At 39.7% G+C, this 106,124-nt stretch overlaps 5 protein-coding genes and 2 long non-coding RNA genes across 19 annotated transcripts; 4 read left to right on the top strand and 3 right to left on the bottom strand.

Annotated features, from left to right (window-relative positions):
• The first annotated feature begins 390 nt into the window (after nt 1-390).
• On the top strand, nt 391-15,645 carry LOC307217709 (bile acid receptor-like). Of its 3 annotated transcripts, XM_079979461.1 has the most exons (11): nt 443-702; nt 7,993-8,170; nt 8,772-9,134; nt 10,002-10,142; nt 11,008-11,135; nt 11,220-11,324; nt 12,386-12,485; nt 13,787-13,915; nt 14,180-14,281; nt 14,721-14,834; nt 15,392-15,645. In XM_079979461.1, exons 2-11 carry the CDS (start codon nt 8,080-8,082, stop codon nt 15,628-15,630), a joined length of 1,512 nt encoding a protein of 503 aa, XP_079835587.1. In that variant the 5' UTR covers nt 443-702; nt 7,993-8,079; the 3' UTR covers nt 15,631-15,645. The 3 variants fall into 3 exon arrangements, with proteins under 3 accessions (XP_079835586.1, XP_079835585.1, XP_079835587.1); XM_079979460.1 differs by having other exon boundaries at nt 391-702; nt 8,063-8,170; nt 11,008-11,324; XM_079979459.1 differs by having other exon boundaries at nt 392-702; nt 11,008-11,324.
• A 122-nt stretch (nt 15,646-15,767) lies between these two features.
• LOC307218064 lies at nt 15,768-20,567 on the bottom strand. Its single transcript, XR_013839725.1, has 2 exons — nt 20,442-20,567; nt 15,768-19,867 (listed from the first exon to the last, which is right to left on the bottom strand). It is a non-coding gene; the product is annotated as an uncharacterized lncRNA (long non-coding RNA).
• Nucleotides 20,568-20,680: 113 nt separating this feature from the next.
• SYCP1 (synaptonemal complex protein 1) lies at nt 20,681-65,805 on the top strand. Of its 8 annotated transcripts, none has more exons than XM_079979033.1 (32): nt 20,681-20,811; nt 23,134-23,248; nt 23,971-24,049; nt 24,444-24,478; nt 26,071-26,235; nt 27,722-27,789; nt 29,872-29,945; nt 30,390-30,448; nt 31,766-31,835; nt 34,008-34,081; nt 35,913-36,021; nt 37,245-37,339; nt 37,437-37,621; nt 39,939-40,006; nt 41,513-41,574; nt 41,902-42,018; nt 42,842-42,945; nt 44,185-44,302; nt 49,734-49,804; nt 51,793-51,874; nt 52,316-52,378; nt 52,987-53,049; nt 53,454-53,516; nt 54,912-55,028; nt 55,871-55,981; nt 58,218-58,310; nt 58,848-58,922; nt 61,293-61,352; nt 61,541-61,690; nt 63,093-63,233; nt 64,823-64,909; nt 64,998-65,805. In XM_079979033.1, exons 2-32 carry the CDS (start codon nt 23,141-23,143, stop codon nt 65,139-65,141), a joined length of 2,910 nt encoding a protein of 969 aa, XP_079835159.1. In that variant the 5' UTR covers nt 20,681-20,811; nt 23,134-23,140; the 3' UTR covers nt 65,142-65,805. The 8 variants fall into 8 exon arrangements, with proteins under 8 accessions (XP_079835159.1, XP_079835164.1, XP_079835160.1 ...); XM_079979038.1 differs by having other exon boundaries at nt 20,700-20,811; nt 23,138-23,248; XM_079979034.1 differs by having other exon boundaries at nt 20,757-20,838.
• Nucleotides 65,773-71,066, bottom strand: LOC307217890 (uncharacterized protein). The gene is made up of 4 exons (XM_079979929.1): nt 70,935-71,066; nt 68,286-68,784; nt 67,025-67,189; nt 65,773-66,120 (listed from the first exon to the last, which is right to left on the bottom strand). The coding sequence occupies exons 2-4, from the start codon at nt 68,740-68,742 to the stop codon at nt 65,885-65,887; spliced, it is 858 nt and encodes a 285-aa protein (XP_079836055.1). The 5' UTR covers nt 68,743-68,784; nt 70,935-71,066; the 3' UTR covers nt 65,773-65,884.
• Nucleotides 68,791-80,038, top strand: TSHB (thyroid stimulating hormone subunit beta). Of its 3 annotated transcripts, XM_079980113.1 has the most exons (4): nt 68,791-69,657; nt 73,496-73,643; nt 78,267-78,435; nt 79,692-80,038. In XM_079980113.1, exons 2-4 carry the CDS (start codon nt 73,609-73,611, stop codon nt 79,932-79,934), a joined length of 447 nt encoding a protein of 148 aa, XP_079836239.1. In that variant the 5' UTR covers nt 68,791-69,657; nt 73,496-73,608; the 3' UTR covers nt 79,935-80,038. The 3 variants fall into 3 exon arrangements, with proteins under 3 accessions (XP_079836239.1, XP_079836240.1, XP_079836241.1); XM_079980114.1 differs by lacking the exon at nt 68,791-69,657 and having other exon boundaries at nt 73,486-73,643; XM_079980115.1 differs by lacking the exons at nt 68,791-69,657; nt 73,496-73,643 and adding an exon at nt 76,085-76,817.
• A 2,455-nt stretch (nt 80,039-82,493) lies between these two features.
• On the bottom strand, nt 82,494-94,594 carry LOC307217851 (mitochondrial glutamate carrier 1-like). 2 transcript variants are annotated; one of them, XM_079979816.1, is made up of 10 exons: nt 94,436-94,594; nt 90,378-90,548; nt 89,031-89,156; nt 88,507-88,562; nt 87,926-88,016; nt 86,982-87,100; nt 84,853-85,054; nt 84,609-84,763; nt 84,239-84,314; nt 82,494-83,583 (listed from the first exon to the last, which is right to left on the bottom strand). In XM_079979816.1, the coding sequence occupies exons 2-10, from the start codon at nt 90,395-90,397 to the stop codon at nt 83,424-83,426; spliced, it is 1,005 nt and encodes a 334-aa protein (XP_079835942.1). In that variant the 5' UTR covers nt 90,398-90,548; nt 94,436-94,594; the 3' UTR covers nt 82,494-83,423. The 2 variants fall into 2 exon arrangements, with proteins under 2 accessions (XP_079835942.1, XP_079835943.1); XM_079979817.1 differs by having other exon boundaries at nt 90,378-90,509; nt 94,436-94,589.
• Nucleotides 94,595-94,677: 83 nt separating this feature from the next.
• On the top strand, nt 94,678-105,493 carry LOC307218123. Its single transcript, XR_013839796.1, has 3 exons — nt 94,678-95,190; nt 104,633-104,687; nt 104,812-105,493. It is a non-coding gene; the product is annotated as an uncharacterized lncRNA (long non-coding RNA).
• The last annotated feature ends 631 nt before the right edge of the window (nt 105,494-106,124 follow it).

The raw sequence follows: 106,124 nt of genomic DNA, 5'->3' as shown, positions 1-106,124 counted from the left end.
TGGCAACAGCAGCATCTAAATCAGGCTTCCTCAACCTTGGCCCTCCAGATGTTTTTGGCCTACAACTCCCATGATCCCTAGCTAGCAGGACCAGTGGTCAGGGATGCTGGGAATTGTAGTCTCAAAACATCTGGAGGGCCGAGGCTGAGGAAGCCTGATCTAAATCACTGAGGAGCCAAGAGATAGTGTTTAGCTATCTGGTTTCAGCTAGTTACTATGTGCTCAATAAGTCCACCTCCCTGGTCAAGAGTTCAATACACTAACCACTTCACCATGTTTCACATTGTAAAATGACTGCTGTTTTTCTTTCAATTAAGTGGTCCTTGCACTGTGAAGATTGTCAAATGTGAAGCAATCAAAATGAGGAAATGCCAGACTCTAACCGGGACAACAAAAAAAAGTTTGCTAGAGAACTGGGTAGAGAGGTTGCTGGGAAAATGTGACGTGTGGGTCCCAATGGCCTCTGTCCCTGATTATTCAGTTATTATTTGATTTATGTGGTCTTGCTGCTGCCCTTGCTTTGACCCTCAGAACGGCTGTGTGGGAAGTTTGTGTCTCTCAGATAGAGTGAAGCGCTGCTCTGCAAAGTGTTTGGAGCCAATGTGAATGCAAAGAAACTGATAAATACAGAAAAGGCTCTCTGTGCTCCAGATGCACCCCAAAGGGGAACTATAAGAAAACAGCTCCTTGGAACTAGGCACTGTAAGTATTTTAATGTCTTTTGTAAATGCCTTAGGATTGTCTGGTCTTGACATACGACTATACTTGGGAGATGTGATGATTATGTCAAGTTTGGCATTTGATTTTCTAAATGCAGCGCTAATTATAATGAAATATGCACCTGAACAGTTAATTTTACTTTCTAACGCTTTATTTTTGATATGTTCTTTCCCCCTCCCACCACCATAAAGCTTTATTTTCTTGGTCTAAAGTGCTGTGTCATTTACTGTATATATTAGTCTACAAGCAGAACGTTTAACTGTCTGTAATGAGAGCAGAGCCTATTTTGTTTTAGCATGCACAGGTTGTTGGCACATATTAGATTTATACCTACTAGAAGATATTACCTGCACACTGCATTTGAATCATTTTAATAGTTCAATAAAATTTTCATTTTACATGAGAATTGGATTTTGCAACTTAGCTAATGTGTGATGAATTTTGAAATTATGAAGTTTTAGTATTAGTATTTTTAGAATGAGATATTTGGTAGTTATATTTGTCATCTAAAATGGACAGGTGCTTATTGGGTTTTAACGAAATGAAATTACGGTAACATTCTGAAAAAAAAGTGTTTGGTCAGGCATGCAGTCTAGCCCCATTGGCAATAGCTTGGTCTTTAATAAAGAGTATAGTCAGGGACTAAATTATTACGTATGCTAAGACTTCCCCCAAGGACTCTTCCCCCAAAGATCATCCTGTCAGCAAGGAAATGTTATTACCTGCTAATTGCTGCTGATCACTAAATTTACAGCGGCAATTTGAAAAGTTGCCCCCTAGGTTCATTTGCTCTGAAATAACCTGCCATGCACTAGTTTCTGAAGAAGTGAGTTACCACACCATAATAATTTCCTTTTTATTAAATACTGTACAGTGGAAGGAAAACTAGTGCATTTTAAGGAAAATTAACATTTTTTTAAAAAAAAATTGCACCACAATAGCTCTTTCACCCTTCATGAACCTAATAGTCCATTGGCTAGGAGTAGTCAACAGAGATGTAAGTATAGTTGCCACGTGAATTGTGGGTGCCAGGCATGCTCAGTTAGCATTATTGTCACAAGTAAAAAAGAACGGCAACCTGAAAGTACAATTAGATCATATAAAATGAATATATCAATGTATTCAGGATAGAACTAGTGGAGACACTGGGAGATATTCAGCTCTCTCATTCCATCAGCACAAGGATTTATGCTTGTGCAACTGAAAATTCTGCCACCCTCTCCTTTCCCTGCACCTCCCTCAAGTCTACTCTGGAACGTTGGTGAACCCCCAGAACAGATTTAAGGGGCCCACAAAGAAAGAAGTTCCTTTGTACAAGTAGAAATCCTTGTGCTGTTGGAATGAGGGAGTTACTGTTACACTGAATTGAAAAGGTAACTGGACAAAGTTTTACAAAACCCTTCTGTTACTGTGAATGCATCTCAGAATGCATTGTGGTTGTAGATGCCAATAATATAGAGATTTGTTAAGAGTTGGATCTCTGATCACAGGCACATTTACTTGGAAGTAAGGCCCAGTTAGGATCATTTCAAACATGGCAAAATCGTACAATATTATCCATATGCTGTGTGATGATAACACACAAATGTATTTTGATGGGTCTGTATACACACTAGTAGGCCACAATTTGCATTGTTTCCCACCACTGTACACAAAAAATGTGTATGTGATTGCCATACATGATGATCAATGCACAGGATTTATTCAGTTTCCTGGAGGTATTTACTTGCATAAATTGAGTCTTGTTTGCAGTGAAAACAAAACAAAACAAAAACCCTTAACCGTTCCACTTGATATTTCTGTTGTGGTATTTTCTGTTAAGAAAGAACCAACCTTAGCTGGAAGCTTATTAAACTACAGGCACACTTCGAGTTATGGTTCCAGGCTTTTGAAAGTATGAAAGATTTCTCTGTACGATTAAATATTTGAATTATAGCATGATCTTTCTTCTGATAGCAGCAAAAGGTAACAAAAGATAATGCATGCAAAAGCATGCATTAGTTAGTTAATATTGGCCCACCCATGATTTAGAGTTTCAGTATGTGGAGTGGAGGAAAAGGTTAGGACAGGATCCAAATGAAGGTTAAAATCTACTGCCTAAATCTAGTTGCCCTGCAACCTCATATTCTTTCCCAGGATATGAGTGCACTTCAGAAATGTGAGAAGACTTTCAGCTTGAATTCCTAAAATTCTTCCTGGTGAAGAAATTTCCCTTTTGACATAACTGTCAAAATATTTACGATAAATGTTAATATACTGTCGGTTCAAACATTCTGAAGTACTCCCTGGAGGGTGTCCTGCAAGACCTATGATCTATATGCTGTAATAGAGCAAGCACTGCATATTTTTTGCCATTAATAATACGCTAGCAGCTGAGCAGTGTCTTTGTTAGAACTGGTATTTTCTCCAAAGGGATTCCACTGTGATTTTGTGGCCATATGGTTAGATTTTACCTTTGAACACATATTAATATTAACACCTGTACAGGATTTCATTTTACTTTTTTTTTTTTTTGCACTATGGCTGTGAATTTGTTCCTTTGTTATTTCCCTGGAATCAGGGATAGGTCAGGGATATGTCCTGCTGCACTCTGTAAAGTTCCTTACACATTCCTGGTGTAGTAGTAGTAGTAGTATTTTGCACTGTGACAAACCAAATCCTACTTACATTTACTCATATATAAGTTCTACTGGCCTGGGTCCAGAATAATCGTTTCAGAAACAGAAAAATCAATCAGCATTCCATGGCAGTTGAGCATACCCAGTCCTTACTGGGCTGTTTTTGGAATTCTATGACAGGGGGTGAAGGGGCCCTAAATTTTTTTTTGTACTCTTGTACCAAATCTGATTATACTTCCCTTTTGTGAATGGACAATGTCATTTTGGCAATATATGCAATGTTACACTCCCCTGAAGACGGGAAAATACAAGGAATTATATCCATTGTACATTTGCACACATTAAATATGCAACTAACCTGTGACACAGAATGCATGGGTTGACAACTGGCACTTAGCTAATGCAGAACAAACTAACTGTGCCAGTCTAGACACAGGTTTAGCTCATTTACTCACATTTTCAATCTAAATCAAAGGTGGGAAACCTATTTTAGCCCAAAGGCTGAATTTCACAGAAGGGAATTTCCAGGGGCTGCATCAAGCAGTGAGCAGGGTCCAAGCCAAAAGTATAGTACGTGAGGCCAGAGACTCACCTCACTCTAATTCTTTCTCTAATGCACTCCCTATCAACCAATTCCATTTTTGCTCTTTCCATTTTCTCCCTTTCACATCTCCAGCTGCCTCCCCTCCTACAATTAGACTTTTTTATTATTAAAAAAAGACACAGGCTAAAGTAGAGATTTTTCAGTAGATGTTTATACCTCTAAAAGTGTTCAGTGCTCACTTTATTTCTGGGTTCAGAATATACTATTGCATTTTTTTAAATTACCAATGATTTTCATGTTACATTTAATCATACAAAAATATAGTGCTATTTAGCATTCAATATAATATGTATATCATAATATATAACCACACAGCATGATTCAGTACATGCCTGTTATGAAGAATACGCACTGTGGTTTGTGTGCAGTGAAGGCAGCAGTGGAATCCTAGGCAGGAGAATGAGGAAGGATTTGTTTTTGTGACTGAATTAGTTCCTTGCTATCTCTTTTATTTTGTTCAGGAATTGGTTAAAGGAAGGGCAACATTTCCCTCAAAGCAATATTCAAAACTATGATGTAATTTAAATCACACAATGCTCCATTTAAAGTGCATATTTGCTGATTACATGCTCAACTGATCCCATTGATAATGGTTGCATGATTCATCAAGGCACTTCTATTTTGAACAAACATTTACAAACAGAGATAGCAAGTGGCAGCATTCTTGACATACTATACAATTTCACCTTTTCCTGCTCTGTGGTGGAAGGGGGGTGGGATGTCTGGATGAGGAACATGTCAGAAAAATGTCTTTTTAGAAATCTGTAAATAAAATTGAACAGGCCATGAGACATTTTTTTCTGCCCTTCCAGCAATCCTTGCTGTACAAACCACATTAAAACAAGAGGTCTGGAGACAAAGTATTGGCTGATCAGAGAAATTCAACCCCCTCCCCCCAATTTTCTTTTTGCTTCTGCCTTTTGCTACATCCTTAGAATTGCCAGAACATAATAGCAACATAATTTTGTAGCACCGTAATGGCTAGTATAAGCTTTCATGTGCCAATGGCAGAATACATTCATCAGGATCTAACCCAGAGATGGCTAAACTCCAGTTCAGGTGCCTGATCTATGCCCCAAAATGTTTTTCCTTCTCTGCTAAGACCCCATTAATTAGCACTGGCAAAACATAAAAATAAAATAAAAAGGAAAGGCGATACAGTGCTGGGTAGAGCAAAGCCCGATGCCCTCATGGGGAGGCATATTCCTGGTCATTAGACAGATCAAGTGGAGAAGGGGCAATAACGCCACTCCCCAGTGAATCGGCTGTGGAGGAGGGGCTGTGTGCCTGAGTGGTGGGGGGCATACTCACTGCATGCAGCCCCTAGAGGGCTGGCCAAGAGGGAAAGTGGCCTTTGGGTTGGAGGGAGGAAGAGAGAGAGAGAGAGAGAGAGAGAGAGAGAGAGAGAAGCTGCCTGTTTTCTTCCTTTGTCATTTGTAGCTTATTTTAGCACTGCCAAGTTTCTCTGTCACTTCTCCCTTTTCCTCCGTTCCATCTCCTCTGATATTTTTCTTTAAGAACCCTTCAGGTTCCTTCAGGTTCCTTTCTAAGTCCATTCTGAACTGCACCTTCCCTTTAGCCTCCATGCTTCTGAGCCTTCTGTCTCTAAGCTATCTCTCAGCTTCCACACACACCAGACCTCTCCCAACTCTTCAGCCTACTGTACTTTTTTGTAAGGTTTAGTAGTTCCAAACTGACAACATTGGCTTCCCTCACAGGATCTTAACTGCAAACTCTTTAGTGTCCAGAGCAACAGAACATTCTGAGCCTAAACATCAGCTCAGTCAATCAGTGTCAGAGGCTTCACTGCCAGAAGAGCAATAGACAGAGAAAATAGATGGTCTAGAAAGGGCCAATTGCAACCTAACATTTTTTTATTCATTGAAGAATATTTATGAAGAATCCAAGTGACTCCCCACACTGGAATTCAAAATCCTTATAGATACTATCAAAAAGGATTGGAAAGATAGTCTCCTGTTCACAGTTTTTCTTGCAAAAAAACATTTCCCACATGATTTCACATCAGTAGGATCAGCCTCTCACTGAGGAAAAACAAAAGTATATTATCAGCACTAGCTCTCTAGTCTAGATGGCCCTGTGTTCTTATCTGTTTCCTTGGGGTTTTATTGAACTGTTTTCATTGGCTTTTTACTTTGGAAAGTGCTTCTCCCCAGAAATATGCTTTGTGATTTTGCTTCAGGCATGCATTGTACAAATCACTGTAAGGCATAACGTTCTTCCCTGTAAATGTATGAAAATGGCATTTAACCCATTTCCAAAAATGTATTAAATATGTACAGAAGTTATCCAGTTCAGTTCTTTAACAAGCACATTAATCCATGGAAATCTTTCATTCTGCCTCCTTAGCAAATGGGAAGATCTCATCTTGTTTAATCTCAGATACTAATTTTGTTTTGCTTAAGTTTAATGTTTATTTTTTATCTTTAATAACTAATCTAATAATATATACCAAAAACTCCAAACTTTTACTTGTGATCTTTTCAGGATACAGACACTATTTTGCATCATGTGCTATTTGAACTCTCTGACAAGTCACCCAGCTCAGAAGGAGAGGTCTCTGGTAGAGATTGTTGAGAAGTAGCATGTTATATATTTTTTTATAGATCACTGTTGGAGCCAAGGGCAGTGCTGGCAGGGAGGATGATCTTCCATTGCTCATTCCCATTCTAGACAACTGATCTCTTTATCTGTCTTCTCTTAGTTTTTTACATGTACTGCATATAAATTAGCCATTCTTACTACTTCTTTCTGGGCTTGCAGTAACTGGCATGTTCTCAGGGTACATATGAAAGGATGCAAATGTTGATGCTCCTTGGGCTTTGAAGGGATGATGGTGCTAGGGTTGAGCCTTTTTCAATTTACTAGTGGAAGCCACTAGATTCATTAGGCTAGGGATAATTTTAGACAAATATTTCCGCATAGTTCTTAAGTTTTTTAAGGGGCTTCTACACAGTATTGTTGTTATATATATTTTTGGCAATTATCCCATTACTTTTCTTCATTTCACCTGTCCACCTCCCTCCTAATGCAGTAGATCCAAACAGCAATGCTAAAAGCCCCAGGTGTGGATGTTTTTGCACAAATATCATGAGATCTGAAATTTCAGGTTCTTGTGAGACTTTTCAGTGAGATTTGCAGAACCTTATCAACCTTATCCACCCACACGGTCCACCCTCAGTCAGGCCAGAGAGAGCTTAAACTATTGCACTCACAGTGTTCTCAGTAATGGCAGACAGAAACAAAATGGTTGAGGTATAATCAGCTGAAGAACAATTAGGAGAGAGAAGTAACATTGTAGAACAAACTTTCTACCTGATCTTTCAAGCAAGGTAAACAAATACTGATCATAAACCTTTCGTGGAAATTAAATAATCCAATACTAGGAAGATGTCAAAAAAGGGAATAGATTTGCATAAAACGTGCATGTGCCATTTATAAACATAGATGCAAATTTAGACAAGATTACTATAATTTATTTTTAAAATGTATATCACAGTAATGGAGAAGATTGTGCCCAGGTGATCCAAAGGTTAACTAAGATCAGTTAACTAAGTTGATGGGCAAGATGCTCTCCCACCTTATGAAACTGAATAGAAGGTATTGTCAAACACAGAGATGTCCTTAGGTTGCCCTTCATATAGGGTGCTGTCCTCTTTTAGGTAGGACACATGGCCACCCTACTTACCTGACACTAAAAATACAGGCCTTGTAGATCTTCATTGATTGCAAAGGAAATAATAAATGTAGAAAAGTAATTTCCCAGCAACTGCATTCCTACTGAGAAATAATGACATTCTGAGGCCGTCAGGATCCAGGCTAATAGCTGAAGTGAGAACTGAGAATATTTGAGGGTAAGTATTAATAGAAATGTGGATTCTCTTTAAAACAAGTAAGATTAATGGAACAGTAGATTCAACAGAATCAGATCCTTAGTAACTTTGTATTTGTACTAACACAACATAATATTTCTATTGCACTCTGTAGAGTTTTTCTAACTATTTCTCCTTTTCCTCCAATAAATTGTTTCAGGAAATAATCTTATCTTTTGACAACATCTTGACTCTTCAATTTAAAGTAACTAGAAGCTTTTTGAAAGCAGGTAACATTCCGAACTGAATGAAGCAGTGGGAGCTAGAGCAGACTATGGCAAATACCTTTGTGACCATACCCGATGGGTACTGCCTTAGTGACCCAATCCAGTATTATGGTGAGTTAAGCAAAAGGCAATTATCCACATGTCTCTCTGTGTATGAACTGAATTTCTACAGTTGTTAAATATATGTTTGATACATGAAGGACAATTCAAAGCCATCCAGTGTGCCATTTCAACATTGAGGGGATCAAATAATTCCCTCAGGTGACATAAAGATATACAGTACAAGATCCAAAAACCTACTCCAGTGTGGATGCATTGAAGTTCACTTAAGCAGTGAATTTCATTCTCAGAAGATATATTCAAACAATTTAAGACCAGTTGTGGCCTTTATATTATATATTTAATAAAGTAAGATATATACCTGTATTATATTATTTTGTTTTTAGCGTTCTGTTGGGAGCCACCCAGAGTGGCTGGGGAAACCCAGCCAGATTGGCGGGGTAGAAATAATTTAAGTATGATTATTATTATTATTATTGACATTTTAAAAAATTAACAGTAAACCCTCCAATCAAGGATAATATTGTCAGCAGAACTGTATACATAGGGTGTCCTTCTACAAACAATTCTGTTATACTATATTCTATAATTTAGAGATGTAAAATCCTACACTAATCCACTGTTTTCTATGTGATTTTTCAAAATAATCTAGATGCCTTCCCAGAACACATCAGTTATCCACTTCAAGATCTTGACTTCCAAGCTGCTCCTTATTGTCAGTATTCAACCATTCAGTTTCCTGCAGCATTACAGACTCCATCTCCCCAAACACAGTACAGCACATACAACTTGGATTCTCAATACAGTGATGGGCAATACATCATCAGCAATTGTGAACTCAGTAAGCCCACCTGCATGGGTGCCCAGAATGATGGGGGAGAATATCTTGGACAGAAAAGACCCAGGCTTAGTCACTCTGCCTTGCGAATAAAGGGACAGGAAGAGCTCTGTGTGGTTTGTGGGGACAAGGCTTCAGGATATCATTACAACGCACTCACCTGTGAAGGCTGCAAAGGTAATGGGGAAATAATTTTGTGAATCAGAGAATGTCCGCTGGTTAAAATTGGGGAGAAAAGTCTAGTGCAAAGTTAAAGTTGGGGAGAAAGGTCTAGTGCATAAGGCAGAGATAGAGAACCTATGGCCTTCCATATGTTGTTGGACTACATTTCTGGTAGTAAGATAGACACCCAACTTTGATATGGGCAGTAGCTTAGTAGCAGAGCATCTGCTTTGCATGCAGAAGGTGCCAAGTTGAATCTCCAGCATCTTGAAGTCAGCCTAGGAATATCCTGTATTAGGCTTGCCATACATCAGGAAAATTTCTTATATGTCCTGGTTATGGGGTGTAAAAATGGTGTCAGGGGGGAATTTTGCTGAATTGGCAACATGTCAGGGAAAACCTGGATGTATGACAATGCGATGGAAAAATTAGTGGAAACAGCTCCAAAAGCTGGTGTCAATATGGCAATTCTATCCTATATGAAATACTAGAGAATAGATGCCACCCAGCACAGGATCAGAGGGACTACTAATATGACTCAGTATAAGGAAACTGTCTATGTTCCAAAGGACAAACAGCATGGGTTTCCATGGGGATACCCTGGACAGTAAAGTCCCAGGCTCTGGCTTACAAATGAAGGGCTAAGAAGAAGGATGTTTTGGTGGAATCTAGATGCTAATGGACTCCAACTCCTATCAGCCTCAGCCAGCATGGCCAATGGCCAGGGATGATGAGAGTGGTAGTCCATTTAACTGGCAGTTAAATCTTACTTCAACAATGGTGACAGGACAGTATCCTCTACTGCATGCGAGGGCAACAGGCTGTCTTATCAGCTGTATCATTTCTCATTTTTATGCTCATTGTTCTAAATGTGTATGCTAGGATTTTTTCGACGTAGCATCACGAAAAACGCCATCTACAGATGCAAGAATGGTGGCCACTGTGAAATGGATATGTATATGAGGAGGAAGTGTCAGGAGTGTCGCCTAAAGAAATGTAAAGCTGTGGGAATGCTGGCTGAATGTGAGTGCCCAAATTACAACAAAAAAATTCTGGCATGCTGCTGAGTTAAGGAATTTTCCTTTCCTGCCATGTTTAAAGGCAAGGAATTTTCCTTTCCTGCCATGTTTAAAGGTATTCCTTCCGAAGTTGTGTGTGTGCATGTGGGGTGGGGGGAGTTCACTAAGAGAATAGTTTCCTAGTCTTTAGAGTACATCTGGTATTAATTCCACCTCTGCTAGGTATCAGTACTTAGAAACATGTTTCTAAACTTGATCTCATGGTATAAAGGTATTTAATAACTGCTGAAGCTAACCAGGTCTGGGTGTATGAACAGGGCTGGTTACAGTGGGACCTTCACAAAGTGTTCTCTACCTCTGATAGCCTCCCTCCTATATGGGTGAACTTGAACTCTAGAAGACTTAGTTGGTGGCAGCATTCTGTTTGATATGAGACAGCAGGCAGCTTCTATTTATTCACATAGCTCCTGAGCCATGCTACACAGAGGGCTTTATTGAAAATTAAAATGGTGGATGCCAGAACTATTATTCTAGCACTGACTAGATTAAGAAGACTAGGGCTGTCATCAGAAGTGGGGTTCTGTATAGGATCAGGCAGAAGTGGGTTGTTGGGGGTGCTATATGAGCTGTTGCTGTTGCTTACCAGGAGAGAAAGAGGGATGAGGCAGTAGGCATGGACCAAATGCACCAGTGGAGCCAATCCAGTGCTCCTGCTGGTGTGTTTGCACTTCACCAACCTCTCTGCAGCCTTACCCCTCAGAGTAGTCATGGCTAGGAATATACTGTTAAATGTTCTGCAAGGGAACATGCTTGAAATCAATGCCTTTCTGGAACTTGTTGTTTCCCCCTCTGGTTTACATTTTTTACAGGTCTACTAACAGAAGTCCAGTGTAAATCAAAACGCCTCAGAAAGAAGAGTAGCTTCCTTTGTAGCATCAAAATGGAAGTTGAGGGAGTGGACAACAAGCATGTATCCTCTACAACAAAACCTTTAAAAGTAGGGTATTTTAAAAATAATTTTGATTGTTGTATTTTAACTGTTGTATTTTGCTTTAAAGACATGCACATCTTTCTTTCTAAGGTGCAGGAGCGAATGGAACTGACTCCTGGAGAACATCAGCTCATTGACCATATTTTGGCTGCCCATCAAAAATGCACAATTCCCTTGGAGGAAGCAAAGAAGTTTGTATGTGTTCATAAACAGCAATATAGCAAATGTGAATTTTGGCCTGGGAAAGCTTGGCTGCAGTGGTTCATGCCTTGGTTACTTCCAGACAGGATTACTGCAATGTGCTCTATGTGGGGCCTCCTTTGCACTTGATCCAGAAGCTGCAGTTAGTGCAGAAGGCTGCAGCACAATTGCTGACATGAGTGGGGCCTTGTCAGCATACACTAGCAGTGCTCAAAGATCTGCACTGGTTGCCAGTTTGCTACTGGGCCAAGTTCAATGTGTTACTATTAATATATAAAGGCCGTAACAACTTGGGACCAGTTAACCTGCGAGATCACCTTATGCCATATATGCACACTTGACTGCTTCTATCTGTAGAACCAGCACTGTTACAGGTGCCACATAATACCTGTTCTGCATTTGTAAAAAAATCAATCTTTAAGTGCGGCAGCAGCTACAATTTGGAACTCCCTGCCTATTAACATTAGGCAGGAACCTTCACTGTACACTTTTTGGTGCCTGTTGGCGGTTCGAACCCCTGCGACGGGGTGAGCTCCCGTTGCTTGGTCCCTGCTCCTGCCAACCTAGCAGTTCGAAAGCATGTCAAAGTGCAAGTAGATAAATAGGTACCACTCCGGTGTGAAGGTAAACGGCGTTTCCGTGCGCTGCTCTGGTTCGCCAGAAGCGGCTTAGTCATGCTGGCCACATGACCCGGAAGCTGTACGCCAGCTCCCTTAGCCAATAAAGCAAGATGAGCGCCGCAACCCCAGAGTCAGTCATAATTGGACCTAATGGTCAATGGTCCCTTTACCTTTACCTTTACCTTTAAGGACATTTTTGTATACCTACCCAGATATGTAGTGTGTTGTGTGTTAATCTATTTTTAGTTTATTGTATTAAAAAAATGTTTTAAACATATTTAAACTGTTTTTACTGCCAATCTCATTGTTTGATCTTTTTTGTAAAGCATGTTGAAGTTTTTCCACAATCAAGCAGCGTATAAATTTTATGAATTAAAAAAAATTCTAACTTTCTGTTGGTTTATCTTGTAAATACCGGTACATGTTTTTAATTAGTTGCAGGAAACTGCCAATGCTGAAGAGAACTTCCTACATCTTTCAGAAACAGCTATGGTTCATGTCCAGGTACTAGTGGATTTTACAAAAAGACTTCCAGGTAATGCATTCCACAGGAAATTTTCTTGGGGTGCTTCCACACTATGCATTTAGCGTGGAACTGCCATGCCACTCACATTTTATTGGGCTGGGTGTGTGAGCACATATCATCATCATCCATTTGCAACCCTTCTTCTTTTCCCAGTGCTTATTCCAATTTTTTTCTTCTCAGAAAGTCCACTGCTGTTGTTGAAATAATGGAAGGGTAGTGATATCTCCACAAATGTATATACCTTAGTGCAGGAGATGCAATTAACAGAAATCAAGTGATATACAAATTTTACGAATAAATATAATGGCACAGGTGCCCCCACCAATACCTCCTATGGTGCCCACATAAGGTCTCTATATATCCCCTCAAAATCCAGACTGCAAGACTGTTTTTCCTGTTCTGCTCCTGTTTACATTGGTTCAGCCTCTCTTGCATTGAACATGCCCTTTCAGACATGCCCACATTTCACTGGCTATCAACATTAAACACCCACCCTTATTTCTGTTCTGAACAGAGGAGAGCTGCAAAGAGCTTTTATCTGTGACTGCAGAAATGGCTGATATAAGTGCCTTTTCCCCATTTATGTGGCAAGGCTGATATCTGCAACCTTTTGTGGTCCTGTCTCTTTTTGTGCTCTTTTAGACATGGCAGCCATTTTGTGTTTAGCTATGCCTTCAAGGAAGCCATTTTGTGACTGGCACCCAAGGCATTTATGAACATTCCAAATGTTTCCACTGGCCAAAATGGGTTGGTGTCTGGAGCCTTAGGGGATTTTTTTCTGACTCTTTAAAGCTACATTGTTTTGATATACCCAGTGATGTATTGAGAACGCAAACTTTATCACAGCTTGGCACACATTTACCTTTGCAGTGGACACCATTTTATAACTCCTATTATTACTTTTTTAAAAGGTATCTTTGAATTAATGCTAAAAAGCTTATAGATTACAGTACTGCTTAACTGAAAGAGTATGATAGCACTGTGACATTAAAAGTCTAAGGACTTTTTTCCACAGTGAAGAGAAAAGCAGCATAAGATAGAGGATTTTTAGTGGGAAAATGGCCAGATCCAATAGAAGTTCCTACCTCACCTTTGCTAAAACCTGAAACATTTTGAATCAATGTATCATTATTAAAAGATATAATTGGGAGTATCTGTAGCTGGACTTTTCAAACTTTAGATCTGATTCTCAAAAAAATGTATTCTTTGCAAGATTAAAAAGCTTATATAAGTAAAGATCTGTCAAATTTCAGATATATACCTACCATCAAAAATCAATGTAATTTGATTACCTATTCATTTCTCTATAGGGTTCGAAAGTTTAGCCAGTGATGATCAGATTGCATTGTTGAAAGGCTCCACAATTGAAACAATGTTTTTACGTTCTGCCCAGATATACAATGAGCAAGGGATTGAATGCCAGTCATCATTCCATGAAAGTAAGTTATGTTAGCATTAGAGGAACTTAATAAATTCATGTGTATACGTGCTTGCCATGATCACTTCACTATATGCATTTGATGAGGTGGAATATGGCTTACCCTAAGGCCTTTCCCAAACATGACTTTTCCTTGGGATAAATGGTTCTTCTTTCTCACTTTATCAAATGATACATTGTGACACAAATTTAAAAATATGATAATCATAAGGTAACTTTAAAAGGGAAAATCTGCTCTTATAGACTTTCATTTCTCTTGCTCTAGGTCAAGTAAAATTTTCTGCCAATGCTATATGTGCTCAAGATAAAAGTACTTACTTAGGACTGTCTCATACTGAAGAAAGCCCAACATCAACTACTACAACAGGTAACTGAGCTGTCCCACAAATATAATTTTAGTAAATTTTTAAATCATTCCTTACTGGATTACTTATTTTTTAATAGCAAGATACTTTTGATTTTCAGCCAGAATACCTCTTTGACTATCTATTTTGTTGAATAGACTGCTGAGTAGACTATCAATCTTGTTGATTAGTCACTTTAGACTGCATTTCTTGAATGTTCTAGATTCATCTCTCTGCACCCTGACATCTGTGACTTCTTCCACTAATATATTTAAATGCCTGATAAAACTTAATTCTGCACCCTGGTATTTTCTCGCATATTAATATTTTATCTCCACTCCCTTTCCTCTGAGTGGCTTGACCTAAAATCTTATATGTATCTTATATATGCTATCTAATCTTAAAAATAAGTCAATTATATGTTGTCTAGCTACCATCTGATATCTTCTGGTTTTTTTCCAGGTATCACTGAGGAGTTTATCACTGCACTATTTTATTTCTACAGGAGCATGGGAGAACTCAATGTGACAGAGAGAGAGTATGCATTGCTTGTTGCAACTACTGTGTTTTTTTCAGGTATATAGAGCAACTACACACAGTGTTTAAATACTAAAACTGAATAGTGTCAAAGAAAATTATATCAAAGTATTTATACTTTCAAGGTTTAATATCTTGGTTGTAAGTCCCATTGATTGCAACTGAACTTACATGTTAGTAAATCTGCACTGATCTGCTTAAGAGGATCCTCTGGGGGTGCACAGAGGGTTGCAGGGGCAGAAGAAAGCAGAATTTTCTTTCACAGGTGGTTGGACGGAGTTGGATACCACCTACTGAAATTAATGGCATTTACCCTCTGGTAAACGGGTATAGGATTGCAGCATTACCTAGAAATAAGCACTAATAAACTCCAAAGGACAATTCTGAGTAGTTAGACAGAAAATTGTGCTATCAGATCCTGATCATTTTTAGTGCTAAAAATATTTTTTTACAGAAATATTTTACATAAGTGCAAGCTCATGGGGATCGGAAATAACATAACATTCAATAATTTTATGTCATCATGACCACATTGGGAGAATATATGTTTGAGTTCTGCATAGCATCATGTAATTTTAATTTTCCTTTTTTTTCAGATCGTCCACTCCTAAAAAACAAACAACATGTGGAGAAACTCCAGGAACCCTTTTTAGGAATTCTGTACAAGTATTCAAAGATATATCACCCTGAAGAACCACAACATTTTGCCCGTCTCATAGGGCGACTCACTGAACTCAGAACCCTCAATCACAATCACTCAGAAGTCCTAATAACCTGGAGAACAAGGGATCCTAAGCGGATACCTGTACTTTGTGAAATATGGGACTTGCATTAAACAATCTGCCAATTACTTAAGTTGTCACACACTTAAGTTGTTGTTTTTTCCTCAAAATATGCTCTTTCCCAATTGTTGTGCTTGTATTAAAAAAAATCCCATTTATGTTAAATGGCTATATTCTTTTTTTTTAAAAAAAAAATTCTGTGCTGCAAAGCCTAGATAGATCAGTTGGTGAGAGGATTGAAAATACCATTTGTGTTATAAACACACACACTTTTGTTGCAGTTGAAAAGGTATCAGAGCATGTATAACCTATATAACATTATTGCCACAATTGCAAGGGTATCTGGAAGACAAACTTAAAATGGTATGGATCAAGTTCTTTACATGTGCTGTTTGACACCTCTAGAAAGTATATCTTTCTTTGCCCAGGAAGGTTTTAAATGAGTGGGAGAACAGTTGACAGCAGAAAAATCCTTTATATAGGGCAGCACACAGAAGACTATGGGAAGTTGAGCAGGGAACTGGATCCCTGGCCTCTCAAGCCTACACATATGTATGCTCTGATGGTCCATAAGAAATCTATTATGGCTTAGATGGATACTGCAACTATTATGACCACATAACTTTCTCAGTGACTTGAAGTGGATCCTGGTGCTTCTGTTGTAAACATGTACATGTCTCCAAACCACATTATTCACATCACAACACTCACCATCTTGTTTGTCAAAGTTATAAGCAATTAAACATTAAAGTTAACTAATAACCATTAGAGAACAAAATACTGAAATGATTGGTTATGTAATTAGTATATCACACAATTTTGAAAAAGAGTAGTAAATTATAATCACCCAGGATAGCTGGTAACCCACAAACTGATTATAGTTAATTGATTATAGTTTAGACCAAAATTTTAATTTGGTAGTTATATCTTTTTATTTACTTGCCAGTCTAGTTGAGGAACAGCCAGAATAACCAGTACTAAGTCCAGATGTTGGTCCTTGATTAAATTTTTCAGTAACAACAGTTACAGGATGCACAGGAAAGATAACTCACTATATCTGCTATTATTTTATGTATTTCCCCCCTTTAGATCAAGCAATGGTAATTTAGTTTGATGGATGTTCAATTAGTGAAACCCCATGCATGTTTGAATTCTTTGTTTACAATTTGCTACAATATATGGTTCAACATTATCATCTGTTTTTGTGGACATCTCTTCACAGCTTCAGTTCTTTTGCTAAATATAAACCATAATGAACCAGTTTTGCTTTAGTCTTCTTGAAACTTAAATGTTGCAGTATTTTTTTCTGAATGCTTATAAACAAACCTTTAAAACTGTGAATTTGTTGATGTACAGTGCCTTTGCTGCTATGGATCAAAATCAAAAGAACTGTGTAGCTAAACCTTTATTGTGTAAGTAGAAATTTACTTAATTTCATACTAGAAGTGAGTTAATGCTACAAGCTGAAATGGAATGTTCACTGAATTTCCAAATGTAGTGGGAAACATTTGAAACAGATTTCAGCTATCAGTTTCAAAATATAAATTCCTGATATTAGAACAATATTTTAAAAACATGGCTTAAAATCTCAGCATTTCTATATTATGTTATTTTTGCATTTTAAAATTATTTTTCATACCTAAAATATTATGTAAATAACTTATCTGAATATATAGTTAATATTTTAATACATGAAATATTTTGTATAGGTCTATATTTTTCAGATATATATTTAAGTGTAATAAATGCACTATCAATCTGGTCTTCTGCAGCAAGATAGTTGTTTTTTGTATGTATCATTAGTCATCCAACATGATGGTCCTTTGCTTTAAAGTTGTATCACGCTTTGTTAAAAATACAAAGAAAAAGATACCAAAGAGTTATAGAAATGAAACTGAAAAGAAAATTAAAACCACAACCACGACCCAATTTTATCATATGACCTTTGCCACAGACCTTTGCCATAAATAAATGACTAATTAAGCCTGGATCTTATTCCAAGTATCCCATTTTCTCATTCATCCATCCAGATTCAAAGATGTCGTTTAAGTGGGACCTATATGTTAGTCTACATGCAACAAGCTTTAGGAATGCCAGTATTTTAGTCTGAAGGCCAAATTGGCTTCAAGCCCTCTCTTTCAATTTTCTGCAAACAGTAGCCAAGTTAAGTCTGATGCAGATTCCAACTCAATAGAACAAGGACTCAGCCACATTGGCAAATAAAAAGCACTTTATATATGTTGTTTAGGCATTCTAACACTGTGACACCAGATGGCAGTGTGGAGTTCCATTTTTCCCAATCCGATTTCTCATACAAACTTTAAAAGGCGTTTAACTGAAATGCTTCTTTGATGTGTCTAGATCCAGCCCAAAAGTAATCCCCATGCCATTTTCTGCAAATATAACGCCTATGTAAGAAACACATAAATGCACAAATCTTCATCCAGTTTGGCCCTTAACACAGATGATTGTGTTGCCCAGCATGGCTTGATTAAAATATGAGACTGTGGTCCTGTTTACTCACCAGTTTTAGAATCGAATTATATGTGATATAGGAGAGCAGTAATTAGATTGCCTGGCTTTTTAAACGTTAAAACTAGTTTTCTGAATTTCATGGGTATCCCAATTTAAAATGGGGAAATGATGTGTTCCAATGAAATTAGAAGCTCTCTGTCTCTGTTTTAAATATGGGAGGGATGGGGGAATAAACAGTCCAATCATGATCTTTTGTGCCTTTGTGCAGGCTGTGAAATCTGCCCTCTTACATTCCTCCTTGCATTAAGAAGCTGATGTGGAGAAGTTTTAATAAAAGATGCAATGTGCATGTTTTTGGATGTCACAATTGGTTGATTCCTTGCCATGTCAGCCCTCCCAAATCTTGATTCCCCCGCCCCTAAATGTTTTGGATTAAAACCCCCAGCAGCCCTAGCCACTGGTTGTGGCTGAGGAGAGTTGTGGTTCCTACCATTTGGAGGACACCAGTTTAGGGAAGGCTGACTTAAGGTATCTTTGTCATTGACATATTAGTTCAGAGAAGACAAATCAGTATCCTAACAATGTGGACATTCCACCTAGCATGGTATGTAAACATATCAATAGTTACAGTTGGTTATGATGAACACTAAAAAAATGAGAACAGTAAAGGGAAATAATTAATTTTCACTTTTGTCCACTACATTCTGGATGAGATAGTGAGCTGAATCTTAAAAGTGTTTTAAAGTGACAGCGTTGCATATTAGGAACATGCCAGATGGGTGGGGTATTAAATAATAAAAACATTATTACTATTAACATAGGATGCTGCCTTTTTGTGAGTCAAGCTATTGGTCCATGTAGTTCAGCACTGCCAACAGCCAGGGATGAGGAATCTGTGGCTCTAGAGATGTTGCTGGGCTCTCCATCTCCTATTACCACTGATCACTGGCCATGCTGAGAGTCTGAGATCACTGGTGAACTTAGAGTCCAGCAAGCTTTGGAAGGCACAGGTTCCCCATTCCTGGCCTAAACTGACTGACAGCAGCTCTCTAGGGTGGTTGCATGTGCAGTAACAAGAAAGAGTGCAAAAGGTGATGCAGATGTGCATTAAAATCTGCATCTGCCTATTTATATTTTATAAAAAGTTATTAAATTTAAATAGAAATACAACACATCTCACCAAAATATGGGTGATAGTTACCAGATGAAACCACTTTGAGGTTGTTTGTTGCTTCTTCTTTTTACAATCAAGCGGTATATAAATTGTAACAAACAAACAAACAAATAAAATAACTCAGTCTGCTGTCCAGGTGCTTAACTCTTCATGGATAATTTCAAGGCCTTTGTTTTCCTTTATGGTCCTTTTACTTTAAACTTGACTTTGTGAGGACAGCCTTTCAAACAGAGGGCTGTCCAATGTAAGGCAAGACACACGGCTACTCTGGGTTGTATTCAGCGTTGGTCCTCCTACTCAGAGAATGCAGTGCAAATAATGGGTCTGCTAGTCATGCCCATTCATTTCAATGGGTCTTAATGTCAGTAGGTCTAACACTGGATGCAAGCAACCCTCCGGGCAAGCCCATGTTCTGACACTCACTTCCCCCCTGCCATTCAATTTGCCATTGGTTTCATTGTGCGAACAGGGTCTTTGGGGAAGTCCCTCTCTGACCCGGGATCCGGCCTTGTTCACTGCGCTCCACTGAAAGCTAACGCCTCCAGATGTGATGAATGCTGCAGTCCTCTACACACTAGGGTCGGAACTTACTTCTGGGCAGAGCTGTATAGGATTGCGCTGAGAGCCTATTCAAAGCAGCGCTAAACAGAAAAAAAAATAGTGCAGTCATTTGCTTCGGTGTATAAACTAAACAAGCTATAGCTTAGGGCCCCAATCTCTTGCGCCCCCCCCAAAAAAAATTAAAGGAAAAAAAACCCTGGATGTACATTTCCGGATAAAAGATAAAAAACGATAAAAGATAAAAACAAATAAAATAAAACCTACATACTGCAACAGTGTTTTGTGTTGTGTAGGCTCCTATGATGTAAGTAATGGGCCCCCAATCATTTTAAGTTAGATCTTAATAATTATTTCACTATTAATATACTTCTTAATTGTAGTTCACTATTAAAATACTTGAAGACAGGAGTGCCTGGTGTGCTCTGGTCCATGGGGTCAGGAAGAGTTGGACACGACTAAACAACAATTAATATACGTCTTCTTAATTGTATTTCAGTTCTACAATTACTTTGATAAAATACATATTTTGTTATGTGCAAATGGCTTTAGATACCTATTAGGTTCATAAATTACCATATAGCATATATTCAACTCAAAAACAGCGACAATTTGTTGTTGACAAAGGACAGCTGGACATATAAAGGGCCCCATTACCTTCAGTAGCTGAGGGCCTCATCAAACCTAAATCCGGCTCTGGATATGGTCAAATGAAAGGGGCGGCGGGCGCGCGAAGCCAGCATCCCAGGGGAGCAACGTTCCGGCCGCGCACGTGGTTCCCCTTCCTGAGGGGCCGAAATCATCGCGGAGTTTATCCCGCTCCTTCCCCCTCCCCCCCCGCCCCCTGAAGGGGGCAGCTCACGCCGTGGAATCCTGATGGAGCCCCCCTCGAGGGAGAGGAGAGGACACGTTAAAGTAAACTGCCGACCCGCCAGCTCGCGCCTTTGCACACGGCCCACTACCGGACTCTTCCCGCCTTTTCTTTTCCTTTGTACTGTATACTCCTACAGCCGTTTGAGGCGTTAAGGTATATACACACACATATACATAGAAGGTACACACACACACACACACATATACACATATATCTGTCCTTCCACTTCGTTTTCTCAGCCTATAGCACTCTCGCTCGTACAGGCTCACTTACCCCCTCAGTCTTAGCTCCCACATTCGCGTCAGTTGGTGCGTCTGAAGGGGGAGGGTAACACCTCTTAGATCTGCGCGCCTGACTCGCAGTTTCAGGCAGCAAAACGTGATGCAGTCAGCGCTGCTGTCGTTTTTACAAAATGCAAAAAAAAAAAAGGGGGGGGGAGCGCCTGCACTACTTGTGTGCAAGCGTGAATGCTGGTAATAGGGTGGTAGGAAGAATTGTCAAATGTATCTAATATTTGCCACTGTAGTTTACACATGTGAAATGCAAGAAAGTGTCTTGTGTGGGAAAGCGCTGTTTCATATGACCCTCAACTGTGTTACTGTATTTTATTTTATTTTATTTTGCATTTCTTGCAACAGTAATTGGAATATAAAACTTTAAAGTTGAGTCTGATTTCATCAGCAAGATTCACAAGTCACATATAATTGCTGTAGAAGTATCTCATGGTTTATCACTGTCCATGTACATGTTGCTTCACAAACTAGATAACGTTAGGGAGACCAAAGAAGGGAATGATGGAGACTGGTAAACTGAAAATATGGTATGGAGTTCTTTCAGAGACATTTAGGCTACAACATTATGTGGGGACCAAGAGGTTATATGCAAAAGGTTTGATGGAAAAGATGAATGGAAATTGATGGAAAAGATGGCTTTCACAGAGGTTTGAAGCACTTCCACCTTAAAGGTCCAAAAGTTTCAGACTCACTATTTTCTGGTAGGATACAATACCTACTTGCAAATTCACACCACACAATTAGCATTGATTGGGAGGTCTTGCACAGCAAACCTACTTCCCACAAATATTTGTTTTTTGTACTAAGGAAAATCATTGGAAAATGTACTGAAAAGTGTGGGATAACCCTTGATTTGACAATGTTCTAACCTGGTGGCACAAAATTAGGATGAATGCTCAACAAATAGGTTGTTTGGAAGCAGCCATATTTTTAAATTTTCAACTGTTTGGTTCAGATAGAGGTACTATGGGCAAATATTATTATGCCCAACTGTTTTCATATTTCTGTTCATCATTATCATTCACAAGGAATGCATTTTAAATTCTCATATACAGTGTAATAGTGCTGTACAGTGAATTCAATAGATCTACAATGTTCTAATAGAGAATGATGAACACTATCAATTGATACAACTTGTCACAATAAAAAGTTTATAAGTATTACAAAAGACTTGTTTTCCAAACACAAAATATATAATTTTACAAAAAGTAAATATAGCTATGTTGGCCTACAAGAAAATTTCCAAAATCCATATTAGGGAAACACTTTGATTAGCCCAATCAAAATATCACAAAATAGTGTGCATTACAAGCTTTTGAGTTCCCCAGAACTATTAATCATTTACACATTTAAACAATCTATGTCATTTTAAACTATTGGTTTTGTTTGTTATTACAGTACGCATTTTTGTGTTTTTATATTGTAAACTACGCTGTGATAGTTTTGGATCGGGGTGCCAATTTTATTGGGGAGGGAGGAGGCAAGCCCCGCGCTGCATAATCAGTCACATGATGAAGTGCAACCACACCTTTTGAATGGCAATGCCGTTCAATTGGGGGGGGGAGCTCAATTGGGGGGGCGCAAAGTTGTATTGGTCCCTAGGAGTTGGCTCCTATGCTTCAGATGGTGGTATAGAAAATTTATAAATAATTACAATTATAAATAAACCAATAATAAATAAAGCGGAGTGGGTGGGAGAAAAAAAGTTGGCTATGGAAATGATTGAGTCTGCATCTCATCAGTCTTCAGATGGAATGTGGGAGGAGTTAGGAAACATTAAAAGGAGGCTCCTTAAGCACAATGCAGCTTTCAGGTTGCACCAAGGGCTACAGGAAAGAAGGAACAAAGAATAAAGACTGCAGGAGAATTTGAAAGCTTATATACTATTTTGTGATATTTTGGTTGGTGCTGGCCTAATAATGCACAAATGACAACGTTGGAATTATTTTTCTGTTATTTTCTGTTTAACTTGGGAAATCCAATAAATCAATAATTCTCCATTTTCAATATTGCAATACTAGTCTACTTGACAGGGCTACTGTAAGGATTAATAGCATGATAAATTATATTGTTCTGCAGAACATAGAAAGGAATTGAAAATAATGCAAGATATTAAGTACATTTTATCATGAATTTAGTATTGCTAGTGTTATTTTGAGAGTTTAATTCTTGTGTCTTTTAGACAGAAAATGGAACAGGAGAAATCCTTTAAATTGTTTGTACCACCAATACTGAATAATACCCAAGTATCTGCAGTCAAACCACAGACAAGCAAACGAGATGGACGATGTTTTCAGGTAAATAAAAACTGTTACTTTAAAATATATATAGCAAGTTTACAAAAGCTGACCAGTGTTTTAAAAAATAAAGATTACATGTATTTCCATTTATCCACACTTAAACATTGATAACTCAAAATGCAACATTCCAGAGTTTTGAAATTTGAAACTAAAAACCAAAGGAAAATGCCATTCATATGAAAATTAAAAGTAGACACTCAACTCATTCTAGACAATGTTGGGCTACATGGACAAATAACCTGACACTATTATAATACGGCTTCCTGTGTTTATTCGTGTCTATGTGTTTATGATCCTATATCCTAGTATGTACCACTTGCACTTATGGTTTGCCCCAGAGTGACTGGGGCCACTCAGTCAGATGGGTGGGGTACAAATAATAAAATTATTATTATTATTTTTAATTCCTAGTTCCCCGTATGTTCTACTTCCTCATTAAAATATCTGAGTTGATCTTTGCCCACGTCTACATAACCTACTCTTAGCCTTTTGGAGTGGAGTGCTTGAAGTTATGAAATTGCCCAGTATGAATATATTTTCTAAGACCGTAATACCCCTAAATTAGAATTAGTTTTAATGACAGCTTAACCTGATTTCATAACTTGGCAGTAAGTCCTATTGATTTTAGCATATTGCATTTCCAAGTAATCTGTTTATGATTGGAGATGAGCATGTCCATTAAAAGGTATTATTATTTCTATAATGTTTTATTTTTCCAGGATTTTAGCAAGGGAACTGAAGATGATTATAACTTGCCTTTTGGGATGAAAAGTATGTCAAAACATATAGAAGTCATAGGTAAGATTAAAACATAAAAATAAATATTAAAGAAGATGGAATGGTAGACCTTGAAAAGTGAAGTAACCATTAGAACTAGAGCCAGTTTGTGCTGGAGTCATCGCTGAGAACTTCTGCAGTATTTAAAGCTGTGTTGTTTGTATTAAAATTGTACTTTGTTATATATGTCGTTCATTTGCTTTCTATTATTTTTTGGTAAGTCAGAATCCAATATATTCTGTATTCCATTTGTAGCCTATGATGTTTGTATGGACATACACTTATTAATAAGACTAACACATAGCAATTTAGGAATTAATACTGTTATTCAGTTGTATTGTTATTATAATGTTTGTAACTTATAATTAAGCATATTTATTGTTAAATAATCAGACATTAAATGTTGTATTTCCAGAACCTGTAAAACCTGTTCCTGAGCTAGAAATGGAGGTGAGTTAAATATACTGTTGCACGCCATCCATATCTCTGAGTGGTGCAAGATTCCAGGGGTTCCAGGTGCTCACCCAGGGTCAGAGTTTCCATTTTGAAATGAGACACAGCAGAGACTGTGGTGTCTTTAGGATATATGGTTTATTTACACATATATACAACCTAAGCCTATGATGGAGGGGTTCATAGCATCAACACCCTAAGAGGCTCTTGTTTCTCCCATAGCTGCAGCCTTGGATTCAAACAGAAATCAAACATTGTGTTCTGACCCTCTCTACAACTTGTTGCCTTTACCAGCCTGCAACATTATTTCCTCTAGGTTACATCATAGCCAACTCTGAACTCTGGCCTTTTGTCTTATAGCTGACTCTGATGTCTTATAGCTGACTCTGAGTTGAGGGAGGGCCCCACCCATTTGCTTTCTGGCACAGAGCCCCCCCTGCTTAGCTTTTAAAATGACCTATTACCTTTCCTTTGTTCTCTTAATGGCCCATCTCTCAGGCGATCTCCTAACCACTGGAAGCTGGGTCCAGGGATTAAAAATCTGGCATTCAGTTTAACCCCCCAAGACTTGATTAAATTCTAACACCTTCCTTTTGGGGAGCCTGGCACACTCAAACTCATAACACTGCATTTTGTGTAATGTACAATAAAAATAATCTATTATTAGCATTATCTGAATGGTTTGGATCACATTAGTTTCAGTTCTCAACTTTCCACCTATGTTCTTTCACCATGCTGACACCTAGTTTCTCAATTTAGGAATATACAGGCACTGTTGAAAGAAACTGATTTTATAGATCCATTTCAATCGGGGTTTAGGTCCAGTTCTGGCACAGAAACTGCCTTGGTTATCCTGTATGATGACTTCTGTTGGGTGAGAGAGACAGGGGAAATGTGTCCTTGTTAATTCTCATTGAACTTTCCATGGCTTTTGATACCATTGACTATGGTATCCTTCTGGAGTGGCTGTCCAGGTTAGGAGTGGGTGGTACTGCTTTGCAGTGATTCTGGTCCTACTTAGATGTACATTTCCAAAGGATGATGCTTGGGGAGTGCTTTTCAGTCCCATGGAACCTCACAGTTAAATTTTATCCTCTATGTTGTTTAACTAACTATGTTGTTTAGCATGTTATCTAAACATGCTAAAAACATTCCTGTTCACAGAGGCCTTTGCTGGTTCTTGATACCAACTAATTCTCATAACTTTTTAGTTCATTTTGTGGTAACTTGACTTATTTTTATCACTGTTGTATTTTTGTTGTTGTTTAGTCATTTAGTCGTGTCCGACTCTTCGTGACCCCATGGACCAAAGCACGCCAGGCACTCCTGTCTTCATTGTACTTTTAAGGGACTTTATTCTAAACTGACTTAAGACGTTTTCATAAAAGGCAGTATAGAAATGTTTTAAGTAAATAAAATTTCAGTCACTGTCACATTACTAAATTGTATATTTCATACTGTCCTTGGTGCACACAAGGAACAGTTTTTTTAATGGCTAATGTGGGTATGAAAATTTAAATGAAAAGGCATTTCATTAAAAACCTTTTAATTAAACATTATATAATAAATTATTAAACCTGCCTTTATAGAACATGGAGACAATGAATGAGCTTTATTCAAGGCTTTACAAAGAAGCTGAAAAGATCAAGATATGGAAAGTCACTACAGAATATGAATTAAAGGAAAAGGAAAGAAAATTGCAAGAAAACAGAAAGATTATAGAAGCACTACGTAAAGCTATTCAAGAGTTACAGGCGAGTGTTTATAACATTTTGAAATATATAATTTTAAGATAAGAATAAAATGCTTAAAAAAAATTAGGGCACAGTCCATCCCAGCACGGGTGCAATGCCTGCGCATGGAGGGATTGTCATAGCCTGCTACACTCTCCAGCCTCAAGCTGGTGCAGGTATCAGACCCTGTTGTCCTGCCCACTAGTCTGTTGTGGCTGCTGTGAGTGGCCGGGCTGTAAATGTGATTGTGGCTGCACCATTCTGCAAAGCCCTGCGGGTGGGGGTTAGGATTGTAAGTGTTTGCTGACATTGTCCAGCCCTCCTCTCTTCTTCCCCAGTCCCTGTCATGAGTTGAGGGAGAGGTGTTGTACATGATTTTGCAGGAAGAAGAAGTGGAGTCCATTTGTACAGTATCATGTTGTATATATTATTGAGGATGACCTACTTGCTTACAGATTACCGTATTTTGCGCCCCATAGGACGCACCGGCCCATAGGACGCACCTAGTTTTTTGGGGGGGAAATAAAGAAAAAAAATTATTTTCCCCCCAGGTGCGGGGCTGGAAGAACCAGGTCGGGGAACAGCGGGAAGGCGCGCTCCGCTTCCCCTGCTGTCCCCCGAGCTTGTGGGGCTGGCGATGGGGAGAAGTGCGCTGAGCCCGGGACTGGAGGCAACTCTGCGCAGCCATCGGGAGCCGGGCAGGACTTCGCGCCCCACTCCCGATGGCCGCGCAGAGCTGCGCTGAGCCCGGGACTGGAGGCAGCTCTGCGCAGCCATCGGGAGAAGGTGGGACTTCGCGCCCCGCTCCCGATGGCCGCGCAGACCTGCGCTGAGCCCAGGACTTCAGGCAGCTCTGCGCAGCCATCGGGAGCCGGGCGGGACTTCGCACTCCACTCCCGATGGCCGCGCAGAGCTGCGCTGAGCCCGGGACCGCAGGCAGCTCTGCGCAGCCATCGGGAGCCGGGCGGGACTTCGCGCCCCGCTCCCGATGGCCGCGCAGAGCTGCGCTGAGCCCGGGACTGCAGGCAGCTCTGCGCAACCCGGTCTCCCGAGGGTTGCACAGAGCTTCCTGAAGCCTGGAGAGCGAGAGGTGTTGGTGCGCACCAACCCCTCTCGCTCTCCAGGCTTCAACGAGAGCCTGCATTCGCCCCATAGGACACACACACATTTCCCCTTCATTTTTGGAGGGGAAAAAGTGTGTCCTATAGGGCGAAAAATACGGTACTTCTTGCTTGGGTATTAAATAAAGATTGGTAAAATTAAAATATGTACTGTACAGGTTACGTATGTAAATCATGGGATCTTGCCGGAATTTTGTAACTTTCAAGCTTACTTTCATTTCAAGCTTTTAAAATGCACATATAGTTTGTGATGTAATAAATGCAATAATACCCAAGTCTAATAAATATGTATTTGGGGAAACTGACATTTCCCCCCTTTGATAGTGATAATTATTAGTTCATCCAGACAAAAGCATGTTTTTTATATCTTTGTTTTATAAATTTAGTTTGAAAATGAAAAACTAAGCTTAAAACTGGAAGATGTAATACATGAAAATAAAGATCTTCTAAAAGAGTAAGTAATGTTAGGATAATAATTTTGTAGTCATTCGTTTATGCTGTAGTATGAGGCAATTACTAACCCCTTCTAATTACACTCATTGTCATGAGAGATCTGTAAGATAAACCTTTATCTTTTATAAAAGGAGAACTATTCCTATCTAGGACTCACGAGTTTTTCAGGTTGTTCTTCTGTCCTTGGTACCACACTGGCTCATAAAGTCACAAAAAGTAATCAAAACCTGTATGTTTTTGTGATACTTTGTTTGCTCTTTTTTATTTTAACTATTCTTCTGTGTCTTCTTTAGTGTGTTTTAAAAAACACCACTTTTCACAGCTGCATTTCTGTGTCTCCTCCCTTCCTTATTTCTTCCCTTCCTCGTGGTTTTCGGGTGGAGAGGGCTTTTCTCCTTGGCAATCAGTGACTTTTGGCTTGAAACCTTGGGCAAGCTCAGTGTGCTGCAGTGCTAGAGATCATTGGAGTATTACAACTCCTCTTGTACTTTGTCCATAACAGTGGTGATGGGAGAGTGGCAGGCAACATGGCTGGTGTGACTTCAGTGGTCCTGCTGAATATGACCAATAATAGTTCCACAATGGCTTCTGCAGTTCCCCCATCCAACTTGACCATGGCAGCAGCCATTTCTCAGTACAGTTGTGAGGTGGACTGTGGCAAAACCAGCTGCTGTTGATCAGTGGAAAGCCTGATATATGGTGGAGCCTGTTCAACCACATACGGGCCAGGCTCAATGGCTGTCTCCCTGCCACCTGACTGTATGTGACAGGTGTGCAGTGGAGGTGCTTCTGGAAGAAGAGGGGCCTGCTCAAATGCAAGTACAAAGAGCTTCTGTTATGGCTTTCTGTTCTTCAAGTGAAGAATTTTATGAGTTTCAATCATCTCATGTAAATTAATTGCCTTTTGCTCTGTCAGACCCATCTATTACTGTGTTTCCTTTTGATCAGTTTGTCCCTTTGCCATAAGGGCAGCCTTTGCAACTGACAGATTCCATATTGCATCAAATTAGAGATGCCTTACTAGGAGATATTTCTTAGCACTTTATAAGTCTTAATGTGGTTTCTAGGTGGGACATGGGTGGCACTATGGTGTAAACCACTGAGCCTCTTGGGCTTGCTGATCAGAAGGCCAGCAGTTTGAATCTGTGTGACAGCGTGAGCTCCTGTTGCTCTGTCCCAGCTACTGCTAACCTAGCAGTTTGAAAGCACACCAGTGCAAGTAGATACCGTAAATAGGTCCTGCTGTGGCGGAAAGTAAATGGCAATTATGTGCGCTCTGGTTTCTGTCACAGTGTTCCGTTGCACCAGATGCGGTTCAGTCATGCTGGCCACATGACCTGGAAAGCTCTCTGGACAAATGCCAGCTCCCTTGGCCTGAAGCGAGATGAATGCCACATCAAATTCTCCTTTCTATATATTATATTTTTCCTTGCCCACCTCATGAGAAGAGAAGACTCCCTGGAAAAGACCCTGATGTTGGGAAAGATGGAGGGCACAAGGAGAAGGGGACGACAGAGGCCGAGATGGTTGGATAGTGTTCTCGAAGCTACCAGCATGAGTTTGACTAAGCTGCGGGAGGCAGTGGAAGACAGAAGTGCCTGGCGTGTTCCTGTCCATGGGGTCACGAAGAGTCGGACAAGACTAAACGACTAAACAACAACAATTTTTCCTTGCCACTTTCCCTTGTTCAAGCAAAGTGCTGGCTTTATTTATAAAGACAGTGCTGCATATGCATTGGACTCAGTGTTATATAAATTACATGGAGACAGTGTTTTGTAGCACAATTTGAACCCTTGTCCTAGTTGCTAGGGCACCACTGGTTTCTCCAGGCAAGCAACCCATCTGTAGCCTCATGACACCTTGTGCATAAGGAAATGTTGTGGTTTCTTTGTAGCTGTTTGTCTGTTGGGTGTGTCTACTGGGTGACATCTTGGGTTTTTTTTACTATTTCCCCCCTCCCCTTATTTGCCTGGGTGATACAGATTTCACAGGATTTCAAATTTTAATTACTTTTTTCTGTAAAGCATAATGGACACAAATAATACTAGGGATATAATGCTGATATAACTGTTTTTCTCCCCAGAAACAGTGCTACAAGACATTTGTGCAATTTGCTCAAAGAAAAGTGCATGCAATTGATGGAGAAGTCTAACAAATGTAAATATCTCTTTAAAAGTGTTTGCATCCCCCCCCCCCAAGATTCTCATAGACTGTATATAACCTCCTTTCCCATGTTAGCCTTACACTGGGAACTGCTTTGCTAGTCAGTTCTGCAGGAAAAGCAACAGCTTATAGTCTTACAAACAGGAGTTCAAGGTGCTGATTTTTAAACTCCAGATGTTCCTTTGCATCGTTAAAAACAAGTAGGAGAGCATTATTTTGTTGGGATGAACTGAAGAGCAATTCCATATGATGGGAGTACTAGAAAGGCACTCTGAGTTGTGACTCCTTAGTTGCAAAACATATTGTCTCTAAAGACTCACCAGAGTTCAGGAATTTTAGTAGAATAATAGGTCATTGCTATTCTTATTACTTTATCTATGATTTTTTTACCATATTGAAATAAATATTTAATCTTATATATTGTTAATTTTGTTTTAGATGAACATGAACAAGAGGAAACCAGACAGATGTATGTGGATCTTAATAATAACACGGAGGTAAAAAAGACACATATTTTATAGTAGCATTATATATATACACACAGCACCCTGGTGTCCTCTGTGATGGTGCACACCTGCTTTCAGTTCCTTTTTGCTCCAAACTCTTGCCTCTCATAGTTTCATTTTCCTTTGAAAAAATGAAATATAGAAAAAAACACCTTTTAAAAAGGAGAGGTGTGAGCTGTGGTTAACCCAGGATTCAGCTGATAGCATCCTTCAAGGATTTGGTCTTCGGTTTACAGATGTTATATTGCCTGAGATCCTACAAGTATCAGCACTGTTTTTTAATATTTATGTGCAGTTGCTGAGAGCAGTTTTCCATAGGTTTGGAATTACTTATTATCAATAAGGTAATGATGTGCAACTGTTTATTTCATTAACTCAGGGATGAATTAAATATTAGATAGTAGACAGATCTGGGAATCTTGGTCTCCACTAACCATTTAAAAGGTGGTTAGAGTGCATGATCTGTTAGAGGTGGCAAGTGGTGGTGGTGGGGAGAGCACTTAGCCCTTATTCTTCCCATCACTTGTTATTCCCTTCTCCTCCCTTACATTTTCCTCCAGCTAGGGTAGATGTGTGTTTGCTGTGTTTGGCAGAAAAGCAGATGGGGAGTGGGTTATTCCCTCCTCACTCATCTGTTGCCTCTCCCCTCAAAAACCACATTATCCACCTACCTTTTTAAAGATGAGCCAGCAATGCTTTCAATTAGTAGGTACTCTTTAATGTCTTAAGAAAAAATATTTATATCAAGGGATTGTTCTAACTGTTGAGTGAATAACTATTGGTCTCAGGGGCTCCATCGGGGTGGGGGGCTTTGACCCCCCCCCGCAATTTTCAAAGAGGGAGCTGGGCCCCCTCAAAATTCTGTGGCATCTGGATGTGTAGTGGCTACCACTGCTAACACAAGGCCCACCAGGCTGCCGGTGCAAGGCCTCCCAAGCCGCTGCTAATGCCATAAGAACTGCTGGGCTACTAACAGACTAGCTAGGGCACCAAAACCAATGCGGAAGTGCAGCCGCAGAGGTTTGCGGTGGCTCCTCCTGCTGCTGCTGCAGAGGGGAAGCAGCCCCTGGGCCATGGCAGCAGCAGCAGCAGCAGGAGGAGGAGCTGCTAGTGCTGCTGGCCATGGAAAACAAGCTGCTGTGGAATGCCTGGACATGACATTATGATGTCACATGCAATGCCAACCCCCCCTCCCCCATTTCCTACCCAATTGGTGTGAATTTTAAATATTTTAAAAATAAATTCAGCATATATTCACTGGCATTATAGGAAGTTTGTTGTTACTAATTGTTTATTTACATCTGTTAGAGAATGATACATGCCTTTGAGGAACTTCGTGTACAAGCAGAAAACTCCAGATTGGAAATGGTTTTTAAATGTGAGAATCTTTTTTAAATTTATGGCATTTGTGTAATTATTTGAGAGAAGAAGTGGTTACTGGTGGGAGAAGCCTGGATAAGGGTAGAGCTTGGATGAAATCAGTAGTAGCTAGTAAGGCAGCATGGGTGGGACACAGTTGCTGTCCTGGCTTCCGAACATGGAAGGCTGCAGGTGCTTATTGAGAGAGAGAGGAGATGCAAGGTACAGGGAGCTTGGCACACAACAACACTGTCACACACTGTACCAAACTCCCTGCACCTCATCCCTCACCCTTCCCTCAGTAAACGCCAGTGATCCACTGTTTTGGGAAGTCTGGAGAGCAGTGGTGCCCTACATGCAACTCCTCACAGGCTGCTTGAAGCTCAGTGGTACAGTAACTTCTCTGCATACAGAAGATCCCAGGTTTGATCCTTGGCATTTCCTGGTAGGGCTGGGAAATACTTCTGTCTGAATCCCTGGAGAGCTGCTGCCAGGCACTGTAGAGAAAACTGAACTAGATGAACCTAAAGTGTTGAATACCAGAGCCTTTTCATAGGTCCAAAACCAGGCCATGTCACATTACATCGAGATCCATTGTTATACAGTAGAAAAAAGCTATTTAAAGATTGTGGAATTACACCAATATGTGGTGATGGCCACTGATTTAGCTTTAAAATGGAATTTGATATATTTATCATTGGTTACTAGTCATGATTACTAGTTACTAGTTAAATGCTTCCTCTAAGAGGCAGAGTGTCTCTGTATGCCAATTACTAGGGAACAATACATTTTGCTTATGGACTTCTCATAGGCACCTGGTTGTATACTGTGGGAAACAGGATGCTAGGCTAGACAGGGTTTTGATCTGGTGTTGCAGGAATCTTATGTTCAAAAGGGTTGAGAAAATGATATAAATGAAAATTTTACCTGTTTTCTTATTTGATCCTATACAACTGCCATGTTTGTAAATCACCTTAAATAATTGAATGAGAGAGTATTTTAAATAAGTTTTAAAGAATCATTTTAAGACTTCCAATTATGATTTAAGACTTCCCATTTGGCTTTGTATTTATTATAAAAACACAAGAAGCAAACTCAGTGGAAATGCCTGCGTTTCATACCTAGGTGCTGCAGATAATAGAATTTTCTGTAACATGAAATTCATAGTGGGGAGCATTATGCATGCCAAAACCATATGCTGTACCCCCATCTCCTACCCTGCATCATCTGAAACAACAAACTGTGGTTAACATTAATTATGATTTGGCATTATAAGAGAAAGTAATGCCTAAGTATTGGAAGATCTTAGTCTGTTCAATGGCGTTTCCCTTTACGCCCTTTATTTGGAATCCTCCCCCGAAATTCTACGAAAATACCTTCTGGAAGATTCCTCAAGCTCAATATCATATGAGGTGGCCAAATTTTGCACTCTAGCAATCAGGAAGCGTAAATCTCTTTTGTTGAATGGCACACTGCGAAGTTCCCTTGTGTAATTTTTTTTTTATGTTGTTGTTGATTTCCTTTTGTTTGACCTTGTGGTATTCTGTGTCGCTGGCTTTTGCCGTAATAAAACTAACTTTGATTAATTATGGTTTGTTTATGGTTTGTTTAAAACAAACCAAGCCAAGGAGAGCGCACCAGCTAGATTCATGCTGCAACTCATTCTGGGTCATGCACATGGTGCTAAACTATAATTTAGCATACGGGTGAGAAACCTCAAGCATTGTAGCCAAATGGTAGTAGTTCACATCTCTCTATCTGGCCCTTGGTTGATCTACATCCCTCCTGAATCACACCCACTCTCCCACTGATCCTGCTTTATACCCTCCTTGAGTGTTTTGAGCCTAGCTGACCTCTGATAATGCCTCTTGATTAGAAGATAGAGAGGGGTGAGTGAATCTGTGTAGAAATAGCCTACTGTACAAAACAAAAAATAAAATTCATTTGTTGATCCATCCACTTTTGCTTCTGGCCCATCAGCCACCGGTATGTGATTCCTGAAAAGTCGCCATGAGTGAATGTAGTTTTGAGGCTGAAACAGGTTCTCCATAATTGGTTTAGCAGGATGTGTGTGAACATACACATTGACATATGAATGAGTGATATATATAAATGTGTGAATCATCTTCCTCTTTTAGTATTTTTATTATCATGTAGTTACTAAAAAGATCCATGATTTTTATTTTGGAAGTAAAAGAAGAAGCAGAAAAAATAGAACAACTTGAAAAAGTCCACAAAAGAGAGATGGATGCAATGGAAAAACAGGTTTGTTTTATTGTTACTGAGATTAATAACATTATGCTAGTTATTAATAAGACCCCACATGAACCAACCAGGACTCTGCGTTCATAATCCAAGGCCCTTTTTCATGTGCCTCCTCAAAGGGAGGGTGTCAGCACAAGAAAGGGTCTTCTTAGTGGTGGCTTCCCACTTACTGAATGCTTTTGTGGGGAGGCACACCTGGTGCCATCATTATCTACCTTTAGGTGCCAGGCCAGAACATTTCTTATTTTGCTAGGCTGTTGGCTTTTAATTAGCTGTGGCCTCAGACAGTTGGTGGGATGTCTTAATTCTGCCTTTTTATAAGTATGAATGTGTTTGTTAGTCACATGAGTTACTTTTTGTAAAAAATGTAACTAATAAGTAAAAATAAAAAGTGGAACATTCAGCAAAATCTTGCAGTTTCACATCTGGTGCAGTTTTATACCTGGTTTTACATCTCTCTCCCCCCACCCCCCTGCCACAACAGTTATTCAGCATTCCTCAGTCTTCATTGAGCTACAGTGGTACCTCAGGTTAAGAACTTAATTCGTTCCGGAGGTCTGTTCTTAACCTGAAGCACCACTTTAGCTAATGGGGCCTCCTCCTGCTGCTGCTGCACCGCTGCTACACAATTTCTGTTCTCATCCTGAAGCAAAGTTCTTAACCTGAGGTAATATTTCTGGGTTAGCGGAATCTGTAACGTAAAGCATATGTAACCTGAAGTGTATGTAACCCGAGGTACCACTGTATTTGGGGGTTCTTCTACTCTAACGCTGTGACCATGCCACATTCTTGAATATGTACATACTCACTCACTCACTCACTCACTCAGAGGCATATAGCTCAACCTCCTCAGCTGATCCATGTAGATCAACTGATGGTGGGGGTTTTAATGCCCTCCTCCATCAAATGATCAATCTGAGAACCAGGAATGGCCAACTTGTATCTGCTTCAGGGTGCTGGACTTCACCCACCTCAGCACTGTCTACTTTATATTTTCCTCTTTTTGCCAGTCAGTGGGGTCTTGGGAACCAGATTAGATCTCTGAACGGGGTGTTAGCCATCACTGGTTTAAACTAACCACAGATCCCAGTTCAGATGACACAACACTGTGGTTAATTATTGATAAAGGCATGTAAAATTTTGCATGGTGGAAAAAGTGTATAGAGAGACATTTTTCTACAACTCTCATAACATTAGAATCTGGAGTCATTCAATGAATGTTAGAAGATTCAGAACAGCAAAAGGATGCACTTCTTCACATAGTACATAGTTAAACTATGGAATGCACTGGCATAAGATTTAATAATGACCAGCAGCTTGGATGACTTTATAAAAGGATTAGACCAATGCATGGAGGAAAAGGCTATCAGTGATTGTTTGTCATGGTGGCTGTGTAATGCCTTGAATCTGAACTGCAGCTAATTTTAACTATGGTTAGTTGCAACAAACTGATTTCAGACTATAATTTATGAGACTAGCTTGCTTCAAGTAATCACGATTAACATTAAACACAGCTTAAGAGTTTGAAATAAATGCTAAATTGTGATTAATCTAAAACAGAAGTGGAAGCTTCTGATCTCTTCATGGCTGCGCAGGAGGAGGAGCATGCAAGCCCAATATGAAATTCATAATTCTAAACCATGGTTTAGTCTATTGTCTGAATGCAGCAATGTAAGATTATGTTGTAGGATGATCTTTCTCATATCTCCTGTAACTGATAATGGTTTCTATATCTAAAAAGGCAAATATTAAACCATGTGCATAACACAGAAATGTGAAGCTGAAATGGCAAGCATGGCTATTTATGTGCAGAAATTATTCTTTTTATTAGGTGTCAGACTTGGCAGTGCAAAATGGTGAAAAAGATAATAAAATGAAACACATAAACCTACAGTTACAAGAATCAAGAGAATTCATTGCTGAGTTAAAAGAAATAAAAAGTAAGCATTTTTATGATTTTATTCCAAATAGAATTATTAGAAGTAGTGGTACAGCATACTGAACCAACTGGTTGCCCTCAGATTTTTTTTTAAAAAAGATTTTATTTATAAACACTATTAACAAACAAAAAATTGCAAATGTTGTAAACTGATGATTATACAAATAACTACCATCTTTGATATACCAGTGGTATTGATACGGAGATTGTTTAAGCTACCCAAATTTCTCTCATTGATGCAGACAGACAAATTTGTGCATTGGGACCTGTAGCATTTGCAAATGAAATGAAATGGCTATTGTCCACATGTTCTTACCAGAGTATGATTTGCAAGTTCTTTAAATCTTTCCATTTTTGTGTCCTTGAAATAATAGCTGCAGCTAGCATCCATGTTACTAAATCCTTCAGTTATTTATTATTTATTTAATTTCATAAAATGTATATACCACTTGATTGGAGAAAACCTCAAAGTAGTTTACAAAAAGTTATAAAGTACTCACATGTCCATCCCAAAATTCAACAAAGCAAGTTCAGGAGACATATTAGTTTTACAGATTTTAGACATTTATTTATGGATAAAACTTAGAGATCCTTGGGTTTCCCACCAGAAATGGTAGAAGGTACCTTTACCACCACCTCCATGGCAACAATTTGTTGAGATGTCATTTGGTAAAACCTCACTGGCATGCAGTGCCACCTATGGGTGACTTTTAATGTACACTCCCTTACATATGCTCACACTGACCTATACTGTACAGTCTAAATCAGAGCAGTCCAACCTCATAGACCAAGTGGGCTGCAAAAGACTTTGACACAGAACCCACAGGCCACACACTGAATTATATTTCCATATCACTAAGTAAAGTTTTTGCAATATTGTTAATACTATTTAATAAACACAATGAATATATTCAAATTAATAGCTTTATTTTTTATTAAACAAATCTAATACACAAAGTCAGGGTGAGTCCCTGACAGATAGATAGACACAAAGCATGGATATGCCGAAGGATCTGGGATTTGAGTGCGTGTGCGTGTGACCCCTGAAATCCTGCCCAGGGAAGATCCGAGCACATGGAATGCGAGTCAAAGCGATTTCAAACAGGAGCTGAGTTTGCTCTTCCTGCCAGGCAGGTTTTTTCACACAACTGAGATCTACCCACTGTGATTGCCCCAAACCTCAGAAATGTCTGAAAATGTGTTGTCTTTTACTTTTAAATTTAGAACAACATGATGAAGCGTTAAAAAAAGCACAGACTAAACAAAATGACTTATTGACTGAACTGGAAGAAACTAAAAGTTCTTTGCAAAAGGCAGAGGTATGGACTTGCAATATTTTTTGTTCAATAATACAGAACAGAAGTGAAAATTTTCTGAACTGTATCTTAATTTCAATATATTCTTTATTCTGTTTAGAATACTTGTAAGGGTTTAGAAACTGAGTTGCAAACTGCAGTAAAAACATTAATTCAAGTAACTGAACAAAAGGAAGAAACAATAGAAGAATTTAAAGAATTTAAAAGAACAAGTGCATCAGTTATTGATGATCTCCAGGCCAAAGTTTCCAGTTTGAAGGAACTGCTAGAAAAAGAAGAAATGAGGTAAAAATGACCTTACATGCATACATAAGAAAGAATAGCACTATTGGTGATAACAGGGTTTCACAGAATGACAAGAACATTAAGAATCTGTCACTTAATTACAAGCTTTGCCCAAGTCTTTACACACGAAACCCTCTTTGAAAAGGAGTATTTGTTCAGGTATATAGTCAGGACAAAATAAATACTCCCCATTCCCAAATAGCTTTCAGATATGATTATTTGTTCTCTAAGGGTTACGTAGAAACAGTATCCCCACAGTTTGTGTTTCTTCTTTAAATAGCAACCATGCATGGGAAGTGGGGATCACAGTCCGGACCATGGGACATGGGAGGGGAAACCTAGCAGTTTCCCTCATAAGGGTGAATAATAGCTTTGGTATGAATAATGAGGCGGGTTTTCCAAAAAAATTAGGGTAGTTTGCTTGGGGTAATATGCACTGGAAAATTTGCTAATGCCAGTGGGTCCCAATTGGTGGTCTGTGGACCTCAGAGGGTCCATAGCAACATTCACATAAAGCTACCATAGAAATATCAAAATTTTCAAAAGTAGGGGCTTAAGTCCACAGTACTTAGCTAATTGGGAACCACTGCCCTAGACTCATAGAGAGTGATCTAATTTAGCATATTTATTTTACTTCTGTTTAGTAAACAAAGTTAAAAAAGATTAACTGCCAAGTTGGCCTAATATATTTGCAGTTGATATCCACTCATTGTTACTCATGACTTTACAAAACTGAAAAAAATGCTGTTCTTGAATTTTTTTGCAGGGGATTGTTCTTAGGACAATTTCATGAAGCAAAAGGTTAACCCCCTCTCTCCATGCATTGTGGTACTCATCCTGATCAGTTCCCACTATATCTGTTTAAAAACAAACCCAGAATGGGATCAGGGGGAGGAAGTGTGCATGGAACATCCATTTGTATATAACTTGTATACATGTAGTATGTATTATAGTTGAGGATAAGGAAATGGAAAAATATGATATTTGACTGGATTTAACGTATTACTTTAGAACATGGTTTCCCAATCTTGTGTCTGCAGCTGTTGTTTAACTACAGCTTCCATCATCCCTAGCTAGCAGGACCAGTGATCAGGGATGATGGTTATTGAAGTCTAAAAACATCTGGACACCCAGGTTTGGGAAACTCTGCTTTATGGCCAAAGCACATTGTGCTGGGAAATCCATGACTAACTTCCAATTGTTTTTGATTTTTTTGAAACTAAATGTGGTAAGAGTGGGGGAACTGCTAATTTGATCAAGGAAGTGATAGTGACTGGAACCAGTTAACCTTTGCAACTCCATTTATCCAGTTTAATTTGCTTCAAGATGATATTTTCTCTGTGTACGAGTGTAGAAGTAAGTGCCTGTAGAATCTGACAAGGGTCTTTTAAATCAGCACACCCAGCTCTTCAAGAGGTCAAGGCCAACTGCAGAATAAGCTTTGTTTGCCTACACAAGTCTTCACAAAATCTCAGCTCTTTGTTCTAAAGCTCAGTCAGCAGAGTTACTGGGAACTGCCCAGGGTCCTCACCTTTTCTGGAGCCATTTCTTGTGTCAAGGTCCCAAGTCCCAGCAGAACATGATACCAAAAACTTCACACATAGTAATACTATTTAAGGAATGATATCTTTTGTTTTTATAAAATTATTTAAAAGTTCCCTACTTTTCTGTTTGTTTGTTGACCAAGAGAAAGGAAAGGAAAGATGGGGCAAAGTCAGCTGAGGATGGGAAAGAAAAATTAGGTCTGTTACTCAACCTGCCACTCAGGTTTAATGCATCTTTACAGCCATGTTTCTATAGACATTTCTGACAGTGTTTGAAAAAGAATATTGCAAAAACTCCTTTTTAATCCTTTGCCTAGTCCTTGGACCTTAGCTGGCACAAAAGAGTCTTTGAGCAAGAGTATTCTTGCAGAGTATTGCTGCTTTTATTCTTTAAAAGTTTTCTTCTCCAACCACGACCAACAGCTTTTACACACACCAAACACAACCAGCTTTCTACCATCCAACCAACCCACACCAAACACTAACATTGACCACTCTATATATACAGGTACAATTAGATGAAAGGTTGCATGAGTCATTGTAGGCCACTGACTCATTCTGACTTAGTTCTTTTAGCATTAAAGAAACAGTGGCCAATTTTTAGCCGTGACAATTTCTACCATTAATAGGCATTTCAATCAGTAAATATATGTCTCTTAACAGTTATACAAATATGTTTCTCTCCCAAGTTCATTGCTATATGATTTGCTGATTTAATCAATTTTTTATTTCTTATTAAATCATACGCTGAATGTTTTCAATGAATTTAATAGACAGAAGGAACTCAGGGATGATTCAGATATATTGGTTTTGGAACTCCAAAAGAAATCAGCTGAATTAGGTATGTTGAGAAAATGGAGGTACTGTGTTTTTTAAAAAACTAATTATTATTATTAGCAATGATAGTTCTATTATATGAATATTAATAAGTCCTGTGTTCAGTATGGTAATTCAGTAGTGCAGTAGTTATTGTTTCCTTTGTTAGGCAAGAAAGAAGGAGCCGGTTGTTTAGAACCAACAATGTTGGTTCTCAGATTGTTTTCTGCTAATCCTTCTCTTTCCCTTAGGTAGGAAGTTTTAATATTCTCTCTTTTCAATACACAGTGATTTCTTTCCTGCGAAACTGAATAATTCTATCTTTCATTCTTGAGTATCAGTGGCTCTGTGTTGGGGCCAAACATGATGCTAAATGTAGCATTGGTAACCACATTGGTTGGGGTCGGGGGGAGTAAATAGATGGTTCTGGGGAACTGATTTTTGTCTTGATTTAGCATGCAGGAAGGGGAAGTTTAATTCTTTCCTCCCCCAACATGCCCCATTGAAAAATCCACTCACACACTTGCTATTAGCTCTAGGAGGGAAATCTTTGTTAGAGAATTTTATCTGCTAGGACTAGAAGAAGGAGACAGTTTCATTTGGGGCATGATGGAAAAGACAGGGCACAGAATCACAGACCTGTAGAGATGGAAGGGACCACAAGTGTCTTTTAGTCCAACCCCCTGCGATGCAGGAATCTTTCACCCAGTGTGGGGCTAGAACCCATGACCCTGAGATTAAGAGTCTCATGCTGTAACAACATCTCAGCACATTGTGGTCCTGATGAAAACAGGCCCTCAGAGGGGCCTAATACAGCTGAACTTCAGGCTTGGATAGTCTGAGGCACAAACAAAATTGATGGAGTGGGGAATGATGCCCTCACATTTGGTGTCTATACCCTCTTTGTGCAGATTGATATCATCTTTATTTTGCAGGTAGATTTAGGTTCATGTTAGCAGATATGTATCAAAGTAAATATCAGGTGTTTGGTTTGTTTTTGTTTTTAAATCCAACTGTATAATGTCAGTCTGTAAACTTGATTTGGAGCCACTTTTGTCCCTGCAGATCCTGACTCATTGGTGCTTGTACTTTTATTTTTGGGTGTACATGTAAAACATTTTAAACATACAAAGGGTGCTCTTAAAGGGTCTGCTCCACCTATCATTGGATATTGCTCAATACTTACTATTTTATTTATATAATAGCATTTCTAAACTACGGTACTTAATACTTAAAATGTGTGATGCATTTACAAAAATACAACATAAAAAAATAAAACAGTATAATAAAAATAGATACAGATATGTAAACACAGTAAAACAGTATCAGGCATAGGTCAAGAAGGCACATGATCAAGAGTATAGTTGACAGTACTCTTTCCACAGCATCTGTTGTAATAACAAACTGATCCCACAACACATTTGAGATAACTTCAATAACTTGCTGAGTTGAACTTAAAAGCAAATAATATATGCTACTTCTTAACAAAGAATTCATTATTTTGTATTATTTGCATTTATATTTGTTGCAGAAGCGATGGTCAAACTGAAAAATGATAAAGAAAAACAACTTGAAGAAATGGAAATAGCCTTGGTAAGGGACCTCTTATTTACACCACTTCACCAGTTAGTTGTATTAAAAGTTCCATTTCCTTCATTATACTGTGGATTAATTCTTTAAACCTCTACCAATTTATTTTAATTACCAAAATACCCAAGAACTATTCATACACATAGTAAAGCATACTTGTCCTATGTTCAATTCTGCATTGGATTGTGATCCAAGTATATATTGCCTACAATTTTATAATCTAAGGCCATTATCCAAGTTCACAATCATCATTGTCTTCTTTGTTTTAAACATAATTGGTATTTAAAATATATTATTACTATATGGTTTTAAAATATCTGTATTATTTAGGAAAGTTCAATCAAAGTTCAAAAAGATTTGAAGAACCAGTTGGAGTATGCACAGTCAGAAAAAAATCAATTAATAAAGGAAAAGGAATCTAGAATTGCTGATGACTCTACTATTCAGGTTAGCTTGTTTAATTTTATTTGTTGTTGTTTGGTGCAGCAAACCCGCTTAACAAAAAATCAGACAAAAGGAAAGTGATGGGAAATGCATGAGAAAGTGTGGGATAATGATCAATTGATGGGGAGTCATATAACCTCAGTTATGACTGAAGTTGCTAGATCATGTGACCACTTTGAAAGGGGTTTGGAATAGGTGTTAAGTCTCTTCATGCCCTGCCATATCCTGGAATGCCCCCTTTTGTGGAATTACAGCACAACTGAGCTGTGGTGAAGAACTTATGCTGGTGTATCTCTGGCTCAGCCAGGGTAAGGGACTTATGCTGACATAACTTAGCTGAACCAAGAAAGCTCCAGACCCGCTGAATTCAAACTCTTTCATCCTGGTATGTTTGGGATTTGGATAGCACTGTTTCGCTGGATCATGCTCTGAGCATAAAACTCATACAGAGCACCATGGGGCTTGCAGAGCCCTTTTGCCTGTTCTTAGCATGTGCACACATGGTAGTGGCCAGGGCAACCCAGAGGGTGGGAGATCTGTGTGCTCAATCTAACTTGCTGTCAAGTTACTTGAGCTCCAAACTACTAGTATCTTGACCATGTATAGAGGGAGAAATGAATGGAGATGTGGGGCGCATGAACTAGTGCTACTCAAGGATTTCATTCCATCCACATTTTAAGCAGGTATCCTTCAGTTTTCACACTTTTTTAAACTGCCCTGTCTGCTGTGGGAAAACTTCAACTAATATAACACAACTTGTTTCATTGAAGTTGTTGGACACAGTAGGTGTAAAGTGCAAATTCTTTCATACTTTTTTTATCTGCAGAAAAAAATGCATGACTTGGAAATGGAGTTATCTAGAGCATTTGAAAATAAACAAAATTGTTTGGCACAGCTTACAGCAGTGACAGCAGAGCTAAAAAAAGAAAAGTATGTTCTTATTATACATAAAAACTAGCAAAATGTTGCTTATGAAAGACTATTTCATTTCATGTTTTGTTTTTAGTGAACTATGACATGTAATACCCTAACAAAAATTGTTTTATTTTTATTATTACTGTTTATTATTTCAGTTTGTCACATAATAAAAAAGTTCTCTTGGCAACTTGCACAGTTTTTAAAAAACCATCACATTTGACTATGTAAAATCAAAATAGCATCTCATGCATATGTACAGAAACTGCAATTAGCATGATAATCATATCCCCTTAGAATTTTTGAGAAGAGGTACATTTAAACATAGCTCTGAAAGGATGTTAATGTTGGTGCCAGGTGGACCTTGTTGGGTAAAGCATTCCATAGACATGGACCACATCCAAAAAGGCCCTTTCCCTTGCCACCATCCTCTGAACTTTTTTCAGAGGCGGTACATGGAGAAGGACTCAGGTGATGAACACAGGGTCCTAATATGTTCAAGTTGCAGTCAGTGAAGATGTGCCAGAGCTGGTATTATATACTTATTCTGCAATGTTCCTGTTAACTCTCTTGCTGCTGCATTCTGCATCAGCTGTGGTTTCCAAGTTGTCTTTAAATGCAGCCCCACATATAGTGCATTGCACTAATTTAATCTATAGGTCACTTGAGCCGAGATTACTGAAGCCAGGTATCCTATCCAGATAGGAACTTAGCTAGGCCACCAGGCAAAGATGGTAGAAAGTCACTGAAGTGTGCCTTCATTGACAGTAGTAGATCCAGGAGCTGTGTCCCCAAGCAGACAATATTGTAGTTGCAAAATCTACATTGACTTTACTACACATTAAATTTCTTATATACGGTACATTCCAGATCACATTAATACTATTTTTATTTATATACGAATAATGTATAAATAAAAATAAAATGCAAGCTAAAAACAGCAAGCTAATCTGATGCAAGCTAAAAACAGTGGGACACAATCCAGCCTACTGATTTCACCGAATAGTAGCATTGTATAAACCTCTCTCTATGAAACTATTTAACTGTAGGTGGTATCTGATGAAGCGCTTTTGCTAGCACAGGAGTGGGGGGGGGGAGAGGAGAGGCAGAAGTTCCATTGCACAAGTAGAAATCATTGAACTAGTAGAAGCACTTCGTTGGATACCACCCAATGTATGGATTGTGTCTATAATCACACACTTGAAAAGTACATATAAAATAATTATTTCTAATATTTCTTTATTATTCTAATAGAGTAAAGAATGAGCAACTAAGCCTGGATTTGAGTAGACTTTTATTGGACAAGGAATGCATTGCAACAGAGAAAAATAATATAGTTATTGATTTTAAAAAGCTTCAAGGAGATCTTAAGGCAGGTTTCCCTTATTTTCATTGAAATAATGAAATATGGTTATGATTTATTTTTATTTTGTTTAATGCCAAAATTGACTTATTTTTTATATTTTATAAGCTGCTTATAATTCCACAAATGTTAAAATGTAGACATCCATAATTAAAATAATTATAGTAAAACAACACCATTAAACAATATTTCAGTTAATTGAGTTCCATTTGTTGACAGTTTTTACCTGGCAATGTAGGAGACATTGATATTTCACTAATGTGATTCAGAGTTGTTTAGGACTTTATATGTAAGTATCAAGAAAAGAAAGATTTGGATGGCTAACAGCTAGCCAGAACAGAGCACATCCCTTAGGCCTGCTGTGATATGTGCCCAGCAAGGGACACAACACACCACGCTGGCCCACCCCAATGGCTTAAATAACATTAGTTGTTAAATAGCATTAGGCATACAACAGTGCCTTTTGGCACCCTGTTACTGAGTTGTCAGGGTATAGGCACATAGCCCCTGTGCTATCATCGGAGACTGGCTATGCAAGAAGGAATGGAGCTACGTGGAACAATGCTCCTAACCACCAGTTCACAAAAACTCTTCAGGAGGATCAATGATACTAAAAGTTGCTGGGAGAGCCAGCAGAAGCAATATGGTTGCACTGTGTCTGTCCCTCCTCTGGAGATTGTCATTTGTCCAGGTGACCAAGGCTAATTCTCTGCCAAACCAGGCCTAAACCCAGATTGCAATGGTCCATATAATCAATTTCTTCCTCTTGAGCACCCGCCCCCCCCCCCCCGCCCTGGGTATGAGCAACTGGGCAGTAGTTATCAAGTACCTCAGGGTCCAGGAAGGTTTTTTCCAGGATTGAACACACCATTGCCTCCTTCAAGGTGGTGAGGACTGCCCAACACAAGAATGCTTTAACCACTCACTGAATCCACCTTGTCTCACTCACCAAATTTTCACGAACAAGCCAGGATGTTCAAGGACTGAAACAGTAAGAAATGGGATGGAAGGACAAAAGTACATTGTCCACATCAAGCCTCAATAACTGGAAATGATAATATAGAATTGAATAAAATAGTATACTGGATTCCTCACCAGAGACTATATTATCACTGGCATCAAGATCAGCATGAAGATGATATATTTTGTCCTCAAAGTGCCTAGCAAAATGACCACAGCAAAGCCTTTGACTGTATCAGTGTCCTATTAACAGGGACAGGTAATACCAACTTTTTTTACCACACAAAAGAGCTCTGTTGAGTGACTACTTGAGGACATGGAGGCATCAATGGTTCTTTTTTTGCTGACAACTGCTACATGGTAGAGGCGGTTATTTGCTCTAACCAAAGTTTTATTGGCTTCACACTGAATCTTACATCACTTACTCTCTAGCCCTCATCCAACCTGTTTCATTGCTCATCACTCAGAGGAAAACCAAGGAGCACAATGAGCTACCCAGTGTTGGAGTGGGATAGTCCAGAACTATCATGCCAATGGCCCTCCTCATCTCACTGCACCAAAATGATGCAAGGATTTTCACAGGTTCATCAACTGTTTTTATTGGAATATTTATCAGATTCCACAAATCTCCAGGGATGAACCATCCAAATAAATCTCCTACCTCTACATAAAGGGCTGGTGTCCTAAGTCCAAACTTTATCAGATAGAGGTCTAGTCATAACAAATGGGTCAGCTCTATTCTTCCACTATCCAAACTATTCTTAACTTGTCCTGAAGTAAATAGTATATCAAGCATGTACTGTGTATTGGCCCAAGACAACTTGAAACAGCTCCATAGATGTCATGGAGGCCTTGAAGTATTGAGCTGGTCCAAGCTAGGCAACCTCTGTGTGAATGTTGAAGTCATCCAGAACCATTGTCTGTACCACTGTTGAGACTACTTCTGCCAGTTCAATCAGGGATAACAACACAAACAACGTAACAGGCTGTATGTAACTATATAAATTCTTTTTCATGTGTGATTCAACATATCATATCAAAATATATGGTTCTATAGACATCTCATTATGTTCGTTTATTTTTTTTTATGTAATATTTTATTAAGTTTTACAGAGAATTAACAATCAACAAAAATCACAGAAACAACAAACAACAAACATCAAAAATGCAAACAAGACAAGGAATAAAAAGAGAACATAAAAAAGATTTAACATAATAATAAAAAAGTAAAAAAACCTCTTTTTCAATTTAATAACCTTCAAAACCTTATTTTCTTTACCTCCACCCGCCTTCCCTTCTTGTATTCCACTTTAAAAATTATTTCAGCAAGCTCATTCATTATTCGTTTTCATCCTTTATCCTTCCCTTTATACTCTTATTTATCTTAATCGCTAGGACCCCTTCATTTCATTTACAATGCCCTTAGCATTCATAAATTTTACAGTGTTTTTGTAGATAGGCTTTGAACTTCTTCCATTCCTCTTCCACCTGCTCTTCTCCTTGATCTCAGATTCTGCCGGTCATTTCTGCCAGTTCCATATAGTCTATTACTTGCATCTGCCATTCTTCCAAGGTGGGTAGATCTTGTGTCTTCCAGTGTTTTGTGATGAGTATTCTTGCTGCTGCAGTAGCATACATAAAAAAAGTTCTATCCTTCTTTGACACCAATTGGCCGACCATGCCCAGGAGAAAGGCCTCTGGATTCTTTAAGAAAGTATACTTAAATACCTTTTTCACTTCATTATAGATCATTTCCCAGAAAGCCTTGATCCTTGGGCAGGCCCACCAAAGGTGAAAGAATGTTCCTTCCATTTCTTTACATTTCCAACATTTATTATCGGGCAAGTGATAGATTTTTGCTAACTTGACTGGGGTCATGTACCACCTGTAAATCATTTTCATAATATTCTCTCTTAAGGCACTACATGCCGTAAATTTCATACCGGTGGTCCATAACTGTTCCCAGTCAGTGAACATAATGTTATGACCAATATCTTGTGCCCATTTTATCATAGCAGATTTAACCGTTTCATCCTCAGTATTCCATTTCAACAGCAAATTATACATTCTCGACAATACCTTAGCACTGGGTTCTAACAATTCTGTTTCCAGCTTCGATTTTTCCACCTAGAAGCCATTTTTCCTGTCCGAGTTGTAGGCCTCTCTTATTTGAAAATAGTGTAACCAATCTCGCACCTTATCTTTAAGTTTCTCATAACTCTGCAGTTTCAATTTATCTCCCTCCTGCTCCAAAATTTCACAATATTTTGGCCAGTTAGATTCCATATTAAGTTTTTTCAAGGCCTTAGCCTCCATTGGAGAGAGCCACCTTGGGATTTTATTCTCCAAAAAATCTTTATATCTGACCCAGACATTAAACAACGCTTTCCTGACAATATGGTTTTTGAACGCCTTTTGTACTTTGTCCTTACCATACCACAAGTATGCATGCCATCCAAAAGCATTATCATATCCTTCCAAATCAAGGATGTTTGTGTTCTCAAGAAGTAGCCATTCCTTCAGCCAGCAAAAAGCTGCCGCCTCATAATATAATTTGAAGTCCGGCAGGGCAAACCCCCCTCTTTCCTTCGCATCAGTAAGAATTTTATATTTAATTCTGGGCTTTTTGCCCTGCCAGACAAATCTAGAAATTTCTTTTTGCCACTTCTTGAAACAATCCATCTTGTCAATTATCTGTAACGATTGAAACAGAAACAGTCATCTTGGCAATACATTCATTTTGATAACTGCAGTTCTACCTAGTAAGGATAACTTTAGGTTTGTCCACATTTCAAGATCTTTTTTCACTTCAGACCAACACTTTTCGTAGTTATCTTTAAATAAATTGACATTCTTTGAAGTCATGTTCACCTCTAGGTATTTTACTTTTTTCACCACTGTTAAACCTGTTTCTCCCTGAAACCTTTCCTTCTCCATTGGTGTTAAATTCTTCTCTAAAACCATAGTTTTTAATTTATTAAGTTTGAACCCTGCCACCTGACCAAACTCTTGTATTAATTCCAAAGCTCTTCTAGTACTAGGGATTGGCTCCTGTAGTGTCAAAACTAGGTCATCTGCGTAAGCTTTCAACATTATGTTCGTTTATATAATCCAGAGTATGCACAGCTGATGAAGCCCGGTTGGGCAAAACAAGGAATTATCCTGGAATCCTTGTCTTATTTTCTGTATGTGCCGTTCTTCTAAGTTCTTCGTCTGATACCTGCATACAAGGAAAGCTAGAATTCTTAAAAGCATCTTCACGTGGAACACTACAAGATTGATATAAGAATTCCACACCATGGATATTGCTAATATAAGAACTGAATAGATTGTATTTCCTGGTCAATCTGCTGGACTTTGATTTCTCACAATATGTTTAGTTTATATGATAAGTTGTTCTATAGTACCATATATTTTGATATGATATGTTGAATCACACTTGAAAAAGAATTTATATAGTTACATACAGCCTGTTATGTTGTTTGTATTGTTATCAGTTTTGCATATACGTGACAAAGGGTTGGGTAGTGTTTTGAATGAGCTCAAGCAGGGAGGCTATTGGGCAGTAGGTACACCATCTGCAACCCCAGTCCTGTTGACCTAACAACAGGTAGTATCTCTCAGGATGCACTGCAAGGCAAACAGGGTTTTCTGGTAAGCAGAAGAGATGGACCACAGAGACTCTCAACCCCTAGTCCTTCAGCCTTGGTTGGTGCTGTACTGAGTACCTAGAGGTGTGTGTGTCAGGGTGGGAATAACTTTGTCAAATCTACTCCACCCAGCTTACCAACCAGGTCTTGCTTATACAAGCAAATTCAGCTCTCTCATCCATAATTAAATCATAGATGAGGGTGGACTTATTATGTACCTGGCATTGAATAATAGTTCCACCAATCACCAAATCACCAATTACTTGGCTGCAAGGTAGAGGGAGCAGCCTGCAGCCAATCCCCCTCTCTATTTTTTATGATACCTATATTTTACCATATAATAACTTCCCCTTCCAGAAACATGCCAATACCCTCCACCTCACCATGCTTACTCCACCATATCCCACTGTGCTCATTATGTACTTCCCAACAGTCAAAATGCAATATTTGCAACCAATCTTTCAGTGGCAACTTACATCATTATCTATCCACCCAGGTTATCCAAGTGTGTAAACAGGAACAGCTCATCAAAGTTCTTACCAAAGTTGTTCCTCCCCATGGCATTCCCCTGGGCATCTAGAATCTGAATTGGAAACACATTGTGACTTCTGCCTCTCACTCAGTAGCAACCCATTCTCTTCAGAATATCAGAAGATGGCGCTCACACCCTTGTTGCTTTCTGTATTGCATATTCTATATTGCATTCACATTTTTACTATGTTTGCATATTATATTGTGAAATTTATTTGTGGCCATTTTTATATTAGTATATAAAGTTCCATGCATATCATACCTATTTTCAGTAACAGATTGCTTTTAATTTTGTTCAGGACAATAAAAAGATTGGAGAAAAGGCTGAAAAGCAAATACAAAACCTAAAAGAAACAAACATCCAGTTAAGGCAAGAAAAAATGAGAATCTTTTCACTATATTATAGAATGTTTTACTATAGAATATTTTCAGTTTATATTATAATTTCACAGTATTAGGTTCTTACTGCAATCCTAATCTTACTAACCTGGGAGTAAACTCCTTTGAATTCAGCAGGCCTTACATCTGACTAGACTCGGTTAGGATTGCTTTGTAAGATAGTTCAAGTCCTATTGAAATTGATGGATCCAGTCAGTCATGACGTAAGGCCATTGACTTTCTTAGGAACTAAGTGCAACTAAGGGCTTATCCATACATATCCTTTGCCTCATTCTTTCCAAGCACAGGTCCATGACTAAAAGCTCTGTGTCTGAATGTTGTTGTTTTTGCCCTGGAGCTTTCCCCGCAAAAATCCTCTCTTTGGCACTCAATCAGAACAAACATCGATTTGGGTTTTCCACAGATTGCCATTTGTTCCAACTGAGCTTTAAAGTGCAGGTTAAGTCTGGACTCAGCCTATTGTCTTTATTCTTATATACTAATGCCTCTTTTGTTAAACTTAACTGACATAGATCAGTTTGAAATTAGTACATTATTCAGAATCAGTTCTTAGCTGTTACTGAAAGTTTTTAAAATTTCAAATCAATTTAATTTACCCTCACATTTAAAATGTGGAAATGAAATAGGTGTAAAGATTAATGATATCTTATTAAATAATGGGCCTTGTCCAGTTGAACCCTTGTATCCATCACTGGAAACTAGATTTCATCACCAAAAATGAATCAAATTATTATCAAAACAATTGGTTCATTGCCTGAGACATTGAAAATAAGACCACCTCCCTAAAACATTGTCCTACTTTCAAAGACTGTTCCACAAAAAAACACCCTGCTGCTAGAGGGAAAAGCCTACCTCGCTGGGGGACTCCCTTGTCTCAGTTCTTCAATGCAGCATGTAGCAAAATGAAAAGAGACATTTCCGTAGGTTGACGAGGGGTTAGCTGGGTTGGGCTCTATTCTGATCACATCATTGCCTTGCTAGGTAGAAGCTTTTAATAGTTGGCTTAGGGAAAACTGAGTCTGTGTATATACCTTTAAACACATCTGAAGCACATTCTTTCCTTCAAAGAATTCTCAGCATTTGTTAAGGGTTTCTGGGTATTATAATTCTGTAAGTAGTAAACTACACTTCCTATAATTATTTGAGGGGGGAAATGTGTTTGTGGTTTAAAGGTATGTTAGGTACACAGTCTAAATTTACTGGGCAAAATTCCACCCACCGTTTCTGGAGTAAAGGGGTTCCCTGGGGACTTTTACCCCACCTCCCCATGATGTTCTCCAGGATCAGATATGCAAAGAAGGAGTCAGTCAGGAAGTCTTCTGGCTCAGATTTTGATCTGTGTCAAACAAGAATTTCAAGGTTTCACATGCTTGCTTCTCCTTTGAAAGTGAGCATTAGGGGAACCTTTGGCTCTGCAGATGTTGATGAACTACAACTTCCATCAGTCACAGCAAGCATGGGCAATGGCCAGGGATGATGGGAGTTGCAGGTCAGCAATATCTGGAGGGCCAAAATTCCCAACACCAAACATAGCCTGCAAGTTTTTTTTTTTTTGGGGGGGGGTGTCAGTTCAAAGAACCAATAGGTTGGATGGGGGCAGTGGAAAGAACTTGCCATGCAAAAGGATGTCCACATAGGAAGGAAAGTAGAATCATAGAATCATAGAATTGTATAGTTGGAAGGAACGATGAGGGTCATGTAGTCCAATCCCCTGCAATGCAGGAATCTCAATGAAAGTGTCCATGACTCTGCTTTAAAACCAACAATGAAGAATCCATCATCTTCTATTGTCTGTTCTATTGTCAAACAGCTCTTATTGCCAGAAAGTTCTTCAAACTTTCACAGCATCATACCTCAATAACATCGGACTTAGAGTAAATAAAGCCACTTTTTCTGTTCTATATATTTAGTCAGCTATTTGTTAACTGTAATAACCCTTTTTGTTAATTTGTCATGTAGCAATGAATTAAAGTGCCTAAAAGAAGAGATGAAAAAGAAAAATGAAGAGGCAAAAAGCAAACTTGATGAAAGTGAAGACAATGTATGATATTGGTCCTTCTTATGTAAATATTTTAATTGTAAACTGATGAGCTAAAAAATAATTTATTTATTATAAAGCTTACAATGTCGAAACATTAATTAATTATAACAATGTAAGAAACAAATGTTCCTTATAATCTTACTTGGCAAGAGCAGGAGGGTTAGGATAAGCCCCTTACTATCTACATCAGGGATGGTTAACCGCCAGTACATATATGTGTGTGTTACGTGTGATTGTTCTTGATCATAAATTAATGCAATTCAGGAATCTTGTTTATACCTTTTTCAATAATTGTGATTACTTTCTGTATAGATAAAGTGTTATATTGAAAGCTGGATGTGAGGTTTTTTGATACGCTTAAAGACAGTAAAAGGCAGGATTTTAAATTATTAAAATATTATCATTAAAAAAAAATTGTCAGATTTTACAATATAATTTCAGGTTCGAAACATTGAAAATGAAATTTCTAAAAAGGAAAAACAACTGAAAACATTTGAAAGCAAGGTATGAAAATATAATTTACTTCATGTTTGTTCAATGCTTTATTCTACAATGTTTCAGTTTCTCAGAAACAGTATTTACATAGAAAAAAAGCATATGCATAACTGAAATGCTTGTTGCAATCATTACTGGTTTATCGTTTCATTTTTAATGATTTCATAGTTTAATGATTATAACTTATAGATGTACATGTTTCAGAAAGTAGTTACAGGTAAGCAAATTATTTTATGCACATACTTAAATACAAATTAAAATAATCTTAGCACAACTACTCTAGGTTACAATCCTGCCTATATATGCCACGTTTACTTCAGTGGATTTATAAAGAGGTAACTATTCACAACAGCAAGCTTAGCAAGCTCATGAGTAAATTCTATGCAAAAGGATTTGTTCTAACAAAATAATTACAACTAAAATTAATATTGTAATATCTACCTGCGTTTTCTTAAAAAAATCATTTTTATTGAAGTTATCAGAACAAGGAACAAACAAACAAACAAACAGAACATCAGTAGGGTACATGTTTGTCAGATGTTTTAACAAAAGTAAAGTGATCATTAAGTACTCATTTGGTATCTTATTGTTTGAAATATATTTTTATCAATTTTTAGATTAACAGTTTAAAGAAACAAATTGAAACAAAATCCAGGAATATTGAAGAATTGCAGCAAGACGTAAGTACTGTTTTAGAATTATAAAAATATAGATATAGAATTATATCATTTATAAAATGTAATTGTATACCAGGGTACCAGGAAGGATCCTCAAGCAACTTCTGGTAGCATAGAGTAGAACTGCTGTCCTTTTACAGTCATATGTGGTTGGCCACCCACAGTCTTTATGAATTTTCTCAGAATTCAGTACCCCAATATTTTCTGTGTGTGTGTGTGCGCGCGCGAGCGAGCGCACGTGCACTCTGGCCATACTGTTGAATGCTCTACACTGTTGGGAAAAAATAAAGACAAAATAACTGAATATTTTTACTGGCCCAATTTGCTTATTATGTATCATAGCTTTAGCGGCAGAAAATCACAATATAATTTTAATTTCGTAAATATAAAACCTTACTTGTTAACAGAACAAGGCTTTGCGAAAGAAAGTTGCAACAGAGAGCAAGCAATCCAGTATTACAGAAGAAAAAGTAAGATGTTTGATTTCTGTGTCATTTGAATAATAGTTGCAGAGTAAAGAAATATAAAATTTGAGGAATTAAGACCTACAAGATGTTCACTTTTGTGAATGAAATAGTCAGTGGCTAGGGAAACCCAGCCAGATGGGTGGGGTATAAATAAATAAATTATTATTATTATTATTATCCATTTCAAGTTCTAGTTTTGTTCTTCTGGAATGTCTTCGATACTTGTTTGCATAGTCAGCAGAGCACCAAGATCATTCAATAAGTTGCCCTGATATGATCTTCCACTAGAACTGGGATATGGAGCAGTTAAATTACAAGTACATGCTTGGCTCTGAAAAGTGGAGATACAGTTTGTCATCTTTAAAAGAGCAACCAGAGACATAGGAAGCGGCCATTGGTCCATCTAGTTTTGCATTATCTATACGAACTGAAGGTGGCTCTCCAGGATTTTAGACAGGAGTATCTCCCACTCCTACCTAAAGACAGTGGCCGCTCAGGGCCCTGGGGTGGCGTGCCCAGGAGTGGGGTGAGCTGCCCATAGGGGCGGGGCACACTGTGGGGCCTCCGGAGTGTGCCTGCCTCCTCCCACTCAGCCACCATACAGCTGAGGGGGGGAGGCAGTGGGCGGACCGTTTGGGCAGTGCATGCACTCAAGCCACCGTGTCTCTCCCAGGAGAGACGCATGGCTCAGGCGTGCTGCAGGCCCTGCAGTGAGTGCCTCCCGGCATTTTGTCACCCCCCTCAGTGGTGACACACAGGGTGACCCACACCTACCACAAACCCCTTCCTCTGCCCTTGCCTAGAGATGCCTGGTACTGAACCTAGAGATGATTGGGATTGAAGCTGTACTTCATATCTTCCTTGGCACTCCACCACTTTCATCGGAAAATGGCAGCAGATCTGATTCTGCATATGGGTTCACTGCTACTAATTCTCTAAAACTCTGCTGATATATGCTTTGAGTACAGAAAAAGAGCTCTGTGAATATAACATACAGTACTTCATCTAATAACAGAATAAGAGCTACTTTCCTTTTTGAAGGCTTCACTGGTTGCTGTCTCCTTACTGCTGCTTCAATTGCAGTTACTTCAAAAGTCCATTTGGGAATACTTTTCTTCTCCTTTGGATCACTGCAAGGGAAAACCCAAAAATGACAGGGGTGTTCACAGTATGCTAAAACAGGCATCCCCAACCTTTGCTCCTCCAGATGTTTTGGACTACAATTCCCATCATCCCTGACCACTGGTCTCGTTAGCTAGGGATCATGGGAGTTGTAGGCCAAAACATCTGGAGGGCCACAGGTTGTGGATGCCTGTGCTAAAATATATCCAACAGATTAGAGATTGCATAGGCCAGTCTTTTGACTTTTGTGATTGAGTCATACATTTTTATTTACAGGTGAATAAATTACAATTAGAGTTGGAAAATATAAAAAAATTGCATAAAGAAACAACTGACAACTATAAAAATGAAATAGAGAAGGCTAGAGAAGCAGAAGAAAAACTTTTCAAAGAGGTAAGAGTTCAAGTTTTTTTACATTTTGTAAACTTGCATAATTTGCGTAAGTTAAACTCATTTTTATTTACATGATTGGGATTTATCAATCTGCTTATCAGTTCCTAGCAGTCTCTGTTTATGATACTCTGATCTGTCTTACTCATAATGTACCCCACATGTTATGGTTCGGGATGACGACAGGAAGCATCAAATGCAGGTTTTTCTTTCAGGTAGAGAGCTTAAAAACTTTCACACTGGGAAAACCTGATGGAAAAAGAGCTTTAAGCTCTGTGCCTTGGTCAGCCAAAGGAAAGGTTTATCCTACAATCTTGAGCTGTGGGTGTTTGATTTCTGAGATGAGAGAAATGAAACTTGGATTGATGAGGGATCTCTCCTGCCTCCCAAAGTACTGGGAGTTCCTTTCACAAGTATAAAAGATACTAAGGCTAAATCCATAGAATAAGTGCTACCGTCCTAGACTACTGTACCCTCCTAGACAGTAGTATTATACCATGATCAGGAACTTTGTTATGACTCAGGTATTTCACTTGCCAGTGTAGCATCACTGTTCATTCAAAGCCTGCTGTTTGATCCACTAACTAGAACTAGGGTGGTTGGATTAATTACTCTCTTAGAATCTACAACTTTTTATAATAAAAGAAACAGATTTTGTTTTTGTTTTTTGGTTAAAATTTAGTCTTTAATTGTTACTTTAAAAAATGATTTATTTTTATCCATATTGGTTCAGATGGTCTGTTCCATTTGTGCAGCCACTGAATTTAACTCATAGGTTCAACATATAATTATTGAATATCAATATTATTTCATTAAACTATTTCATTCACATATGATATTAATAGGCAGAGAGAATGAAATTCGTAGCTGATGAAGCAGTAGCAAAGCAGAAAGAAATCGACATTCAATGTCAGCACAAAATAACTGAAATGGTAGCACTTATGGAAAAGCATAAGGTAAACACAACTTATTTTTATACATACAAGCTAGAATCAAGAGAAGGGCCATGTGGGATGGAGCTGAGGATTGCTATATTTGCTGCATTGGTTCTCATTTTCCAACATACGAGCTATTATTTATATTATATATATTAAAAGGTACTTTTAAATAGTGAGATCTGCTGCAGCAAAAAAGTAAGTGTAGCTCCAGTTGTAGCAATTTAAACATTTTCATTTTCATGAGGTACCGTATTTTTCACTCTATTGGACGCAGTTTTTCCCCTCCAAAAATTGAGGGGAAATGTGTGTGCGTCCTATGTAGCGAATGCAGGCTTGTGCCATAGCCGTGCACAACACCTCCAGCAGGGAGAGGCTGAACAGGGCTATGGCTTCTTTAGCTCCACGCAGCCTCTCCTGGCAAGGAGAGGCTGCACGGGGCTAAAGGGGAAGCCAAAACAGCGAGCGGGATCCATCCTGTTCGCTGCCTTGGCTTGCTCCATAGCTGCACGCATCCCCTCCGGCAAGGAGAGGCTGCATGGGGCTATGGCTTCTTTAGCCCTGCACTGCGTCTCCCAGCAAGGAGAGGTTGCGCGGGGCTAAAGAGGAAGCCAAAACAGCGAGCGGGATCCATCCTGCTTGCTGCCTTGGCTTGTGCCATAGCCACACGCAACCCCTCCGGCAGGGAGAGGTTGTGCGCAGCCTGTACGCTGCTCTTTGGGGCTGGGGGGGGGGAAAGATTTTTTTCCTTGATTTCCCCCCCTAAAAACTGGGTGCGCCCTATGATCCGGTGCGCCCTATGGTGCAAAAAATATGGTATTTTAATTCCTGCCTATTTTGGTGTGTCAGTGATTTATTTATTTATAACAAAAAAAAACACACCCAAAAACTGGGGTGTCTGAAATCTTGGTTGTGTGTATTATCTGATGGGGGTGTAGGTGTTATATTGATTTATTTATTTCATTAAATTTGTACACTGCATGATTGTAAAATACAACCTATCAAAAGGTAACATTAAAATAAAAAAATACAACCATACTTAAAAACATATCCAAGTTAAAATACTAAAGTAGATTAAAATTACCTTGATATATGTGCCGTTAATCTTTCAACATGTATTTATTTATTTATTTCATTTCTATACCTGAAGGTCTCAGGGCAGTTCACAAAAAATATCAAATGCATAAAATAAAAATAAAAACAACAACTCAATTAAAAAACCCGCAAGCGATCACTTGCTCCAGAACCTTGCCCAAGAAAGGGAGAATAGCAACTGTCCAGTAGTTTGTTAGGTTTTCTGAATCCAGGGAAGGTTTTTTTAAGGAGTGGTTTTACCACTGCCTTCTTCAAACAGGCAGGGACCACCCCCTATCGTAAAGAGGCATTGATCACCTCCTTGGCATGGCCAGCTGTTCCCTCCCTGCTGGATTTTATCAGCCAAGAAGTACAAGGGTCTAGAGAGGAAGTGGTCACCCTGACTGATCCGAGCATCTTGTCCAACTGAAACTCATCCAACACAACAGGACTAGACTGTGCTCTGGACACTCCATGAGATTCATCTGCTATAACAGCAGAGTCAAGGTCTTGGTGGATGCAAGCAATTTTATCCTCAAAATGCTTTGCAAAACAAGTCACAGTGAGCTACCATTGGTTCTATCACCTCCTTTGAGCCAGCCTGTAAAAGGCCTCATACAACCCAGAAAAGCTCTGCTGGACTACATGATGAAGATGCAATGGAGGCAGCAAAGTATGCCTTCTTTGTTGCCTTCACTGCCACTGGGTAGGCTTGATAATGAGTCCTTACCAGTGTTTGGTTGCATTCATTCAAATATTTCCTCCACTTGCGTTCATTTGTATACTTAATATTTTGTTTTGTTTTTTTATATCTTTTTCCCATTGTGAAATTAGTGCTTATATTCATATAAATAAATATACATGTATACTAAAGTAGAAGGGAGGAATCAGACAAAATCTACACCCATCTGGAAGCACCCATTCTTTTAGGCTAGGATTATATACTCACTTACCTCAGAATAAGCCTGATTGAATTCCATTAGGATTTGTGCATAAACAGATATTATGCTGCTAATTATCAGCTGAAATGAAAACAGTTCAGGGAGAGGGAAAGCAACTGGAGCTGGTCTTTCAGCAGAGCTAATAGACTGGTGCTGCTTACCACCTTCCTCTGCTGCAAGCAGGCAGAATAAGCAGTTAAATATTATATGTGAATTAACATATGACCATCTCCTCTATGCAGCATCAATATGATAAGACAGTTGAAGAAAAAGATGCAATATTAGAATGCTATAAGACAAAAGAACAAGAGGTATCATCAACAATAGGATCTTTGGTAAGAATATCTCCTAAACTATTTCAGCCATGGTGTGGCTACAGGTTATCCATTACTGTCCCATCAGTACCTATTTCTATATTTTATTATGATTCACTGCAGTTTCTTTAATCCAATGGAGGAATTTTTGTGTGGGAACTAGAAGTCACTGTCCAATTTTGAGTCAAAATGAAACCGACAACTTTCTTAAATGTTGACAAATGTTATAACTATTTATAGTACTCCTGTACATCTATAGGAAACATGAGGGACAAACTGAAATGAAAATAAACGAGACAAGGAGTACTGATGAAGATATATATTAATGGTGAATTGAATTCAATAATGTGGCTTTTACTGTAGCTGTCAGATCACTATCTGCCATGCAGAGAGAGGCACTTTATTTTGCAATCCTTTAACAAAGAAAGGTTGAGTTAATTTTTTTTTTAAATTGTATTTAATTTAATTTAATGTATTTTTTCTGAAAAAGTTGAGCATGTGAACGAGTTTTTAAAGAGAGTCTGAGCTACTAAGTTTTTATCTAATTATCATTCTCAGAAAAGTGAACTTTCCAATAAGAAAAAGGAACTCTCCTCCCTTCAGGAGCAACTTAAAATAGAAATGGAAGAGAAGGTATATCTTCTGGTTTTTTAATTTTATGCACACAATTCTGTGAAAATAATCTGGGTTACTTTATGTCTCCCTTATGTCCAGGAGTTGTTTTTTACTTTTAAATAGCCCTAAAGAAGAGTGAATGACACCCAGTGGCAATATGCTTCTAAGGAATAATGATGATTTTGCCTTTTTAAGACAACCATTGTCTGACTTATAAAAAATGCTTTTTAAGCAAATGCTTGTTAAACACCTGAAGGAAAAGGGAGGGAAGGAAAATAGGAGTTTTTTTTTAATAAAAAAAGCACAAAAGCTTCATTAACAGTATTGTTCAGTAAATTGTTCAAACTGTTGACATAAAGCATACTGTTATGAGTTTTTTTGAGGAGTGGGGGTCTATTAGACTGCAATTCCTGGATCCAGCAAGTGTTAAAATCTAAGTAAGTTTTCAAATTTCTGGAACAGCATCGTGGCAGGGGCGTAGGAAGGGGGGTGCGGTGGGTGCAGTGCACCCTTGGTGTCATCACAGAGGGGGGGGTGACAAAATCCCCCCTGGGTGGATTGTGCTGCTGTGCTGCAATCAGCCCTCCACCGGGAGGATTGTATCACCATGCCATGATCAGCCCCCGGGAGGATTGTGCCACTGCGCCGATCACCCCGCCCCCTGGGTGGATCGCCCCGCCCCCATAGGTGGCTCACCTCACCCCCAGGTGCACAGCATGTGTGCCGCTCCCAGTACCTGAGCGGCTAGCTCTGTTGCTGCCTCATGGTGAGGTAATAGGCCATAAAGGTAATAAAGAATGTGCCTCTGTGCCAGACAGCAAATGGGTAAGTGCTACGTAGAGACCTGTTCTGTAAAAGTGGTGGTGATGCAAGCTGAGCAAATCACATTCAGATTGAAATGGAATTCAGACTTGTCAATTTGTATTAAGCACCCAAGTGATAGTCCAATCAAATAAATCACTAGAAGCAATTTTTACCAAGTTCATGAGGATGCCTGGGGGGCAGTAGAGCTGTAAGTCTTGGCTTTGGGATCACTGGTGCTTATGATGAGAAAGTAGGGGGAGGCTGAGGACATGGGGAAACTGGCATGGTTTAGGTGCACCAGTCGAGCCAATCCAGCATTCCAGCACCCTACCTGTCAAACAGTAGCAACCTGGCTGTCAAGAAGCTAGCATTGCAGCTATCCCACCAAGTAAGCCACTTCTGGCACAGTAAAGAGAATTACCCTGGAAATCCTTACATAGAAATTGCAGAAACAAAAACTAAGTACTTAGTTCATTAGTTTCCCACAGATTTGCAGTGATACTTTTGTGCTAGGTAGCATATACTCATTGAGGTCAGGGCAAGATTAAAAGAAATATATTTTTGGACCTTAAAAATTATTTGATCTAGCTTGACTATGGAGTTCTCATCTAGGTAATGCTTCACCAAAGATAAAGGATAATTTTAATTGGCCACAGGATTCCCCTATACTAGAGGTATCTAGCCCATGTCTTTAGTCATTTTTGGAGTATAATGTCCTTGAACCTTGACCATTAGCCATGCTGCCTGGGACTGGTGGGAGTTGGAGTACAACAACATTTGGAGGCTAGGATGGCCATCAGAAAGGGGCAATGGTGCAGACCTGGCCTCATGGTATTGGTAAATCACTGGGAGGGAGGGAGGAAGTGGCAAGATGGCAGGGAGTTTGGTGCTATGAAATGTACTGGTGGAGCCAGTCCACCTGTCCTGCTGGTGTGTTTGCTGAATGCCAACCTCCGCACCACCTTGCCTATTCCTCTTTCCCTCCCGATAAACTGCAACAACACTGCTGCCAGGAGGCCAGGTCATGCAGTTGCTCCCCCCCCCTCAACCTTCGCATTGGCTGCTCCTGTCAGGAGAGCAACAGGTTATTGTAGGAGCCATTAGCTTAAATCCATTTTGTCTGTCTTTTGAAGAATTGGAGTATTAGACCTCAAGAACAGTTTGAAACCACCATTCTATTTTCTGCTATTCCACATGCAGTGAATCAGATTTCTGATCTTCTAAAATCATTCCCTACTAAAAGGAAGATGACTCCCTATATTAAGATAGACAAATGTGTGAAATCTGAAATCCTACACTTTGGAACCTGTGTTTTGTTTTGTTTTTGCCTCATGGAATGTACAGCAGCTTTGGTGGTGGGGTAAGCACATTCTTTCCACAGTGCACGAACCTAATCCACTTGGGGTGTAGGGGGTCCTTCATAGCTGATTTTAACTTTTAAAAAACAACTGTGGTAGAGCTGGTAGTGGTTTTCTGAGCTTCTCACTTAACTGCTCCCTTATTGTCTTGTGCTAATAAAAAAAGTATATTTAAATAGAAAACTTCAAAAGTTTTTTTTAAGTTGCACTATTTCCCTCTGTCTAGGAAAAGCTAGCAAGAGAAGCAAATAAAGGTGACATTTCTAAAAAAGAAAAAAGGCATCAGGTGACCATTACTTCTGTTTTTCAAAATTATTATGCTTTGCTACAATATAGCATTCAACTTTTATTGCATAAGCTACCTGATACATGCATTGTGAAGTAGTAAAGTTTTCTAGTAATATTTGTTGTTATGGTAGTTGTGTTCTTCTCATACTTACTCCATATTTTTATGCTTTCTGTAATTAATTGTAGAAAACACAAACATCCTTCATGGAAACACCTAAAACCAATAGCCTAGATTCTCCATCTCTTCATTCCAAAAAGAAAATGTCCCAAAAATTTACACCTGCTAATGTGAACAAGTTGGAATACAAAGAAAAGTCTTCTTGGACACCTGCCAGGGTTTGTTTCTTAATATATTACGTTTCAGTTTTATGTACTTATTTGTTATCTACTTGTTTATCTATATTTGTTCAGGGTTTGATTTAAGATTCTCATTTCTAAATTTTGTATGAAAAAGTAGATTTTCTTTTTCTTTTTAAAAAATCACTATTTAGAAGGTAATATTTAGCTTAAAGTTTCTATTCTCCAAATTTCACTGCTGCCCTGCCCCATCTGGTAAGTGGCAACAGTGTCACTGTCAGGAGGGCAGTGGCATGGCATTGCCCCACTGCACTGGCTGCTTGTAGATCCATGTCTTTGTTGTCTTGTGTTACCTTTATTTCCAGATTTCTGATTATTTTATTTTTTGTGTTGTGTATTTACCACTTTATGTACGGTAGTTAATGAGTGATGCACTTTATTGTGATTTGATGGCTCCTCTATCCTCAGCTAACCAGTAATGTAGCTTGTCACTTTTAAATGCTGTAAGTAAGCAATATAGATCAGAAGCTCCATCCACTGACATTAACTTGTTTAGGGTGTAGGTTTAATGTGTAGGTTTGTCATCTATCAAAGCTTCACTAAGCACCCAGATGGTAGAGTACTAGTGAAAATAGCCCCCATCATTTAATACCGATAAGATAGCTGGGTTGCAGAGTTACGTACTGGGGAAGATCACTTGCCACTCTTGTTGTTGTTACTTCATAATTGCCTTCCACATATATGTCTTAAGGCAACATACACACAGAGAGAAAGAACACTCATCATTGCAACCAGCCAAGAGGTATCTGTAACCCATACACAGAAGCGGCTCACTCAGTGGTCCAGAGCTGCAATGCTACCTTGCCAGCAGCAGCACTGCCACTTACTCAGAGGGAGTACAGTGCAGGCTGGAAAGCTAGCTTTGCACTTCCATTCACTAGGCAAGTTGCTTATACTTATGCAGCGCTAGCTGAGAAAAAAGATTGGAATCCACTTCAACCACATGCATTTATTTCACAACAAATTTTCATTTTGGGAAAGCCTAAGAAAGTTTGTAGGGACCACTCCTTTACAATCTAAATATATCTTTTTGGGATTAATATTTTCCTTTCTCATTAATCTAAATGTTTTTCACCTTAACCAATCAAGACCTACAAATTTCCTTACAAATCAAGTCTTCTGTGCACAAAATTTTTTTACATATGTAGTTGAATCTCCATATTTTGGGGCTGCATTCATGGTTGCTTATATTGGGACAGGTCTCACATGCCCAGAAATTACAGAGCATAAGGAGCTGCCTGACAGTACTATCTGTACATAGCGTAATTCTAAAGAAAAGGATCTGTGAACAAGGGCTTCTAGGTTTAAAAGAGTCTTTTTTAAAAAAAGGTTAAAGTTAGCATCATGGATTTTTTAAAAATATTTCTTTTATTCCATATAGACTTACACTGTGAAAACACCTCCAAAATCTAAATTATTAAGAGAAAGCACCAGCCTACTTTCAGAAGAAGTAACAAAGAAAAAAAGAAAAGTTCTTTTAGAACTGGATACTCAGTCAGATACCTCTGAGAACGACCTCCTGGTATTAGTTTGAAAATAAGAAATATGTGTGTGTGTGTGTGTGTGTGTGTGTGTAAAGAGGCATTTGAAGTGCTTTTTGTTATCGCATGCCATTTCTTTTGCTTTACAACATAAAAATATGCCCCCCTCCTAGTCATATAAATGATTCCATGGATTATCTCCCCACCAGAAGTAACTGCTTTTCTCACCAGAACAGATGATTACTACTCCTTGATCAGATGCCCTTGGAACCTATGAAGTAACAACTAATGTAGCCAGATCATTTTCCCCTCAAGGTTCACATAGGTCTGAACAAAAAAAAACCTTAGATAGAGGCATATATTATGTTTGGTAAATTTCTTTTGATACCCCCCCCCTTGGATTGGACCCCCCCCCCCACAGATGCTGGACTCCTATCATTACTGACTGTTGGTCATGCTGACTGGGTGTTATGATAGCTGAAGTCCAACAACATCTGGAGGATTACATGTCCCTGATTTAGAGCTTTCCAAAGATCTTTCTAATTGTTATCAGAAATTCTTCCTAATTTGAAATGTCATAGAGTAATATAACTAAGCAAATTATTTCTTGGTGTGTAATGAAAGTCATGTCTATCCAGTCTTCTGTAGTTTCCATTACATACTTATATGAAACATAACACTGTTTTTAGATTGCATAATATTGTTATGTGTTCCCCAGTTCTCTGAACAGTGAGATGGTCTAGAGCTGGTCTAGAAGCAGTGCTATAGGGTTTCATTTCCTTAATGAGAGAGCTAGATAAATAGGTACCGCTTTATAGCGGGAAGGTAAACGGCGTTCCGTGTGCTGCGCTGGTGCAGGCTCACCAGAGCAGCGATGTCACAATGGCCATGTGACCCGGAAGTGTCTGCGGACGGCGCCGGCTCCCGGCCTCTAGAGTGAGATGAGCGCACAACCCTAGAGTCTGTCAAGACTGGCCTGTACGGGCAGGGGTACCTTTACCTTTACCTTTAGAGATTCTTGTAATAATTGTTTCTTTGTTTTTCTCCTATATACATACAAGAAGCAAGCAGTCTCCTAAAAGCAGACAGCGTTGCCACTCAGCCTGTTTTAGTTCCCAGAAAACAGCTTATACAGCCCCAGCCTTGTGGCTGCACTTCAGTTCTTAGCTATTCCCAGCTAAGCCCTCTCAGTGCTCTTCTCTTTGGGTGGTGTCCAGCTAAGTTTTAATCAGAGTAGACCAAATGAAATTAGTAAACATGGCTAAGTTAGGTCTACTTATTTCAATAGGTCTACTTTGACTGAAGCTCAGTTGAATACCACATTTTGTTTCCTTCTTGGTTCTGGACCAACATACATAGTGATAGCATAAAGCATAAGGGGCTGCCTTACATCAGGTTAGACCCATAATCCATCTAGCACAGTGCTATTGATATGTACCTAGCATAATGCTGCACACAAAGATCTGTGAACTAGGGCCTCTAGGTTTAAAAAGTCATAGGATGTTTTTCCTTATTCTTAAACTGGATGTGTGTAATGAAATAATTTTTCCATGTTGTATATTGAAAAAGGAAAAGAAAGACTCTGGATGTTATTATGCATTTATTTAAAAAAAACCAATTTCTTTTCAAGAGCATCGTTTCAGAGGAAGAAATGTTTAAAAAGCTGTATAAAGATTATCCACAAACTTCTTGCCTATGTGTCATGTCACCAAAAAAGGTATCTTCACAATTTTACTAAAAGCCAAAACATATATCACAATTACCGTGTTAATAAAATTAAGTGAAGTTTTCAATTTTGTGTACAGGTTCACATGCCACCAACTTTGAAAACTCCTGGATCTTCTGTTAAGGTTGCAGCTTTAAGAAAGATGCGAGATGCTGGATGGACTGCAATCTCCAAAGTGGATAGAAAGAAAAAAATGAAAGAAGCTGGAAAACTTTTTGCATAAGTGAAACTTACTGTAATGTTGAACTAATTGTTTAGTTTATCATATTTGAATACTCTGCCTTCATTACATTTTTGTTCCAGTAACTTTTTTTTTTAAAGATAGGGTGTCCTGAGTCTGTTAAAAGGGCAGGAAGTGTTGGAATAATTTAAATATTATAAGCTTCCCCAAGAACTTATGTTCTGATCTATCTCCTGTAGGTACAGGTGCATGTGTGGAAAAGAATCAATGTAGGGCTCAGTAGAGTCCTCTTTCTTTCCATCCCTCCCTTGCTGGATCTAGAGTACTTTTGCACAGGGCCATCAGGAGAAAAGGTTATCTGGATGCATACATGGTAGGCTTGATCAGGGTTGTAAGTAATGACCAATGCATAGCATTCTATGATCAGCTAAGGACCAGCAGGGGACAGAAGAAGGAAATAGTGCTCCACTAAGTCCTCTGCCAATCCTCTCCTGCATGCTCATTTGCATGTATAGGTTAACATAAACAGATTAGAAATGTAAGGTTAGTGAAAGAAAGAATGAATCAGAAAAGGCTCATGTTATTTAATTAAGCACAATATTACCAATGAAATTGAAAGTCATTCGTTGTCACTGAGTAGCAGATAACTGTATTCCACTGCTGGAAGTGTTCCTTGTTTTCAAATAAATATACTTTATTAATTTTATTTTCTTATTTTTATTGAGCTGGATAGAAGTTCAAATATTTATTGAACTCACTTTAAAAGAGTTCCTGTGCTCCAACAATTATATGCCTCCTGGTGGTATTTGAAATGTTCCCTCATAAGTTGAAGAAAAGTCCACTTCTTTTTCACCAGGCAAAAACTCCAGTCTGTATTGTCCAGGTTGAGCACTAAATGGTAACTGATCAATCTGAAGCTCATCATCGTCATACACTGTCATGTTGGAATTAGAAATTCTTGGTGCATCATATAAGCCTCCTGATATTACAAGTGTGTCATCTGGAGTAGCATATCTGTCCACTGTAAACAGTTTTTAAAAAATAAATATTACTGGGAAATGATCACTGTATTTTTGGTTTTTATGGAAGCCGCCCAGAGTGGCTGGGAAGGCCCAGCCAGATGGGCGGGATATAAATAATAAATTATTATTATTATTATCAATCCAAAAAGCTAAAGACTTAAAATCTTCCTTGTGCAATGATACAATTTAAGTAGCATTCATAGAAAATTGCCAGTATCCAGTTCAGATGTACAACATACCCAGTGATGATAGAAATATGTTGGCATGGATTCAAAGCAGCACATGTGAATGTTCTAGTTCTTCCTTTCAGAGGCAGCTGCTTACACTGGTCAAAAGGGTCATTTGCCTTTTGCAGTAGCACCTCAAGAGGCTCAGGGGGCTTTGATATGAGCACAAATAAGTTTTTTGCATCTGTGCACCCAGTACTCTGTGCCACAGGCCCTTGGTTATAAACATTATTCCTTTACATATTTCAAAAAAACAGAAATATTTTTTAAAGCTAAACATTGATACTCAAAAACTTTCTCATACATTTATGTCTCCTATACTCTCATGCATACATTTAGGCTGTATCCTTTCCCTGCAGGAAACTGTCACATTGTCTGGTAAACCCAATGTTTCCTGCTGCTGAACCTCCACTTCCATTTCAGACTCTACACTCCATACAACAAACAGCTAATTTTACCACTAGACTGAGAAACAGCAGTAGTACCTCTTGGAGCTGTTTTAAATTGTTACCATTTGCTGTGCCATTCCATTACTTAGCATGTAGTGGTTGGTAAGTGACTAAGGGAAGACAGCTACTATGAATGAATATAAAAAGCTGAGTATTGCCCCTTCCCATAATTACTCATTAGTCTTGTACATGATATTGGTACAGTATTTGATTTAAAATATACTAACCTGTTTCAAAAGAGGCATCATAAAGTGGATGATGGGAAAATTGGTCTCTTCGTTTTCGATATTTATTGAAAATATATATAATGAATCCGAGAATTGTCAGTGCGAGAACAGTGGCAAAAAATATGGTTAGGATGGTATCTGAATTGCTCAAACCAGCTCCTTCTGCTGCAATGAAATAATACAGAAAGCCTACTAATACTTAGTTTTAAAAGCTCAGTAAAACTTAGACCTACCTGCCCGCAGACTGTCTCGCCAGAGTCGTGCATGCTCTAGTTATCTCCCGCTTGGACTACTGCAATGTGCTCTTCGTGGGGCTGCCTTTGAAGAGATCTGCATTGGTTCCCAGTACATTTCTGAGCACAATTAAATGTGTTGGTTCTGACCTTTAAAGCCCTAAATGGCCTCGGTCCTGTATACCTGAAGGAGCGTCTCCACCCCCATTGTTCAGCTCGGACACTGAGATTCAGCACTGAGGGCCTTCTGGCGGTTCCCTCATTGTGAGAAGAGGTTACAGGGAACCAGACAGAGGACCTTCTAGGTAGTGGCGCCCTACCGTCAGATGTCTAGGAACGCCCTACCGTCAGATGTCTAGGAAATAAGCAACTAGAGTATCCTATTTTTAAAAGACACCTGAAGGCAGCCCTGTCTATGGAAGTTTTTAATATTTAATACTGTATTGTTTTTAATACTTGATTGGGAGCTACCCAGAGTGGCTGTGGAAACTCAGCCAGATGGGTGGGATATAAATAAATTATTATTATTATTATTATTATTATTATTATTATTATTAGTTTGAAATAGCTTAGTGTGCTGCTGACTGCAAATCAGTGTGGATGTTTATTCAGACATTTGTTCAGTCAATGATAATGGGACTTCTAGATAAGTATATTTAGGGTCTTGGGGGTCACTACTAAAATAGTCTAGTTACTGCTACAGATGCTTTCATCATGTGTCATTTTCAATATCAAACAATTTAAGAGTGACTCTTCGAATGTGCATACAAAGGAAGGTAAACATTGTTCCAATATGTCCTTGTAGTCTGATGGGATACCTTTTCCTAAGAACAAACATGCTATTTGGAAGCAATAGGGGAAAAGCTAGGTGTGAGAAGGGTGATTTGGAGCAGATAAACAGGAGGCACTCCTCCTCCTGCCACTTCTCTACTCTTAACATAGCTTTTCACTATAAAACAACATCACAGCATCAGTTCTCAGTTTACATGTGTTTGCCTGTAACTTTATATTTTGTCCATCAGACCTACCTGGAAACTGAATTGCTGAAACTGAAAGGTAGCCCTTGCTGGTGATAGGTGGTGCAGTACTAGAAGGCTGGACTGTCGGTTTTAATGTGGTAGCTGAAGTTGTGACATTGAAATCTTCAACTGTGGCTTGATGTGTAGAATTAGTAGAGAATGACTCTGTTGGAAATGTCATCACAGATTTGGCTTCAGCAGTCATAGCTGATGTTTCTGTATGAGGAGAATGGGTGCTTTGTAGAAGCGTAGGAAAGTTGGTAATATTCACTGTTGTTGCGAATGTACTCAAGCTGGCACTTCCATTCTGCAATATAGTGATGTTGTCTGCTTCTGTACTGGAAACAGTCAGCCCTTCAGTCCTAGATGTGGTATTCATTGCTGGGATGTAGTTTGTAGTCTGAAGTGAAACTGTCTTCAGTATGATGGAGACTACAAGGCAAACATATGTTCTTTTGTCCATCATAGCTTTCTGTTTTTTCCTCGTCAATTATGTTAGCTTTTTCTCCTGTGGAAACATATTTAAAACAACAATAACAGAGTTATGGGTATAAATTAAAATTGCTTCTGCTAGGTTCTCTGCAAAAGCATTTAGAGGTGTAAAAGAGCAGAAGGCATTAAACTTTATCTTCTCAATTAATAGTTCTTTCATATAAGGCATACACCTCTCTGGTCTGAGAGAGACAGTGAGAGAGACAAGTAGGGTTAGAAACACACATCCCCTGTAATTACCAATTGATTCTGCCCCTTGAGAGGTAAGAGACAAACATGGATGCTCTGAGTAGAGCCAGCAGAAGCCTTTACCGCCAAACCAAGTATTTCAATGCTTCATTGTCAATTCCATGGCTTATTGAAGGCATGTACCTCAGCAGAAATACATAAATGGAGCCTTAGCGTGTCACAACTGTGATAACATGTTTTCCTTGGACTTGGGTTAACTTTGATATATGCTAGATTTAGCCCTGAGCAATTAATTTACTGAGTCTTAGATTCCTATCAGTAACATGTGAAAGGTAGTGTCAGACCTCACAGGGCAAATAGGATGAAGATGATTGATGCAGTTTGTAATCATGAGCTGTGAATGTGGAACAATAATAATTGGCCTTTGGCATACTGAAAACTTGTAACCTTTGCCTCCGTTGGGGCTTATCAACACTGTACTCTGCTAGGGTATGAATACCCTGTGTTAATGTGAAGGGCTTAACAGTTTTCATTGCACTATCAGAACCAGATATTCAAAAGAACTACGCTGGTAAGTTATAAGATAAGATAACATTCTTTATTTTGGTCCAAAAACCCACAGAAGAATTTTCAAAAGCAAAATAAAACAGAAATACAGGGAAAGGATTCCAAGGCGGCCAATATGTTTTATCCAGAGCATGTAGGTTTCTATTTCTTATTACTTCTAAGAGGAATTTAGCCACGGTCAGGGTAGTATTGTTTGACATATCTCCAAGGAGGTACTTAAAGGTAGAAGGCTTCAGATTTTCCAGTTAAGTTTACCAATAAGGGTTTAATTAATTGATCTCTGGCTTGTTTGAACTGCTGACATTGTAGTAGGATATTCTTCATAGAGTCAAAACCCTGAGAACATAAGGAGAGCCTATTCTGATAGGGTATGCCAGACAGTCTGCCATTTAGTACTTCTGATGGAAATACATTTAGTCTGGCTTTGGTGAATAATCGACAATAGAGACAGACAGATTCATGAAATACAATGGTAACTGAAAATCATGGCCATAGTGGATTCCATATGCAAATAATATTTGGTTAACAGGTTGTTAACTTGTAGTTGACCTTTATCTTTGAATCTACTGCTGAATCAGGAGACAAGGAAACATCTTATTCTCCATCTCCTGTTTGCTGGAAAGAACAGGACTTGAATTATGAATCTAAAGATATGGATCAGGGCCAGCCCAAGACATTTCGGCACCTGAGGTGGACCCCAAAATGGCTCTCTCCTCCCCCCCCCCCAGGAAAGAAAAGGTCAGGAAAGATATACATCAGGAACGGGGGTGGGGATGGGGGGAGAGATCAACATTGGGACTCGCTGCTTCAGTGGATCCTGCTGCCTGAGGCACAGGCCAAGTCAAAGGCTGGAATAGGGAGGGACAACAGAAGGCAGTTCTGCCTACTCCTCCAGTTCATCAGCATAATTCAAGCTTAGAAGGCAATTCCAAGCTCGCAACCTGGCAAACTGACAAGAAGCTGCAGCAAGTAGATTTTTTATTTACATTATTTACGTGCTGCTCTATACTTTCTCTTGTCCCATGCCTAGAAAGCTCGGGCCCAAGGGGTTTTCCACTTCTCCTGTGCTTTCTAGGCACGGGTCTGAGTGGTTTTCTGTTTGTCCCACAGCTTTTTCTAGGAAAACCTGCTCTCTACTGCTGAATCACAAATCCATGGAAGACTCAATTGACATTTGCTCTGATTCATCAGTACGGAGTGGGTTTTCCTGGGGGAAAGTGGTGAGACAAGCAGAAGTGTAGACAAACCCATACTTATGTAACTCCTGCTTCTCAGACAGGCCCAGAATCCCCGCAAAGTACTCTTCTTCAGCTTGAGATCTGTGATTCATCCAAAGCAATACACTCCCCTAACACACACACACACACACACACACACACACACACACAATCCAAATCTCTTGAAACTCACCAAAGATGATGACGGCAGCAACGGCCCGAGTAACAGATACTTAGCCTTAGCGTGTTTCTGTTTGTTTAATTACTTGGGATACGTTCACTGCAGGGCTGGGCAAAGCCCATAGAGATCTCTATGGTAACGGAAAACTATAAAAGAATTCTAAGGTTAGTCATGCAGAACAATTATTGGCTGGGCTGGGCTGGCCTGGGCTGGTCTGGCCTGTCATTTGAATATAGCTGAGAAACTTAACAAGAAATGATATGTATGTACCATAAGATTGTGTTTCAGCACAACATGAATTGACAGGTGTATCAAGAAAACAGTTTCTACAACTATCCCCATGGAATGATCTTTCCCAATTCTTAAAATGAAGACTTTAACAATTTCCTTCTCAAGAGTAAGAAGAGTATTAAAGCCACTGTGCTTTTGATCATAGCCCTACTTATTTTTCAGAAACAAGAGAGATTGTCACATGATAGTTGCATCATAGAGACATTCCAAATCAGAACAAAGTTGGATACATGATCTGCATAGAAAGAGGGCTACAAACAAGAAGGTGAAAAGAATTCAGTGCAAATAACTAGCACATGGGTGGCTAATGGGTGACACTCCAGAGCCTGTTGAACTGCAGTTCCCCTCAGTCCCAGCCAGTAGTGAGAGATGATGTGAGTTGTACTCCAACCACATCTGGAGAGCCGCCCATTAACAGAGGCTGTTTTAGGGGACACAGACACCCTTCCGGAATTTCTCACCAGTTTGTTTTACAGAAATTAACCAACAATGTACTGTAGTCTGGTTTACCTTGGGCTGCAGAGATATGACAAGAACGTTCTAGGTGACCCTTCCCAGATTTGCCACAGCAGAAACAGAAGACTAATTAATGAGGAAACAGAAGCAAAGTCTTGAAAAATGAATCTTGTTTGACAAACCAAGCTGCTATTATGTTTGCTGGTTATTTTCCTCAGACTAGAAACTAAGCCAATCTTTCACATATGAAGAAAAGTAACAACCATACTTATAGTTCTGAAGTCACTGCCACAAGTCCAATGCCGCACCATTAATATTTTCTTGTACTCATCCTTCAGAAACCAGCCACATCTGCTCCAAGATTCTGGGAACAATACTTTACCTTACATATAAGCAGGAAGTAAATGTACTCAAATTGTTAACCAATTAGGCCTGTGAAAACAGTTTAATGATTCATACTGCAAGTGAATGATTAACCTGTGACTAGTGCAGGCAAGGATTAAATCAATCCATCTTTTTCATACAAAAGGTCACAGAAAAACAATAACTCAGTCTCAAACCCAAAAGCAAAGCACGGATAACAGCAGCCCAGTTCTAGGACACCTCACTTACCATGTGTTGATCTTCTAATCCAGTCTAAGACATGCTTGAGTTTTGGCTCTGCATTGGATGCATTCAGATGCTAATGGCAAGAGTGTACTTTTCCAGGAGTGGATACTGGTCCATGGTGATAATGGAAGTGAATGCTCCTACATCAGCATACCACATATGGAAGTGTCAATCTAGAATCAAAACCTACCAACATCTGGCAAATCCCTGTTCTAGTTCAGGAACAAATTCTCCCTAATTGGACATTCAAAATATTGTGTATAATCTGCATGCTCACTTCAGAAGCACAAATTGCTGTTGCTTCCTCGCTGCCCATTTTTCCTCCCCAACCCATGCTATGCTTATTCTGATGCATTCCTAGAATCTTAGAATTGTAGAGCTGGGAGCGACCCTGAGGATCATCTAGTTCAGGCATGTCCAACCAGTCTATTGTGGGGTGTCCCTGGTCGATCCTGGTTGATCGTGTGATCCTGGCAAAAAATAAAGAAATCACTGCCAGTTTTTTTATAGTGGGAGTAGATCACAGTCTCTTGGGAGTTGGACATGCCTGTCTAGTCCAACTCCCTGAAATGCAGGAATAGGTATTTAGATTTATTTTATTCTACTTATTTAGATTTAGTTTATAATTTTATAATAAAAAGCACAATAACCGAAGAACACAATTTGTACTTTGAAACTTTGTAAGCCATTGCAGTTTCTAGACTTTGAAAACAGGAGACGACATTTATCTGTTCCTACTTGGGCAATATAATGTGGCAGCTAATGCTGGAGATGGGGGTGATTGCAATTATTGATGAGAGCTCATTATGAATGCACAGTAAGGACACTTGAAGGGACCCTAGATTCAGTTTTTTGACAACCTAGGGACTATCCAGATGTGGGGGGTTTTAACTGTACACTCCTGATGATTTGTGCTCAAGGTGGTGTCTGGCTGCTTCTATGCAATCCCAATTTCAATAGTGTTTGTGCCTTCAAAAGTTTCAGGGCAGACATACTGTTTCATTTCCCATTGTGACTTCCTTCTGAAATCCTAACTTTTCATCCCACAAATCTTCCAGGCTTTGTTTTATTTCGTTGTTCCTCCGTTGTGTGCTGTAGCAGAATAATTAGGTCTGTATCCCTTAACAATCTTTTCAGAATACTGGCACATTTTTACAACAAATGTGACATCATCGTCTTGCCTGCTTTTAAATAGTCATCTTTTGCATTTTCTGTAGCGTTGCTTATCATTGAGGCACATCCAGTGCCCTGATATTTGGGTTCCTGGGATTACTCATCTGACGGCAACACGGCAGCGGTATCTTCTGTTTCATGAAAGTGCAACTCGTTGATGTCAGTGAGAAGGATGTTTTGCTTAGGAGAAAGGTTAGAGATGAATGATTAATACTTAAACTGGCTGTCATTGGATGGAGATCCTAGAGTTTAAGCAGCACATGGACAAGTCATGTAACCAGCTGGGAAGCAAGTGTGCCTTAGATAAATCAGAAATAGAGCTGGACTACCACAGTATAGTAGATTCTGAAGAGGTCTCTTAATGAGGGGAATTGTGGAAAGATCTGGTACATGACAGAGGAGTGTATTCAGAAAAAGGCATAACTACAACCTAGTGCAAGGGACTTGTCTCCTAGATGAATTCTCAGAATCTTCAGTTGAGGAGCTGTGAAGCTGGTCTGGTATTTAAGACACCTAAATACTTTATTTATTCTAACATAAATAATAAATAATAATATTTTTATATTAAAATATTTACATGATGGCCTGCACAAACCCTGCCAGCCGTTTCACAAATTTCATTAGACCAAATATGCATTTGCTCAAGCATAGGATAGGCACATTTCAAGCATCAACCTCACCCCATGATGATATCTGTTTTCTCTTTAGCTAAACACATCTGATAGATGCCCAAGAGGAGATTCCACACCCCAGTTCACACCCCTTCCCTACCTAGACAATGCAATAATGGCCCAAAATATCTACCTCTGAAGTGTGCCTGCTTACAAGCCCTGCCTTGTATTGTTACACATCCTCTCCCCATTGGTCAGACTCCCTCATCCACTCCCTTTCCACCAAAGATATAAACAAAGGCTCTTAAAAATAAATAAATAAATGAGATTTTGTCTTTATTGGAACAACTTAAAGAGCTATGCATATTCCTGGCATGTTAGGTGGACCCTGATCTGATGTAGGGCAAACTAGACACTGAGTATGTCTAGAGCCAATGTAGTGTAGTGGTTAGAGTGTTGGACTAGGGTCTGGCAGAGCAGGGTTCACATCCCTACCCGACCAAGAAGCTCACTGTGGGTCTATTGGGCCAGCCACTATCTCTCAGTCTAACCTGCCTCAAAGGTTGTTGTGAGAATTGAGGGGGGCAGAGAGAGAGAATCTTGGAGAAAAAGGTGATGTTGCTGTGCTACAACTCCCATCATCTTTGACTACCGGCCATGCTAACAACTTTTAGAAGGTTCATCTACTGGCTTTAAAAGTACATTTTACCTACTTCTAAGTATTGCTGCTTTTTCTGTTCCATACTAGTCACTTCTTCCTTCCTTTCTTGGAATAAATTTTGCTGAAGGGTGCAATAAAAATGTTTTAAATAAATAAAATAATGTCCCACCAGTGTTTCAAAGCTGAACAAAAGAAGAAATAGAACCCGCTCATGTAAACCCATGGTGATGATTGCTGCACTCAATCCAATGCACCATTATCTTGCTAAAATTAATAGGACCGTTGTACTGATGCTGTACTTACATCTAGATCTGGCAATGTTCCAAAGATATCATATGTGAAGACTCCCTTGGATTCTCAGACGGAGCACCTGACAGTCATTCTCTGAATGTACCCCTGCTTAGTTCCTCACTCTCGCACAATTTATTTCCTGCAGAAATCCAGGGTCCACCCATCTGCTGAGGGCCCCCATTTCTGAATTAGGGCCACCTGGGAAAGATTATATAACAATGAGATAATAACAAACTCATGTCCCTGTGGCTTTGGCCAGCAGGAAACAACGGAGCATGCCCTTCTTTATTGCCAATATTATATAGACATTTGAACTAGGTTTATCCAACCCATCTTATATAAGTTTCCTGGGCATTCAGAACAACACAACATCTCCCTATTACTACATGACGAGACCCCAGAAGTTACATATTCATTCGCCAGATTTTGCGCTGCCATGATAGATATTCAACGGAGAATGGTCTATGCTACAATTCTATCCTAAAGGCCCATATTGTTAGATCTGCACTTCTGAAGCCCACCCCATATAGCTGTGTTAACCAATCTTTTAATTTTTCTTATAAATTTTTACTCACCCATTATCTATGCCTAATTAAGTATTCTATGTATATGTTTGGTTCTTGCTCTTATTTATTTAATAATTATTTGCTTAGATTCATACTGTTATGCTATTGATTAGATGTTTTGCTTATGCTGGTCTATGACCGTAATAAAGTACTTGACTCATCATAGCATAGGTTTAAGAGATTTATTATAGAAAGTCAAATTAATTAGTGTTGCTTTTGGACACTTAAGCCCCTTTTGCCATGATGTAGATCTATTTTTAGAGACCTTGAGAAGAGAGGAGAAACAAAAATGTCCCACAGACTGAATAATGAAAATGACTTCTGGCTTTCCGGTCAAATAAACCAGTCACCAGCCCTATGCAGCCAGTCGCATGATCCACACTTACCAAGGTAAAGGATCCCTGGACGGTTGAGTCAAAGGCAACTATTGGGGTTGCGGTGCTTATCTCGCTTTCAGGCCGAGGGACCTGGTGTTTGTCCACAGACAGCTTTCCGGGTCATGTGGCCAGAATAGAACACCGTGGCGGAAACCAGAGCACATGGAAACAGTTGGCAGGAGCTGGGATAGAGCAACAGGATCTCACCGCTGACCTTCTAATTGGCAAGCCAAGAGGCTCAGTGGTTTACACCACAGCGCCACCCATGTCCTATGTCCCCACCTTTACCTATACCTTTAAGGCACATTCAAAGCACATTCTTTCTCTCAAATAATTCTGGCCTCTGTAGTTTGTTAAGGGTTGCTGAGAATTTCAAATATAGACCTCTAGGTTCTTCCATCACCATTCAAATGTATCCTAAGACCCCCTGATCTGCAAACTGGGCTTGCTTCTCTTCCATGGCAGTTCTTTCCCGGCAAATGCCAATGTCAACAAAGGCTTTCCTAAATCCATATATATGTATTTTCATGTTGTGGTAAGTGAAGAATGAATATTAAATTAATTAGCTGTGCCATCCAGCTGCTAGGCGGAGATGTTATAGTTCTCCATATCTCAATTACATTTCCTGAATGGACAAGTATGAATCTTCAGTAGATATTACAGAGATTAGAAGTAGCAATTAATGCAATTACATAAACAGGTAGATCAGCCAGGAATTAACCAGAGGAGTATAAAATGCACTCAGAGTTTGTGCTGGACTTATTGCGTCTGAAGCAGAATCAATGAAGAATCTGGTTCTTGTGTGAAGGAAAGAGCCGGCTGACGGTCTTTCCAGTTTGGCATCACTTCACGGCTGATAGGTGGGTGTCTGGCCAGTGTTCTATGTAAGTATGTGGGGAATTCAGGAATGACTGCATATTTGTAGATGTTGGCAACTTGTGCCCTACTGTCAGGGTGCCTCCAGAATCCACACTGTCACTATTTTGCAGGAGGGATTTAAGTGTATATCATAAATTTAGACGTGTGCAATTAAATTGCTTGCTCACCCTAGTACAACAAATCTACCTTTTTAAAGACAGGCTGTTTGCAGTAAGGAAAGTCACAGGAAATGTACTGAAAAGCATGGCATGAATTAATGAGTTGCAGGAAGATGTATGGACACTGCACAAGCAAATCAGGATGGATGATCATTAAAGACCAGACATGGGCTTGTATCCATTATAGCACTAAGTAAATGTCCGCACAATGCAAGGATTTCTGCTTGCACAATGGAATTCACCTTTCTCCTCCCTTGTGCCCCACTAAATCTGTTCTGATGGTTCTCCCAACTTTCCAAAGCAGATTTGCTGAGGCTGCAGAGTATGCACGCAGGGAGAAAACAGAGAAAAATCCTGTTGCACAAGCAGTTATCCTTGCACTGACAGGATGAGGAAAATTGATACTGCCCAGTGTCTAACCTCTGTGTAAGCTTTCTGCAAGCAAATTCGAATGAATGTTCAATGAATCTGGAGAAGCCCTCAGAAAAAGGACTTTTCCTAGGGAGCATTCTGTGGCATCAGCCAGAGGCTTGCCATTCTGTCATCGCTTTGTTCATTCAACCTCTCTTAGCAGAAGGAGCTCTATTTTCCCAAGCGATACTATATTACTAGCTTATGGCTTACAAATCCTGAGCATTATGTTTGACCTCTTTTTACAGTATCATTAACTTTGGTTTTACTGGAGCTGTTCTTAGTTTGCACAGAGGTTTTAGACTGAGGCAACCATGTACTGAATTGTTATGTGTTTCTCTGCTCAGCCTAGAGAAAACCTTCCATTGCTTCTTTATTCCAACATTTAAGAATGCTTGCTACTGTATGATTGGCAGAACATAATCATTATTGTCCAAGTTATATATGCAAGCACCCTGAAGCTCAAGGGTACTTTTTAAGCATTGCTGATCCTTAGATATGCAAGCGCATGGGAATGACAGGAGGAAGAGAAGGGGAAGGTAGCCTTGATGCAGAGATTCTGTGTGTCAGGACAATTGTCTTTCTTCAAGATACTCCTTGTCTTTGCAGATGTACATATTATAGTTTAACTAGGAATTTCCCACTTGGACCTGCCCTCCATCAGTCTAGCTAGGGCACAAATAGCTTACTAGTTATTCTTTATGTTTATGTACACAGAGAACCCACGTACCTGATTGCACAGAAAAAAGATCAGAGAGTTTGGCAACGGAGACTGGGAAAGTCCCTTATATTCTGTTAATAAGCTACTCCTGACTTCACAATGTCTAATGTGACTTTGCCTTGCTTTGTTTTTGCATGCAGCATGAATCCTGCCCCTTTCACCTCTCTCTTCCTAGTCTTTGCCCTGACTTTGGGGCAGAGCATGTCCCTTTGTGTCCCCGTTGAGTACATCATCCACGTGGAGAAGAGAGAATGTGCCTTCTGTCTGGCCATCAACACCACTATCTGTGAAGGATACTGCATGACACGGGTATGTTCTTACAACACACTATTGAGTCCCTTCTTGGTTGGTTAGGAAAAAAAGAGAGTTTAATAAGTAGCTTAGGACCTATGGAGTAAATAGGAAAGGATTATTAGACAACAGGGAAGACGAATGAGGTGATATAACGGTTTGAGGCATTATACTGAATGTGGAGGTGAAATGGGAGACACTGGGGTAGTCGAGGCATTGAATTAATGGACTTTTCAGAGACATGGAAGTGATCAAGGACAGTTATCTGTCGCGAACTATCATCTTGCTTCTACTATGACATTTTCTTAATTTTTGAGGAAATGATTTCCCTTGAGCACATTCAATAATTATTTTTTGCTTTTTTATTCTCATGAAATTTGGGTTAGCCATGTGGATTATAGGGCACTAAAGGAAGTGGAAAATGTGACTTCACCCCACCAGCACACAGCAGGCCCTCACCCATTACATGATGCTGGTTTAGGGTTGGTGTTGTAGTAGCTCTTCCTCATGGTCTTCAGTAATGGAGTGCCAGGAGTGTGGGTAGAGAGAGGTGGAATCAATATGACACTCATAAATATCAACCAAAACAAAAGAACAGCGATGAAGGGCTGTAGGTGAGAAGAATGTGGCCGGGAGGGGGGGAATTGCAATTATTATGATGACCATCAATAACTGATGGGTGGGAACTAAGAGCAGTATGTATTGGCAACAAATTGGATCTGAAAAATTAAAGGTCATGGTGAAAGATTGCACTCAAAAGGGTACCTGAGCAACAGGTTGAAAAGCAGGGTTAGCAAAGTTCCAGCAGTTTAATGAAGGTAAATGTTGAAAGAATGAGCAGATGTTCAGGAAGCAAATGGCCACTAGAAAAGTGGAGGGCCAATTCAGAAAGTGAAAAAACCAAAATATATAATTTCAGATTAACTATTAAAGTAATGGGACAAACCAAAAGAAGAGGGCCAAGAAGTCACAACCAATCTGTGCATATTTAGGAATTTGATCCTGCTCAGCAACCCTCCCCCAAATAATCATGCCAAGGAACCACACAAGGAACCAAGCTTGTACCACAAATTCAACATTATGGTGGGACTATGCATATGTCATAGCTTGAAAACCCCTCACAAGGATGAAATGGCCTTTCTTGCTTCAGCAGCACGGTTACAAAAATGTGACCGTTGGGGAGGGATGAGATGGAGAGATTTCTATATGAGCACAACATAAATTATGTGGGTAGGATTAAGCAAAAAGCAATAACCACTGGCATTCTCTTACAGGACAGCAATGGTAAGAAGCTGCTGCCCCAGAGCGCCCTGTCCCAGGAAGTGTGCACATACAAGGACATGGTGTACAAGACTGTGATGATCCCTGGCTGTCAACACCATGTCGTCTCCTACTATTCCTATCCTGTGGCTGTGAGCTGCAAGTGTGGAAAATGCAACACTGACTATAGCGACTGTGTGCATGAGGCAAGCAGCACTGATTATTGCACTATACCTCAGAAGCTACATAACCTATAAGGCCCCTTCTTTTTCTCTCTCTTGCGCACAAAGACACACTATCCCTCCTGTCACATGGCAAGTTTTGGGCATCCAAGAATAAATAGAATGGTTAGCATATCCAACACTCGTTATGTAAAATTATTTAGACTTTTTTTTAAAAAACAAAACAAAACCAATCAGCTGCTGTTTTCCATTTTATCTAGGACTCACAGACACAACAATAATTTTCAGCAGTGTTACAAAGGTGCCTCTGACCGTGTGGTTGTACAGACACAAGGAATCCACATTTCTTTGTTGGATTCATTCTCCTTCCTGAGGAAAAGCAAAACAAGCCAGCCCCTTCCATTCATGCTTTGATAGAGAAGGGAAGTTGTATGTTTGGCCAGAATTGCTATGCTGTTCTCAGCACTGACAGCTACACCAATATTTCATTAGCTCCTGTGATTTGCTTGTCAGTCTTTGCCATTGCTGCGTCAAGTATTAATAACCATGGAGATCAAGACCCCTGTGGCACTCCAAGACTTTATTACTGTATCACAAATAATTGTAGACAGCATCTGTCATGGATGCTTTAGCTGGGATTCCTGCATTGCAGGGGCTTGGACTAGATGACCCTTGGGTCCCTTCCAACTCTATGATTCTGAGAAATTTCATGCCATAATAAATTAGGTACCACAGGACTCTTGGTTTTCTTTGGACTAGAGTGCTAGTTGTGTTCATTACAACATTGTTAATTAGCCATATAAAATAATCATGTGTATAATGAAGGTAGACAACTGTGGGGGGGGGGGCAGGCAGGGTATAGCTAGAAACTGAACCATCACCCAGAGCGTAGCAAAAGCTACTTCTGCTGAGCAGACATAGTGACAGGTGGTTGCCTAGTGAGCTATATGGATAAAGCACGTCTTTCAGAAGACTAGGGTCATTTCAATTCATTTAGAAAATTGGCAAGGCTTACACAAATGTAATAATAATAATAATAATAATAATAATAATAATAATAATAATAATAATATTTTTTTATTTATACCCCGCCCTCCCCAGCCAAGGCCGGGCTCAGAACAGCTTACAAGCAATAATAAAAACAAGATGATGACAACTTAAAAACAAAAATAAAATACATTAAAATAATAGAACATTAAAATATTAAAATGTAGCCTCATCGCAGGAGGAGAAGGAAAAGAAAAAAGAAAGAGAGGGAGGGAGGGAATCAAATTGGCTCCAAGCCAAAGGCCAGGCGGAACAACTCTGTCTTACAGGCCCTGCGGAAAGAAATCAGATCCTGCAGGGCCCTGGTTTCATGAGGCAGAGCGTTCCACCAGGCCGGAGCCAGAGTTGAAAAGGCCCTGGCTCTGGTTGAAGCCAATCTAACTTCCTTAGGGCCTGGGACCACTAGGGTGTTGCTATTTATGGACCTTGAGGCTCTCCGTGGGGCATACCAGGAGAGGCGGTCCCGTAGGTACGAGGGTCCTAGGCCGTGAAGGGCTTTAAAGGTCAAAAGCAGCACCTTAAATCTGACCCTGTACTCCACCGGGAGCCAGTGCAGCTTGAAAAGCACTGGGTGAATATGCTCCCATGGCAGAGACCCTGTGAGGAGCCTCGCTGCAGCATTCTGTACCCGCTGGAGTTTCTGGGACAGCTTCAAGGGCAGCCCCGCGTAGAGCGAATTACAGTAGTCCAGCCTGGAGATGACCGTCGCATGGATCACTGTGGCCAGGTCGGGGTGGGAAAGGTAAGAGACCAACTGCTTGATGCGGCGAAGGTGGAAAAATGTCGCCTTGGCTGTTGCTGTAGTTTGCGCCTCCATGGAAAGGGAGGCGTCAAGGATTACACCCAAACTCTTAACGGAAGGCAATGGCACTAATTGGGCCCCCACAAGAGAAGGGAGTTGGTTCCTCATCCCCATGCCATCCTGACCTAGCCATAGGACCTTTGTCTTCGAAGGATTTAGTTTCAATCGGCTCCCACGAAACCATCCAGCCACAGCTTCCAAGCATCTGGTCAGTGTGTTCGGGGCCGAGTCGGTGTGGCCATCCATCAGCAGATAGAGCTGAGTGTCATCAGCATATTGGTGGCAGCCCAGCCCAAAGCTCCGGATAATCTGGGCAAGGGGGCGCATAAAGATGTTAAAAAGCATCGTGGAGAGAATTGCGCCCTGCGGCACTCCACACACCAAGGAGTGGCACGACATTTCCCTCCCTAGTGCCACCCTCTGTCCCCGACCAGAGATAAAAGAGCACAACCAGTTACGGGCTATGCCCTGTATCCCCACGTCTGCGAGGTGGTGGTCCAGAAGATCATGATCGACATGTCAAAGGCTGCTGACAAATCTAAAAGGATCAGCAGTCCTGACCCACCTCGATCCAGTTGTCTACGGAGATCATCTGTTAGGGCAACCAGAGCCGTCTCCGTCCCAAAACCAGGACGGAAACCGGACTGAAATGGATCTAATGCCGATGTTTCCTCCAGAAACCTACCAAGCTGTTCAGCAACAATGTGTGACGATAGAAGAATAAGTGATTTAAGAAAAATAGAGAGTTTCACCCAAGTTGTCAATAACACATGTAAATATCAAAGGGTCTGAACCATTTTATTGTGCCAGGATAAGAGCAAAGAAAAATGATCATTCTTGCGCTGCCAACACATTATTCATGGTATGTCTAGAGACCATCTTATAATTCATTAGAAAAACACACACCTTTGATAGAGAAATTTTGTAGTTAATTATGAACAGTAAAACCTACAATATAGCTTTACAAAAACATAGCTGCAACAGCCCAAGAAAAACTGCTTAGCAGTTTATCTGCACAACATGTAGCTTACAGAGATCGCTAGTCCCTATAACTAGGTTCCAGAGAGCATTTCTGAAAACCTTTAGGTTGATAGCCTACCTTGCTTCCTTCACCTGTTAACCCTTGTAGTGTATTACATTGCTCTGTATTTAGCAGTCACCACAGGAACCAAATTCTTTACTCTATGTAAAGTTATAAGTTATAAAAGACATATATAAAAAATTCACAAAATTTGTTCCCATTTTTTAAATCTTTGTAACATGCTTGGAACGATTGCAAGTGCCCTCCCCCAATAATTTTGTTTAAAGTTTCTTTTCCTGTTCCACTCATAAAAAAAGGTTTTCTGATATATCCTCCCATAGCCAGGCTTAATAAAAAGTAGCCATTGCCATTCCATTACCAGAGGCTTCAATCTTCTAACTCCCAGAATGCATCCTGCATTCTACATATTCAGATGACTGTCCTACTGTGTCACAACTCTTGGCTTTTTACTTCGTAAGAAAAAGAGACACATCACCATTAGAGAACTATGTGCCTAGTCAGTCTGGCTCCAAAACCTGATAACATTTAATGAGCTCAGGTGGACTTGGCTTTGAGTCTATGTTTTGACAGAAGAAACACTGATAATTCAATCTGAAATTTCTCTGTTTTGTTGTGTCTTGTCTGGTGATTGTTGTTGATTCATTCCAGTAAGTCCAAAGAACAAGGAGGAAGTCTAGGGAGAAAGTCTTCCATACTGGTATAGCTCAATAAGAAATTCTCCAACACCAATAAAGTAAATACCTTGAGCTATACCAAAAAGAGGTGCAATGACCAGGGCTCGGCAACCAGCCCCTTTAAGGAAGGCTAAGGGACCCTCCTTCATCCAAAGTTTCCTGAAAGAGAGAAAACAATACCAGATATATTGGCTACTAAATTCTGCATCTATCATTTCACAACTCCTGTGTCCAGATCTGAACATTCACCCAAAAATCTCTATGCATTCTCCTTCCAAAAGCTTGAAAGACCTGATTCCCTCCTGCGGCTGTAATTCATCTCTCACCCTATAAAAAGAAGTCTTAAAAGAGAAAGAAACACACCAGAAATTGGCATGATTCCTACAGGTTTATGACCAATTCAAAGGGTATAGCTTCCATATGGAAGCTACTGAAAACCATTTCTGTATGGTTATACTTCAAGCAATGGTTGTGATATTTGACAGCTGGTTCTTCAGCACATATTCCAGGATAAAGCATGTTGGAAGTAGCTTTCAAATGCTATAGCCATGTGCTTAGGGTCAATCAGTTACTCCTACTTTTATCAGATTCACAGCTGCCTTCTGACTGCAGAGGTTACAGTGGCAAATTAGGGGAAACTGCCTTCATATGTCTGAAGATCAGCTTAAAAGGCCTAGTGTGAATGCACGTAAGTACTTTTCATGTCTTCTCAAACAGGAAACCTCCTCCACATTTGACATACTGTTTAACATTATAAACATTTGCTTACACTCTGGCTGAACAGTCAGTTATTCACAGTACTTTTATTACTTACCGTGCACAATCAATAATTCCACTATAACTCTCTTCGTTTCTTCCCTTGCCCATTGACTGAAGACGAGTTTTTATTACTGCAAAATAAAAATATTGTTTGCCAGGTTAGAAGACTAATGCAGGCAAGCCTGAGAACATTATGACTACAGCATATTAAAATTCGTTCTTTTCTAAATTTATTAGAGCACTGTGTTATTCTGAAGACAAAAAGCTTCCCTATACAGAAAGCCCTAACAGATGGAAGGGTAGCTTCCAGAGATTCACAAGGAAATCCACTTTTCCCAGTATTTCCCTATAACTACTGTATGGAGAAGCATGAAATACATGAAACACAGAAACACAAAAGAGATGAGATATAAATCTTCTCTTACCATCACAGGGATTGACAGACACAGCTGCCACTGAACCAGCCATGCAACCAGCAAGAAAAGAACGAAAGAAAGGGGCTTTCTCTTCCAGGGAATTGTGTCCTGCTCTGTTCAGATGGGCAAACAGTGGGAAATAGATGACCGAGAATGGGACATCCCTAGAACACAAGAGTTATTGCATTTTTATAAAGCCACATACTGTAAAAACTGGGCTGGGAATGGGAAGGACAAGATGTTCCATCCTTACCTCAGCAAGGTGGCTCCAAGACCCTTGTAGAGTCCTTTAATGCCCTGGGTATGCAGAAGCTCGACTGCTATCTGTGTGGCAGATATCCTCCTTGGAAAGGCAATTGGTCCTACATTGTATGCTCTGGCTAGAACAGGGCTGACAGCTAGAAGCTTGCACCCAGGAGATGAACAAGGAACTCTGCTCACAAGCTGCTGAGATGCTGAAAGCACAATTAAAAATATGTCAGGCTCATTGGTCACCTGAAATTTATGATTACACCCTGAATATATACAAGCCTGAGATGCATTCTAAATCTGATCACCTGAAGGTCTGATCCCTGGAAATCCCTTCAACTCCTGTATCAGAATCTATAAGCAGCTCTGTGATAGTGAAACATAAGCACTATTTGGACATTCTAAGGGCTTATCCACCCTTACCTTTCCTCCACACTTTCCAGGTGTGGCTTGTGGTTTAAAGCTCTGTATCCAAGTACAGTCAAACCTCGGTTCTTCAACGTAATCCGTTCTGGAAGCCCGTTCGGCTTCTGAAGTGTTTGACAACCGAGGTGCGGCTTCTGATTGGTTGCAAGAGCTCCCTGCAATCAAGCGGAAGCTGTGTCGGATGTTCGGTTTCCGAAAAATGCTGGAAAACCGGAGCATTTACTTTCAGGTTTTCAGCTTTCGGGAGCCGAAACGTTCCAAAATGGAGGCATTTGGGAGCCAAGGTTTGAGTGTACTTTCTTTTCTGCTCTGGAGCCTTCACCGTGAAAACCTGCTCTTTACTGCTGAATAGGAGCTAACAACAATCTGTTGAGAACCTAAATTGCCATTCATTGTGCTTCAGCTTTAAATAGTGTGTTTTTTTGCGGAAAAGTTCAGGGGTGGGGGAAAGCACTTGGGCACAGAGCTTTAAAGTGCAGACCTGTGCCTGGAAAGCATGGGGCAAAAGATAAGTGTTGATACAACCACATGGAACAGGCCATGCCTATTGGCCTTGCCATCTATGAGCTGAGGGAAGGTCTGAAGAAGGGAGTCTGTTATATGCACATAGGTTCCCCCTGCAATCTGAAATCCTGATTGCACAGCAGGGAGCTCTAGCTTATGTGCTGACTTCTGGTGTCTTGCCTTGCTCTTTAACAGTGTTCCATATTTCTGGGTCATAAATTGCCTACGTAAGACTTTGCTCCTATACAGATAACGCAGTACAGATACTTATTTTTTCACTTATCTGGCTCAATAACTTAGAAGCATTACTGAGTTCTGGAACTGATTAAAGCACTGTTGTGCCTTAGATTACCATTTATTGTCAATTAGGCAATACATTCAAATGATCCCTTATGGTACATAACTTTCTGCAGCCACCATCCATAGCAGGATGAGATAAAATACCAGACACTTACTCATGCTACACACACACACACACTATGGGTAGGGACAATATTATTCCCAATCCCTGTTCTTGTTTTACAAGCCACCAAGTTACTACTGACCTCGCTTATGACAGCCAAAACTAATGGTAATTGAAACCTATGCCAAACTGAACATCTCTTGTTCAACAGTTCATGTTAGTTTGTACATAACACCAAGCCAAATCATGGTGTGTGCATATGTACTCAGTACTTGCAGCAAAAACTGCAGCTACTTAACTCCTCCCCTGGGTCCTGCTTAGTTTGGCTTAGTGTTATGTCTCAACATGGAGTTGCAGTTTGTCTCCTGTTACAGACTACAAGTCCAGGTTCACAAGTAATGCTAAGCCAAACCATAGCTTAGCCTCAGGTAGCCTAGCAGTAGTAGGACTTGGGGAAGAGTGAAGTGACCATGATTGTTACCATGAGTACTTGCACACTCACATGTTGATAGTTTGGCTTAGTGTTATGTGTGAACTGGACTATTGTATGAAATGGCATTTCCATGCACTCTGGCACTCGGCATGGTGTCCCGTTGTGCCAGAAGCGTTTAGTCATGCTGGCCACATGACTCAGAAAGCTGTCTGATGACAAACACCAGCTTCCTCAGCCTGAAAGTGGAGATGAGCACTGCACCCCATAGTCAAATTTGACTGGACTTAACCATCCAGGGGCCCATTACTTTAGCTTTGTGTGAACATCCAAGAACCTGTTCTCAGAGATGATAAGCAAGAACTGTTACCTAGTCGTCCTGCATCTTGAAGTTGGATCTTCAGCATCTCCATTGGAGTGGTGATAATAACTTGGCAGGTTCCAGCACCACAACCGGCCATCATCTCCTTAGATAAAGAAAGGGCTACCCTGTAATAAAAAGAGTTGTTATTATTATAGTTGTTATTATTTTAAACACTAAAGTATACAAGCATGCAATATCCAAGAAAAGGAAAAGGCTGTATAAAGGAAATACATAGTTTATGTTCAGACTAGCAAGGGGCTTTGAGAATCAAACCCATTGAAAAATGACACGATAGCTTCTTACAGTCAATATCCCATCAGGACACAGAATTATAATATTTATGTTTACAATCAAAGTCACAAGATTTTGTCAGTCCATATAGAGTTGCATATTGGGTTGTCAATGCTCTGTGTTAGATCTTCCCTCCCTTTCCCTGCCCATCCTGCAGCAAGCTATTGAAATCATGAAGTTTTTCAAAGATGTGCTTAATACATACATATTATCCTCCTTGCAATATCTGGATTTTGACAAAGTTCAGCAAAAGAACTTGGGAGGTAGCAATGATCAAGAAAATGATGGAGTGGCTTGGGATAGAAATGCACAAATAATTGTGCATTGCAGAAGTCATGAGAACGAGCTAGATTATGTGCATCACAAAGATAAACTGTTCTTCCAGCCCATTGGCCCTTCAAAGTAGTTTATCCAGCGCACAGTAAGTTTTGCTTTCTGTTTTCAATAATTACTTGTCTTCTGCTTATTCAGAAGATTCATAATATTGCATGCCTTGCTATAAACATATTATTGTTCATTCTGCTCTCAAAGGTGATCAAAAAACTATTTAATGAGCTTTGCACAATTTGTCACATTCACGTAATGGAATCCGCAGTGAACACAGACTTAACTTATGTACGGTACAAATGAGACAGCTCTAGTATCTCAAGTTAACATACCCATCCTTGGCAAGAAGGTGCCTAAAATAGTCATTAGCAGCCAGTTTGATAGCCTTCTCGGGTGTTACAAGGGTCAGATTCACTGCTGCACCTAAAAATAAACACATACTTAAGCTTAATTGAAATTAGGAGATTTTCTTTGTTTTAAAATATATTTTGATTATAGGTATCCCACATCGTTTATTGTGACAGGGGCTCAGATTCCAGTTTTCAAAGTTATTGGAAATAGCCCAGAAACTACTACTGGAGTTATACAGTCATTTACAAAACTCTAATCTTAAAAGCAATAGCAGATTGTGGCAGAAGGAGAACAAATGGAAATCCTGTTGTGTGAGCAGACTGCATCTCATTTTGCACATCTTTGTTTCAAATGTCTGAGCTTTGAACAGCCAGCTCCAAAGTAAGCTCCAGAAACAATGCAGCTAACTCACTAGTAAATACATTGAGCTCTCCAGCTCTGACCTTTCAAGATGAGTCCCTAATCATAATGGTTGAGACCCAAATGAAAAAGTCCCCAGTTATCATGAAGTAGTATAACTGTGTTAGTTACAGCCAGTTACAAAAACAAGGAAAAAACTTACCTCTGTACATTCCAAAATAGCCTTCTGAACGCAGTGTTTTCATTAGACAATCCAACCTGATCAAGACACAACACTATAGTCAGAGATTACCTGTTGCTAAGACACTCTTGTCATATTTGATATTTGAGCTTAGCAGCAGTGACCAATGTCATATATACTACAAAAAATATATCATATCAAGCCTTAATAATATGTATTTTATGAAGAAAAATAAAATAACCTCATTATAGCTATTTAAATACAACTTATAATTGCTTATTTATAAGCTTTATTGTTCCCTAGTATCCAAAATGAGGCTACCGTAATTTTTTCATTTTCTATTTACCTTATTTCATTCACCGGTACATTATTCTTTATTTTATACATGCAAATAAAGACCCATACTTGATGGAATCATTCCATTAATAACTGTGGATTTCTACTTTCCCAACACCTACATCTATCTGTAGGTACTTGCAAATGGTGAAAGAGCTGCTCAAATATTAAGTCAATCTAGATGCAATACATTTCCAGTGATCACTTACATGCTTTTGTAGACTTGCTGTCCACTTCTCTGATTCTGTAACCTGGTTTTAACCAGGTCAATTGGAAATATACAAGTAACGCCAATGATCCCTGCAGCTCCTCCATTAATAAGTTTAGCGGGCAAACTGAACAAGAGAAAACAGAATTCCATTGTATGCAATTGAATCAAGAATTTCCAGAACTAGGGGCTGGAGAAGAGTTTTGCTGTATATTTATTTCATTTATATCAAATTCAGCTCTGTGATGCACCAAATTCTGACTTCTTTGAGACTGGCCACAGACTATGTGTTGCTTTCAGCATTGCTACAATAAAGCTTTTAGAACACTTCATATGCAACAATGGTACACATCTGTGACATACATGAAAAAACACAGGATTGTAGCCAAGGCTGCTGTTCCACTCACACAATCCTTCTCTTCTCCTTTCCCCTGCAGTCCCCTCACCCTCAAAATCTATTCCAGAGTCTTGGGGACCTTTTACAATGCATTTTTTGGACTGTACAGGGAGAAGTCCAGTTGTACAAACAGAAGTCCACTCATGCAGTGTTGGATACAGTCCATAACATGCAGTGTTTCTAAGTATGTGTTTAATGTATGTACATCCCTCAAAGAGCTTCTTATGTGCTTAGTATAAGCACATCATACCGAGACTCTTGCATGTTAGGGCTGCATCATATGCACAGCCTTGCATTACATTTATGACTCTCTGCCACAACAATCTCTCTTTTCTTGTTTCCCTTACTCTATTCCATGTCAAATCTGACTGGTTCCTTTGGGTCTCTCATTCCACCTTGTCTAGAGAGACAAGAGAGACTATTTATGGAATGAAGAGAGCTGCCCTGCTACATTTCAGACCACATGAAGTTATTCTTCAGGAGTATATATACTCCTAGCTATTATGAGGTATGTAAGAATAACCATTATAACTGCTCTTAAATACATCTTTGTTGCAATTTAATCTCAAATATTTTTAAAAACAGGTCTTTGAAATTTGTTATAAAACTATTGATCAAAGAAAGAAAGAAAGAAAGAAAGAAAGAAAGAAAGAAAGTTATTTGTATCCCTCCCTCCCCTGCTGGAGCTGGGCTCAGAGCAGCTAATGTCATATAAAACACAATATACATAAACAATCGATTAAAATGCATCCCAAAATTAATTCAAATAAAATTAAAATTAGACTGGACAAATGGCCATCCTCAAGTTAAATAAAATAAAAAACCAAACATTTTACATACTTCATTTTGCAGCATTTGTTGTCATATTCATTCTGTAAATCAATTGCACTGTTTCTCCAATGCCTGCTTTGAGGCTCACTATATTTCTAAAAACTTGGGAAGGACACATACCTAATCTGTTTCTCAGCCATCTTCTTTGGGATTACAAAGGAAAAAGTGCTCCAAGATCTTTTTGGTCAGTAAGTAATACAAGCTGCCGATGGTGAGAAGTTGGTTCCTCAAGGAGACAATTCTGTCTAATATCTGCAGAGTGAATTGAAGCTTTAAAATCCATCAGTGGTCCTATAAATAATCCAAAGTTATCTCATTGGCTGTTTCACCATACAGGCATTTCAAACAGCTCACAGCATCTCAAATTCAGTATGACAAATCAGAATACCCTCTAACCACTACTGTTACACCAAGTGTCATCATCTGTTATTAATACCTAGGTGATTAATTTATACCGTAAGAGATGCAACTGAAATATATTATATTGATGTAGGAATGACTGAGGAACTGTGACATTATAGGGAAGATGGTATCTTTAGTGACATAGGGTTGAGGGTGAGAAGTCATGCACAAAACAATTTAAAATCATAATGTACTATTAGCACAAATGAAAAAATAGTAACTTAGGCTGCAATCCAAAAACACTTACTAGGGAGGAAGTGCTACTAAACTCAATGGGAGTAAAGCAAATTTTGTATAAACATACACAGAATTGCATTGCATGACTTCAAGGAATGGGCATATCTGTGAAGAGGAAGAAAATACTAATAATATTTCCTAGGGCAATTATGGAAAGTACCCCTGGAAGGCCATGCTGAAATGTGTCAGAGCAATGCCATTATCACATGGGCAGCCAGGTTAGTAGTTGGGGTTCCCCATTCCCATGATGAGACAACACACCAGTGCTTCCATGGAAGACCATGCTAAAATGTGTCAGAGCAATGCCACTATCACATGGGCAGCCAAGTTAGTAATTGGGATTCCCAGTGCCCACCAGGGGTGTCATGCAATAAAGAGCAAATGACCAAGAAGCAATGACGAGTCTGGAGGTAGATTTCCCATTACTAACATCAGAGAAGAGTATGTTGCACAAAAAGTGAGATATTATTAGCCTACAATCCGATCATCTGATACGCATAGTCTGTAAAGCCCACAGGGAAATTTCAGTTGCGGCATTAAGATGTCTCCAGTTTCAAAAAGGCTCTTTAATTTTGTACAACAGCAAAGAAATAGAGCGACAGTTTTGATTTATCCTTTCTTGTGACTGCTCAAGGTAGTTGTAATTATATAATTACTCTTGCCTAAGAAAAACAATGAAAAGTGATCTCTGCTTTGCTCATCCCATATTTCTTTTGTCAATTCTTCTTGCACCAAATTCCCACAATGGTGCAATTTAGCAAAGCAATACTAAAAACACATGCACCACAAATAATTAAATAAATAAAGCTCATAGCAAAATATTATTTAAAATGCAATTATTTGGATATGTGAGATCCTGAAACCCGCTGAATCACATTCCACTGCTCCTGAAACTCTTTCTCAACTTCCAAGGGAGGTAAGATATGAAATTCACTCTCTCTGTCTGTGCAGTGTGCTTTAGCTCAGGGGTGGGAACCTTCAGGGTTGCACAACCTTTTTAAAAATAAAAATAATAATAAAATCCTGAAGTCCACCAACTGGAGCCAGTTGCAAAATAGTACTGGTTGGAGGGTGAAAGAAGAAACAACATACCACATGAGCAGGGTGGGGAATCTTAGGCACAGGGGCTGAATGCAGCCCCCCAAGCTTCTTTACCTAGCCCCTAAAATTCTCCCTTGGCCACACCCCTCAGTGGCCCTGCATCTCCCCTGGAGCACTGTTGCCTGGCTGGAATATGTCCTTGAACTCCAATAAAGACTCTTGCTTCTCTGGATGGATGGAGGGTTTGAGACCCATTGGCTATCTTCACCTGGTTTAGCTGGCCAGTTGAAGCTGTTCCTGGGGTGTGGCCATTGTTGCATTCAGACAGCTTCTAGGAGCCACAGGTGAGAGCTGAGTGCAGGGTGGAGATCAAAGGTGGACAAACTACCCCAGAAGCAGTAGGACCTGTCCCCCACCAGAAGTACCTCCCCTAACGCATACACCCCAGAGCAGGTACAATACACAAAACTTGGAGAAGCTACTGACTGTAGAAGAAGCAGGAAAGTGATGAGATGCTGTTGTGCTCTGAAGCCACTTTTCATCAGAACAGAAGTGAATACTAATGAGAAATGGATATGGGGCTCAACTTCTAGAATGCAAGGCAAGCCCAGGGTGTTCTGAGCTGGTTCCAAGGCTCAGTTCTGGGCCATTACCAATTTGGGCGGGGAGAGACACACTAACACTTATATGCATGAAATTTCACTCCTACCATCAGCAGGAGGCAGAAGTAGGAAGTACTGTAGTTAGAACAGTAGTTGGTTCAGAATTGGTTAGCACTTTCTAGTCAAGTATTTTTTCTGAAGCATTTTGCCAGCAGACTTTCTGCCGGGAGTACAACAGAGGATGCCATGTACAGGGTTGCAAGCAATGAGCCCAGCAATGACAGCTTATTCCAACCCCGTCCATGGCGGCTTCCTTCAAATTCACCCAACGATGGTCTACATACAAGTACTGGCTCTCTCAACCTGCATCTTACAAAATGCTCCCAGTAATTCTAGTCCATATACTCTGCATACTATTCTAAGATTACAGCCTTTTTCTGGCAGGTCTCCTGGGCCTTTTAACAGCTCCATGCCCTGGCAACAGTTATACACATAAAGCATTCTCCATCACTAAACCGTCATGACAGGCTGCATTTGTCACATTTCTGTGTCCTTTTCTTTTCGGCAAAAGTTGATACTTTCTACATCCTCCAGGCTTTTCCATTCTTTTTAAAGCTGCATTTAAATTGCAGTCATATACTCACTTACTTTGGAGTAAGTCCCACAGTAGGGTCTTAATTGCGCTTAACTGTTCTGCTTTTATTGTTTTACAAATCCACCTGGTTTTATGCAAGCCATTCTGGGAACCTCAAATAACTAAGGGCTCAAATAACTAAAGGCATGCAGGGGAAAGCAATGGCAGGGGGTTTGTGTTGTCAACTTTAATACTGTTTACAAAAAAACAAACAAAAACGGTACCAGCCCCACTACCCTTTTGTGGTTGATTCCTCTTATTTTCCCAAGCAGAGAAGGTGAGGTTGGGTTGGGAGAGGTCTGCACAGAATGTACACGGGGTGGGGTGGGGCTAGTGGTTATGTTGCTTCTCCCCCTTTTCTCATCCCTTGGTGGTGGATGCCATTTCACAAACACCATGCCTCTGATGGACTATACCCCACAAAAATTTAGCCATAATAAATGAGGTGGTTTTAAGGTGCCACCCCTTCTCTTGGAAATTATGTGGGTGGCTATCATCACCCTCTCGCTGACAAACAGATAAGAGGCTTCAAAGAAAAGGCGCTATATTCCCCCCCCCCCGCCACTCTTCACAGCTGCACAGAAGACATAAAAATTGAGTTAAGTGCAGCTTTATCAATGCAGCATTAGGAACATCTGTTTTTCCGCCTGTCAGCCAGCAGTTCAGTGAGACACAGGAGCTCTAGAAAAGGGCATTTTAACACAAATACATGTACCCATATCCAGTGCATAAGCAAAACAAGCTATAGCTTAGGGCCCCACTCGTTTGGGCCCCCCCAAAAAAAATTAAAGAAAAAACAAAACCTGGATGTACATTTCCAAAATATAAGATAAAAAACAACTAAAATAGATGAGTCTTTGTAAATTGTGTTTCTAAAGGCATTTTTGTTATTTCCAAATGCCAATGTGTTTGCATTATTAAGTTTGTTATGCATAAAAATCAATTTAAGTTAGAGCTTAATAATTTCACTATTAATATACTTAACTGTATTTCACTATTAATATACTTAATTGTATTTCACTATTAATATACTTCTTAGTTGTATTTCAGTTCAACAATTACTTTGATAAAATATATATTTTGTTATGTGCAAATGGCTTTAGATACCCATTAGGTCCATAAATTACCATACCGTATAGCACATATTCAACACAAAAAACAGAGACAATTTGTTGTTGACAAAGGACAGCTGGACATATAAAGGGCCCCATTACCTTCAGTAACCTAAATCCGGCCCTGCCCATATCCCTGCCCCTCAGTACCATTTATCTCAAGGAGCCACCCTTGGCCATGAATATTATTAGCTCTTATATGCCATGCCAAGGAGGGGGTAGGTATTTGAAATCAAATGGCAACGGAGCGGTGACCAGGCAACACGAGCTGTCCCTCCCCTCGGGTCAACTGACGGCCAACGGCTCTCGGTTTCAAATTCTACGCATTTACTCACCCAGCCGCCGCTCCATTGGCAGGCAGGTAGGAAAGAACGGTCGCCGCCGCCGCCGCCGCTCAGCCGGCTGTGCGTCTCCCGCCTCTACAGAAGGCGCGCTGCGATTGGCCAGAGCTGCCGCAACCCACCCAATGGTAGGAAGAGGCCAGGCTCGCACGCTTCCCCCCGCCCCCTCAGTCGCCGGCAGTAAAGGCGCGCTGCTCAAAATACACTATGGGTCACATTGGCAGCCCGTTCACCGTTAATCTCCTTTCTTTCAGCGCCCCACTCCTTCCTAACTTCCTTCTGCACTCGCAGCTCCGCTCTTCCAGGTCCTCAGCCTGGAGCATATTTTAAAGGCGCGGCTTGTGTGTGTTTTGATTGCTGAGCAATCAATCAATCAATCAATCAATCAATGGCTTCATTCTGCAGGTGGCTGGCAACAAGGCTAGCTGCCATGATCTCAGAACCAACAGAGCCGTTTGAACGGGCTGCCATAAGTCCACATGAATTCCTGCTTTCTTGTGCACTCCTTTGTCCAGTGTTGCTGCAATGTACCTGCCAATATTTTGGGAATAGTTTCTGCTGACGGTGCATTGGCTGGGTTGAAGATGTAAGATGAGAAGGCACCCACTTGAGCCGGTGCAACGATGCAGGCAAGAATTTATATATCGGGTATAGGGTGGTATATAAATTCAATTCAATTCAATAATAAATAAATAAATGTTTCATGGATGGAGCTTATTTATGTGTGTGTCTCTTGGGGGTCGGTGGAGCCCTGCTTTTTTTTTTTTTTTACCTTGTCAGCCTACATCTAGGATAAAAGAAAAGGGCTACTTTTCAGATAAATAGTTATGTTCATAGCTGTCAACGTTTCCCTTTTTTAAAGGGAAATTCCCTTATTACTAATAGGATTCTTCACAAGAAAAGGGAAAAGTTGACAGCTATGGTTATGTTACATCTCTGTTTAGAACATGTGAGGGGAACTTTTGTTTTTGTTTTTTTTATAGATTTTTTATTAAGAGTTTTGTTAATACAATAAAGAGAAAAAAGACAGAATAAACAAAGAACAAACAAAAAATAAAACAAACATAAAATTTTACATCTCGTAATAACCATCTTTTCTTCATTTTTTCCTTTTGGACTTCCTCACGTCTCTCGCTCCTACATTCCAAGTTAATAAAACTTTAGCCAGCAACTTATTATTTTTTTTTTTAAAGAATTTTATTACATTTTCAATTACAAAATCAGAAATATAAAAAGACTTAAAAGAAAAAAACACAAACGAAAAAAGCCAAAGAAAAAGAAAAAGAAAAGAAAAGAAAAAAAGCAATCCAACTTTCAAAGACATTTTTACATTACTAACTGGACTTCCCCACATCTCCCTCACCCTGCGTTCTTTACAATAAACATATCAGCAAATTATTACCTTGTTTCGTACCTTATTTATATCTTTCAAATATTATACTTCTAGATTTAAAGTACTTTTTATCAATTATTTATACCTTAAAGTAAAACATAGATTAACCTTAAGTTTCAGCTTTCTCTTACTTATAACTTAATCTTCTATTTTCCCAGTCTAGTTGCAGGGGCTAGAGTTTCCAAATCATGCAGATTCTTAACATTCATACAACTTATAATATTTTTGTAAATAGTCCTTAAATTTTTTCCAGTCCTCTTCCATTGTTTCTTCTCCCGGGTCTCGGATTCTGTCCGTCATTTCGGCCAATTCCATATAGTCCATCAATTGCGTCTGCCACTCTTCCAGTGTGGGAAGATCTTGTATCTTCCAGTATTTTGCAATGAGTATTCTTGCTGCTGTAGTTGCATACATAAAAAAAGTTCTGTCCTTCTTTAACAACTTTTGGTCCACAATGCCCAAGAGGAAGGCCTCTGGTTTCTTAGGAAAGGTGTACCTAAACACCTTTTTTAACTCATTATAGATCATTTGTGGTTCGAGGACCCGACCCCCGCGAAGTAAAATGAAGACACAGGGACACGTGATATAAGGTTAATGGGTTAGAAAAGGCCACAACTTTATTGATTACAGCAATGAAAAGGTATTGGCTTAGGCATTGGATCGCGAAACAAGTGGGTTTATTCACCAGGGGTTCATCACCTGTTGATGCTAATCCAACTATAGGCTCACCCCTGATGTCACCGAGGGTCGTGCCATGGCCTCCCGCCAAGCAGGCTTCGGACGGAATACACGACCGCCAGATTCCATTAACGGAATACCCCTAGAAATTGAAGGCATAGGCGATGGCCACACCTAGCACTTCGACACACCACAACACATTATTCCAATGCCTAACCTACCCACCAATACCACCAAAAAGTTGTGACGATTGCTACGAGGTAGGCGAAAAAACCAAAAAGCCTAATGCCAAATGGAAAAACTCCTACCAGGCCCCCCGGGCAACCGGGGCGACCAACCTAAGGTCCATAGCAAGGCCAATGACCTAAGCCCTAACTCAAAGGGAGTGGAGGGTGGGTGACTCGCCCAGGACGACAAAGAGAAATGAGGCCAGGGGGGAGGCTGGCACTGCAGCATAAAGGCTGCTGGACACGCCCCCCCATGGCACCTGGTTGGACAGCCACCGGGGGGGGGGTGTGAGTGCCAGCCAGGTGAGCTGGAGGCAGGGGGCAACGCCCCCTGCTAGGAGCGGTGCTCGGGCTCCCGTCCACAACCACTCCCCTCTCTTTCAGGGAGGAGAGTCTTTCCCAGAAGGCCTTCACTTTTGGACAAGTCCACCAAAGGTGAAAGAATGTCCCTTCAGCCCCCTTACATTTCCAACATTTATTATCAGACTGGTGATATATTTTTGCAAGCTTGACTGGGGTCATGTACCACCTATATATCATTTTCATAATATTTTCCTTCAGGGCGTTACATGCCGTGAATTTCATTCCAGTGGTCCATAACCTTTCCCAGTCTTCAAACATAATGTTGTGCCCAATATCTTGAGCCCATTTTATCATGGCTGATTTGACTGTCTCATCCTGGGTGTTCCATTTAAGCAGCAAGTTATACATTCTCGAGAGTACCTTAGTCTTAGGTTCTAACAGTTCTGTCTCTAATTTCGATTTTTCCACCTGGAATCCTATTTTTTTGTCCAACTTAAAAACCTCTTGAATTTGAGCATAATGAAACCAGTCTTGCACCCTATTATTTAATTTTTCAAAGCTCTGCAGCCTCCAGTTGTCTCCAATTTTTTCTATTATTTCCCAGTATTTCGGCCAACTGACCTCCATATTGGGTCTTTTTCGAACCTTGGCCTCCGCTGGTGATAACCACCTCGGGGTCTTACCTTCTAGTAAGTCTTTATACTTTGTCCAGACCTTAAATATAGCTTTCCTGACAATATGGTTTTTAAACATTTTATGAACCTTTACCTTGTCGTACCACAAGTATGCATGCCATCCAAAAACGTTGTTGTACCCTTCCAGATCTAGGACATCAGTGTTCTCAAGAAGTAACCAATCTTTCATCCAGCAGAAAGCCGCAGCTTCATAATATAACCTTAAATCTGGCAGGGCAAACCCCCCTCTCTCTTTTGCGTCAGTTAGTATTTTAAATTTTATTCGGGGCTTTTTGCCCTGCCAGACAAACCTAGAAATATCCTTCTGCCACTTCCCAAAACATTCCACTCTGTCCACGATCTGTAGGGTCTGAAACAAAAATAACATCTTCGGCAATACATTCATTTTTACAGCTGCAATTCGACCCAACAAGGAAAGTTTCAATCTTGACCAAATCTCTAAATCTTTCTTAATTTCTGACCAACATTTTTCATAATTATCTTTAAATAGATTCAAGTTTTTGGCTGACAAGTTTACCCCTAGGTATTTTACCTTTTTAACAACATTTAGCTCTGTCTCTTTCTGAAACCCCTCTATTTCCAAAGGTGTCAAATTTTTCTCCAGAACCTTAGTTTTTTGCTTGTTCAGTTTGAACCCCGCCACCCGACCAAATTCATAAATTAATTCTAAAACTCTTTTCGTACTAGATTCTGGCTCCTGTAATGTTAAAACCAAGTCATCTGCAAAGGCTTTCAATTTAAATTGCTCCACTCCGACCTGTATTCCTTGTACCAACTGGTCTTCCCTAATCATGTTCAAAAGCACCTCCAGGACAGAAATAAATAGTAGAGGGGATAGGGGGCAACCTTGTCGTGTTCCTTTTTCGATTTTAAACTTTCTGTCACCACATTGTTAACTATCAGTTTAGCTTTCTGCTCTGAATAAATTGCCTCTATTCCATTTTCAAACCCCTGTCCCACTCCCATCCCTTCCAAATTTTTCTTCATAAACCTCCAAGAAATGTTATCAAAGGCCTTCTCCACATCAACAAAAATTAACACTGATTTTGTATTAATACTGGTTTGCAGAAGTTCCAAAATGTCAATAATATTCCTAGTATTATCAAACAAATGTCTTCCTGGGAGAAAGCCTGCCTGATCCTTATGGATTACTTCATTTAATACTTTTTGAAGTCTACCTGCCAAAATATCTGCAAAAATTTTATAATCCACATTAAATTTTATAATCCACATTTTATAATCCACATTAAGTTGAGTCTTTTCAGTTTCCACTTTAGGAATCAATGTGATGAAGGCTTCTTTCCACGATTCCGGTGCCTTCTTCCCCTCCAAAATCTGATTGCATACCTCCATTAATGGTTGTATCAAAAAGTCTTTCAATATCTTATAATACTTGGAGGTAAGCCCATCAGGGCCTGGAGATTTGCCTAGTTGCATGTTCTGAATGGCACCCTCTATTTCTTGTTGTGTTATTTTGTGGTTCAGGATTGTTCTCTTTTCCTCAGCAAGTTTTGGTAATCCATTTATTTTCAAAAATTGGTCTATCTCAGTCTCTTCTTGTGGCCCTTGAGTGTAAAGCTTTTTAAAATATCTCTGGAAACACTTCCTAATTTATTCGGGTTTCTGAATATCTCTCCCTTCAATCTCTAAGTTAGTAACTGTATTCTATTTTTGTCTCTTTTTCAACTGCCATGCTAGCAGTTTCCCGCACTTATTAGCTGATTCAAATGATCTTTGTTTCATTTGTTTAATTTTCCACTCAACTTCTTGATTTATCAGTTTCGCATACTGTGCTTGGTAGAATTTAATTTCTCTCAAGATCTCCTTCGATTTTGGTTTAGATCTCAGCTTTTTCTCTCCATCTCTTATCTTCTCTAAAATCTTATCTTTTTTTCCATTCCAAAATCTTTTCTTTATCGTGTTCTGTTGTATCAGAAACCCTCTCATGACTGCTTTGCTTGCATCCCAGATTATTCTCCTTTCCACCGTGGTATTCAAATTTATTTCAAAATAATCTTTCAAAGTTTTTTGGGCCTTCTTCACAATCTCCTGATCTCTTAATAGTGTGTCATTCATTTTCCATCTAAAGGAACCGATTGGAGTAAGTCTTAATTCCATTTTCATGGCGTTATGGTCGGAGCAAGTTTTTGGGCAGATTTCCACTTTTCTAGTCTTAGGTGCCAGTCCTCTAGTTATCCATATTTGGTCTATTCTTGTCCATGACAGATGGGCTTCAGAAAAAAAAGTTCCTTCTCTACCTAGGGGGTTCTTTGTCCTCCATATATCAATCAAATCCATATTGTCAGTTAGTTCAAAGAAGGTTTTAGGCAGTCTGCCATCATTTGTTAAATTTTGATTTTGTGACTTATCCATGTTTGTAGAGACCACCCCATTCATATCTCCCATCATCATGATGTTGGTATAGTCCAGATAGTCCAGAATTGTCTCATGCAGCTTCCTGTAAAATTCTGATTTCCCCTCATTCGGTGCATATATTCCTAATATTAAAAAATTTTCTCCTTGGACCTGTATTTCAATTGCCAAAATTCTTTCTTGCTCGTCTTTGAATAAGAGTTTTGGTGACAGGCTCTCCTTTGCATAAATCACCACTCCTCTTTTCTTAACTTTGTCCGATGAAATAAATTCTTGGCCTAATCTTTTATTAATTAACACTTTTCTGTGGAGCCTAGTCACATGTGTCTCCTGTAAGCAAATAATGTCCAATTGTTCTTTTTTCAATATGTGAAAGATTCTTCTTCTTTTTTCTGGGGAATTTCCGCCATTTATATTCCAACTAAGAAGCTGCAGAGACATCCTGGATCAGTCTGTTGGTCCTATGGTGGCGTCTCCTTCTTTTGGTCTTCTGGTCCCGAGGGTGTAGGTACAGGTGTAGGTATAGGTGGAGGTGGTGGCCAAGATCCTATTGTTCCTTTCCGTAGGTCCTCTTCATAGTCGTTCAAGAACTTTTGTTGATCTTCTGCTGTTTTGATTTTAACTTTCTTTCCTTTGAAGTTGAAAGATAGTCCTTGAGGGAACTCCCACCTAAAGGGAATTGAGTTGCTTCTCAGTAGTCTTGTTAATTCTATATAAGTATCTCTAAGATCCAAAAGTTGTTTCGGGATGTCCTTGTAGATTTCTGCCTTAATGCCTTGAATAACAAGTGATTTTTCCAAAATAAAGGCCTAATATTTTATCTCTCTCTTGCTTAGATCTCAAAATAATCAAACAGTCTCTGGATCTGTCCTTCCTCACCACTCTTCCCAATCTGAAAGCAGTTACAATTTTAAAATCCTTGTCCTCTTCAATACCCCAGAACTTTGAAAATTCTGATGTCAAATAACCAATCAAATCTTCCTGCTCAAGTTCTGGAATAGCTCTCAGTCTGAGATTACTTTCCCGGTTTCTCAGTTCAGTCATCGACACGTAGGCCTGCTGTTCACTAATCTGTTTATGCAACGGCTTCACCTCCACTTTTATTGCCTCAGCCTTCAAGTTGGCTTCCTCTGCTTTTTGCTTGGCTTCCTCAGCCAGTTTGTGATTCTCTACAGTTGCTTCCTGGAGATTCCCAATTGCTTGTGTATGTTGGGCCACCTGATCAGTCAATTTATTTATGGAGGATGTGGCTTGATCAATTTTAGTCGAATGTTCATCCGCCTTTTTGTTTAAAATTACCAGTTGTTCCAGAATCTGATTTAAAGCTGTTTCCGATCCTCCTGAAGCCATATCCCCTGTAGATGTCAGCTCGACTGCCCCTTTTTGTACTTCTAAGACAGCTGGGACAGATGATCTGCGTGGTTGGGAAGTCAAGGTTGTTTGTACCAGTTGTTTTGCCTTTGTTTTAGCCAGTCTTGTTCTCCCTGTGTCACTCATTCCAATCCCTTCTATGTGTCAAGGTCAAACTGTGTATATTCCCATGAGAAAGGCAGTTCCAAAGTGTAAACAATAAGGCAGCAAAAAATTAAAACAAAGTGTAGTTCCCAGACAGTTGTAAATCCAAAGTCCTCTAGGGGGAGTACAATGTAGTTCAACAGAAAGAAACAGATTTTTCCTTCATTGAAGTCCCAGCAGTCCGAAAAATCTAAAGAGCCTTTTAGTTTCCTTTTAACCTAGAACTTTTCCCAAATTAATACAAAGTCTCAAAGAAGGTGCAAGAAACCGTTTCCCTGTTTCTTCTATAATGTAGCGTTTGCATGCAACACTTTCAGAGTTAAATAGTTTCTGCAATTTGACAGTTCTTCTTTATCCTGGCAGCCCGAGGCTTTGGTTTCCTCAATTATTTGTAAATCCCAGGGGAAGAGGGAAAATCCAATCGAAAAACCAGCATAAATACTCCAAAGTTGTCTCTGTTAATTCCCGGCCAAAAGTTCAATTGTCTGCACAATAATCCAATCTTTTAAAAGTTCTTTCAAAGCGCTTCCCGCTTGTCGAAACTTTTACTTTGATCTCTTTAGCACAGTCGGGAGACGGACTTCCTGGTTGCGTTTCCTGTTTTCAGCCAAATTAGAATACTTTAGTCCCGATAATTTTTTAAGTCCCCTTACTCACGGGTTGTAGTTGCAAATCTGATGTTCCAAGAAGAAAGGTCGGCGCTCATCAGCAGCAGCCGCGCGGCTTTGCTTCCGCAGAAAGAGCGATGAACTCACAGCGCCGCTCCCCCTTTCACGTTCCGGAGCCCCTTACGGGGTTCCTTCTCCGTTTCCGGGGGGGCTCCTGGCGCCCGCCGAGTCCCACGGCCACGAGCTCACTCTGCCCGTGGTTTTTCTTAATGGGTCACCGCTGTGCCGCAGCGGACGACCCTTTCCTGCGGAGCCCCTCTTCAGAGCGCGAAGAGGACCGCCATTGCTGTTTCGCGCCGCCTCCGGAAGTCTTTCGCGCCGCCTCCGGAAGTCCTTTAGCCAGCAACTTATCACCTTATTTTCATTCTTATTGTACACAATTCCAATATTTTATCCCTAACTTTGAATATTTTTATCAAAATCCTAAATACCTAGTTTTAACATGATATTCATTCAAAATTTATCTTTCTCATGAAATACTCATTCTCATAATCTTTTCAGCTAACTTTATGGTGCCCTGTTGTTTTCAAATCTCTCATCCTTCTTAACACTCATATAATTTACAGTGTTTCTGAAGATAGTCCTTAAATTTCTTCCAATCCTCCTCCACCGCTTCTTCTCCCAGGTCTCGGATTCTGCCAGTCATTTCTGCTAACTCCATGTAGTCCATCAGTTGCATCTGCCATTCTTCCAGCGTGGGTATGTGAGGGGAACTTTTGGCCTTCCTAGAATCATAGAATCATAGAGTTGGAAGAGACCACAAGGGCCATCGAGTCCAACCCCCTGCCAAGCAGGAAACACCATCAGAGCACTCCTGACATATGGTTGTCAAGCCTCTGCTTAAAGACCTCCAAAGAAGGAGACTCCACCATACTCCTTGGCAGCAAATTCCACTGTCGAACAGCTCTTACTGTCAGGAAGTTCTTCCTAATGTTTAGGTGGAATCTTCTTTCTTGTAGTTTGGAGCCATTGCTCCGTGTCCGCTTCTCTGGAGCAGCAGAAAACAACCTTTCTCCCTCCTCTATGTGACATCCTTTTATATATTTGAACATGGCTATCATATCACCCCTTAACCTCCTCTTCTCCAGGCTAAACATGCCCAGCTCCCTTAGCCCTTAGCTCCTGATTTTGCTGAACCACACCTCCCGTCACCCTCGGCCCTTGGCCATGCTTGTTGGGACTGATGAGAGGTGGAGAGTCAAGGTTCCTCAAACCTGCTTTAGAACCACTGATGCCTTCCTGCTGTATCTTGGCAGCAGAGAAAGCTATAGGGCTCTCCAAGAGAAGTAATGTGAAACTTCTCAGGAACTTGGTTTGTGGGGCAGGCAGTTGCTCATCTCAGCACAAGCCCAGATACCTCAGTGCAAGACCAACTTCAGTTCAGCGTTATTTGATACTCTGTACTGCCTGAGGGAGAAATGAGAAAGGGATGGCTTACATATAATGTTCCATTTTTCCCTGGCTTTCTCCCCTTTCCCCAGCCCCTATTGGGGCTGCTAATGAAGCAGCAGTGCAAAAAGGCACATTGTTTTCAATTACTATGTATGCCTCTATTCCAGGAAAATTTGCAGAGGTGAGAGAGTGAAAGGTGCAAGATGGACTATGTTCAGCACGGGATAAGTTAATGCTCCACAACAACAGAAATCCTAAAACAATTTGCCTCATGCCAAAATATTTTGGTTTTTTTTATATTGTAGGTTGTACTGGACCATTTGGATCTATTTGTTTTGTCACTGTTATTAAGGAAAATGCGAGCCAATTTGAGCATAATATGTACAGAAAGATTGTCTATCAATAAAATTGTGTCAAAAGTGTTCTCCCCCCACCCCCTTGAAAACTTGCTGTGGTTGTGAGTTTATTCCTACTGCTCAATTACTCTTACTGGCTGCAGTTCGGTACACTGGTGCATAAGCCTTGAATGCCGCTGAGGTCAATGAGAGAAAAAGCATGCATAATAAAATCCATAGTTTGCACCAGATGCGGGGAAAGTTTTTCAGACCAAAGGCCACATTCCCTTTTGGGCAACCTTTCAGGGGCCACGTTCCAGTGGTGGGCAGGGCCCCAGGTAAAAGTGGGTGGCGCAACAAAGGTAAATGCTACCTTTGTACAGTAGTTCAGTTTTAAACACACATATCTGCTCCATCTTCCATCCAGGCAAGCAAGAGGCATTATCAGTGTTCAGCAATACATTCCAGCCATTCCGGGACAGGTAAGGTTAGTGAAAGGTGTGGCTGGGGGGAGAGAGGGTGCTGCTGAGAAGCAGGTTACAAAGGGGAAGAGTTCAGAGGGCCAAATGGAGATTCCTCACCCTTTGTTTATGCCTTCTTCTGCAGCTTGCTGGAGCTGATCGGAGTTGTTTAGCGAGGTTCCTCACACCTGATTTAAACACTGTATGAGCTTGGAAATACCCTGTTTCCCTGAAAATAAGACAGTGTCTTATATTAATTTTTGCTCCCAAAGATGCGTTAGGTCTTATTTTCAGGGGATGACTTATTTTTCCATGAAGAAGAATGCAGTACACATTTATTGTCTAATTGTGAGTCAGCCAGACTCTGTCAGGGCAGAGCGAGCAGCAGGTGGCAGCTTGTCCTGGCGGCGGCGTGGGCTCTCTGATTTATAGAGACCTTGCACTGCCTGAACAGTTCCGGCTGTGCTGCGGCCAATCAGTGAGCTGCGCGGCGGCGCCCGCCGCTACGGTCCAGAGGAGTCAGACGCCTTATGGTAGCTTCGGGGGCCTTATATTCTGGGGAGGCCTTATTATAGGGGAGGTCTTATTTTCGGGGGATGCCTTATATTATGGCGAGAGGCAAAACTGGAAGTAGGTCTTATTTTGGGGGGATGTCTTACTTTTGGGGAAACAGGCACCTCTTCTTGATATCTGTGCTCTTGAGGCTCATCCTAGCTGATTTGATACAGTTTTGAACTACATCTCTCACAGCCAAGCCTCTTAATTCACAGGTAAGGAACACACATACATACTTTTAATTCAGGTGGGATCCTCTACCTACCTCTTCTGTCTAGTGCTTCCAATCCAGCCCATCCTCTCCTTCTCCACCAGTGGAGGCTGGCATGGCCGTCCAACAAACATGGAGCACTTTAGGCTGCAATCCTGTACCCACTTACATGAGAGTAGGTTCCACTGCACTCAATGGGACTAACTTATGAATAAGCATATATAAGATTGCAATATTAAACAGGCAAAAAACCACCAGCAGCCATTTTGACACCTGTATAAATATGTACCACAGCTCTCTCAAACTGTTTTCCTTACATTTTCATTGCTTTGCAAGTGTCCTTTCCATGGTATATTTGTAATATCACATACCACAACATACCAGTCATCTGAAAAAGGACTTTGTAAGAAACAAGAGGCAGCTAGCTTGGCTTCCTGAAGAACTCGTTCCATGATATGTGTTTTTTGGGGGAAACCTTCCCTAATTGATACTAAGAAAATGGGTAGTCAGTGAAGCAAAACTACACAGTCATTTAAGTCTGCAGCACAAAGATAAAAGCAGTAACCCTCCACCACAGCCAATACTGCATTACAAGGAAGAGCCACAGGTTGTCTATGTATTTTGGATTTGCAGGAGAGCAACCAAATATTGAAATGGAAAAATGAGAGTAAAAGCACAATCCTATGCACGTC

The sequence above is a fragment of the Podarcis cretensis genome, assembly GCF_951804945.1.
Source record: "Podarcis cretensis genome assembly, chromosome: 6".
NCBI classification, from domain to species: Eukaryota; Metazoa; Chordata; class Lepidosauria; order Squamata; family Lacertidae; genus Podarcis; species Podarcis cretensis.
This window is presented reverse-complemented; position numbering and strand designations above follow the sequence as displayed.

Coding starts and splice junctions, on each gene's coding strand:
- LOC307217890 (XM_079979929.1), bottom strand. CDS start 68,742: ATGATGGACAAAAGAACATATGTTTGCCTTGTAGTCTCCATCATACTG. Junction 67,190..68,285: donor TTCAGCAATTCAGTTTCCAG/GTAGGTCTGATG, acceptor ATTTCATTGCAG/CAGAAGGAGCTGGTTTGAGC. Junction 66,121..67,024: donor TGATGCCTCTTTTGAAACAG/GTTAGTATATTT, acceptor AACTGTTTACAG/TGGACAGATATGCTACTCCA.
- LOC307217851 (XM_079979816.1), bottom strand. CDS start 90,397: ATGGCTGAGAAACAGATTAG. Junction 88,563..89,030: donor CAGCAAGTCTACAAAAGCAT/GTAAGTGATCAC, acceptor TGTCTTGATCAG/GTTGGATTGTCTAATGAAAA. Junction 83,584..84,238: donor GGAATTATTGATTGTGCACG/GTAAGTAATAAA, acceptor TCTCTCTTTCAG/GAAACTTTGGATGAAGGAGG.
- SYCP1 (XM_079979032.1), top strand. CDS start 21,575: ATGGAAAAGATGGCTTTCACAGAG. Junction 41,575..41,901: donor AAGAAATGGAAATAGCCTTG/GTAAGGGACCTC, acceptor TGTATTATTTAG/GAAAGTTCAATCAAAGTTCA. Junction 44,303..49,733: donor AGCTTCAAGGAGATCTTAAG/GCAGGTTTCCCT, acceptor AATTTTGTTCAG/GACAATAAAAAGATTGGAGA.
- LOC307217709 (XM_079979460.1), top strand. CDS start 8,080: ATGAAGCAGTGGGAGCTAGAGCAGACTATGGCAAATACCTTTGTGACC. Junction 8,171..8,771: donor TGACCCAATCCAGTATTATG/GTGAGTTAAGCA, acceptor AAAATAATCTAG/ATGCCTTCCCAGAACACATC. Junction 9,135..10,001: donor CACCTGTGAAGGCTGCAAAG/GTAATGGGGAAA, acceptor TGTGTATGCTAG/GATTTTTTCGACGTAGCATC.
- TSHB (XM_079980113.1), top strand. CDS start 73,609: ATGTCAGTGAGAAGGATGTTTTGCTTAGGAGAAAG. Junction 73,644..78,266: donor ATGTTTTGCTTAGGAGAAAG/GTTAGAGATGAA, acceptor TTTTGCATGCAG/CATGAATCCTGCCCCTTTCA. Junction 78,436..79,691: donor AAGGATACTGCATGACACGG/GTATGTTCTTAC, acceptor ATTCTCTTACAG/GACAGCAATGGTAAGAAGCT.